Raw genomic sequence first — 144179 nt, forward strand, 5'->3', positions numbered from 1 at the left:
ACACCTGAAAAGAAGTAAATGGGCCTAGGTCCCACAGATTGCATCTGTTTACACTGCCCGAGGAATGGGGTCGTGAAATCTGCGTGATTAGACTGTGTCCTCTGTATCCTTACAATTTGCTTAATGTGACCACTTACAGAGCGTTTGGCCCCAATGAGTCTCAGTTCTGTCATTTGTAATATGGGGTTTTTCGATGGTTCACAGCATTCACATAGCTCAGCTTAGTTTTTGTTAAACACACCCATGTTTTTCAGTGGAGAGTGCAATTATACTGTAATGCATACAGATTTCAAGCTCCTTTGGTTCTTCTTGGGGAATGAAGTTCTCTTTCCTATCTACTGCTGTTGATTACACTACACTGGGTCCAAAGCCTTGATTGTAACAGAGAAGCCACAAAGAAGGACTCTAACCAAATACCTTTTGACATGCAGAGAATATGCCACAACAAGAGACAGAGCCAAACTGTGACGTTCAGGATTCAGCCACCGCTTCTGCTGGCTGAAGTTCGGGCAACATGAAGTACCAACTCCAAATCATTTCTTCAGACTTTTGGTTTGAGCCACTTTAAAGGTACAAACCGGCCGTGAAGTGGGATCAAGGCTTGCACTTTTCTGTAGTTTCTGTCTGCCCTTTTGTAGACGTCTGGTCCAGATCCATTTGGGGAATGAATCCATTTCCATTTCAAATCCATTTGGGTTTGAATGTCATTCTCATAGAAAGTAACTCTGAGACTCACATGGAATTTTACAAATTCTGCTTCAATTTACCTTCCTCTTCCGTTTTTTTCTGTCAGAATAGATTATCAATGTGAAGTAGAGTTCTTAAGTAAACACTCCTCCCCTTGCCCAAGTTGCTGATTTCCATGGAAAAATACCAATATTTCCATCAAAAACAAAAAAGTATTTTGCAATTATAATATCAACAAAATGTTTCGTGGAATTTTTATTTCATAGCTTTTTTCCTTCTGCACTTTTGCATTACTCAGGCAGTCTAAGAAAATGCCATCTCCTAGGATGCACATCAGCAAGCAACTCTTTGAAGACAAATCTCTGTTCATCAACAGAGAAGAAAAGAGTGCATCATGGGGCAGGGAGTCCAGCCAAGGCTTCCAGACCACAGAACATAAGGGCATGAGACACAGCAGTTCCCAAAGAGGCACTGTGAAATCATTTTGAATGGAGCAGTGCAAGTTCTTGGCCTACAGGTGTTTCTTTGGATATAAAGAAGTGGGCATTTTCCACAAGAAGAAAAATAATTTTCCAAAGACTCTAGCTGTCATCCTATTGTTAACAGGGAAAAAAGTGAAAACAAATTTAAATGCCTAACCTTACCATAAGAACAGGGCATCAGCACACTGGACAAGATGGGGTAGTGGAGTATTGTGACATTAGGGACTTAAATAAGAGGTTTTGTACAGACTGAAAGAATTACTCAAGCAGCCTTCTGCTGAACATGTTTGTCCTTAAAAGGAGGAGCTTCAGGCTACTTTTCTACCTTGCTGTGTATGTGTCATATGTTTGCCATGTGGTCATATTGCCTGAACCCAAAGCCCCCTAGATTTTGGGACTATTCAGAATACCTATCTGAGCTTTGCATTGTTATCATGTCTCATTGGTAAATTGGAACAAAATCTAGATCTAAACGCTCTCTGCTCTAAAGGACTTGACGACTAGATCAAAGAGTTGTTATACTACTACTTACCTGTTTGTGCACCTAAGCCAACCTTTAGGGCTATTCTACACTGTCTGAAAATTTCTATATCACGGAGCATTCACATAATTTGGGATGACAAGATCCAAGCTTCACCTTTCAGCTTCAGGTCATAAACTCCAGACTCCTCTCACATACACGTCGCCATCTAAAAGGCAGGCATCCTGTCCGTGTTAGCTATATAGGTTCCCTCTATAGTCTGCGGAGAGGAAAAGGTGTCTCCAGAGGGAAAAACATCCAGTTAACCCTAGATACCTATTTTCGGATGGGACGAATCGTCTTCTAAATGCATATCTCTTCACTGGCTACAAAGAGAACCCAGACTTAGACTAGACAAATAATTTTTTTGATGCCTAAGGTTAAATGAAGGAAGTCCTATCCTAAATTACAATATCATTATGTTTCCTTCCAGACAATTTGTTGCTGTATCTTCATGGTGTAAAATCAACACTCTGCCACACAAAGACAATCAAACAGTGATAATGATAATGATCCTGATAATATAACGTGAAGCCTTATTTACTCTAGAAATGCTAGTTTTACAGGGCTGATCAAACTTAGGGCAATCTCAGAAAAACTGGCCTAGGTGGCAATCTTAAACCTTGGTAAAGAAAGTCCACTGCAGTCAAGTCATGCTGTGCTTTCCCTCTCTCCTTTCAAATATAGTAAAACCTCTGGGTATAACTCATATATTTCTTTGCTATTTCTCTTGCTTGGTGTCCAGTACAGTAAAATAAAAGTTTTCTTTAAGTACAAGTTTTAAAGCTCTCAACATATTGCATTTACGTAATTTTTCTGTGACCCTTCAATATGTTGAGTAAATAAATCAGTCCAGTGAATTATTGGCTCCCCTCAAAAATCCTTTCCAATGCAAAAAATAGAGTCAGCATTTAGTTTAGATACAAAGGCATCCCAGACACGTACACAGTGATCTGAATGTACACTGGCTTTATCACCAGATAAGGGTGACAACGTCACCAGGCAGAACGCTCTATGCTCCGTCGATATGGGAGCCACGGGAACAGACATCATCTACGTGTGTGGGCAGAGAGGGTGCAGGCAAAAAAACCTGTCTAAGGTATGAACGCATAGACCATGCACCTTGAGCCAGCTTTTAGAAGCTTTTCCAAGATTGCTCCACACCTATTGGCAGGAGCCAAATGGCGAGTAGCCACTATCCAACTCTTGCCTTGTAGGTGGACGCTGGTTTTCTGTCTGCAGCATCTGCTGACTCTCTCTACTTCCCCTACAAAGTTGTTGCTTGGGCTGCCTTCATCACTGTATTACTTAACAAAAATAGCAGTGTCAATGAGTTAAAAAAGAAAAAAAGAAAAGAAACAGAACACCTTGGCTCTCATCATTAATTCCACAGCCTCCTTCTCCATCTTTCTGCTGTGCATAAGTGTTTGCCTTTCCCCTAAACAAGGTCTTTTCTTTCTTCAGTTCCAGCCAACTCCACTGACTTTTCCTGTCTACTTGATTTCAGACTAATTAACATATAGTCTTTGCAAATGCTTTCTGGAGGATCACCAAACTTGGCGTGAGTTTTCAAGAGAAGGAACACGCTCCAAAAACATTCAAAGTGCATTCCAGTAACAAAATCCTGTGACTTTGGGTCATATCCCTTGATGGAGTAATCTGGCAAGGTTCATTTCTGATAACAGAATTTAGCTGGTTTATACCCGCTGGGGGTTTCATCCTGCCTTCATGCCACAAACGTATGTCAAACTTCCAAAAAATAATGAAGTTAATAGGTCATGCAGCTGCAGCCTTCCACTTAGTGTTAAAGAGAAGGAAGGGATGTGAATCCCCTTTTCTTCCCTTCCCTTCCCTTCCCAACAAATCCTGTCCCGTTGGTGGTACAGAGATGGGATTCCTTGGAGAGCCCTCTACAATCATTAGCTTCTCCATAGCTAGGCAGTCATCAGATTTGAAACAAAAATGAGAAGATCTTGTTCACTTACCATGTAATTACACAAAAATAGCATATGATATATTTGAGGAAGGTAGGTGCTGATGGCAACAGTTCAGCACTTAATAGCACTCATCATGAGAATCATCAGGACTGATGATGATTTTTCTTTGAAATTAAAGAAACTCTGAAATTTAGACCAGTTTAGAGACTATGTCCACATATTTATTCCTGATTCTCAAGTAGTCTGTTAAACTCTAGGAGAAAAAGGAGAAAAATACTATACAGTGATTCTACTGATCTTTTTGAAATTAAACTTGTAAATAGAGAAGGGCCAAACCAGCATCTGGCCTGTGGGTTATTCATCTAGCTCAAATAAGAACTCTACTGCTTTCAAAAAGCACTGTATACAACCTTGTTTCTAGCCAAGGATTTCTTTATGCTAGGAGATTCTCAGAATGGGAAGATTTACATCGTTTGTAACTCTTTGTACAACCCCACAGAGAGGGAGAGAATCCATGTATGTGAGTGTATGTGTGTGAGGATGCAAAATCTCAGAGGATGCCCTTTCAGAAAAGCCAAATATATGCCATAGTCTTAGTTATGTTCTTCCAGCACATCTTGTTATTTTGGTCACAAATTACAACAGGGACAAAGAACTACTCCAGCTGGTGCAGATATTCATAGCCATTGTTTACTATGTACTTGGCAGGAGATATATATGGAACTATCTATATGACACAAGTGGACTATGCACCATGGTGCTCAATGCAGTCATAAAAATGCTCTAATTTATTGAAGCAGTGCAGTTGGATGACACAAAAACTAATCAAGCTAGTGATTCCACTGCTGCCTGGAACAAATTGCACCCTTAGTTCAGCATCGCTCTCTTTAGCCCATTCCTCCATCTTTTAGGATTAATCTCCGTGCTCTTGAAATGTACTAGATAAATAGCACTTGAAACCGAAATTCTCTGTTCTTCCATGGAACAGACCTAACTAAGAAATGGCGATGCATTCTCATCCTTGCAATGAGACATTGTGTTATTCCTGCCAACATAAACAACACTACACTCAACCTTCCCTTTCTGTGGGCAGCCTATCTGGCACAGACAAGTCGTGCCATGGATTTGGAGAAATCCACGTGGTTTCTGGCTCGTTGCAGAGCACAGTTTTCACAAATGAAGCTATACTGCTTCCACTAGAAGAAACAGCTGTGCCAAGAGCTGAGACTGAGCTCTTAAATCCCAACAAATCTGGGTGTGTTGCCTTCATTCATTGCTAACATGGGTGACTTTGCCTCATGTACCCAGAAATCGATGGGCTGAAGAGGACAAAGCAGAGGTACTGGAATGGCTCAGGCAAAAGCCTGCCCAAGACCAGCAGAGTTTACGAGCTAATGGCCAGCATCAGTCTGGCCAACCCAATCTTGCCTCCCTGTAACACCACTCAGGTATCTTCCTACCATGCTCCCCTCACCAATCTATTGTAGGAGTATGACCTCAATCCTTATATTACATCAATCTTCCCAGACCTCCACTACCACAGATAACAGAAGATGGACTGTCTTTAAAACGTGCTGCCACCCCATACGTTGTTAACATTCCATATGGGCTTTCGAGTGCTAGTAAATTCTGGCTGCAGCCACCGAAACCATGATAGGAAAGCTTCTCTTCCAGTTGCCTAAACTGGCCTGGCCTGGCCTTCTCTGCCATAGAAGCTGGATGGATGCCCACTAACTGATTTCACAGGGTGATATCTTTTTAACATGCTTCATCTGTAGTAATCAAGATGAAATAATAGGCTGAGCAACTACTAGACTTCATCATTATCAACCACAGTCACATTTAAATCAACTAGCTGGAAGTGCTAGCTGGCCCAGGACCTCTATCAAGCCATATGGTGTTTCAGTTCTGGGTGACATAAAGTCCAGTACCACCACTTAGGAGGGCAGGAGGGGCTGCTTAAGTTGTGTTTGCAATGAGGTTTACACTAGACAGAAGTGCTACCTTTAGGCCTATGCCTTTAAAAGAATTTGAAAATAAGAGTTTGAAGAGCTGTTCTATGTTATATCCAGTTTAGCATTTCCTGTTGGTGAAACTGCAGAAATGCCAAAGAGTATGGTTACAACAAAACTAGTGAAATCACAGAAACAAAGACAATTCACTGTGGTTTGTGGTTGCAGTGAGTGATGCCATCATACAATCACAGTAAACCACCAAGCATGTAATTTAGTGAAATGTGGCATAGTTATAAGGCAAAAATATTTGTCATGCAATATAAATGGTTGGAAACAATCATATGTCTTTTTCTGTGCTGAGGCTTCTTCACAGCATGGGGTCCTGCTAACTGAATCAATTAATTCTGCATCTGCAGGTCCCTGCAGTAAAACCACACTTTACAGGATGAACCTGACTAGGGGTTTCTTAGTGCTGCACATTACCTTCTTATCTGCAATGTTTTTTATAGGCCTAGATTTTGACCGAGGACACAGTGTTCTGGCCCAAAAGGACATGTCTTCACGATACATGTAGCATGAGACTGCATCTGCTCTTTTGGAGAGACACAAGTCTAACAGCAATCTGCTTGATTTATGTACTATGAAGCATGAGTACAGTATGGGTAAGATTCTCATTCATTATGCAATTTCTTTGAAATGGTGAATCTAGTGTGTTTGTTAGCAGAGCCCAAACAAAGAGTAAAAGGACATTTTCAAGGTTGGCCTTAAGCCTATATTTAGCAAATCCTTTTTGTTTCTATTCATCAGACCTATAAGAATGCTGTAGATTTTTTTCTCCCTCTGAACAAAACCCAATATTTTTCCTATTATATAATCCCTTTTGCTTCAGGTACTTAAAAAACATGCATCATTTAAACTTCACAAAAGCATTATGTCCTGGATTCAGATGCGTAAACTAAGGCAAATGGGAAGCTAAGCAATTTTCTTAAGAAGCTAAACCAAAAATACAAGACCAGAGCTTCCACTGTGTTAACTAGCACACTGCTGATCTTTTAAGCATTGTCCATTTTTCCGGAGGAAAAAAATCAATGCCATCATCAAAATACGCTGTAACAAAACACAGTATGTTCTTGACACAGACACATTGTCCAGAGATTTCAGTTTTATGAAGTTGCACTAAAGAAAGGAAAACCAATATTTTAAGGGCACAGTGGCACACCTTTATTTAAGCAGTTCTCTGACTGGGGAGAACCTTTGTACAAGGGATGTTTAGGACCTGATTCAAAGTCTACTGAAATTTCACACTGGCTTAAATAAAGCTTGGATCAGAACCTAATCTGCTATATTGCACCGATATTTCTCAAGCATAGGATGTGACAGGCCACTCTGTGCATAGTTTAAAGGAAAGAATAAGGGCAACAAAGGAATATAATACGGGTAAAAATAGACCAAGGAAATGGCAGAACACCACTCAATTGTCTCTTTCCCTTTTAAGAGCAAACTATCAGAGAGGAATGAGAAAACAGTAAACGGGAAATGAGGTGCACTCCAGATCTGAAATGCGGTGTCCATAATAGAAGAAAAATCTAGTAGAATATTCATTGAAAATTAATCTCTTTCTCTCTCTCCCTCACATGCCAACTTCTCTCCATGTATACCTATGCAACATGAAATATACATATCTTTAAAGTATTAAGAGTTTTAAAGAAAAGTTTGACAGTTCCCATTTGATCCCAGTATATGAGTTAGGGAGGCTACTCACTAAAAATCTCTAAAATACACTTTACCGGTCTGTATGCCCACTCCTCAGTTGACATAAGGAAGTATATGTCCTCTGAATCCAGCAGAACATCACAGATTTACATGCGGATAAGACCTCATTATGTTGGTTCTGAATTTATACTGCATGAAAAATAACTGCCCCTGGGGGAGACTGGAGCAACTGGAAAGCATCTCACAGCAAGGGAAGACAGCACTGTGAAGCTGTGTGGCCATCATGACAATTCCTTGGGACTATGAAGGGGACATTGTAAAGTAGCAGACTTTTTAAATTACTTCGAGGATTTTTAAGCCTCCACTTCTAAGATTTATCCAAACTTTTCTCAAAGTTTCAGCAACAATGTTGGAGATCAAGATATTTTCCTTGGAGGGAACACGGTCAACAGAAGTGTGCCTTGACAAATGATACTGCATGTCGTGGGGAGTTCTTTGCTTCTCCTTTAACTGATGCTATGGTCAGCATAAATATTTGGCTCGTTTTGGATTGCTTTTTTTATATATATTGAATGTAAGGCAGAATCAGTACAAGAAGGGAGAAGCTGCAGGATTCACAACCCAGGGCCAGGTTCCCAGCTAGCACAGTGTGTGCACTGAAGATGGTTGATTTTCAGCCGAGAGACACAGCTTCAGGTGTTTGGTTCCTTCAGGAAAGAAGAGGGGAGATGATATGTGTCTCGTTATTACCACTGCAAAGTATTAGCTGCTGGGAATAAATTTAAACAATCTGTAGGCTGCATGGCTTTGTATGAATCATTGGTGTTATTTGCTATCTGTTGAGCACTGTTACTTTACCTACTCAGGGAGACATGGAGGGCCGTGCTTTCCAAGCAAACATAATTCTCCCTTTTCCCCAGGCTTTGCAGCGAAAGCACAAAACTGGAAGCAAGAGACCTGAGGCCTAAATAAGGTGATGCCACCCGCCACGTTGCATCTAACAGTAGTGCATTGCTCACTTACCTCATAAAACATGCGATGAAATTAAATCTGTTCCTGAGTGTACAGTACACTGAGGTTTTCATATGTGATGTGATACCTCTGCTGACGGCTGATTAGCTGGCTTGCTGCCGCCAGCTTCACATGTGAGAAATCAGATCTAGGCTGCATGAGACTTTAAAAAATCGCGTGATTTCTGATGCACTGTTTGGGACTTTGCTCTGGGTTTTACTTTTTCCTAGTTTGCTCACACTGCCAAACGTGGAGCAGGATTTGCAATACCCCCTAATGCCCTCAGAAATGAGACGTCCAGACCAGAGCTCCCTGCCTCTCCCCACCTCTATCCCTACCCCATCCCCAGCACCTCCTATTGCCAATTCCAGTCCCAAACCTGCTTCCTCTGTAACACCTTAATGCAGGACTGCTCCGGGGCCTGGAGGGGCCCCAGCCATAATTTACAGGGGACTGGGAGGCGATGGAGTCAGAGAGGTTGCCTAAATGACCCACTTCTGAATGGCTGCCCTACGGACTGCGGTATTGCCTAGGCTCCCCCAGCGCGGCGAGCTTCATCCCTGCTCACCACCTTTGTTATTAAAGGTTCAATCACAGCTGGAAACTCACACAAACAATCAGACTCTAGACTCAAAGGGACAAGCTCACAGATAGTCTATAAATTGCACACGGTAGCGTGACAGCGCGTTTGTGCTGAGCGCATTGGCAGCGTTCTCTTGGTAACGTACGTTACGAATTCATCTGCGTGACCGACACATTTGCGAAAATTAGGACCTGTTCGGAGATCATTCAAGGCCAAAGTTCATTGGATAATTCACTCGCAACAAATAACTCAACGCAGCTTTATGAAAATGTGATGTAATGTGCTTATTTGGGGACTTCTGTGAATGATTAGTTGACCTTAGCCCCGCTCTTACCGAGATGGTGTTTACCCTCAATAATATTACTATGCAGCTGGCATCATTTGTTATCTCTTTTGACGCTCTCAGCGGAGGCACCTATGAATGAAAGGGCGCAGAGACTAACGTATCATGAGCGGCTTTCAGCAGACTGGCAAAACAACAAGAGGAAATTCATTCTGCCGTTTCGCAAGCTCTGTCTGCTTTGTGGATGAAAGCTAAGTCTCAAAGAACATCAGCTTGGAAACTCTGAGGAGCCCCAGAATTTGCACATACGGAAGTTTACCAAATGTTGCAATCCAGGAAGGCAAAAACCATGATTAAAAGAGTTGATTATATTATGCCACCAAAAGAATTCAGCTCGTTTATTTTGAACTGGTAGTTTAGGTTTAAGTATTTGTAATAATACTTTGTGGAGGGCCAGTAAATGTTCTGTCGCTGCATTTTGTGAATGCAATGAAATAACAGGAGATCTGACCACAGCACTCCCAAGTGTTTACTGACAGCCTTTTTGGAGGAAATTACCAGGTTGGCAGAATAGCTAAGTGAAAATGCTCAAGATTTTACTGTGGCTAGATTAGCTTTGTTTAGATTGTAAAACTCAGTGTGTAAACAACAGAACAAAAAGCTAAACATAAGTGACAAAAAATAAAAAGGAGGACAATTAAATACCATCGACAAAAATTTCAATTCCCTTCAAAATCAGCTCTCAGGCTCAATTCTAGACATGGGCAGAGAGCACACACTATGTCCTGTACGCCTCCTGCCCTGTGTCACGACAGGCTTTCTTCGGTTCGCTGCCTACCCCTCTCGCTCTTGTTCTTGCACTTCCACAGCCTAAAGAAACAGCAGCTCACAATACATTTACTGATCACTAGCCAGCACAGTCACCTTTCCCTGGTCACTAGGCAAGTAAAGCAATGTTACATGCTTAAAACGCCACTCTTCCTGCACCACATATCATTTCCAATACGCACACAGATACCATTCTTGCATGCCTCTGCAGGAATTTTTTTTTTTAAGTTGGGACCTATCTTTCCAAAATTTAATTCATAATTAAAGAAAAGGAGGAAACTAACTCTACCTGCTTTCTAGTTTTCAGCCATATGATACACTTCTATTTGACATATATTGTGAAACTGTCCAGCACACGCTGCAACAGCTGCAAAGAAGGCAAATGACAACAGAGCACCCTTAAAACTATTGTCAGCTAACGAAATAAAGCTATTTAAAGAATGCATTTACCTCCCAGCTGTTTCACAGGCTGCAGTTCAGGTTACTTTAAGATAAGAGGAAACCAAAAATAAAATTGCATTATAGCTATGTATCATCCAAATACCCACCACAAAATGACGGAAGACATCAGTGTCGTTCTATTGCAAATGATGTTTGCTTGAGTGATATAGAAAAGGCTGCACACAAAGAACGGATGAACGCAACTGCCATGTGTTGAAATTCAAAAGCTGCAGGAAAAATAGTATACTTCCTGCTGCTGAGTCACATTGATCCACTTAAAGGGACTATGGAAAATAAACCAACAGAGCTTTCAACCAAATCACTGCATGGACAGACTGGATTGAAGATTTCAGAAGACTTATAAATCTTTACCTTAGCCAGTATAGTGACTTCTCTGTGATTGCCAGGCTGGCAATGCAACTTTCCATACTTGCGTTGCCGCTTTTCAAGGACCACATGTGATTTCCAACATGCACACAGGTACAAACCTTGCACACTGCTCTAGGAACTGTTTTCAAAGCCAGTACAGGTGAAAAATGCCAAGTAAATCAAAACATTTTGAAAGTAGAGACTAGGACAAAGAATTGGGAGATGAAGTGGGAAGAGATTGAGATCCGCACGGTTGAGAAGGAGACAATAACTGGACACAGGAGGGTGGAAGGATGGAGTAGTTGGGTGTAGAGTTTGGAAGAAACGAGGGATGGAAGCTAGTTGAGGAATCTAGGACAGGAGGCAGATGGCACAGATAGGAAGTGTCTGGTCAAAAAATGGAAAATATACCTGGAGGAAATCAAGCCTTACTAGCAAAGAACTTGGACCAGGCAGAAACCACACAACATATCAAGAATAGAACAAGAAGGCAGGGTGGACAGTGAAGCTGTGATACCTCACAGACCTAAACTTAGGTTGCACAGGCCATCCTAATTCTAACATTTCTGAAAAGCCAGTTTTGCCACATTAACCTTCTCTTTACATAGCTTTTTTTGTGCAATGTAATTTATCAAGAGGAAAACTATGAATCAGGTGTAATCCATGTTTGCTGAATCCAAAGGATATATTTTCATTTAAAGTTCTTTTACAAGCAGCTTTATGCCTTTGAACCTCAATGTCTTAGGTGATATTCCATTGAAATACTGGTGGGATGCATCAGGACATTTTGGCAATATAATCAGAACTGAATCCTTTTTTTCCCCCTTAGTCACTTCTCACTGAGAAATGCAACTTCAAAACAAGTCTGGAGCAGAACATATGAAGTTGGTAGCACAGTGTGTCCCCATGCACTGGGTGCATGCACTTAGTCACAAAATACATGTATGAACTACTATATATGAAACTGTAAACAGGTACCCAATGGCAAGATGTACCGAAAGACAGATTTAGTCTGGCTTTAAGTTTTGTTATGAAAGTCTCCCTCAGCACTGTGGAGGAGGAGAGGGAATTTATCAAAAGTACAGCCGTTTCATAAGTTTCTGGTAATGCATTTTCTTTCAGTAAAGTTACAAAGTGAACTTCGACAGTACCCAGAGATTCACAGGAACCCCTATCGCCTTCCTCAGCTCTCTCACATGTCTACTATCTTCCTAATAACTGTGACATAAATAGCATTTGATTTTACTTAGCTTTTAGAGCTCTGTCTAAAGAAAATGTGCAGTGACACATGGACACGTACCAACTCTCTGGGATTATGCACAGTAATATCAACCAACTGATTGAGCAATACATTTTTAAAAATCATATCAAGTCCATGAGGGAGTTCACTGCGTGTTTCAGTGTCTCCTGGATGGAGCACACAGAAAAACTGATGTGATTCACCAAGTATTTTGTTTAATAGGAAGAGAGGCAGACTAAAGGAAAACAGGCCACTCTTCATCAACAGCATGTTGCCCATGGTCACTCCCTCTTGGCACTGTTGTCACTGTGCAATTATTCCAGATTATTTCTGTGCTCTGTTGTTTGGGACTTGCACTTCGTATTCCTGCTCTTGGTGATCACTGCAAAACAAAGTATTCAGGGCCCAAAACTGTGGGTAAACACGCTAGTGTATAAGATATGGTATTAGAGGTAAGAACTGGTACCTCTATGCAGGGAGGCCCAGTCCCTCCCCCGTTCCTGCACACACACACCTTTCCCCGACAGAATAAAACATCACCTAATAAACATATTTGCTAGTGATTTTTCATATCCTCATTTTTCAAACTCCTAAATATTGTAATGAACAAATCCAACTTTTCCCCTTCCCCATCAAAACACTTTAGACTGTGACTGAAATTTACTTCCAGAGGGAATAATTGCATTCTCTTAGTAAGGCTTATAAACCACCAAACAGCTACAGGAATCACCTTTTCCTTATTTCTATAAAGTCCTGTATATAAGTCAAGGCAGCTGTTTATACCTTGTCTGACCTCTCCTGAAGTTAGAGTGCAGTTAGTGCACAAACATGGCCTTGGGCCACAATCAGCTCTTTCCTACTATTTTTAACTATCTTTTAAGCAGACAGAGGGACAGTTATACCGTAACCAGCGCTGATACACAGCCTGTAGCAGCACAGCACATACATAAATGTAGGGCTAGGAATGAAATCCAGCATTCCCCATGCCACCAGCTTGCTTTCCAGAACCACTTTTCTTCTCACCTAATACTCAGATTCTGAAAGAATCTCCTTCGTTAAAGGGTAAGACCAAATATGGATTTGCCTTGCCCCATGTTAGTTAAGTGGGATAAGTCTGGACAGAGGCTTTCTATGCCCTAAGAACTGTAAAGTGCAGGAAATAAGAGGGATCAGAGATAAAGCGCAAATTTAAGTTCCTTGTTCTGAAATATCCTCATTTATTCTCCAGTGTGAACAAGCTGAGGGTGGGTATGAGGAACTGAATGGTGTAACATGACACTAAGCCTATCCTCACAGATCTTTAGGAATTCCTGGGTCTGTTTTGGGATGCTTGAAACTCACTTCACTTGTAACAGAAGCAACAATGCTAGCCTTGGAGACCAAACATCATAAAATCCTCAGCATAGAATAAGCAGCAGAAAGAGTGCTTTTACGCTACCCATCTAATATATCTTAAAACGATCCCACACGGTTTCTTCTTTTCTATGTCCGTTCAGGCTCTGGCTTTGCCATTGGGACTGCTACTAGCACCATATAAAGTGGTGGCTTCTCTGCTCAAAACTAAACTGAGATCTATGAACGTGTCCCACATAGGTTAAAATATAGCCATCCGCTTGTGACAACAGTTGGGTCACAATCCAAACTGCCAACATACAGGTGAGACAGTCCCTGCAATTAAACACCAGTCATTAGCATCCTCACTGCTGCAGGTGTTTAGTGTCAGCCCTGTGCATGAATGCAAAGCAACTTGAAGTGCAGTGGAAGAAAATGAGGGGAAAAAAAGCACCAGGAGAGACTGCCTGCTCTATCTTCTTTTTATCAGTAACCGAGAGTGTCATTTGTTCCTGTGCTATTCCAGGCAGCCTAAAATGCAGTGAGGAGAATATCAACGTGAATTCTGTGCTAGTATTCTGGCAATTGGCTGTGCACCTGCACCCAGATAGTTTGGGTTGCTTCTATATCCCTATTTTAAAAAATTTTTCAGAACACAGCAATAGCTAGTGCAGAAAAAAAATGCAAAGGCAAAAAGATTGCTTATCAGTCACAGGACCTTACTGATTTTAAATCTTGGGTTTAAAATGCATACACAGCACTTCATGAGCAGGAATGGTGGGGACCACAAGGGTGAAGAAGGAGCCAGACAAGGTGGCATCTCCTTCCTCCCCAACTCCCACAGTCCACGCATAGCCTCACAGGTAAGCCGGCCGCCCTTTCCCATCCTCTGCATCCCACTGAGTCCCACGGAGGTGTTTGAAGACAGCTAGAGCTGTCCTCTCTGTCCTCCTTCCCCTCACCCAAGAAGCAGACAGCTGCACTGGGGTAGGCAGCTACACTTCTGATCTGTCCTTACCAATTAATTGAATGTCATCTCTCACATATTCTAAGCTTTCTCAATGCTTATTTGGCGTAAAAATGGACAATTTTCCATTTGGAAAAAAGGCACCTTTTGCACAAAGGATCTTATATCCAAGGCCAAACTCTCTTAACTACTAGAATCAGGATTTCTTTACATGAGATACTACTAAAAAATTCATGTTTGGGAACAGCAGAAATTACTCAGGAAGTGCTTAGCAGCAAAAGTAATGGAGAAATAAATGAGTGGTTTTTAGGACTGTAGTGAATACCAATCAGCAGGCTGTTTTTCCTTGGTCATTTTTTTCTTTTCTTTTTCCCTTTTTTTTTTTTTGTTTAACAAACACCTGAACCAAGTTGATGCCTCTTCTGCTGTCTTGAGAAGCTGAACATTTGAGGTCCAACAAGCTATTCCTTTTTCAGCCAACAAGATGCCTTACAGGTGGCTGTGTGTCTCTCTCTCCTAATAGCTGCAGATCAGTTACCACACCTTGGGAAATCGTTCGTTACATATGCACTTCCTTCTCCTAGAGAAAAGTAAAATTGTAGCACACAGTAAAAGGTGAACATCTCCCTGAGATACGCTGAACAGAGGAAGCACAAGGGATCCTCACATGTGCATTCTTTCTAAGTGACTTTTGAAACAAATGGGCATTGTAAGCTTCCTCACTCCATCTCAACAAGGTACTTCCATCTTGCCCCAGAGCTATCTGCTCCTGGAGCCGGAGGACCAGACATTAGTCCTTTTCTATACATTTTACTGCTTGTCTACTAAGATAACAAGCAAAGGAACCTAATTTATTGTGTCAGCAACAACTGTCTGCTGGGAATTGGAAGGAGACTCTCAGTTCCTCTCAAAATCACATAATCTGTCAATACTAGCACAAGATGGTCTTCAGTGGGAAACCAGGAGCTTAATGTCATTATTAAGTGACCTAAGCTCAGTTCATACTCATAGATGTTGCTCTACAATGAATATATAGCAGAGGACACACTGTTTATAGGACACTTTATAAAGAACTTTCTTAAGGTGGTCTGTATGGGAAAATTTAGTAGTATAACCGTACCATGAAAGCCACAGCGATGTCTTTTTCTGAAACTGAAGAAAATATATCCTTTTTTACATTTGCTCTGAGACAACTGCATGCACAGCGTAAGCTAGTGCAGTTCGGCTGCTGTCCAATAACTCTATAGGTCACAGCATGAGCTGTTTTCTGAACCATGAAGTTCTCACAGCGTGAACGGATGTCCAGCCCTATAGTACTACAGGATTACTCCCCATAAAAGTCTGAAATGTCACATAGTTGTCTTCAGCTATTGCTCTAAGATGTGATAGCTCAACTAAACCCTGAATATCATTTAGCAACCCTAGAGATTAGAAAGGAAATTGCTTGGTCATAGTCTTCTTGGATATTCGGGTCATTTTAATTCAATAAATTTCTCAGCAACAGTGAGATTCTTAATCAAAAAAAATTTTATTGAGCGTCACTGAGAAAAACACTAATTCACGGCACTTCTAAAGTGCCTCTCACCTAAAGATAGAAAAGCCTTTTTACAAACACTGCTGACTCACAGTGCCCCTAGGAGATATGTGTTATTATCACCATTTTACGTAACGGAAAACTGACACGCTGATATATTTATTTGTTTAAGTCTATACCTGTGCAAAGAGCCCCGCTCCATGTATACAGTTAGCAGATAGGCACAAGCAATAATTCAGTAGTTTCTTTTCTTCTTTATTTCAATCTAATGTAGATAGACTGACTATTCTTCCTCTCATTATTATTTATACAACCTTCTAAATGTATTTAGCACTTTGGAGAACATTAATCATTGTGAGCAATATCAATACATATTGCATAATTTAGTAATAATGGCAATAATAATAAGCTGTATAGCTTGATGGTCCAAATCCATCAATTCCTATAGCTTTTGGATCCAATCCTAATAAGTAGAGGTAGGATATTGGAATGATGTTTAATATTTCCCCAGACATTTCCAACATCTGCATATCTACTGGCTAAGAGGAAATATTCTGTATTGCAATGAATCATATAACTGATATTAAATAAATCCAAACACCCAGGGGATGAGTTTAGAAATCAAGAAATTTGAGAGGAATTTACTATAACTCATGTCTGAGAGTGTACACAGTTACAGATGAGGGCCTCATTACTGACCTCTGATTCCGGGGCTTTAGGTAGGGTAGTGCAAGTGATGAAGAGTCTTCAAATGGATAAAATGTATGTCTGTGTGTGCACTTAAAGCTTCTTTTTCCTAGGAGAAACAGTGTAAACAGGCTCCAACTTAAAGCAAACATAAGATGCAAACAAACTTCTCTAGACTTTGAAGCATGTAGTTGTGATCAAGTTGCAATACCTGAATCCAGCCGCTTTTGCGTTTGTGGTCCTGGCATAGGTCTTATTTATAGAATGGAGACTAAAAGATTTTCCGACAAATGAAAGACATTCCTCTGCTCAGAACTGTTTCCTCCAAACCTACTGCTCTTTTCTTTGTTTTTCACTTGTTTATTTTGAAAACTGAATTGTAGCAACTCTACTCACCCCTGCTGACCGAGTAGGCCGCCTTCTGTCTTTCCCAGTCATGCAGCTGGGAACTGAGGGATTTCTCCTCTGGCTAGTTCCTGCATACAGAGTGCCTGTTGATGACAGCAATGATTATTTCCACACATCTTTAAAAAGAAAGTCAATTTAGGAAACAGCCACACTAACAACAAAAATCCTCGGTTACCTCTGACTTTATGGAAGAACATTTTAAATAAAAGCTATATTGGGATAAACATACAATCACATGCAAGGTCACGAGCTGTCACTAGGAAACCTTTACTTTAAAGGACCAAACTCTTTCTTGCAGACTTTCATTTGAATTGGATTTCGGGAAGCATTGGTTGGCCAAAATCACAATTGCAGTCACTGGCTGTCCATGAACACCATACACTTCTGAAACCCTTTAGTAGCCTCTGAACATCCAGGAACTGATACAGAACTCATGTCATTTCCCTCCTCATTATCACTTTCCCGCTAGTTCATGCTTTCAGACTATTTGCTTATATGCCATCTGCACAGCTGTCTCACCGGAAAAATCGTCATGCCTTTGGCTCACTGTTTTCACTGCCTGCAGTTCTCCATAAATTCCTAGTAGGGAGGCATAAGCTTTTTGCTCCTCGACCCTGAATTTCTGTCAGTTCCTTGAGCTATGTTCAAACCTAATCTCAGCCCTTGACATACTTTTACTGCAGAATCAGCTTTTAAATGACTCCACGTTTCTACTGACATGAACATCACCTTTAAGCAAGTTCGCTTGGAGATTTCATAAGTGCTGAGTATTGTTATTAGATGAGAGTAATTTTCAGAAGTGAATCTCTGGACTTTATTTTATCACTCCATTATATGATTTGGTCACAGACTGTATGCTGTAATGGGTGACGAGGAGACAAAGGGCCATCCTTAGTCACGGTTTCTTGAAGGTCAGGTTGTTCTGCCAAAATTATTTGGGAGAGAATTGCTTTTTCACAGACCAACCTGACACTTATAAACACACTTTACCCATAGTGATCAGCTGCGAGAGAGAAGCGAAGGGCAGTGAACATACTGTTCGTTCAGATGGCTCTGCTGATATTTCCAGGGGACCTGTGTGCTTAGAAGCATTCACATCTCAAAAGCACTGCTGCTCTCCAGCCTTTTTTCTCAGTGGCAGCCAGAGTTTGTGAATGCCAAATGTGTTAGCACATCTCAGCATGGTGGCAATGTTTTGTCTGGTAAGTGGTGCTAATAAACACCAAGCAGGCCTGTGGACAGCCAGCTATATACGCCTCTGGTATACGCCTCTGACCATCGCCTCTGGTCACCCACATATAAAATGGCAGAAGTATTTTGTTTTCCTACAGAAGTCTTAAGAAAGTGTCTTACTGAACCCCATTTCCTCTCTCTCTTACCAATACCATGGATAAATCTCTGATTTGCTTTCATCACCGAAATACTCACAATGTTATTTCTTTGACCATGATGGAAGGAGGTCGGTTGAAAGAGTTGTTCTCGTTTATATTATTTAAACTTTGCCAATACTCTTTAATTCTTTTTTAAATTTCCATATTTGACCACAGAGTATTTTTATATCTCCCCTTAATTTTCCCAAGGTTCTCCCTGTCCCAAAATTTCAGATCAGAATAGCCTGTTGTTTTATTCCTGGAGCACTAAAAATACACAAATGAAAACCACATCAGTGGTTTTTAAGCAGTAAACAATAAATAGAAGAGGAAATAATTTGGACAGACTGGCACCTTGCCTGGCAAGTAGGGAAACACTGTGTCAGATCATAAGATATCAAGGCTGAGGAAGCAGCAATAAAGGAATCAGAATTCCTGTTTCTGGTAAAATGAGGGTACAGCATGTGATACCTAATAAAGGAAGTCAGGATACTTTCATAGTTGTCTGCCACTAGAGTGGTCTCTTTTACTGGACCCTCTTCCTCCTCAGTACCACACTATGGTTTTACCTTGGAATTTCAGATAATCAGTCTGCATCCAGTGAGAAACTGAAAAGCTATTACGGTTTTGAAGGTGACAGAATATTTGAAGCTGGCAGAGGGCACATAAATGCACACGAGGGTGTAAACTACTGGAGCACCTAGCCGTCAGTCAGAGAGAATGACACTGTGTTGAGCAAACTGGGATGCTTCACTTTGTATCTTGGTAATGGTAGGAACATTTCATTGATCTAGAGTAGTCAACTGATCTATCAGAGAAAGCAGCTAATTTAGTTTCTTACCATGGGATACCACTGTGATATCTTGTTTGACCTCTTCCTACTCAAAAAGTGTATCTGTGTATTTGTACAACATGTTTTACGGTCAATGTTATTACTTGGTGCTGTCTGTAAGACAAGACTCTGACTTGTCAGAGTCCAAAGAGAAAAGAGATGAATCTGCAAACGTTTCTCACTGCTAACTGGAAATTACATGGGCAGTCCCACAGACTACAGAAGTCCTTGGGACAAGTCAAGACAGCAAGTGCGTCTGGAGATGACTGCATCTTATCTCATTTGACTCTCAATATTTGGGAAAAATGTATATTTCAATATACAATGTATATTTCAATATATGGGGAAAAAATGAAAGCAAGCGGGAAAAATATGATACAAACGGGCTTGCTCCATTTCTTAGAGAAGGGTGGGGAGGAACTGGCTTCTTTTCACAGGAAATCTGTGCTAAATATGTTCCCTCTCTGCAGGTTCAGTTTGCCACTGACAGCTTAATTAGCGTTCCTCAGCAGCAGGGAAACATTCCGATTGACAAAACTTATTGGTTTTGGCTGAGATTTCAGAGTGTTTTCTTTACAATACGTTCCGTGGCTATTTTTAAACTCCTTGCAAAGTTCACAGTTTAGCATTTTGATTCAGAGTGAGATTCATCAACAACAAAAAATGCCGTCACCAGAGTAATGTATTTCTGAGGCAAATGGGAGGCGTACAAAGACCTGAAATACAAGGAGCTCATCTTGAAAGTTGTGACCTATGGCTGTAGCAGCTGCCATATCCTCTCTCAGTCTGAGAAGAAAATGGGGATACTTGGTTGAAGAGGAACCTGAATAGACAGTTTAACAATTGAAAAAAATAGACTGTAAAGTAAAGGTGATGAAAAAGGAAGTGATACCATTTGTAGATAACTTGCAATGATTTTTGCTGTCAATACCAAACAAAACTGCACATAGCTTCAGAGGTACTCAGAAGCCAAAGTGGAGGAATGATAAGGTGCCAGTAAAACTTTGATATTGATGGATATATACTGAAAGGAACAGCCATTACACACCCTACTATAGTCTTATTAACTGCAACAACTCAGAACAAAGATGCAGGAGTCACTGGAACAGGGTAGTGAAACTTCTGTTCCATAGCAGTTAAAAAGGAAGAATGATGAGCTATGTAAGGAGAGGAGAGGCATAAAATTCTCAAAACACCATCGTGTCATTAAATACACTTTGATCTATGCTGGAATGTTGTGTATTGCTAATATTAATACCTAAAAAGAGAGACTGAAAAGAAAATGATTGATTATTATAGAGGAGAGCTAGAGTTAGAAAGGATACAATAGATACATGAGAAATTAAATACTTCCAGCTAATAAACAAAGACTATCAAACAGTATCATCTGTGAGGTCCATCTCTTTGCAGTCTCCAGTGGGCCTTTGTACTTCTGGAACATGAACATATGCTAAACTGATTTTGAAAAATAAAATTAAGCATCTAAGAGAAAATGCAAAAATACTTTGCCTCACTAATTTGATTCAAAGGCATTGACCTAACTTTGCATATTTTGATAGTAGGAGAAAAAATATTCACGTTTAAAAATATTAGTGATTAAAAGCATGTTTGCAGAGTAAGATAAATGGGAAGTCAACAAATACTGATTTCTATAAGGATCTGACAATAACAAAGCATTTATAAACATACTGAAGGGCCTTTACTGAACAGGAAAGCTTTCTTGGGCCAGGACCTAAGTAAGACTGCATTTATTCTTGCTAAGTGGACTCCAGTTATTCACATCATTTATAAGCTTGCCGGTTAAGCATTCTGAAGCAAGGAAAGAAAAACTGAAAGAAAAAAATAAAGTAGTCATATATTTCAAAATGATCATCCCACCACCATCAGTAATAATGGTGAGTAGTGTACGTTTATAAATCTGCCTAAAGCACTTGTAATTTTTGCTTTGTAATAAAATAAGAATGATGCTTTCACATCTCTATTCATTTCTGGAAAAATCCTGCAGTAATATGTACTACACATGAATATTTATCAGAATAAAAATAACTATTATACCCATATTTAATTTTTAATCTGAGATCTTGGATATCATTATCTTTCCTGGTAGTATTCAGAGGAATAATTTCAAAATTTATTAGTGAAAAGAACTGCAAATGAACCATAAGTAAATAGAACAGAATTATCTTTTGCAAAGATCAGAGAAAGGGAGACCAAGGGTATGCAGGTTGCATGTGAAAGCCTACAGAAAATCAGATATATTTAACGCATGACAGACCTCCTTGCTTTGAATTTTGCCTCCAGAGTTCCCACACTCGGGAAATGTGTCTCTAAGCAGCTCCTGTCTCTATGCCTGGGTCCTGGACCGATGTGGTTACATTACAGTCTCAGAGGTGTTTTGTTTTGGTTTCATATTGTTTGCTTTACTGGAAAAGTTTCCAGCTCTAATGGTTACAAGGAAAACAATCTTGAAAACTGAAACCCAACATAGCCCCTGGCAATAACACTGGCCTTCACCTGCAGGTTGGTGACAAGAGAAGAGGATGGGTGAGAGGGCTACACAGCACCAAGGGTTTTGCTTTACAGACCCACCCCTATTTGTCTGCTCCACACACTCATGTGGACGCAACCCCTGATGCCACCTTCACCCTTGAGCTGGCAAGCGCCAACTCCTTCTCTGTGCCCAGCTTTTCTCCTGTCAGGGAAACATGCAGAGCATATATGGGGAAACCCAGCTCAGGATCAGTCCAGCACAGAAATATCCAAACTAAGTTTTAGCAAATAAGACAAATCAGGATTATACAAAATAGATACCTTTCAAATGTTCATGCACCAGAGAATCAGACAGACCAGGAAACAAAGCATGAAATCGGGAGTGTTACAGCTCATCCCATCAGGTTTTAATTTGCCTAGCCTGGATTTAGCATTTGAGAAGGATCTTACTGACAGCCTTCATTGGCCACAGGATTGCTATTCAGTTGCATAAAGTTAAGCAATAGGTGAATAAATGCTTTCCTGGCTCAAGCTGAAAGGTTTTTCATAGGATAGGACTCTTAGAAATGGCAAAGAACTCCAGACAACTACGTAGTCACTATCCAGGCTAGTCAAAGAGCAGCTGCTTTAGTATATTCAAAGAATTTCACTAGTCTAGTTTAAAATATCTCAATAAAGAAAGAACGATCCTTACAAAGCTATCTTCAGGAGCTGTACACCCGATTCCTTTAAAATTAATGGGAGCTGAGCAGTTAAAATTTGTAGGTGGTTTAAAAAACTAAGTGGAGCAACCAGTACAACTGGACGACTATACCACAGATCATTAAATCTCCAATTCATTACATATTCAGCATAAAACTTCCTGTATTTCACTTAGTCCTATTCCTTCTACTTCTATTTTCTGGATCCAAGGCAGTTTCTTTCCCCTGCCATGGTGCTTGAACACCCCACGCACGACAGTCACCTTGTTTGTCAAACACACATTTAGCTCCTTTTAATCTTCATGAATCAATCTCTTCAGACGTTTATACACTTTGTCATTCTCCCCTGAATTCTTTCCAGTGTGTCAACAGCTTTCTGGGTTTGAAGTACCCAAAATAAACACTGACTTCCTTGCCAGTGCCTGATTAACAATCCACAGCCAATATAAGAGTCTCTCTCTCTTGGTGATTCCTAATGTTTTGTTTCATTCCCTAAAAGCATCAGTATTAATAATAATAGCCTACCCCCATCTTAATGATATATGCAGTTCTGTGGAGCTTGGGGGTATCTCGAGGTTTTAATGCATATGCATTATAAGTGTAAGACCTTTTTTTTAGAAAATCCATCCTATTGCGACTGCAGGATATACCCCATCTGCTCTTGAACTCACCTGGCTCTGGGTCAGGCCTTGCTGACTGACACCGGGACTGCCTGCACAAACTGCTGCCGTCATTCCCCATGGTTAATGGTCTAACCAGAGAAAAGTGAGGGTGTGTGGGAGAGTATGGACTTTGGCACCAAGCGCTCTGATTAGGGAACAGGGATGCAGAGCTCTTTTCTTCCCTGCAAACAGAAAATCAATGGAGTTTATTGTGCGGATTTCACACATTTTGTGCATGTAATGTAATGTGCAAAGGACATAAAAAATATGCATAACGTATTTATTATTGCATTATTTATTGCATTGTATTCTCATACTTATTACTGTATTTTGCATAGATTTACTGTGTTTACTGCACACATAAACTAAATCTATACAATGTACCTAATAAACAGCACACATACATTTGACACATTCTGCATTTAGTTGTCGGTGGAAGAACTGCAACTTCTATACTATTTGATGCATCACATTATAATTTTCCATTTTCAATTGCTTATAATTCTGCCAGATTTGAACTCTTTGTACTGAATTTTCACATAATTTCTCCCTGCCTCTGACTTAGTTTCTTTGGAGAGTTTGAGCAAAACTAATTCAGCCATTTTCAAGAACAATCCTTATGAAGAACGGCCAGTTTAACCTATGCTGAAAAATGCTAATTTTCTGAACATCTCCAGCCATAGCCTGGAGAAGAAATTTAGAGAACAGCAATTAGCCCAGACACAGGAAGGGTCACCAACTTTTTTTGTGAAAATACATCCAGACAGGCTAATCTCTTATTTTTGAAATACTTAACTCCTCTGCACACGTTTTTGCTTCATGAACCTCGTTCAAAAACCCCTGGAACCAAAATTCTGGAGGGTACTTAGGAAAAGCCACCAATATTGCTTTCCTTATTCAAAATCATCTATGGCTCTCCTGACTGAGACCTGGGTGCTCAGTCTAAGTCCACAGCCAGATCAAGGAAGCATATTGTTTTTCACAGTGCTGTTAATTCTAAATTTGATACAAATGATGTTAGAAGGCAGTTTTGAAGCAATTTAGAAAGCAGTGGTTATCAATCTCTAGCCCAGTCTAAAGCGTAATGGATTGAGAGAAGACTGAGTTCAGGCCTGCATTTCCCGAGATGAAGGTAAATAGTTCTGTGAACATCAACGTTTTTGTCCGAAAACTTTCCAAGATGTGGATTCTGAATAGTGCCTTCCATGCACTTGGGGTATGAATAATACACAGCGATAAAGTCATATTTTAAGAATCTTACCTGAATTTTACTTTCCATTTAGTCTTGACTGAAAATGTATGCACTCTGGCATGGATCCTATAAGGTGTTCTAGGTTAGATTCCTTGTTGAAGATTAAGGTTAATTCTCATTTTCAACACTCCAAAACTTTTACAAAATTGCTTCCCAAGATGCTCATTTCAAAGCGTTCACTTACAGAGCCAGGCTGGCTCTACGCTGTAATTACAGAGTACACTCAGTGAAGGTTGGATACCTTTTAATGAAGCTTTGTCTTTTTTTTCTTTTTTGCCCTGGGTCAGCCTGTTTCCACTCTGTGTCAGTTATTGTAGTTTCCTGTTCCTTTTCCCATCCCTCTTTCTGCTTCGCTCTTGAGGAAGATGGTTTAGCGATGTTCTCTAAGTTTTCCCTTTCTTCTCTCACCACCCATCCCTGCCTTCTGTTGCCGTGGAGAGGAGTATACCAAGCAACAGCCTGAAAAAACAACATACATATCATTGGTTATTTGTGTTTTGCATGTTCTCATCAAGATAATTGCCTATGGTAGAAAAACCAGGAAGGGCTGAAAAGGCAGGTGCTCCAAGGTATTTCTGAGTCATCAGTTTTGAAAGACAAATATTAATGGCATCCACCAAATTCTGGACTTTTTCTTTGGTCTTTAAAATCTTTTTGCAAACTTCAAATGTATTTAGGGTAGGTTCATCACGTAAGAGCTTTGAAATCTCCACTGCTTCGATTAAGTGCAACAGACAAAGAAGACGACAAAAGGAGATAGGACAACTCTGTAAGTATGTCGGAGGCTGTTGAAGAAAGAGAGAGAACAATCTGTTCTCCATGCCCACAGTGGATGGGACAGGAAGGAAAGAATTTAAACTGAGGCAACAAAAATTCAGTTTAGGCTCTACGAAAGCTTTTCTAGCCGTACAGAGAGTGAAGCACTAAAGCAGATTGCCTAGGGACATGGTGCAGTCTCCATAATTGAGGGTCCTTCAGAATCATCCAGGCAGACACCTGCCAGGAACCATCCAGCCAGAGTTAATCAAGTTTCTGGTTCTCTTCCAGCCTCTGACTCCCTGGCACCAGTGTAATAGCGAGTATGGCCAAACTGAGCAGAAAGAGGAGGGAATGCAAAAAGGTGAGATTAAAAGTCAACATTCACTTAGTAGTTTGTAATGAGTAAATTATGTTGCTTTAAGGAAGCTGTATAACTTGCATTGTTTATGAAAATCACAAGTCTTTCACTTATACAGTTACTGGTTCAAGCTTGGTTAAAAATGACCAAAATTATAGTTGCCACTGGTCAGCTACAGGGTAAAAAATGATCTTGGCCACTTTCTCATTTTTAAGAAAACAAAAGTTTGCCTAAAAAAAATCACAGTAGCCAAGCTGATGGCAGTTACTAATGGGCAGCCATGGGCTGAATAGCCCTGGGTATAGCTGGACCTTTCCTGGCTGAAGCACAGTGGAAGGGGGTATGCTGGCAACTTGTGCTTGTGGGGCCTATGTTTTAAGAGTGCTGTGGATACTAGCCTTTGCTCAACATGTTTTTCATCAGCCTACCCGTTTTCTTCAGTCCTTCAGATCCTAATAAATAACATCCAAACTTAAGCAAGGCTAACAGATATCACAGCTTTGCTCTGTTTAGTTTGCCTGGGCTTGATTATACAAGGAGTTTAACAATATGATCCTAAACCTTTTAAGCAAGTCCAGAGATGGCTGTCTAGGTGAAGAAATACAGCGATTTTGTCCAGGGCACTCACTTGACCGCTAGGTTCACAAAGAATGGTAGCACAGTTGAGGCCAGTCCCAAATCTCTCCAGGTCTTTCCAAAGAAAATCAGAGGGAGGTTTGTGAGGCACTTTAGCATCTGCTGCCCAAACCTGTAAAGATCAAGGAGCCATCAGATTAAAGAGAAAAGGTCTCCTGGATATTTATTTAATATATGGACTCAATAAAAGCATCAGGTTTTCCGTTTTCTTTTTGATTTCTGTAACACTGTTCACCATTTTATCTGTGAAATCAAAGCTGAAAGAACTGCATTTCAAGATTTTGCTGCTTAGTTATACTGATTATTTTCAAGTACCTCTCCTGTGGATTAACAGAGATTAGCAAAGGCACATTTTTCAAGACGTGGTAGTAGGTCCAGCACTTTTTGGCCTGGCTTGCTGAGAGTAAAATTAAAAATAGGTAGTTTATTTTATTTTCTGAATTACTTGGGGCATTTTAAGAGATCTGTGATATCAGCTTTAAAATTCCAGTCCCTGCTTGATTCTGGATTCCCTCTATTCAGGGAGAAGCTGTCTCAGTTGGGGACTAGAAAATTTTTGTACTTTTGCCTTTACACGAAAGATTTAACAACGCTATGCTTTAGAAACTTAACACAATTATTTGTGACCTTTATTACCAACACGGTAGCAAAAGGACCCATTATGAAAACATTTCTCTTATATAAGACAACCACAGCACACTTTTGCAAACAGTGTTCCTAAAGGATTTGACGTTTGCCATCTGTGAGAAAATATCTTTTAACTCTTTCCTGGAATCCAAAACAATTCTCATTCAATTTTAAAGGAGAAGTATCTTAAAAAAAAAAGTGCTCTCTTCCAAAAGTGCTCACCATACGGCCCTCTGCCAAGGTGTATTTGTGGCTTTTTCAGATGTACATCTCAAGACAGCAGTGAGCGTGACTCTTCTGGGCTCCTGCCAGCTTGCATTTCCAGTAGTCTCACAAGAGGGCTCACACAGGGCAATGCTGAAGTTGGTTGATTAAAGTGGACTTTTCCTCATTTTATTCTGCAGGGCCTCAGTTTTCATCTCAAAAAAGGAAACAAGTCCTGGTGGCAAAAGAGGCTTTGGGCCATGCTCCAACCATCTACTCTGGCGTCTAGCTTGACTGTTTTGCCTAGTTTCATCTGTTGATCTCACAGGGAGCTAGGATTAGGAAGTTCTACGTAACTGTCTGTTGACACAGACACTACTGTACATGAATTTTAGATGCAAACGTAGGCAGGCTGAATACAGCCCTTCGAAATTAATAAACCAGCAGAAATGTCCTGCTTGCATTTGCTGAAACAGCAGCTGTAGTGGATCTTCTATGCCAGTCAACTGTTCACCCAAAAGTCCTTTAATGATCATTGGAACAGCAACCTTGTAAATGCCTTCAGCGGTGATCAGAGCACTTCAGAAAGCTGGGAAAAGTGAGTCCAAATTTTTTTTTTTCCTGATGGTCGGAGCATAAAAGCCAGCTAAGAGGAGACCATTTCTGGGGAGCTCTGCAAGGCGTCTTGCAGCCAGCCAAGCAGCAAGCACCTTTATGCAGCACAGCAAAGGCTGTGTCTGGTCAGAGGGTGGGTATGGTGCTCGGTATTTTCGTCCCAGAGGTTGCTGGAAGCTGGCTGCCCGCACAGGCAGATGTTCTTCAGCTACACTTACGACTGAGCTTTGATCACATTTAGCTCACATGTCCAAGCCTTTTTCATTACCATGGATGTCAAATGCATATTTATGTTGTTTTCTATTTAAAGCTTTTCTGGGTTATGATGACGTCATCTGACTCTTGGCATCTCAGATCCTATCTACCTCTCTATCTCTCATTCAAGCTGTCAAAAAGGTGCATCTGAACTCCTTGGAGGGGAAGCCATTTCTGAAAAGCAGCAACCCGTGTACTTGATTTTTAACGTATAGTTCTGACACAAAATCAAAGGAGAGTGCATCATTATCTTCACTTTTTCAGAGTGGGAAGCTAAGGCACAGAGATTTACTATTTGCTTAAAGTCAGCCAAAGCACAGCCAGGAAGAGAACCCCAGTGCCAGAACACTGGCTTATGCCTTTCTGTGCTAGATCACAGCTGTCCCCAGATGGTGTGCACAGGCTGGAAAGTACCATATTCTTTATCTTTACTTCAGCTGAGACCCTGCTACAGCTGCACCTCGGACTATACACAGAACCATATTAATGGCATGTGGGATACAGGGCATCAGTTGCAAATGCAATTTGTTTCCTTTCCAATTCTATTGTTTGTGGGTGTCTAATCCAATTCATATTGGATCACCCAATCCTGATGCAGTCCATACTCACTGTTGCCAAAAATTGGCTTGACTGACAATAATCTGATAGCATGGAGAGCTTCTATGCAAGCAGTGGTTGGGCATACAAAGGTATCAAACAAGGACTTTGCAGGATAGCTTTCCATTGCTGGGCAGCATGAAATGCTGGATTTTTCGTGAAAATGCCAGGCTTGCACTGGTCGTGAGCAATAGCAGCTTCTTTTGGATTCATTGTGATTTGTGATTTGTGAATGTTAATCCTTCTGAAAATATAAAACTTTAAGTTCAATTCAGGCTAAGAGTGTAGCCCTCATCTGCCGGGCAGAGGCTGAGAAAAGGGATTGTGGCAAGACACTCAGACCCCCTACACCCTCCCTCCCCAACACACTTACTGTCACAACAGAGCCAGCTGCCATCCTGATCTTTGGGGGAAACCGGAATACAGCCACTGGTTGACCTTGGACATTCTGCATCAGGAGATGCTCTCCAATGCTCTCCTCTTTTTCAGAGGCACAGTTCAGGATCTTCACAAAATGACCACCTGGATGAACTTCAGCAATTTTCAAGTTTCCAATAGCACTGAAAGAACAGAAGTAGATTCAAAAGTTTGAAAGCACTGCTTAATTGAAAAAACAGCCATTATTTCCTTAAAAGCACTTGCCTAGATGTCAGTAATTAAAAGTAAGTAAATGTACCACAGGTAGAATATTTACAGCACTGCCATTTTACCTTTTATTCAGTGACTTTCTCCTAAAAAAACCTGCTTGCATTAAAATTAGCATATCCTACTTATCTTCCACACTTAGGGAGCATCCATTACCATCACAAATTTAAAAATTTCTTGCGGGGCAAAAAGGCACCACTATACCATTTGCATTGGCTTTTGTCTAAATCTATATAGGATACCACCTCTAAGGCTGTTCCTTCCATCAGTTAGTCTTTATCCTCCTGGCTCTCACTCTTCTGTGTGGGTAACGGTTTTGCCCTTGCCACATTTGTCATGTTCCTGTAAGTTTAAGTCATGTACGTCTGTGTGTATAGAAAAGGTTGACCCAATAGCCCAGACAGCCTATGTGTTTGCTTAACACAGCAAAATACTAATCGACAGTGTGACAAATACTGCCCACCCACCCCAAATAATTCAGCTGTGCGGTGTACCAGTGAGTCATGCTTGCTCATGACAGCCAGGCTGCCTGTGGGCTGCCGCGGGCACTGATGAATTTGAAAGCGGAGCCAGGGGAGACCTGTCCCCTCCCCGGGTAGAGAATACAGGCTGAGTGAGTCTCTCGCCTTGCTGCCTCTCCTCTCCCCTCTTGCAACCTTTGGGGACTCCAGAGCGTTCCCCCTCCCATTCACGTCCTGGTCTATTTGCAGTTTGGCAGGGAGAGACCCAGAGACAGCTTTGCAGAGAGGCAATGCCTCGGCAGGCTTTTGGCAGCAAAGTCAGGTGAGGAAGTTGTTCCTCGCATTCACACGCTCCTCCCTCTTCTGGCTACTTCTTTTCACCCAGCCACCAGAGTTTGCCACCTTTCTCCCTTCCTCCCTGCTTGTGGGACCCCATTCTACGCCGCATCACTGTAATAACCAGTTGTTAAAGAGTTTGGGGGACATTATTTTAACCTGACTCTTTTCAGCAGGCTGCAAACCACTGTATCAGTACAACAGAAGGGCTGGCAAACCGTGCCCGAGAGCTGTTCAAAATGCTGATGCAGAGAATGATCCTGCGTGATTCCTGGAGTTGTAAGTCATCATTTACGCATGGGTAAAGCAGGTGGAAAACGCTACCTCTCAAATCCACAGTTGCTTTCTATGGCGCTACAGCCCCTGAGCTCCAGCGGTGGGCTAGGGCTCCACTGGGCTTGGTGCTCTAAAAACAGAACAGCAGCATTAAAAAGAAATTCCTGCCATTTCTGCCCTCTCAAGTGGTGTAGAGCCCGTTATGCCAATGGGAGAAAGCCTTTTAAACTCTGTAGAGGGCAAAGGTCTTCCTGTTGGCTCTGAGGTTTGGCTAGCTTGTCCTCCCATTTCTCTCCATCTGCCAGAGGAATGTGGAAGTCTGTGCAAAGGAAAAGTCTTGGGTGCCAGAATGTATCTAGGAGGAGGAGAGGGAAAAGCAGATGGGGAGAGGAATCTCTTAAAATGGTCTTAAAATGCCATTTTTATTATACAACTTTGTAAACAGCAGGATCCTAGTTGTTAACAGAGTGAATCATGAGGGTCTAGGGTAGTAAGTGTTGAAGCCTGACCTTAATAAGGCTTCAGTTTGGCCTTAATGAAGCCAGGGAGACTTGAGAACATAAAATGGAGCTCAAGTTTGTGATGCAATGGAGGGCATTGCTAAAGGAGCAGGTAATAGGACATGGGAATTTGGGACCGGAAGCTGCTGAAGACAGAGGTTTCAGGGAAAAAAGTGAAACATCTATGACTTTTAAGAATTTGCACAGTCAGCTAGTCACTGGATGGCAACAGACTTCTGTGGGTTTAAATGAGGGAATAACCTCTCTAAGACGTTAACTGAAGGCTTTGAAGCTCTTTTTAGCAAGTTAGTTTATGTTTCAAAATACTCAACCAGCTCCTGGGAGACAGGAGCTGAAGTGCTAAAGTGCATGGAGGAGAGGTCAGTGTGCCTTGCTGCTGTACTTTCTTCTGCTACGTGCTAATATTCTGTGTTGGAACAGTCTCCAAAACTATGCATAACACACACAAAGCTGCATGTTGCCACAGGAGAGAGAAAATGTCAATGCCCTTAGCAGCACAGGGCACATCAGCCATACGCCTGTGAGCTGCCATTAGGATGCCATTTGAACTGGTCTGCTCTGCACTGGTAGAGGTGGTAACGTGGCATTTTAACTCTAAAATATGCCAAGAACTGAAGTTTTTCTAAGGAGATATGTCTTTAGGAAAGTTACAGATTGATACAAATACTATGTTGGGGAAGGCTTGCCTCCAGGAGTGCAAATCTGTTTATTTGTATGCCAACGGATTTAATTACATTAGAGGGATAGGACAGGGAAAGTCCTGGGAGAAGGCACAGATCCGTATTTGCTGAAGGTTGCAAAACGTAGTACATAGTAGTTGTAGACCTGAAATGCCAAGGTTCAACTGAGATCCAGAGTGCTTTACAGATCAGGGCTTTGACTTAACTCATCTTCAGTGAGTGTGTATCATGCGCACTTAATTACAAAATAGATACTGATGATTTTCAGTACCCAGAAACAAAACTTTTTTCTTATGTTCTGCAAAACTGTCACTCCAAAAATACAGTGCTTTAACACTGCTCAGGTACAAAAACTAGAGAAAGAGTTAGTACAACATTCGCATGAAACACACAGTGGCTGTCTCTAAACATTAGTGCCAGGACATGTGACAACACTACCACCCTCGGTGAATAAACCTGATGCAATACCTGGCCTCAACTCCCGTTTCTCAGGATCTGTTATTTAACAGTGTAATTAAACATATAAACATAAAGCACTGTAAGCATTTTCATAAATCACTCTCAATGGCAAAGGCTTGTAAATTAAATTAGATTACAAACAAGAACATCAGAATATCCCAGCTGGCCGAAACCATGTATTTCTACTAAGTTTGTGTATACTTGCACTGTGGCTTCAACACAAATTAGATCCAGATATACTAATCATCAGCTCTGTATAGAACTATTACTAAACTATGTGTCCACGCTATATCTTCACACTAACTCAAAAGCTGTTGTACAATGCAATATCAAATTAAAGGACTGGGCACTGTGTATTACAATGCAATTTTATTTCCTTAAGGTCTCTACCAAGAAAAGGTAGCCTTTAAATTCAAAGTGAGTGAAGTAAAAAAGGGTGCTAGTGTTCTGGCATTGTTGAATACCATAACAGTAAGGAACCAAATGAGAATAAAAAGAATTGCCTAATTTGTGCATTTGACAAGTTTAACCACACACAAAGCAAACTGTCATCACCTTTCTATCTTCAGCGATTAGCAGAGCTAATGATTTCTCTTGCTTTCTGTGTGAGACAAGACAGTGTGACTCAATCCTCACTGGAAAATAGTTCACACAATACAAGGAAACGCATAAAGGGGAAGGTAATCTCTTTTGTCTCCTAGTGTTTATCTAGAGGCTTTCTCCCCAAACTCGGTCAAGCAGTACAGCGTATCTCATTATTTGGAAACAGCTGTACAACTCCGAACATAACAGGAGTTTTCTTGCTGGCTTCCAAAGGTATCTTTCCTTACGGCTCTCCCTACAATGTCCTGAGAATTACACAGATGTTATTAAGGAAACATATGTATGAAGCACCGTGGGTTTACAAAGACTAAGTCCGTGAGAGAAACTCATGTAATATTGACAGAACTACAAAATGAATGAGGCAGGGAGAGCAGCAGGCATCAAAGAACTGGGACTCAGAAAAGCATTTGATAAAGTGCCTCTCAAAATATTATCTCCCATTGGCTTACATATAAATATAGTCATAGGAACTATCTGAAGGACTGCAAAGAAGGAATAATAACAGATGAGGAGTCTGGGTCTCATATGGTACCTATAGGGACTGGGGGTAGCTCTCATTTCATGGAGCATTTCCACTTGTGATGCGGAAAGGGGAATAAAACAGCTGGTTAATAAAATATGTAGATAACATTAAGTCGAGAGGAGAGGGCAGGGGAACACAAATGAGGACAAGAGAAATAGTACAGAGAGTCCTGGATAGCTTAGAAATACGGGCAGGAAATAAGTGAGATGAAGCTCTTGGAAAACAGTAAACTAATTTATCAGTAGGGAAATAACATTCACTGGGGGAGAAAAGTACGGAGAGCAATAAGGCTGAAAGAAGGCTAGGAGGAAGTCAATGACGCATTTGCAATGTGATAGAAGGAAAAAGGCTGTTACGGTTTTATGGCACCATCCGTGCTAAGCTGGAAGCACAGAGAGTGGAAGTTTCCCTTTGTACAGCTGCGGAGAGGGGAAACTTGAAAAACTGATCCTGATTTTCACTTGCAGCAGTGTGGCTTCACTAGCTGTAAGAAAATTCCTCCTAAATCCTCCTCTTGTCAGGAGTAAATCTGGAAGAACAGAATTCTCCCACTTCTAACACAGGCAATACAGAGTTCACCCACTCCTCACTTCTTGGCCTAAGGCACCAAAAAGGTCATCTCCTCCATGAGGCTTTTTTTGTTTTGTTTTTAAATGCTACATTACTAGAAATGCTGGACTCAGGCTGGCACAAGACCAGAAAAAAATGCATTCAGTTCATTTTAGGACACTTTGTTACCAAAAAATTATTGACAGTTAGGAAGGAATGCCAGAGGGGTATCAAAATGATGAGGGATCCGGGGGCTAATTTGTGAAAAAAAGACTAAAAGAGCTAAAATGCTTGTCTTAACTAGATAATCACAGAGGGAATAGGGTCATGTGATATAAGAATGGGTATGGCTGATGAGTAGAAAATCCCAAAAAGGCAAAGCATTTTCAGGCTGAACTACCGCCAGTGAAAAAGCACTATAAAAGTTGGATGTTCTGAGAGATATCTTAGCAATAAGCATGTGCAGCCCTGTCCACTGAACCATGTGATAGCAAATAGTCTCTAGGAGACAGTGTCCACACCGGGGCCAGCCTTTACACTAGAGCTGCCAATTGTCATCATGTTTCTGAAGGAGGTAGAGCTAAGATAGTTACTCCAGCTGAGGAACTATTCTGATAGGTCTTTCCCACCCCTGGTATCTGCAAAGCTAAATTAACTATGGCAAATGCCTTTCTGTGAAAAGTAGCTTATCCAGGAGATAATACTTTATTTTTTTTAATGCCCTTTCTAGGTTGGTATAAATTATGTAAAGCCCAGTTCACTCCCATGGTTGCCTTGCACTGCCTGAAATAGCTTTATGCAGCCCACATGGTGGGACCCTCTGAAATCCTCTGCAGTGTCAGTTCTACTCTTGGATTCAAAATTTGGTGGCATCAGTTGAAGACAAGGCCAAACCAGCCATGAGCTACAATGTTTCAGTTCCTTTTTCGGGCTGCATCCACAAGCAAGGTATCGATGAAGCCCTGGGCAGAATGAGGTAGCAGATACTGAAAGGGACATGGTGATGAAGGGTGATTTACCCTTTCTGAGGGTGAATTCAAATTTGGGGACAGTTGCCCCTAAAGCAGTGAGATCCTTACATTTCAAAGCCTTTGAGGTTCTCCTATGTCCTCTTGGATAATGACTCAGTCTCTCATCAAGGGTTTGCTTGTGTTTCGCTACTCCCCTGAAGGAGGTACTGCAGGAAATGCTCTCTCTTCCCTACAAAAATAAACTGCATATACCTGAATGCAGACTTTTGGTAGTCTTCATAAACAGAACGCATCCTTCCACAATTGTCCATGAATCCAAGGCTCTGGGCAAACTTCTGGTCAGCAAATGATGGGCAAAGGTTTCTTAATGGAACAGGGTTCCAGTGTGATATTTCAACACGATCTTTGGGCTGAGCTGATGAGCAAGCAAAAGACAAAGATGTTGAGTGATGCAATATTAACAAAAAGACAAATTATGAGAAACAACCCTTTTCCTTTTGGTAACAAACATGGCACATTTAATTTCCTCTTTGCCTCTAGTGGCAAAGCGGTGCTTAACAAACCCTTCTTTCAAAGCTTTAAACCAATGGCTATAAAACAGAGCACAGCTGGTAAAGTGAATATTTTGTTGCTGACATATAGATTTATTACCTCACTGGAATTACCTTGGATAGCTAAAAAAAATAAATTATGCCATCAGTGGTATAATTGTCATCCTGCAATTTCAGTGCGGTTAAAAGGCATAGCATCAGCTGTGAGCTGATAATGAATATATCAAGGCTCCCTTCCGCTTACAAAATGAATGTGATAATATCCCCTAGCCCCTTTATGTTCCCCTTTTCAAATATAACTGTCCAAGAGGGACCATGAGGAACTCCCCAGCCTGGCAAAGACAGGGAGAACTGGAGAGAGGGAACGTACCCGGTGAACCTGACCTTCACTAAGAAAATTCTTTTCACCTCCCATACCAAAGTCTTCCCCAGGAACTAAATCCTTTTCAGTGTCTGTTCTTCAAACTATGTATTTGAGATCTCCTTCGATATTATACCTTGGATGTCATCTGAGAGACTCACTCTGCCAGGCAGCCTATCCTAACCAGATCCGATGGGGCAGTGAGCAGCCTGAGTTGTTTGGAGAGGATCTATCCCTCATCATACCTTGGCCCTGAAATGACTGGACCAACCAGCTTCATTAGGCCAAATGTCTGGGCCAGAGAACGCCACTGCAATGCGGATTAGCTTCACCAGCTCACTGGGACTGCTGTCTCTAACTAGATGTACAGTGTTACAGTTTTCCATATGATTTTTTTAAGCCACAAAAACCAAGATGTTTGAATTTCTGTAGTCCCTTCTCCCCGTGCATTTCCTCATGGCATGGCAGTGTCACAGCATCGAACACTGTTCCAGGGTCATTTGCAATCCTTTCCCTTGGGATACTGAGGGACGCACTGTTCCTCTCCTGGGACAATGAAGCAGGTTCGCCTTCCCTTGGCAAATAAACAGTGAGCGGCAGCCAAGTGTAACAACACAGGAGTAATTAGGAGACTGAATGCTGCAACACAAGTGGTCTAAAGAGAGAGCTACAGCAGGTGCACAACTTAACAGAGTGTGAATTTTGTAGAGGATGAACCGAACCAGGAAACATGAAAGAATGGCATTTGGGGATTTGGTGGCAGAGGAACAGCGCAAGGGGCAATGAGTACCATAAGCCGGGAACTAGACATGTTGGGCTTTATTTCTCTGGGCTGGAGCCGTTGTTAGATCTAACATTCAGAGTGGCAGCCGAACTGGCAGCCGCAGGGTGAACAGACTGTGTTGAAGCTGCTTTTCAGTGATGTGTCAACAAGCCAGTCTGTTTCTTAGATCAGACTGATGGTTGCTTTTTCTGTTGCTAGGATCTGGGCTCCTTAAAAGGGGCTTTTTGAGAGCCTTTAGGAGGGGCCCTTACGCTGCTGAAATCCAGTGGGATCATGTGACTAATTCTTTGGAAACTACTGTCTACACCGTGGTAGCACTCCTCAAGCACTCAGCAGGGGAAAATGCTCCAAGGGATCCCTCCAGGAGAGTGTCTCTTGGGCAGACAAAGTCTCTGGCCCTGTGGCACCCTGACCTCTGGGAAAGTCCACCTCCATCAGTCATTAAGTGGCCTTAAGTAGTTCACCCTGATGCACCAGCTCTGCTCTGTTGGTTAATGAAGTCCTGGGCTCTCCCTACCTTTTGCTGTGTCATGGCTGTACCGCTGACAAGAGAAAACCTACATCCAAAAATCCGCAGTGAAGTGGTCCAAAAGCTCTTCTGAGATGGGGGAAGCCCTGAATTCAAACCCACCCTCCCCAAATCAGGGCAAGGATTTTAATCATAGCTTTCCACTTAGCAGGGTGGCTGGATTTCCAGGCAGTGGTGGGGAGGAGGGACGTGCTCTGTCAATAAATCCTGCTGTCTAACATGTTTACTGACACCCATATGGGAACAGAAGAGGAGGACTTGAAGCTGGTGGCTAGCACATGCTCCAAAGGGGTGGAACAGCAGAGGCCACTGCTCACCACATATCTACCCCATATCGTATGTAGAAGAGCTTCAGCAAGAGGGCCAGAGGGAAACTGAGCACAAAACATGGTCTAATTTGTTTGAAGCGGATCAGTACGTTCAGAAACAACTGGGAGGACAGACACGCATGCATAAGCACAGACGGAGGTCACATCAGCCTCTTTTTCCTGGAAGACCAGGCTAATTCCACACTTTCACATTTTTTTTCCCTTCAGCCTCCTGTTTAGGACAGGAGGAGTTAGCTGAACTCCTTTCAGAGAGCAGTCAGAAATCAGATTGGCGTCTTTCCCTGTGTTCTAATCTCTTGGGTAAATTTGATCCTAATTCATCAATACTTTTGGAGATAATCAAAATTGCACTTTCTGGAAAAGGAATGTAAACTTCTCCCAACTAGGGGCACACGAGTGCAGCTGGAATAAGCTACTCCCAAACTCTTCATTGCAGTGCTGTACCAAAGCTAAATGTTTTGATTTGGTTCAATAGGCAGCAATGAAACATTTCGACCGAAAGTGTTTGTTTAGGTCGAATGAAACATCTCGACCTTTCCGAACACACTGTTCCACGAGCAGCTGAATTAATGAAGCCTGGTTTCTAATGACTTTTTCCCTTCATTCTCCTCCTCCATCCCCCCGCCCACAGCCCACATCACCGCTGCATGATGTGGATTCTCTGATGGCTAATAAATGGGAAGGGGCTGGGGGGCAAGATATATCAACCTTTTATTCCATAGGAGCACTAACAGAATCTCTCACCCCAACTGACTGTCAGTCTTTACAAACCATGTAGGACCTCATCCCTGAGGAAACTATCCCCATGACAATTTCAGAGGGAGAAACCGGCCCATGTATTTCAAAGTTATTAAGGTCGTTAGAGAAATGGGCACACATACACACCAGTATAAATACATACCACAATAACAAAAAATTGGAATTTTTTGTTTTCCCCCAAAATGTCAATGTTTCTATTTTTATCACTGTGCCACTCTTTGCAGGATGGTGTGTAAATCCCATAATATGTTTAGCAACATTGCTCTGATCTCCATAAACACAATTAAAGAGCATTTAAAAATCTTTGGGGACAAATATGCTTTAGAAGGATTCACAAATGTAGCATCACCACAGAGGAACATAACAGAGTCTTATCCTCCTTCTCCCATGAACCTCTCTCCCTCGAAGGGGTGCTGACACAAATCCCTAACCAGCAGCATAGCTTCTTCTCTGACTTGCCTTGTCTTTTTGGGGGACACCAAGAGATCCTGTGCTGCAAGACTGCTAGTGACAGCCAGCTGCCCTCTGTCTCACTATGCAATGTTGGGGAAAAATGACACAGCAGAGGGAGGCAGAGGGCACAGACTCTCTATGGACATTCAGGCTACTCTCAGTCCTGGCTGTGATCTGTATAGCCTCAAGAAACTATAGCAGAGGGAAAAGTCGAATGCTTACTGCTCAACAGCTTATCCTGGTCCAGTCACTGCTCCCAGCACATGTACATACAGCTTTTTACAAACTTTCTCCAGGCTTCAGCACTGCTTGGAGCACAGTTACAGATTTTTCTACACAGGAAAGCTAACCTTATTATAATATAAGGTATGAAAATATAAGACCCTTTTTATATATGGATTCCTTATTGTGGCTATAACAATAGTGAAACACAAGGGAATAATAACACTTAGCCCAGAGAAAACAGAAATACTCCCTACCACCTGAGGCCCCACTAGTCACACTCCTGTTTAGAGGCAGCTGATCAGTCCCAAGCAGAGGGAGGATGTGAAATGGGAAGTTAGCTGCTTTGTTCCATTAGTTGAAATGCAATCAAAGCCTCCTCTCCAGCCATGGGGTTATATTGCCATACTGTGTGCACAGGGAACGTATGAAGGGCTGTGTTTTCCTGTCCTAACTAAGCACCAGCCAAGAGTCTCCAGAGGCTTACCTACGGCTCTTCTCCAGGAAGCCTGAGCCAGGTCAGCAGGTCGCACCAGGCTGGAGGCGTCTGTGGTCTCCACGGCAGAGGCAGGATGAGATGAGTCCATAGAGCACATGTCTGAAAAGCACCTTGACCTATCTGCTGCTGTGGAGTGTAGAGTAATAGAGCCGGGGATTGATTGCTCAGAAGACAGCTGGAAGGACATTGTCTCTGTTCTGCAGGAAAAAATGACTCTTTAGTAATTTATCAGGAAAATGGTCTTTAAAACAGAGGACCAAAGCACACATTGACCTCTTCAAATACTAAATAAATAGGTAAATGCAAGCAGGATCTCACAAGGGACAGGCCACATCAGGGCTAACCTGGAAAGTGACATCCCAATGTATTCCTCATTTTAAAGTGGATACACTTCTAGCTGAGTAGCACTGCACCACAATACAGCCAGAAAACCTATCCTCAGTTCTGAGCAATATGCTTGCACCATCTAATGTGTCTACACACTGGGCTGACGACTTGTCACATCCTGCCATCTGGGTAGGTCCATATCTGTGATTAGATCTCTGGGTTCCTTTAGGCTATCAAAGCTGCCAGATAATGGCAGCTTTGACTGCAACCTATTACTCTAATTCTCTTCTGCATATTATCATGGGCAGAAGCAGACAGACTCAGGCATGTAGTGCCTGCTTTCTGGGCCAGATGAACCTAAGCCATTTCCCACCTGGAAGCCACCTTGCCAAGTCAGCACAGCACAATGTCCTAACTAATATACCTGCTTATCGTAACAGGGCTACGCAGCTTTTGGATCAAACTAGCTTATGTCCATCCTGCTGGGAGCACAGGCAGAGGAATTTGGGTTTATTTGTGTTTATTTTTCCTAGACATGCTTCCAGGTGCCAACTGTGTGTACTGCTTCCTGAAAAGGACGACAAGACTGTGGTTGGAGAGGCACCTGACAATTTGCCAGCACAGCTAAGCTGCAGTGCCATGCAGTTTGTAAACATCTTCCACCATGATTTGATAGGATTTGCCGTGTTCCCATATACTAAGCCCTTCAGCTGAAAGTCTTCGTCCTCCTCTTGAGGTTAAATAGTTATGGGGGTCCTTTTAAGTCATCCAGAGGACCTTGCATAATTCCTTCACGTGGCACTGAAAGCTGCTGCTGGAGAGTCAGGACGGCAAGAGGGGTTCAGGGGAGGGAAGAGGTGAACAGTGGTGCTGTCCCCAGGCTAGTCTCGGCTTGTGGGACAGGATATGAGGGGCCATTGCAAAGGGGCGAGCTACATATCTTGTGAGGACAGTGCGCTGCCCAAGCAAGAGTTGTTCTCTGCAGTATAATTTCTCTGTTTCGCTCAAGGCTTCAGTCCTTTGCAGCACCTATCAGACTGGCTGTGGCATGGCAACTCAATGAGCCTTAAGTGGCCATTTAAAGCATGGAGGCATGTAACTATCACATCCAGGTCTGGCAGTCTGATATAACTTACATCCTTATGCACCTTTTAAAGGAACTTATGTGACTGGAGACAGCACTTGGGCATGTGCATAGCTATGTGCCTGTAAACACAGAGGCACTGTCTGCAGGCACCCACAGCAACTGTCACTCTCTGGATTTTCCCAGATTTACGCCATGAAACAGGACAGCAGGAGGCTCTCCACAGTTCAGGATTGATACGTGTAGGACTTTTTTAATTAGAAAATTCACAGCTCAATAGCATCAGTTGAAAACCACAAAGGAAAAAAAAAAGCGTCTTTGTATTTCTGCCTGTAAATACTCCCAAGAACACTATTTTTAGTCATGGCAACACAGCTGAAGCTGACAGTATACAACCTGGTTTTCAGGCCTCAGTGGCAGGAAGAGGGTTTCTTTCCCAAGCATCTGGCTTTCATCCGGGTGGATACACTTGGTCAAGCCATTTATTTTATGAACTCCACCTGCATGTATGTGTATATGCTTCTCACTCGGTGTGGGCAGGTAGAAGTGAGTGTTTGCTGTACGCTGAAGAATTTTAAAATGAACTTAATTACCTCCTGCTTTCAGCTACCGCAGTACAAGTCCACAGCAATTTCAATAACTTCAGTGAAATCACTTGTAAGCTCATACAGGTGTAAACGACAGCAAAGCTGAATGCAAAGCAAGGCTCTTTTCAGTATCAGCCCACAGGAAATATGTAGAGAGATTGGCAACCCTCTTATTCTAATACCTAATAAAAACTCTGCTTGTGCAATGAATGACATCTACAAGTATTAGGCACAGAACCATATTGTGAAATCTAAAGTGCAGTTAAATTTGTTCCGGTCTTAGTACTAGACAGAAAAAGAGGATGTTAAACTGTCTACCTCACCTGCCATTCCTCCGAGTACAAATCCTAATGCTTGTGTTGCATGTTGTGATTAAACAGAGGAGTGCACCAGCCTCCCAGCGTTGCAAGAGGCGGCTGATGACAGCAGTAGTACTGTGGATGACACATCACAACCAAAATCACTAGAATTTGTTTTCCACACCAATTTCTGCAGTTTCCAGTCAAAAACCCTGTGTTGATTAAAATGGCTTGGAAGCTCTTTAACACATCAACTTGCATATGGTCCCAGCAGACAGAAAAGGATAAGCTGTATGGCTTGCTTTATATAATATATAAATATTTATATTATATTATACTATATTCTATTCTATTCTATTCTATTCTATTCTATTCTATTCTATTCTATTATGTATTATACCATACTACAGATGTGCACAAACATATACTTATATAGATATATATTTGTGAATGAATGGGTGAATTCTTAGCAAGGTTCAGCAGACCCTGCACTGCTGCATGAAATCAGCAAATTATGTTACTCTCATCTGTGGGAGGGAAATCAGATCAGTGAAATAGCTTTGTACTTGAGAACTTGATCCTTGCTCCTCTAGACTTTCTGATCAAAAGAGAACCAGTGGGCTTATGTTAACTGGTGTGTAGGTAGCCCTTTAAGTTATCCATTCCCTTTGTCAATGATTTCAACTGGACCTTTGATTTTGTGGGTTTTGGTACCACAGATAGCTAGTGACCCCCTTTCCCTCTACCCTAGTTTACACATCTCAGGTATATGCAATTTCCAACTACAGTGAGAAACAAGAGTATCATACCTGTGAAAATTTTGTCTACTATAGGATATAACACAGTTCAGCTACTGACTGCCAGCTGGAACCTGAGCATAAATGGTTCTTGTTGCGTTAATACAGAAAGCAGAATGAAAATGGGGTTGGCAATAGCAGTAATTTCTCTCATGACTGTTCCTCCCCTGCCTTCTGCTGGTCCAGCCCTTGCTCTCCAGGCACAGCCTTGCCCTGCTCTCAGACCAGGAAACTGTTCTCTTTAGCACTAGATGTGTCAGGAATGAAATAAGGAGAGGTGGCCCCTTTAGGAGGTTAGGTGTCAGCTTCAGCAGTGCCAGGTGATTGTCCCCACTCTCCAGAGTTTACCTGGAGACGTGAAGGGCTCCTTGAGTTAGTCAGGAATAGCTCAGAGAGAGACGGGGTGAGGGCAGGTTAGCAAACCTATATCGGCTGTTTTGCCTTGGCAGACTCTCCATGGCTCCCAAACGAAGGATTTGTGGCGATTTAGCATACAGAGGATTGGGAGCTGGCTAGGAAAAACAAAAGGGAGAAGCTAAGAGGGCTGATTTGGGCCTTTCTGAACTTTATAGTAACAGAACAACCTCCCCCAAAGGTGACAGATATTAATAAAAGTCTCATAGTGTGAAAACTGTGTAACTGAGTGAGAAGGAGAAACTGAGAGTATAGCAAGTAAGCATAGTACTAGAATTAAAACTGCTGGATTGGGGCAAGCTGGAAGCCTGAGAAAAACGGGGATCCGATGCAAGCTCTGCCACATAGGCTCACGGATACTTCTAAAATAAACATGGACCAAAGTTTCAACAGCGTGTCAACACCAAGCTCCACTCTGTGAGGTCAGACAGGACAATAAGGGACTCTCCAGAAAGGAAGAACCACAGGAAGCAAAAGTGTGTCTACCACTTCTGTTGTTTCAGTGGCTCTTCAAACAACAAGAAAATGAAATTCTATGCCATCTTAAGTGATGCCTTTACAAACCTGATATTCTTTTTCCTGAGGCGAAGGACTAACAGTTGTGGCAGGGAGAGCTTCCTTTGTCTGTTCTAAAACTCACAAAAACTAGGCCTGACATCTGCATATGCAAATATAGTTTTAAAAGGGATGTACAGCAAAACAGGAAATAATGTAAACAGTGACTGATTTTCTTCATTCATCTTCCCCACCTGTTTTCTCCTCCAGGCATGTTTCTAGGTGACTTGATTTCACTTTCCAGGAAGACGTGTTCCTCCTGAGCATCCTTCAGTGCTTCCTTCTTGGCGAGAAGATCTTGTTTCTCCTGAGAAAGAAGTCACGTGAAATCAGACGGAGAATGGTTTTGAAGCTCGTGACTGTATGACACCAGAAAGCCTAACACAGACTTCAAATTTGTCTGAAAAATGAGAATTTCATTCATATTTTGATCACCGTGCCAAAGGAACTCCAAACGTTATTATAAGCCTGGCTACCTATAATATGGATTTTATGAGCCAGACAGGATGATGTCTTTGTGAATTGCAATGTTTCAAAAGAAGTGGTTCATTCAGTTGTTAAATCTTAACATTCAGCCAGTTGCCATCAGTTTCTCAAATAATCGTGTATTTATATTTGTCTTTTAACTAATGGCAAGATCATATATATTCAATAGCCAATGTAGTTAAACACAGTGCAAGAAAGATAAACAAAGCTAATGTTTCAGAGTATTAGTTGATTCTACAGGGGTCGGAACTTCTCTCACATGTATATACATACACAGAAGAAGTTCCTAAAATAAATATATAGTGGGGTGCACTTAAAAAACAATAAGAAACAGCAACCCCAAATCCTATCAGAAGAAACCAATCTCACAACTCTTAACCAGTGAAAAAATGAGATTTGGCATCGCCTTCCACAGCATAGTTTCATCACTCTGTGGGAAGATGTTTGTCACAGCATAGAGTGAGCTATTTAAGTACACGATGTCAAACAGGCACACAAACATGCACTGTATGTTGCCTCGACCAATTGGACAAAATGTGTTATGGAAATGTGTTGACATCTCCTAACAAATTATGCACTGAACGCTTCTGAAGAAGGATAATGCCAGTGCTCTTATTGGGTAAAAATGTATATCCGGGTACCTGCTATTGCACAGGGAAAAAAAGTTGCATGGGCTCTTGGGAAAGCAGTATTCTGCATTACTGAACAGAAAGAGCAGCATAAGGCACCCTGTGCACAGCAGACAGCTCTCCTAACACGCTGCAAACTGGGAAGCTGTCTGCCTCTCCCAAGTAGGGCCAATATGTCTCAGGTACAACTGGGACACTGGGTACACCCGAAAGCTTTGGCATGAACAGGACTTTGGAAGCACCAACACCCATCAACCATTACCACAGGGAATTATTTGAGATGCAGGAACAATTTGTTCATTGAGTGTCTTGACCTTCATTACTCACTACTTTTCACATAAGGTAATATTCTGGAAATCTGCATGTGAATGGAGCTGCTTCTTCAGCTCGAGTAGGAAAGGTCAGTGCCCTGTTGCTCAACATCATACTTTTAGTGCCATCATTTTTCTTCAACCATGAGAAAAACTTTCAGAATTTTATCACAGTGGCATCCCAAATGATTTGTGCAATCAGTAACACAAACTACGGTTTCAAAGATTAAGATACTCCATATTAATTATGTACACACAGTACATGGCAGTTTAAACATTTCTAGAAAACAAATCTTAAATCCAACTTGTTTGTATAGACCCTGGAGATCTCTTCCTCCTCCAGAATAAATAAGCAGGTCTACTTACATCTATGCAGTTCGATCACTGCCAAATCAGTATATGTGAGAAGAAGTGAACTTGTGACTGTTACGCTATGCTCTACTTGGTAGCATGAGCTTTGCAATATAAATATTTTGAAAAAAGAACAACCAACTCAATGCTAAAATAACAAAACTTTGGTCAGGGTTGGGGATCTAATAAAGGAATTTTTGCAACATAAAATCCAGTAGTGCCACCGTAAACTTGTAAACAGAATTAGTCTAGGTCAAAAGATTCATCACAAATGCCAAACATATAATTCTTAACACATAAACAGGGACAAAAAATAAACTCAAGAGTCATGATTTCCACTTCTAGGAAAGATGATTTATCTAGCTAACGTAAAGAAAGCGTTGCCTTTGTTCTGATTGGAGTGATGCCATTTATGACCTCATTTTAAGAAAAAAATCTAGGCTATTGTTCATACATTTCTGAGTCACTGGGAGGAACCAAAAGAACTGAACTGGGTAGCCTCTGGGAGAGCCAAACCTGAGAACGTTTCCAGTTTTAACTCCCCCATAGGTTTTTCTGACTCTCCTTCTGCAAAATAATGACAGCATGTCTGCAAAGCCCCAGCTGTAACACTACCGCTGCCAAGCCAACCTCCTTTTCCTCTTGAAAGGGGTGCCCTGGGCCCGAGCTGGCTCACCCGTCGAGTTTGGGCAAGCCACCCCTGACAACAGTGGTCTCCACTGCAAGATCCCATAAGTGCTGCCAACCTGCCCACCCCGCTGCCTGTCACATCCCTCCTTGCACTGCTTTTTTTTTTTTTTCCATTTGCTTGACCAATGAGATACAGCTCCGTTTTGGTTTAAAAGTGCCATAGAGAGGAAGTAAGAGTTTATTTAAAAGAACGGGCCCCCTCTATCCGTCTGTAAGCTGCACACTTGCAAGAGCGAGGGCAGAGCTGCAGTCCCGGGTATCCCCTGCTCCTCCCATCAAGCCTCAAGGGGGCTGAGGAAACTCCACTTCTCCTCCTGTTTGGAGGGTCTTTATTATTTAGATGTGAAGTTGTTGAACGTGATGGATTATCTCAGTGAGGATCATGCTGCTTTTGACGCTGCTGGTTCCAAATGTCTGGAATACCCAAAGAGGGCCCTGTTTAGCATTTCCAAGAAGTTATGAGCTATTTTTTCATATGCTTTTTTTTCACAGCATTTATTCCAACAATTTGGGAGTTAACCGTTTTAATCTAAAGGAAGGGGAATGCAGGGAAACCGCTGTCCCTGTTGACCAGCTGTGACTGAACTGGAGCAACCAAAAAGAGAAATGATACGAGGCTCAGTACAGTTCAACGACTTCCATTTCAGCCCAATTCCCGATGGCTGCTTAGCTGAGCAGAGGACAAGGCTGCAGACCCCCCGAGCCATGCCACTTGCATAAAACAGACATAAATGTGGTGAGGAGGCGCCGAACCAACCGCTCCTACATACAGGGAAAAGCGACTTTTCGCTGCCACACCATCCCACTGCCACCACGCACGCAAGGACTGTCCTCAGGCCCCTGCCCTGGGACATAGCCAAGGGCAGGACTGGGGGAGTGAAACAATCCTTCAGTCCACCTATCCTTCCCTCACTCCTCCAGAACTGTTCTGGGGACTGCACAGCAGCATTCGTGGGTCTGGGCCATGAATCCCCATTGACAAAATGCACCCTCGAAATCAAACTCAAAGCTTCTGATTTCTTGATTCTACCCTGCAAGCTGAAAAACAGGACAATAGTAATTAACCCTGCCTCCTAAATACTAGTTACAAAGGCTTAGATTTGATATCCAAAAGTTCATTTCTAGTGAACTTAATTAACCTCAAAGCCTAGTCTTATTTCACTTCAAGACTTATTGTTAGACAGAAGAAAAATATTTGATACCTAGATTTGAAACACAAACGTAATCCAAGGACAGATGAGTTGCAAGGTAAAGGAGTCATCTGTTTGATACAGCAAATATTTTGTTTGAGTGCACAGTTATTTCATTTTAATTTTGTATTTTTGAACTATCATTATTTACTCACTTTGCTAATACTTTATTATAGACAGCACAGCTCCTGGGAGAGTTATATATGACAATAATATCATGTATATTTTTAAATCCTACATATATGCCCTCACCTAAGGGGCAGCTCAGGTTAATCAAACGCTGATTGTGTGTTCAGTTCAGCTGCACGTTCCAGACGGGGCTACATTCACAGCTTCCAGGGTAAAAATTCATCTTGCTCTCACTAGTTGTTTTCTAATCAGCGGATAGTCCAATTCAGCTGATTGCTCTCCCTGACCATCCTATGGCTGACTGCTTCCTTTGCCACCTAATCACACTAATTGACCTCTTAGTCAAAAATATTCCAGGTTTCAGTGCTCTACTCACAGCTAATTGCACTCTAATGGATAATTTTGGCTTAGCACTCAGTGCATATTTCCAATACAGAGGCACCGAGAACAGTGTCTTGGGAGGTTTTTTAATTTAGAGTTTTAGCGGAAATAATCTGTATGAAGGAGCGGCACGTGGTCACACCATCACACGCTAGCTAGCTAGGCAGGCATGGCAATTAACTGAGGGGGTCTATTCAAGAGTTTGGGTACAGGGTGCTATTCAGTAGGTATACATTCACATAATACAGTAGCTCAAATCCCATCCTATCAACCCGATTCTGTGCTGCCCAATCCCAAACCAGTATCCAACCATAGAAAGAAGATGCACTGAATTACTGACCTCTCTGGTCATCTCTCCCAGTTACCAAAATTCAGTTCTGCTAGAAGCAGCCCGGCGTATTCCCAGTGGCTAATGCAGAGATGCTGACTCCAACACCTCAGCTGCTCGCTGCACCACACTTGCAGAGGGATACATTTGGAAGTGCCATCCAAAATGCAAGTCATTAGCAGCCAGTGACAGCTGGATTAGGCTATAATTTAAAAGTGGGATGTATAGTAGATGCTCAGCTGTCATTAAACATTAAAATAATACTGTGTGTATAATTTGCACAAACAGCAGGGAGCAATTTGAACAGTGCTGAGAAAGTCATATTTGTCAAGAAAAGTATATGTTGTCAGATAACAGGAATTAATTTGGAAAAGTGCATTCTAGTCAACACTTTGTTTCCATTATGTGCTGCTAGGGTAAATTAAATGCTATATAAAGTTTCTCTGAGATTGTTAAAGGCTTGCTTGCTATCAAGAAATTAGTTTCTTAAGAATAGCTATCTCTGAAAAATCAAAGTTGTTCAGCATGTGAAAATAGCAAGCAGTTTTCTGACTGGAAAAATATAAGGATCTTTATAGTTAGACGTTTATCTAGGTTTCTGCTATAGGCCTGGTTATAAAGGCATATAGTTTTGCATACATGATCTCATTCCAGATGACTCTTCAGAAATGTGAGGCACATCAGACAACATGCTTAGGAGGCACAAAAATTCAAAATCTGGAAAGCATTATAGCTGCAGAGCTTTCCCAAGACAGTGACTCGTACTATCCTGTAGTTAGTGCAAACCCAGAAACTTCACTCCCATACTCAAAGGTGGAGCTACCTGAAAATCTTCCTGCAACTTAATGACTTTCCAGAGGTGGGTAGCTGTGCAGCCAGCCCTGCACAAGAGGAGCCAACACCCATCTCTGAATTCAGGGCAACACACCAGCGGGCTGAAAAGGGTCTGCACCATGCATACTGTGGCAAATACAATCATTTAGGCCCTTGGATTTGCTAGATAAGATTGGTATCAACTTCACAGAGTCTGCAAGGCTCTTTCATCGGCTATAAGCAGGGCTCTCTATTCCCCGACAAATAGGACTTCAAATCCTCAGCAATGATCCTTTGTTTCTACAGCTCTTCCGTGAAATGCAATGGAAATTCTGCAGTAGCTTTAGCTGCATTAAAAAAATGACTCTTTTGTTGATTTGTATATTAGGGTAGAGGTAGGGCTTGGTGGGGCTGAGAGTTTAAAGGAAGACATGGCAGCAATACAGGTCCAGTGTGCATCATTTTGCGCATGCCCCTTTGGGAAACATTTGCGAGGAATACTCTTCTTTTTCTTTTTTTCTTTTTGTCTTTTTTTTTTTTTCGTATCTGATATCTTCATTTTTATCCAGCTATTAAACCTTACAGTTTAGCAATGGGCTTTCAGTGACATTCTCTAACATCTGGAAATCTAGGTTTAGATAAAAATTTGAAATTTGGTTCTGACTAGTTTCTGAAAAAGAATACTGTTTTGGTTCAGAGTATTTCTTCTTAACTTTCACCTGGTCTTTAAACTAATATCAGCAATAATAATACCAATAATCTGATAATTTATCCTCATTCCATGGAGTCTGAAGGGACAGCAGAGGGCATATGTGAACTTGCAACAAAGAAAAGCCTATTAAAAAGAGCAAGTTTTTAAAAATACAAACTTTGGCATCTTCTTCTGGGATATTAAGAATTGAAGTATAATATTAGTCTTGTCCGGATAACTATAACTTGGCAACAATGGTGGGTCAGCCACTACAGGTGATATTAGAAATTAAATGGACAAAACAGCTTCATAATACCATGCGTCAGCAGGAGAAAAAAGAAAAACAATACATGAATCTGAAATCTCACCATTATGAGAAAATTTAATACCCAACTAACAACCCTCACTGACACCTCATCTCCTCTGCCAAGGTCCTGCGATTAGGCAGGAGAAGGCACCATGCTCAGCTGAAGGAGATGGATGAGGGCCAACTCATGATCAATGCAGTTGTTGGCTGTTGAGGTCTTAGCCTACTGCAGCATAATTTGGTTCAATAAACTTGCATGTTCAAAGCTTGTCACCACCTCTGGTATCTTCAGAGAGCGCCTGTAGCATCCTGACATTTCAGGGTGCCTACCTAGGCTGAAGGCTGTCCCGTTTCCAGACTGCCTTCATGTAGACCTGTGAAATGGTCTAGACGGAAATGCTTTGCTAAATTGAGGACATAAGCACAGAAGAAAGGGACCAGCCAGTCTTGCTTGGGGAAAAGCATTTGGGGCTGAAACAATATGCCAGCATATTATGTTGTGATTTGTTTTTTCTAATTCTGATGGATTTTCTCCTCAGAAAAGTGCTGCAGAAGTATCTTCAGGACTCAGTGTACCAGTAGAAGCAGTGACAGTTTTGAGAGCGCTTTTATCATGCAGTCTCTGTATTTATCCAGCTTTCTGCGTGGATGTGCAGGTTCGGTTGAGCTCTGGGTTGCTATGGCTACTCCCTTAGCAGTACCTGAGCCAGCGGTAGTCAAAAGATAGCCTGGGAGATGCTTATATGAATTGCAGTCAGCACAATTAACGCAAGGCAGACCTTTCTGAGTCATGAGTGAACTGTGACTAAAAACACACTATAGGAAGATTATCGTTTGGGACTTGCAGTTCTGTAAGCACCTCTTGGAAGATGAAAGCGGCAAGATTTGGTTCATTTTTCTTCCAGTTCTATATCAGGTGGTCCAGAGAGCCAGGCCCTGCTTCAGTGCAGTATACTGTGTGGGGAGAGACAATAATGTAGCAGGAGGAGCATTAACAATATTGCTAAGACACACACCCGGCTCCAGGTATATTTGTCACTATTCACACTTTTTTTAACTTCTGTTTTTTAGAGGTGGCTTACTATCACCATTCCCTGCCTGATCTGTTTTGTTTTCAGGTGTCCAAGGGCTTTCAAAAAGCAAAACAAATAGTTTTACTTCTGAAATCTATAAAGCTTGAAATCAGATGATTATATTCAAGGCTCAGGTTGGCAGGAAAATTTCACTCACATGCACATGTCTGAGTAGAAGCAAGAGTCAAACTCAGAGGTATTTTAGTTTTCTATTTTTAAGTATTCCAGAGCACTAAGGCAATATTCAAAAGTCAGAGAGCAAAAAGGGGGTTTTCACCACAAGAGCAAAATACGCTATTTAAGTCCAAACCTTAAAACCTTTTTTGCGGAGCAGTTCTGCCTCCCATAAGCAGACTCGCTGACTTCAGCAGTCATTCTCATGAGCAAGGAGTACTCACCTGGCTGGGCATCTGGAGCGATGCGTACCTCATGATCCAAACCGATTTTTATATACCCTTTTGTCGCAGTGGCAGAACTTCAGGTTGCTCCACGGTTATGTGTGTATTATGGCAATGGGCAGGCAAGAATGATCTCAGGACCCTTGGCTTGCTCACTGGCTAACGGCCAGGATGGAAAACGTGACAGATGATATTGTTCGAGATCCCTGTTGCAACATCAGCACATATTGCCCTGTAGTTAAACACGCCATCTCCAGAAAGATAGGACGGTTAATTATTTTTCAAAACAGAAAAAAAAATTGAAACAAAATCTTGTTACAAGGTGAAGTGCAGATAAAAGCCTTTACATATGGTGGTTCTAGAAACATATATATACAAATAAATAAATAGGGAAGTTCTATCTCGTGCTGTAACTCTGTTTATGTTACTCGACTTAGTCAAGAAACAGCTAAAATGCTGAGGAAAATACAAGTTTTGGTTTTTTCTTTGAAAACCACAAAGTGAAAAAAAAAGTTGCCCTGATCAAAACCTACTGACCGGAAGTCTCAAACTAACAAATATTCACAAAGACAACTTTCTCCCAGGAGCAGTGGGAACTTCCGCTGTATCCTATCGATATAAACACAGGAGGAGAACTTGTGCTTTTCAGAATGGAACGAGACGCCTGACTTATAAAAGCACACCCCTATATCACTTCCCCTCCAGATTCCCATGACAGTTTCTTTGGATGTGTTATCATTTAAATGGGCTGCCCTCTCCTGAAATGCATTTTTCTCTCTGATGTTGCTTTTCATACTTTATTAGCTATTTCTCCAGTGCAATAAAAACTCACATTATAGTGTTGCAGAAAGCTATTACAGCGTTAATTTCTTTGTGCTGTGTTTGGTTACACCGCAGCAATCGTATTTTAAAAGATGAGGAACTTTTACTATATTATTGCTGTGAAGAGAACCATTATGACTATTTGTATTACATTTACTCCTAGAAGCCCTACTGCGATTGTACGAGGCAGTTCTGAAATCCACCGTATGAGACTAGTGACGCTCAGAAGCCCTTCCCTTCCTAACATACAAAGCAAACAAAGGCAGAGAGGCAACTCAGACAAGGAAACTCATGTAGCTTCCCCGAGGGAGGTACCTGTAGGAATTAAAACACATGTCCTGCCTCAGCTACAGTCCTTTATCCAATAAACTGAAAAGCATCCCTGCTTCTGCTCTATAGCTTGGCGTACTTTTGCTAACTTGTGCTCAAAAATCGTTTATCAGACCTTTAAGGTTACATCAGATAGCATGCAGGATACAGATCCGTTCCATTGGAATATACTTTTTAGTCATTAAAGGTTGCAAAAATTTCCAGAGCCTTCAGATCAGTTATTATAGGGGAGATGAAGAGAAATACGTGTGCATAAAATAATCTCTATGAGGAAAAGTCTTGCCGGCATTTGCAATTTCGTATGTTTCAGTGCTACCTGGTTCATTCCTCTTTCCATGTGGAAATTAAATCCTCAGCATAACCCAAAATGTAGTAGGCAATTTTATTGTTCCCATGTCCACCAACTGACCTGCTTCATGATTTGAAATAAGCCACTTCTTTAACTTACAAAACAACATTCACCAAAGCAAATTAAAACTGAATCCTGTTTCAGGAGCAATTTAGGTTCACAGGAACCTAATCTCTACTGGAAGTCAATAGGATGCAGGTTCCTGCTTCACAGGAACATCAGTTTCTCAGGGACTCTCATGTCTCTGCTTCCATGTACCCTCATTTATACAAGGACAATAACATCTTTAAACATCTCTCTAAAGCACTAAACAACCTATGAAAGTATCATCTAAATGTAAATTAGATGCAGAAAATCATAGGCAGATGCTTCTAGGCTTGCTAGAGCATATGTGTGCATGCACATGTGCACGTGTTTCAGATACTGTCTTGGTGCATTTTAATGCTGGCAAAGTATTATCTCAATTGGCCTTTTTTGATAGTAAATAATGACATTTACACAGCATTTTTGCTTGGCTTAAGGATATATTCTTCACTCAGTGTGCACTTAGGTTTTATTATTAACCTTGCAGAAATTGCGAAGCTGAATAGAAAGACAGGTTACATAGAGAAGTTGACAGAATAAGAAAATATTTTTCGTCAAAGGTTAATCAGAGTGAAAATTAGGTGATGAAAGTAAAAAGAGCATGTGGAAAGGATCGACATAATCTCAAGCACATTCTGCATCTTCAAAGAGTCTCTAAAACGCAGTAAGTGAAGTTCCTGCTCTCCTGGAACAGGAACAAGCTCAAAAACATATTATAGAAAGAATGGTATTTCCAGAAGATTTCACGAGTGACCTAAATCCTTTTCCACTGAGCACTGATGCCAGTAAGACCAGATGGTGTCCCACGCAGAACACTCTGGGGAACCATTCCATTTTACACCTCAGAAAATACCATAGCAGAGAGGCGAGGACAGCAAGAGTACCATATAAATAATGACGGGTTATCTTGATTAGCCTCTTGTACCAAGGAGTAGCTGCCATGGAGAAAGAAGCACGTGAGCATCAGTGCTGCCAATACCAACATCTTTAGCCTAGAAGACTAGAAGACTAGGCTGCAAAAGGTTGTCACTTTTCAGCTCTTTCCCCTCACAGCCACGTCTCCTTGCCCTCCCCGCTCTTTGGAGCCAGGAGGGAAGGAACAGGGATGCTGCGAGTAGCCAGTGTCCTCCTGAGCTTTGTCAAGCTGTTTCTCCCTGTCACGTATCGCAACGGAAGATTACTCCTCCCTTCAATATGCACAGCAATCCCTTTCTGTTGAATAATATTTAGCAATCTCTTTCTGTTTAATTCATATAGTGCACCCAACAACGTAACTATCTTCTCTTAGATGCTTGCCCAGCCTGGAGCCCTTGGGCAGGGGTATTCCTAAGGACGTGGTCTCAACCAAAAACATACGTTAAGACCCAATTTGTTGTGTGCCGAAAGAGGTCGTTATTAGTCCTCTCTAGTAACCAGCATAGGAAGTGCTGCTCAAGCCAATACATTGTTCCTTATGTAGTGAATTAGTGCCTTTCTCCCTTACGTACACTGTTAATCTGACCAGCTGGTGCATTACAATGAGACAGACTAAGACGGAGCAGGCACTTCCACATGTCCATCATTTAGCACCCAGTAAAAAATAAGTGTTCAGAAGCATTTTAAAATTATTAAAATTACTAGTATATTTCAAAAAATATCTGTATCAATTAGTTGCTAATAGTTGTTCCAAGTTGACTCAGAACTGATTTAATAATTTAACACTAATAACTTATTCAAAGAATTTAGCCTCTTTGTCTTTCTCTGGAATGACTTCTCAACAGTTAACCTCTTTTTCCATCCAGGCAAGGATCTTCAAATCTGTCTTTGAAATTACTTGAAATATTTCCCGCCCATGAAATGTTATTACTTTACAAGATTGATCCTACAGAGTTTATTACAAGTATTTTATGCTAAAAATTCAAGTACTGTCAAGAATTATGATGGGTAAAACGTATTAGAGTTTTATTTCTGTTCCTGCATTGACTGTCTTTCTTTTCACTGTAAGGAGTGCTTTAGAAAAACACTCCAACTCTGCATTTTTCAGGGACAGCCAGCAGCAGAGAGGGCAGAGGCAGCAGATAATTGGCGACTGGAATCTGGGAACACATCACAGCTTTTCCTCTCTGGATACAGAGGACTGGCTGAGATGGCATCACTAGAAAAAATAGGCTACTGTAAGATTAACAGTATTTGCAAGAAGATACAGCATTTTAGATATCACATTTTTTCCCCTTCCCACTGCAGGAAAATAATGGCAAAATCAAAAATACCTTGAAATCACTGGAATCCCTCAAGTCTTTCAGTTGGCTTCAGAGGGCTACTGATGTTGTCTGCGGTGCCAACACATAGAACTGCTTGGCAAATGTTGACATTTTGAGGACAGATAATGTATAAATGTTGAGTATTATACGTATAATGAACTTCACTTTGAACAGGGTCACAGAGAAATTAAAAACAGTTTTCTTTCTTTAGTCAGTCCATAGTAGTGACAAGTACTCAAATGAGCTGAAGAACAGAGGGATAAAGGCAAAGTAACCAGAACTGTGACCTTTCCATAATCCACCCAAAGGACACCCTGGTAGAGGATCCACAAAATGAGGAATCTGCGATCCATGTGACTTCAGTCCAGGCTGAAGTCTCACTATTAGCATATAAAGTGGTAGACCACAGACACAGCACTTGCTTCGAAAAGGGAAAAAAAATAAAACTAAATAGCAGCCATCATTCGTGGTTCTTAACGCCTGTCTGATATTAATTTCTCCCTGCTGAAAATGGATGAGCAGCATAATACCTACCCTGTTTTGCTAGAGATTTAACTTTGTATAACACTGCTAGACTGAGAAGGCACTGTGCTTTGATGGTCCTTCTGTTAATTATTTTAATACAACCTGAATTAAAATTTTGCTCATTAAATATTTCTAGAGATGAGATTGAGGCATGGTGTTTGGAGCTGGTTTAGGAGACGTTGCATCCAAGGTTTTGAGGCCGCTAGTTAGGATATAGGACGGAAGATAATGGCCGATGAACTACAGTGTCTTAAAAGAATCGTTTTACCTTTCTCTACCTTTGTTTCTCCATTTGAAATAAGAGATAATGACAGTGGTATGTTCCTTTGAAATGTAATTTGTGCAATTTGAGTTTGGCACCTGAAAATTATTCAGTGTTGTTCTTAGATCCACTTATGAGAGCGCTCTTGTCTGGCATTTGGGGGTTGGTCCATTTTTAACTTGTTCAGTTTTCAAAGATCTAAGCCATTAAAATAAACATTCAACTCTTCAGATAATTAGGATGCCAGCCAATACAGTCAGACCTACTGAAGAATAAAAACTTCACACCATGTATGTGTATTACTTGACAAATAAGCAAGTAATTCACAAGCAATAATATAAAGCATATAGGATGTCATCTTCTTTGTCTAAATGTATTGCAGCCGCACAAGTAGCAAGAAATTCAAGAAAAATAAAATAATTTTTCAAGGCTGGCATTTACTAGTCTAGATGCTTACTAGAGCAAGAAAGAAAGAATTCCGTAAGCCCTTGCAGAGAGCTAGAAATGTCAGTTACCTGCATTGCAGTTCTAGGTCTTGAACAGTCCCCGAACTCAGCACAGAAAACACAGGTCAAGGAAGAGGCTGGACTTAGACCCGGTCAACTTTACCTTGGCATGCAGGGAGAAATAAATTGCCCTTTCAGAGCTGCAATAACTTACATCCATTGACACTTCTGTCTGAAGCGGAAAGGGAGCAGAGCAGAGCTTGCATTTATCAGAGCAGCTCTTCCCGTCGTTCGGCCTCCTCTGAACCACACTCCTTTCCCCTGAAGGCTCAGTCTAGCCTAGAACCACTAAGAAAACATTATTAGACTATGCTGTGGAATGATTTATGTTTATATACATATGGTGGGTGTGTGTATCCATATAAAAATCTGTTTCATGCCCATTAATCAAACATGCCTGTGATGGAATATAAAATGTACCACTGATTGCAGCAACTCTGAAATGAAAGTTTTCCGCTCTTGAAAATAAACTGAAGCCTCACTGCAGCAAAATGGCTGGCTAATTATTTATATGTCGTTAAGCAGGGGTTTTGTCAGCATGTAAAGACCCAAATTCCCAGGTAACTGCAGCCCGATTTCAGTGCGAGCTGGGCACCAGAGTCTCTCTGATGGAGCAGAGAACCTCTAGGTGCTTACAGCCTAAACAGACAGCAGACTCGGAAAGGGAGGAGGCAGCAGCCTTTATGATATTTTAACTTATTAATAAAGGCCTTGAACAGCTTGCTGGGCCAGTGGAGCTTGGGAATGTCATTTAGTGCTTGCAAGGCAGAAAAGGAGAGGTTCTTCATAGATGAAGATCAAAGTGGCTCAGAGCTAGAACGTGCTCTGTGCTGCTTTTTGTTTCTACTCCAGCAGAAAGCAATGAGAGGCAGCAGGTCATTTGTGAAGGTAGCCTGGAAGCGGGGTACAGAGAGCTATGGGGCTGCTGCCACACCACGGCTGGGTTAGTCATTTCTTCTACCAATACTACAGAAATGTCAGGTCTCTGTTCTCTGCAGGTGTGCTGAGGTGAGCAAAAAAGATCTCTTGCCCGAATGTTGCTCTTTGTTGTGAGGAGTAAATCTCTTCCAATGTGATTTATGAAATGAATGAGGGGGGACAGAGTGGAAAGAGACAGGCAGAAGCTGCTCTTTGCGGGAGGGCTTGGTTAAAGGACATTCTTGTAGGCAGCAACTGTGGTGAAGAGGGGTTGGACCAGACCTTTTATAAGGAAGTGAGGAAAAAGAGAAAAGATAAAGCAATTGCCTCTTTTTCCCCCTATTCCCCCAGTAACCCTTTCCAAACTTGTAGTGGTTTGGATTCTGTTCAAGGCTTGGATAAACCCATTCCTAATTTAAAATAACAGAACAATAGTGTCCACTTGGCTCAGCTGCAGACTTTATGGATTTTTATTACCAGTGACTGGAGCCCAAGATGAGTGAATTGTAAATAAGGAGAAATGAAACACAATAAAATAGTCTCCAGAGATTTACCTAGAAAACATCTGGAGTTTTGGCTCTAACGTATAGAAATCTATACCAAAGGGAACACAACGTATTACTGTGAAGTGTAGTAAGAAATAGCACAGATAAATGAGAAGTTAAGGCCTCTTGTATATCACAATAAGATATTTCACCTCCTTTGGGTGGTGTGAGTTTCTAATACTCTCAAGTCTCGCCAAATATTTCATTGTTACCTTATTAGATGTTCTTGGTTTACTACCTTTTGCTTCGTAAAGCACTGATTTAGTGTCACTTAATTTAATTTTTAAAAGCATAACCAGATGTCCTGTTCATTTAGCATATGAGAAAACAATATCGGAAACATGTGTTTTTATGCATTCCAGCACAGAAACTAAGATTTCATTCTCTTGCTAAAAAAACCTTGCTTCTGAAATAAGCTCCCCTTTTATCTTTGACATCAAATGCCACATTGGCACGCAACAGTATTTTGATCTTTATGAGTCTTTCTAATGCTTGTATTTAGCCAAAAGATCCTCAATTTGGAGGTCTGTCTCCTGGATTCCCACTGAGTTTTTCATTTCTTTTACAATAGTGACATCATTGTTTGCATGTTGGGCTGATCTGGCCCACTCAGTTTAATGGGAGACGGTTGAGAGGGGAAGCACTGGAAGCAAGGGGCCCTCCCAGAGCTGGAGGTAACCAAGCGTAATGGTATGCTCCACAACCCAAGAGCATTGTTTAGGTAAAAGAGTTTAAACACTGGCAGCACAATGACCTCGAGAGCAAAGGCTAAAGAACCTCCCAACATTCAATCTGGGTGGTGTTCAGTTCAGCAGGGACATGCATCTCCTCACAGTCAATGCTTAACTGGCTCGGTTCCCCTTTCGCCTGGGATGCAATATCATCCTGTTTAAATTTAATAGTGGAGAATGAGCCTTTCAACACCCAACACAGAGAAAGCATAAATACAATTATATCCACACTACTGTAACTTTGAAATCCTCTGCTTCCCAGTGCATTTTCAGAAAAGGCTAATGCATGTCGGTGATTACCAACTATACTGGCATGGCAGTAAGTTTGCAGGGTTACTCTAACTTCAAAGTTTGTGTGTGTGTGTGTGTGTGTGTGTTTATAATCTTTCCTTGGCTAGCTGAGGGATTATTTAGATGGTTCACAGCGCCACAGCTTTATTGCTTGCCAAAATAATAATCCTATGTTTGGCTAAATCTGTATGTTCTTTTTAAAAATAATTTAGCCAAGAACAACTAAGCCTAGATGCTACCAATTGTGTCAGTAACAGGCGCAGATGTGTCTTTACTGAATAGTATTTTGGTGGGTGGTTTACAGTCACCAGGACCAAGCAGGCCACTCAAAGACATCTACGTCATCCACAGATTCTCGCGCTGGCTGACATTAACACTGAGACACCTTTCTGCCTCCCTCTTATTTCCTGGCAGTCTTTTTCAGTCGTAGCCAAAGATGATACTTCAGGCCAGCTCTTCAAAAGCTCCCCATCACGTCACGTTCTGAAGAGGAGCCCAGTACCGCTGTGCTCTGCTTCTAAAATCTGACTACTTCTCCCACGTGAGGGCTGACCGCTTCTGGGAATCGTGCCCTGACTGAAGAACTTGGACACTCTTGAAAAATCTGCCTCTTGCGAGTACAAAACCAAAAATCCACCTGAATCAATAGCCCAGATCTCTCCACTCCCAGATACAGCTAGGCAGAAATCCAGGACTTGAAGTTTGGGTCTACTTTTCTACCAGTCCTCTATGAACTCAAGCCCTACTCTCACAAAAATTAGCTCAGCCTAATCTCAGATGTTACTGCACAAACCTGGAGGATCTTTTCTATCTCCCTGTGCAGTCCTGGAGCTCTCTGTGGCTTTGATTTCTGTCATAAATTTCAATTTACTTTCCCTCTTCCGTCATACTGTTTCTGGCAGTTCACTTGTATTTACTCCCAAGTTCCTCATAAATTACAAGCTGCTATTAAGAAGGCCATTGTATAAACCTTGAAGTGTTGGGCTGGCACACAAAAGTCAGCTAGGGTCAGCCATCTCTTATGGATCAACTTCTCATACAGGCTCTGCTTTAACATACGAAGCACATTGGATATGAATGAGTAGCAAGAACAGATTGTTCTCTTTAGCTGGATCTTCTTCATGCACTGAGCCAGGAGAAGAAACATTTAAGACAGATACCCTTACAGGGCGCTGCCCTCCCACCTAGTATTGAACACAGCACTGGGGTGGTCGACCTCTGCCCACTCGTATGCCCTCCACTGCATGTGTGGATAAGGCAAGTGGTGAGCTAGTGTCAACTATGAAAGCTTGGAAGACACTTGGAAACAACAGCTGTGCAAGCAGCCTTTATCCTGGGCTGCTCGCTCACCACAAGTTCAAAAGCCTGCCGCATCCCTGCAGTGGTTCAAAGGGGCTTGTTCCAAATTCCATCCATGTCAAGGTGTCCACTGACTCCAGTGGGTGCTGCATCGGGGCCCCAGAGACGGTCAAGTATCCAGCTGAAAAAGCCTCCGTGTATCCACCAGTTCAAAGTCCTCACCAAAGCTGAACCAACATACAGGGTTCAGTACTACCTGAATTTCCAGACGCATAAAATATGATTACAATGATAGAGCCTAGCATCTGTAACATTAATTATGCTGTTGTCCTAGCAGGCACAGTGGCAGGGTTAAAATGCTCTTTCTGATCCATCAGGGCCTAAGAGTCTTGGTAAGATCACATAGCTTCTTGGGCCACTTCTTTTCACTGTGCTGCTCTTAAGTCAGACAAAGAAGCAGATACCTGAACTGACTTCCCAGGTTCAACTAATCAAAAAATCCTGGATTCCTCAATTCCATAACTGCTGGTCAGGGCCATCACTTTCTTCCCATTTTCAAGCCACCAACTAACCCGAGATTCTGATATGCATAGTAATAAAAAAACCTTTATCCTGCCAGTCATGCAAAAATGAGAATTTAGACAATGCAATCATGTTATGAATGGTATTCAGTTAACAGTTAGCTAAAAATTATTCAAATGGTAATTCACAGACTGAAAAACTAACAAATGGGAAATGGACCAATTAACCGAATGGACAGGCTAACAGTTGGCAAAGTAACAAAGTGAGCCCAATGACAATTCAATAAATTAATAGAAAGCTTCTAGGCAGACTGATACATAAGAAGTAGGGGAAATAAGGAGGTATGGATAATTGACGTTCTGCAATCAGAATACAGCTCTGTAACAAGACAAAAGAAGGACATCAGGCAATCAAAGGCTATGGAAATCAGACATTATCCTTTGACACTCTTCAGAGAACTCTGCAGTGACATTTCAATCACAGCACTCTGATCTAACACGGTACCGCTCCATCAAGAAGATACTCACTTCAAATATAGATGCTTTGGCTACGATCCTGCTATGCAAAAAAATGTATATACTTAAATCTGAATAAGAATGAAAGCTAGAGGAGCTGACTGGAATTAGAGCATTTGAGAAATCTACTCAGGCTCTGTGAGGAAGTGATCATTTTGCTTTAAAACTAGCAACACAGGTTAGCAGGGGACTAGCTACATCACTGAAACCAGCGTCGTGGTAGTCACAGCAGCTGTGTGATAAATGTTCAGTTCAGAAAGATGTAAAGGGCATTCAGTCCATGACTCACTTGATGCTGCCAGCACGCTCTAACATGCCAAAATACAAGTCAGTCTTACAAAGGTTCATTCACAAAGTCTACTACGAGGTTATCATTCCGTGCGTTTTCCTGCTAAGGACCTCATCTTGGTGTTTGTTCCTAGCCAGATTTTCTCTGTCACCTCTTAAGGAAATGATCTGATGTTTCACCCTCGGGCCAAAGTTATAAGCATCTGGAAATGGTTGGATGACAATAATCATCCTGCTTGAAAAACACTTTTGCTAAGTGGGGCCTTGATCCACAAGAGAAACACATATGTATTAAGGAACAGCAACAAAGGAAAAGACGTTTACCGTATTTCCATCTCCCCATAGGTTAGAAACCTCTGTCTCTCTCTTTCAGCTTTTCCAGTTGCTCAGCCTTGATTGGAGTTACAGTTACTCTGAACACAATCATTCACCTAAACTTTTCCCCTATTCAAAAACATTACACTATACAAAGCGACGACTCCAAACGCATCTCGTTCACTACTATAACACGCACTGAGCTGTTGGGGCACTGCTATAGAAGGCTGTAACACTTTTTTCTTTTTTAGAGAGAGGCAAGGGAGGGAGGAGACCTGCTTCCGTCTCCAAGTAACAGTAACAGAAAGTTAATAGGTGGCAGCACAGAACTTCCAAACCAGCAAAACTGGCAAAACAAGAAAGTCAGTTCCTTCCATACTGTGGTTTCTTCAGCCTTCCTATTCCCTTTGAATAACAGCAATCTTGTTTGGTATGCCAGAGCATGCAGTCTTTGCACTAAGTGGTCCTTGCAGTAATCCAGTAGTAAAGTATTTTGCAGTTTGGAGAAACGGTTCATTTACCTGTATGAGATTCTAATGGATTCATAAACTTTTGTCAGGAATTACCATGAAAGTGTAGCATGCTTTTCATGGTCATCGTGTTAACACGAAATGTTTAGCCCTGCCTGAGATATGCTAACATGTAAGGAACATAAATATGCTTCAGAGTAAAACAGTAAGAAAAAGCTTTTGTTTGCTCCCATAATTACTGATGTCTTTTTTTTTTTGGCACACATTTACTTTTCATACTTCATTTCATTTCTAAAGATATTGTAAAAGGACTTTGAATACCTTCCAGAGGCCATCTCTTGCTCAAACACCATATAGCCTCTATTTCTAAGTGATGAGTTACGTTTAAGATTCAATCCTGATAAAACATAAGCATTATTTTTCAGCTTTCAGAATAAAGTACGAGTGACACACAGAGAGACTTGTATTAGCAAGCTAAGGACTCCCTCTGGGAGTCCACAAAAAATTTGAGCGCTGAGTGATCCGCAAAGCATTCACCAGCTACCTTAGGCACTCCAAAACCTAAAGTTTTCCAAAAGAACCTCTTACTCGGCAATTTCACGGGGCACAAACAGGGGACCAGCCTCTGTAGATGCTGTTCTGCTACTTAATTGTCTAATTCTTCAGCACTGCAGCACCAGAATCATAACCCAAGCCTTTTGCCTTCACTTCCTGCCATTTGCTTCATAACATATGTAATTTAAGGTAACATCATCATCATTGTTTTCAAAGTTAAATGGATTTTCCGAGGGCTACGGTTATGATCTAAGAAGCAGCAGTTGCAGCTCTGAGGCAGACCTGCATAATCCTGGGTTTGTTGCTGGGGCAAAAGTTTGTCCTCTTCTAAAAAAGGTGCTGAGCACTTAGACTGCCAACTGCAGCCTGTCATGAGGAATGAGGAAAGATTAAAATTCAGTCTAGAGTCATGGCAGATCAGGGGAAGTTACAGGGCTCAGAGTCATAATTCTAATGCACTCTCTTGTTCTGGCCTTAAAATCTGTGCAGCCACTTCCAAAAGAGGCCTTCCCACAATAGCTCAGCATCTCCAGTCTTTGCAAGAACCCCAAATAGGCAAAGTGATGCAAAACCGCCAAACACTGGGAAAAGGTTTAGCCAGCACTGCTCATATTTAATAACTTCAACTGATTGTGCAAAAGAACACTGCAAAACATCCTTCTCACAACTCTAACCAAAAGCCCCCTACCTTCAGCTGGGCATAGGTACTCTGACAATAATTTGATCTGAAATGCAAACGAGAATGCCATCTACCCACATAACATAGCGTTTACTGCCCACTCTGTTAACAAACACAAAATGCACAGGCGCACATGTACAGTTACCAGCCCTCAACAAACAGCTCAGAGCTTTGATTTCAGCTCCCATTTCTAGAAAAGGATCTGGTAGAAATCTGTTTTCAATCTGAACCACCGTGTCCTGCCCAAATCTGCTGCTTTTACATCCCCAGTTTTTTCATTTGGCCCACAGCAGTCATGTCAATTCAACTCATCTTTGATATGACTTTGACGAAAATCCACTGCCAGTTTTGATAACTTCAAAACTGCTTAGCCAGTTTTTGTGTATGTGACCAATGATGTGATCTTGCTTTTCAGGTATTGCACTAATTCTGACCTTGTTTTGTCAAATCTTTTTTAGACGATCCACGATCCAATAACAATAACTTCCAGAGCGACAGTATATACCGATGTTCTGCTCTTGGATCCTTCTCTTCTCTAATAGAAGGTGACGCTACGCTGATCTCAGCTGGCTTTACTTCCCTCCCCGATATATTCCGGTGATCCAGTGTGTGCTCACTGCTTCTCGGCTCTATCTCAGTAGTAACCACTTCAGCCTCTTCTCCTAAAGATACAACTTTGTCTTTATATGGTGATATCCTAAATAAAACATTATAGCCAGTTCATTGCCAGTAGGATCAGAAGAGGGCTTAGGTCATCTTTAGGCTGCTGTGGAGCTGGTTGAAGACTGTGATGAACAACTCAAGCCATTTGCTCCCTTGGCCTACAGACTACCTGCACCTGCACAATGAGAGATACTCATTTGTCCAGTCCAGCAGAAGTAAAGAGGGTCTAAGCATGGACTTAAAGTTAAGAGCAGTGCCTACGGGCTTTCTCCCATGGAGGACATGGTTCTCAGGCTGAACTCGGTGGTGACGCCTGTGCAATCTAGCACAGACAGCCTGACAGTTGCTCTCCGAGGCAGCCTTACCCATCTTCTACAGCACGCAGCAACGTGTGCAGCACCAGCTGGAACTGGGGCATCAGGTACACCCGAGGATGTTCAAGATATAAGCATGCCAACAGCAAGTTTGCACAGATAGATAGTTTTTGAGGCAGCAGCACTGACAGAAGGTCGGTGGGATGCAGGTGGTGCCAGGTCTACAGCTGCCTTGGAGACTGCTTTGCAAGCAGATAAAAAATACTTGACTTTGACTATAGTGAGGACAGAACTGAGCCTATGACAAATGCAACCAAGCTTAAGAAATCTTTCCATAAATGTTCTTCTTGAAAAAGTATGAAATGTTCTTCCACCTCTCTACCAATGGAGAACACATGATAAATAAGTAAGCTAAAACTGGCTCTCTAACACCATTTTATAAAGCTGCTGCTGGCTATGGCCCTCCATAATAAGGTTTTATATCTAGATGCTCTCACAGAGCTAGGCCTCCACCTTTGTAGTACATAATAAAATAAAATTCTTGCACCAGGAAAATTACTTCAAGGAGATATTATTGGAAAAGGAGTGGGAATACCTGGGGGCTATGCCCAAATTATAGTTGCCAAAAATACAAGACAGATCCAGCTCCTTATTGTATCCAGATGTTTTATTTCACTTCATCTGCACAACAGAGAAACTTGCTTATGATGTGCAAGGCACTGTATGCTCCAAAATATCTCCTTCCTTTTTCCAAATGATAGAGGCATTTTTCCATGTCTCTCAGTTTAGATTTTATTTCCCAGTAATCAGAAGATGTGTTCAGAAGGTATGCATCTAAGCTGAAAATAACCTAAACTTTTCCAAAAAAGATTTTAAAATTTTGCCAGATAAAACTCACTCAGCTTATTTTAAGCCATCATACTAGGACTGATATTACTCCAAAGCAGATCTGGATTTTTTGTATCACAGATTTACTGTGGAGGAGACAGATTAATTTACCAGCACTACCTGACTAGTGTGAAAACAAATAGATGGACTGGAATATTTTTAGGAAGAGAAAACAGATTTTGTTCTCTCATTTCTACATTTCATTTAGGGCATTCTTTCTCTTTTTCTTATTCCTTCCTCATCAACAATAAACATAGCAAAGTTGTTTTTCTGCCTAATGTCTTGTGCATTATGTGATCTCAAATGACAGGCTGGTAAATGGCACTAATGTATCTGTTGCAGCTCCCATTCCCTTCCCACAAACTTCCATCTACTTTTATTTCCTCCCATCATACATGTGAGAGCAGAGATAACCCTCATGCATTTGGGAAACACCTAAGATATGATGAGGGAGTAATATTATAAAAAGCACCTCTAGGGCTCCGAAGAAGCCCAAGTGCCCGCATGAGCAGAGCCTTGGTTGCCCACCCCGTGAACACACTCCGAGTTGTCACCTCAAAGTCGAGAGCAGCAGCCAAGCTGTCTAGGGGTGGCATTCCTGGGGCTATGAACAGTCAAGTCGGTGGCTGGGTGGGCCTGGGGGTGCCTGGCATGCACAGCACGCCACGTGAACAGCCCACCGCAGCCTACGCCCTCAGCTTATGCACCTGCACAAACCTTCGTAGCTTTGCTTGCCTTCATATTGGGCTGGGAAGGAAGTATCTGCACTGTTACGATATTGGAAAATTATGAGGATGGTGAAGTCAACGGCGTGTTTTCCGCCAGCACTAACACAGTAGGTCATTCAGCAAAAAAGAAAAGAGTGCAATGTGGCACATGTTGTCTTTCTAGAAATTGCTATGCTCCGGCCTTGTATCAAGCTGGGGTTCAAAACTGGGCAGCCATAATTCAGATTTTCAACATTAATTAGCATTTGGGGGAGCCTATTGCCAGTAAGTTGCCTGGCACTACAGGCTGTTTCCACAAGAATATCTGTGGGCTGTAAATTGGCTGGCTGCTCTCAGGAGAGCACAGGAGCCCATCAATGTAAGCATTTAATTATTCTCAATGGTTTCAGGGCCCAGGGCAGACTTGTGGCTACTCAGACTGCTGAGGGAGATCCTGAAAAGCTAGAGGAGGCTGCATCTAAGTGGAAGGAGCAATCCTTCCCTCATTTTTAAAATGAAGACATCTAATGAAACTTTTCAGGCATTTCAAACTACATATCCAAATACACAAACACACCTGCGTTCGCTGGACACTGACTTAGAATTTTTTGTCAGAATAAACATCAAGTAAATAGCACTTTATTAAATTACCAGCCACACAGTAAGAAGCATCAAATGCTGTTAACCATTTCCCATAGCCATTGACATATATACATCTACATATGTAATATATATAGATCTGTGTATTACATATATAGATGTATATATGTACACACACACATACCCTTCTCCATACAAACTTCCCTCCTCTACTGCCCTCTAAGCATGTATAGGTATATGCATTTAAACCCTTTCTAAAATCTAGGAATGAATTTCACCCATAGAATTTTACAGAAAGCTTAAGACTTTTTTTCTAGTTCTCCTCTACTGGGACAGTTTGCAAGGCATAAAGAAACAGAGAAACAAAAGACAAACTTGGCCCGCTAGACAACTCCCTCTGTCAGACCGCAGCCGTTCTGTTTAATCTTTTCTTTTCATCCATTAGGATCTCCCTTTCTTTCCCTAGGATTATCACAACGTAAATCATTTAGGGTACACCCAGGTAAGTGTTAGAGATATAACTCAAATGCTTTGAGAAGTCATCATGGATGTCACCAAAGGCGGTAACGTTGAAAGCAAACTCATACTTTTTTCATTGACGTGAGTTAGAATGGCTCAAAGACACTTCTGAAATAGCCCGCGTTCTGCTGCAAGTACTTGTCTGACTATGCCTGTTTATGATTTCTAAAACTAGTGTCGTAACTGCTGCCTGTGAACACAGCCCATATCTCTCATCAGAGGATTAAGAAGATGGCTGTGAGAAATGGCCTGCATTTTTATCCGAAGGTAGTGAGACTGCTGTGCTAGCATCTTTTGGGAGCAGCTTCCTTGTGAGAGATTAGCTATCAAGAAAGCTCTCTCAGAATAAGTCTCACCCTTCAGGCTGGGATTTCAGTGGTCCTTCAGAAATATAATAGACACTGAAGATCCTCAGATGGTTTGGCCAAAGCCAATGCCATGGGAGACATGTGGAACATGGACACTGTACTAAAGGGTGGAAAAGTATCAACAGAGAAATGCTGGAGCGGTGCCTATGTTCAGAAAACCCTGCTGCTGGACAGCTTGTGAATTGATTCAGTCCAAAGCGTTTGGAGGCTGAACAGCCTGGTCCCAATGCAAGAGTTCAGACAAGGCAAATCTCAAACATGTTTTCCACACCTACCACATCTTCTGTCCATCCTGTGGGCAGACTGGACATTTGTCCCAGGCAACAGAGTGGTGGAGGATGGTTCTCCTGGAGAAACCTATGCACTTCGGCAGGTTAGGGAAGTTTCTGTGGCAGCCAGGTGGCCACATTTTTTTTATTCAGCATGGAGAAACATCCCTGTCTATTACTGTGACTTGGTACAAATCCAGATTCTCCTAACTCTCTCTGTCCTTGGGTTTCTGAGAAGGGACGCAGGTGACTACAGCATGCTTGCTCAGCTGGTGCTCTGGGCTGGCCAGGCATAAGGCAGCTGGGCTGCAAAAACCAGAGCGCTCCACTACCAGCGCCTGCCTGCCCAGGTCAGGCCCGTGCTAATTTTGTTACACAATCATCGGTGGAGCAGAGCCAGCTCACCTCCGGTTGGCTTCAGCCTCCGCACAGCTCGTCCGTGACCGCCTGCTCTTGTGCTCACAAATCCACCCTCAGTGTGCCTGCATTGTTCACAGCGCTGCTGTATGCTCGTAGGGAAGATATTTATAATATGACGCTGCAATCCTCCTGGCTGCAACAGCCCCTCCGCAGCCACCTGCACTAGGCAGGACAAGCCACTCAGCTTCCCTTTTCGGGGCCAGATTGGGAGCACAAAGGGGATTCTTGCTCGATGACAACTCTGTCGGATCAAATCCATTTAGCAGCATTATCTATCCTTTTCCAAAGGCAGCCCCTGCCAGCACCGCGGCCGCTGCCACTGCTGATGGGCGGACAATGGGCTCTTGTTTAAGTTCTCGTTCCTTGATAACATGCCTCTGAGAAGGCAGTTGTTTTATTTTTTCCATTTAAACAATAGCTTTGAAAAACTTCATTAAGCTGCACCGCGCTGTCATAAGCACCCGCTACAACCCTGCTCACGTCTCTTTACACCCTCCTTCCTCCTCACTGCTTCCTTGCACACAAGCCCTGGAAATTGCAATAATTGTGGTTCATTTTAAGCAATAACAGAGACTCTTAAATGTCATTAAATATCCTTCAAGAACATGTGGAAGACATGAACAAAAAAAGAGTGGTGTCTCTGTGACTGCTGAGGAATGCATGTTTGCTAGCAACACAAAGCTGCTGCCCCATGAGGGAAAGACTGATCCATACATTAGCTGATGCAGTTAAATTAGCAAGGTTATTTCCTTGCCAGGGGACATTTTCTGTCATTTGTGCTTGCAAAAAAACAATCGGGATTCATAAATCATCTAAATTTATGTATAAGCATTCTGCCATCTATACATCCAGACACCACAACCACATTATGCTTAATATATGCACGTACATGGACCGAATTAACTTGGTGCAAAAAATCATGCATCTTCACAGCAGCCCATCAGCTTCCATAAAAAATGGAGTCTACTATAAATGATGACATTGGAATCCAACCACAGCCATGCTGCATCACTTTCAAGTTCTTTTCGGCTGACTCTGTTATATTCTGTTAGTCCCTTGCTGCCGAGACTCAGCATGTCCTAGGCACCCTGGGAACTTACCATATAGTCCCTCCTCAAATATTTTAGGTTTGGATGTTTTAAAGAGGAAGGTTTACTTTAAGCTCTCTTTTTTCCATTACAGAAGAAGCAGCAGTACAGATAATATCTTCCATGTGTGAAGGCTTGCACAACATTTCTTAATATCAGCAGGGCCCTGGGTTCTGCACACCACTGGCCAGATATTTTCAGAGTAAACGCTTAGCATCATTGCAAATTATTGTCAAGGCCTGCAGCAGCCATCCTAGGTGCCCTAATGTAAGCAAACACTGGCGTTCAGGATTTGTAGTACTTAGAATTAGATGAAGCCTGTTGCTCTGCCTGAAGAATGACAACTTAGTTTACTGTGGAAAGAATCGGTGAAAAAAGGCTTCATGATGCACCGACCCTTTTGGGCAGCTGCAGCGCTTGGAACAAGAGGAAATGAAATTGCTTCTTTTCACAGCTGAGGATCAATAAATGCACTGAAGCACAGGATTTTCTTCCTCTTCTCTTCTTTTTCAAAGCCATGACGAGTTATTAAGGGTAAAATTATTGGGTTGAGTTACGTCAGTTAACAATACTGGATGTCAGCTCACACCTACCAAACACAAGGTCAGCAGTCTGGGTGTCCGTTTCCCATGAAAGCCTTCACCTCAGCTCTGTTACAGCCAAAGAAGAGACAATTTGGATAAGGCCTCTCTAGGAGCAGCAGTCTTAAGGCTCCTGCCATTAACACTGTTTCATCAACTGTCCTGAAGGGAGCACAAGTATGGAGTAATTCTCCCTCCGCCCTCAGTTGCCTCAGATAGGGCACTAGGGAAAGCAGTCTAAATGAACTAGCTACAGCTAAGCACCTTAAGTCTATGCTTAGTCTCTTAATTATTCAAGGTGCCGGTTTTCCAGACATTCCCCTGACACCAGTGAGAACAACAGCTTTTCAACACTACTGAAAAGTCCAGGCATTTAGTTGTCTAAATTTGGACTTTGAGTCTTGGGGATCTCTTCATAGAATAGACAAATATCTCCCATCTATGCACTGGGAAAGAAAGCAATTTGGATAAGGCCAACACTTTGACTCTCTGGACAAGAGTCAGCATAAGAACTGCAGGGTGGGCAGGACAGAGGAAACAGCAATGTCTGCAAGGTCGGCAAAGAAAGGAATTTCAGAATGTTCTTTTTTCTTTTTTTTCCTTTACTTTTTAATTACAGGATTGCAACGTTGAGTGTGGGCAAGTGATGTGGCATAGGCCTTTCAGCTGTGTTGAAAACCAGCCACCGAATGGCTCAACTTCTCCCCTCAGTCTCCAAAATCCCCCTCTGATCCCTTCTTCTGCTACTTATCCCCACTCTGGCGTGCTCACGCCTCAGCATTTGGCAGCTAAGTATTTTCCAGTCCAGGCTTGGCTCACCACACAGGCCAGCCATTCGGGCTGCTTGGGCGAGGCAGTATTTTGCTGGCCTGGGCCTCATGGCTTCTCTGTTCTCCTCCAGGCCCGAGGTGCAAAGGTGCAAAAAGTCTGGGGATGATCCCAAAGCCAGGCAGCCATGCCCCGCCGGGCCGAATGCGGTGGGAGGGCCGGCACCGCTCCTTGAGGCTACTTGTGATCTCTCCGGGATAGCGAGTTCAGGAGCTCCAGACACACGAGACTACTTATCAGTCAGCACAGATACATGGGCAGAACAGATAGCTGGAGAGATTTGCGCATACATATTTAATAGACAAGTAGCGACTTGTTTTATGGTCCTTATTCATAATTTATTGCTTGAGAGCTCCAACAGTTGCCAGTGTTCTTACTAGTTTTGCATTAGATACGATTTCACAAAAACAAATCAGAGCAGAAATGGGCAGAGGGAGGGGAAAGACGAAAAAGAGGCCACTTTTTTTTGATCCAGTCTTTGGATCAGACAATCGGGGTGAACACAGGTCTGCATCTCCACTTGGCAAGCTCTACTCTGGCACCAGACACAGAAGCACAAAGCACACTTCATTTTACAAACATAACTTCTTCTTAGTCTTCCTGTTTCTTGGGGTTTGTTTTTTTTTTTAGGTCCTTTCCAAGAATTCTGTAAGGACATGAATCGACTTTTCAGTCGCTTGTTTTGCGCTCTCCTCATTGAGGCTACAGGCTTGCAGAGAAGGCTGCTGACAACTGTGGTATTGTTGAGCCAAACCTATTTATGCCAAGACAGATTTTTTCATTTTTATTCCCTCTCCCTCTCCTCCCAATATTTTTATCTTTCAGCCTTTTAATAAGACATTAAGAGAGAAAAGCAATGATGCAAACCAACAGAGTCTCAATATGACCATATGCACATTGTCCCCAATTGCTGCGTCCTGTAGCGTAGTAGTTAATTTTGTGTGTCATATTTTATGTCACACTTATCAGCCTGAAGTGCAGTAATGCACGTTTCCGTTCACAGGAGAGCCTCTTCTGAATAGCAAGGCCATGAATGGGTAATAATAAAAGTATATTCCATGTGGCAACGACCGTGCTAATTAGGCAGACTCGGAAATCTCTGTCAAATACTATAAAATGTTACAGTGCCTATGTAAATGTTTAATAATGAAAATGATAATAAACTAAATGGGGGTGGCTTGGGGAAAACAGTCATTTGAATACTTTTCTGAGCGTGAGAGATCAAACAGTCTATGTTTTCTGCAAAATACGCTATTAACAAGCCTTTTATTAGGCTGACACATATTTGACTAAAGGCTTGCCCCGATCTGAAGCCTGAGACACTCTTGCGGGCACAGCAGAAGTATGGCGAGCTTGATCTCTCTCTGCTGACACTAGCCCCCACTACCAGGGCGTTAGCAGCCCCCGCGGTGGACGTGAGCAGCTGGCACCTCTTTACGTTCTTCCCTCATGGCCTGAATCAAGGTGGTCATTTCTTTTCCCTGACGCTGTGGGCTAGCTGCCAGCTTCAGGACACCACTGCAGGATTAAATCACAGGACAATTATCTGCATCTTGCACACAGGAAGATTCAGAGCTAACGCTAAGAGCTAGGAAGAACTCAGCTGTTCCTGAGCCTCTTGCACAGGCCGTAACAGCACCTGCAGCCCCAGCCTGCGTGACAGCAGGGAGGCAGCGGGCAGCCAAAACTGCCCAGCGGCCGGGGTGCCACCACCAACGGCAGGACACATCACCCTGCCCTAGGCGTTGCTCCAAAACCACAGGAGCAGCCGAGGGGCCAAGAGCACGACCCAAGAGCAGCAAAGCCAGCACGCGCTGACCACCGGCTGCAGGAGGGAATGCCCACACTGTTAGTATTCAACCCATTTTCTGCTTCTTTTTTTAGATACAACATCCTGCCCCCAAAACCATAGCGCTCTCCGCAGCCGCAATGATGCCATGAACAGATTCCATGTCGGGTAGATTCATTTCAGCAGTCATATGCAAGATCAAACAAATGATGAGGAGATAGGAAACTCATTGCTCCTGAACTCCAAAGCCGCTTTTCAGGAACATATCGTTACTTCGTCTTTTTCAGCCGGCATTTCTGTGATGACCTCACTGGCACAGCTCCACTGACTTCAGTCTGCTGAGTACCACTTCGTAATCTGGCCTCACGTAAGGCTTTTTGCTTATCAGAAAAAATTTTTAACATAACATTCAACATGTAAAAATTATTTAGACAAACTCTGAAGTCAAAAGACAGGTTTTCACTGAAACAAAAGCAAGTATATTATTATAATGTATAATAATTATTATTATCCATAATAATAATTGTGTAGCTCCCTGGCTGAGGAAAGGCTGAGGAAAGTTTCTAAAGATAAATGAAGGACAACATCTTTTTATCTGATACTAGTTCCACTTGTAAAATCCAAAATAATGCTACTAATATTAGCGCAACAGAGACCAAAGCATGTTCTAGGATCCCTGTGGTGAAAACCTGCAAACCAGATGACTTCCTGGCCATACAGCACGTTGTCCTACCATTCCTTATTTATAGAGCTAAATGAGTACTCCAGTTCAGGGGTGAGCTGAGAGTGAGTTTTATGGTATGACCATTCCACACATACCAACCTCTCTTCAAAGCCAATTCCCTTTCTCACAGGCAACCTCAGCAGCTTCCCCATGAACCATGCGGTGGGCTAGTTAACTACAGCCCTCGTGGGACCTGTTTGCTGGCTGGATGCTTATCCACACACTCAGTAAGACAGAGGGGTATTAAACACTGGAGCACAACTGTCGGCATCTCACGCACGTTCTCATAGTTCGCTAAACACTAACACCAGGCATAAGTCGGATAGAAAATAGGTCTGTCCTTAGCAGAGCCAAGACAAGAGTTTGCACCGTTACCCCAGAGCTCAACCACCAAAGGAACAGTTTGGCAGCTGCAGCCTTGAAAAGCAATAAGGAAACTGCAAGCTCCAAAGGGAGCTTGATAGAGAAGGCCCCACCGTACATCCCAGATCCTGCCGGTTATCAAGCTCCATGAAAAGAAAGGGAGAACACTCCATCCCCTTACGGTGGCATGGAAATGTAGGTGTCTTGAGACACGTGACAAAAGTTAGGCTGGAGGATAAAGGATCCCTCTCGCTCCCCTTCCCTGTGTTTTTTCAAAATCAGATCCTGCCCAGTCTATTGAACCCTGCAATATTACTGTGAGGCTAGGCTAATGAATCACAACCAGTGCAGGCAGTGACAGCAGTAGCATGTCAACCTGTTTTATACTCCGCCATAAATTGAAATAAATATATAAATAGTTGAAGGACAGACTCAGAAGACTCCCTCAGAGCTGGAAGGTAACATTCAGCTCTCCCAGAGTGCATATATATGGGGCTATTAGGACAAACTGAATCTCTGGGCTAATGATATATAATGTCTATGTTTTCTTGCAAAGGAGGCTGCACTTGAAAAACGGAAATCTGAATCTCGACCATTTCACTGAGATCAGTTAAATGAGCTCCCTGATGCAGAACTGATAGGAAATGGGATATTAGCTGGGGGAAAAGAACTAGAAGAAATGTCCTTCAGCTTGGGGCCCTTCCACAAGAACAGTAGGATGCTTCACTTTGGTTCTTAGGTAAGCAATAATACTCCTGTTTACAGCTTTTTATTTAGGCGCAGTATGGCTCAACATCTCTGTGTCACTACAAAGCCAAAATTGCCATGAATGTTGTTATTTTTCCTTGCCATCTAAAATGCACCAGTGTGTCAATGTCTCTAAATAGCTCATAATTGATTTCAGCTCTTCTGCATCTTTTGTTCAAACATTTCACATGAACAATTTTTGGAAAATATTATTTTACCTCTAAAATTGAAAAGTGACATAGACAAAAAACTAAATAAAAATTACCGCAGGCTAAAAAGTTCTTTTTCTTCATTATGTGATTGCTTCCATGGATCATTATAAGGTAATCTCTGCTAATTCCATTTAATTTTCTTTCTTCTTTATTTTGCTTATATTATTTCATGGTACTTTGAGAGAGATGCTAACATAATAATTTGCATTCTCTACTTCCCACCTCAAGCACAAATTTGCAGCATACAGGTTTCTCAGTAGTTCAAGAGAATATTTAACTTGCTAACTCCCGGTCCACCAACAAAATGGTTCAGTTCTTCCTTTGTTTTATCAGTAATAACTGATTATTATGTCTACTGCCTCTGGTCCCGCTGTACAGAGACAAAAACAGGCTTACGTATTGTTGTGGCAATAAAAAGCAGCTCTTAAAGCAGTCCTACAGCATAGTAATACTCAGCTACCTAGGTTTGGTAAGTCTTTAAGCCAGGCCTAAATTTTAACTTATAAATCACCAACATCTTTAAAATATCCTATGGATAGAGCAAACAGTCTATTGAATAAGCTTGAGGAGCTGGGGCCAGTAACTCTGACAGAGGAAAAGGGAAGGGAAGGAAAGAAAAGAAGGATCCATGCTTACCATTGTATGGTGAAAATATTCCATGGAGACATCGAAAATCTGAAGCCTACAATTAATAACGCTTTTCAAAGACAAAACAAGACACCTTTAATCACCATTTTTAAGTACTTTGAAATCTTCAGAATACAAATAATCTTAAATGCAAGACAGTAAATGAAGCAAAGCAAACTATTCCAGAAGTGCAACCACATGTCATGATGACAGAAACAGAAGAATATGAGCCACTAAAAATACCAGGGAGACTATTACAAAATACAAAGATAGATATATCTTTAGTCCAGACACTATAACTTACACTGTCCGGATGCATTAGATCATAAAACCTCTTAAGAAAAGAGAAGCTATTTTTACTTTGCCTCCAACTCCTTCTACCAGCATCTTACGAACATGCCAACAAACAGAGTTGTGTACTCTACGTTATCAGAGCTGCTCCACTAGCAATTAAATCAGCCTACACACCCGTCATAAAGGAAATCACTTGCAGGGGTACGGTGTGTCCTGGCAGCCAGAAGAAGAAGCAGCGCCGAAAGTACAGTTGGATCCTTGTCACCTCAGAGCATTCAACGGATGTGACAGAGCGCTAACTGCCAGCTCACAGACTTACCCCACAAGAGGACAGGGCCTCCTGGTGATACTGTAACACAAATAATTCATAGATGACAAAGCCAAAGGCCACATTTTTTTTCCAAAGGGCCAGGGACCTGCTTCACGGGCTCAGCCTACTGACTTTTTAGTTAAATGAACAGCCTGAGTGGGACTGAAATAAACTTCAGTTCTCCCATCCTCTCCCCCCACCCCGGCCCCCATCCAGCAGTTTTTCAGATCTTCCTGTTGCTTCTGTGGCCACTGTTGTGCTCGCAGACAATGGACCTTTGAGAGAGCAGAGCAGTCTCAGGCAAGGTTAGGGGACTTGTAGGGTGACTGTAAGCCTGGCTCAGTGTAACTGCAGGCTTACCACATTGTTCTGGGACATGGGGAGGACAAGAAACAATGCTGACAGCAAACTGCTTCAGCAACTGCTCCCTTTCTTCCCCTGAGGGGAAGACTTTGTGTTGACAAGAGGCTCCAAACTTTCATCGTGGAAAAGTGCTAAATAAGAGGTTTGCTTACGCCGAGCTGTTCGCTGGGGTGATCACAAACAACGGAGCTGAAAGCCAAAAGTTGAAAGCCAGATGGCTCCCAAGTTTGGGAGTGCCTGAATCTAGGGTTTTGTTCACTTAAATGTCACAACAGCAGCTTCCTTCTGCATCTCGCCTTTCTGTTCCCTTGAGCTGCAAACAAAACACGCTGGAAAGCTGATCGCGGAGGCCTAGGGCAGAACCCAGCACGGCACTGCAGAAGGCTGAGTTCCTCTCTGGGAAGGTGCAGGGACAGAGAGACGTGTGGAAGACACAAGGAAGGGGAACATAGCAGAGCAATCTAAGATGGTTATGTAACAGGATCCCCACGTTGCTGAAATAGGACATGTATCGTGACTGCAAAAGGCCATGCCTTTCTAGAAAGAGGCTGTAATTAGCTCAAATACTGGCAAATACCAGAGGCAAGTACAAAAAGAAACCAAGAACAGAAAGCACTTTGTTACTGAGAAAGGCAACAACCACCACTCACACATCATGCAGGTATTTGGGTACGCTGCCAGAATTCAGCCCATGAAATCAACTTACGGGCAACTTGCAGTCAATCCCAAATTTGTTGCTGCCCCTCGAGAGATGCCAGCTGGGTGTTGAAACAGAGTTTTGCAGACAATGTAATTTAGCTGTCACAGAACCCCAGTTGCTATTATATATATTTACTTGCTTTATTCAAGGTTAAACCAGCTAATTCCAGGCCAACACTCTGCATCAATTGCTTGCCACATTTAAGACTGAAAGCAGGTAACTGGATGGATGGAAATGCAATCAGTCTTAATTTTGACACTACACTGGTGAAAGACATCCACAGCTGTTCTGGGCAAGATAGACTGTAACAGGGCACAAAACACAGCCCTCTGCAGGGAGAGACCGTCCTGAGTGAAAGGTGAAAGCTTCAAAGAGATCCTATTTCCTTCTTGCTTCCCATTTTCAGGGATGGGAGATCTTCAGTGAAAAGCCAGATCTATACCCGGGCTCCAGGTCATATTCAGTTATATGGAGACTATTTTTAAAATCTTTTTTCAGTGTGGAAAATGCAGGCAGAATTGTCATGGGAATTTGTCTCACAGTATTTTTTTTTGTTTGCTTTTAGCTGACCACATGAGTACAACATATGAGATTTCAGTAATATTAAAACTGAATCCATATCTTAGTCCTGGTTCTGTGTTGCAGCTGAATTTCTAACATTATTTAGTCTAAACTCCCTCCCCGTCCAAAATGCCATGCTCCAAGGTGTTATTCCCTTCTGAAGGGTATAGCTATCCACCTAACCAGAGGGGAACAGGCGGACAGGAAAAGGGGGGAAAAAAGTCTCATTTGAGGTGGGTCAATGAGTGGTTGATTTTGACCTGGTTTATACTACTGAAAATCTGGAGTAACTCCTTTTAAGTCAATAGAAGAGCATCAGCATAAGCAAGCAGGAAATGTGATCAGATGGAAGTTAAATTCAAGTGCCCTTAATGCAATGTCATCTTTATTTTTCTTCTAAGACAAGCTCACTCTTAAAATTCCATTAATTTCTAAAGTGCTTAGATATGAGGATAGGAAGAAACCTTGAGCTGCCCTAATGCGGTGTGTTAGTGATGCACAGCACACACAAATAGTGGTTCTGATCCCTTTCGGCAGATGTTAGCTGTTCTGAAGTGCTTTTCCGGTTGAACTGACCCCTGCTGAGGCATCTGGCTAGGACTTACCAGCAATCAGAATATCCCTGCTTGACATGTACCAGTTTTCTCACACTGGGATCACTAAGAGCATTTTAAAGATGTTCCTCACTGAATATGGAGGACAAGTTTTGTTTCCAGAACTGCGGTGATCTCTGTAACTTCTTTTACATAACTCCTCTTTGCTTTGGGACATACAAAAATTCATTGGTGAGGTCAGCAGCAATGTGATAAATTATGTCAAAGGTTAGCACTTAGACAGGCTTCTGTGGACTTGCTTCAAGAAATAACATCTTCCATCTTGCTAGATTCAGAAAATTTGGAATCGCTGCAACATTTTCAGTCACAAATTGGGATCTTTAATTGGTTTCTTTCCATAACATGTCTTCTCTTTTTTGCTATGAAACATCACAGATAAAAGAAAGACAAATAAAAATTATAATGAAGCCAGCTTATTTGATGAGGAAGGGAAGCCTTTCATTGTGGGAGTCTGGATTGCGAGGCAACAGAGCACATAAACCAAGCTATCCCTCAGCCCTCTGTGGTTCAGAAGAAAGAAATGCAGAAGAATGGAAATGCATTATTTTTCTGCTTTAATGTGCAACTCAAAGCAAATATGCACAAGAGATGACAGTAGGGTAGAAGTGAAAGAAGGCTACTGTTTTGTGGGTGAATTACATTGCGAGAAAGTAAAAAACAGCAAGAGAAAAGACAAGACAAGGCTCAAGCTACATTTTTAATAAGGAGCATTTAGGAGCACATAGCTTCTTCTGCAAAGCCAGTGAATCTTTAATGCAAAAATTACTTCGAAAAGGCAATTATCCCAAAAATAAATTACTCTGATCTGCAGAGGGACAAAACTTAATAATTAAAGCACACACTGAGAGATTTTACTGCTATTTTAAGTACTTTCCTCGTGCAGTCTCAACTTTGAAGATTCAATTGTTGCCTGCATTGCGTAAGACTAGCAAGCAGTTCAAGCTAAAACCCTCAATTAACCAGACTGTTCTGGAAATGTGACTACCTTTAGAGATCACAGGCAAAAGAAGATTCCCGGGGAAGACCGGGGGTATTGTTCTATGGCAGAGCGCAGTACAAAGAAGGACGTGTTTTAAAATAAAATAACCTAGGTGATCTACAGAGCGAAGGCATCAGCATGACATACAGTCCAGTTCCCCTTCATTTCCTGACCTCCTCAGGGTTTGATTTTTCCCCTGTTCAGCGGCCAGAGAGCCAGGCTACTAGCATGTTATGCCTTACCTATAATGACAGTGATATGGTGGTAGCCTAGGAAGGGACATGGGATTTAAAGTCTCTAAGAACCAGTGATAGAGCAACTGAGGGTCTGGGTCAGTGGAATCGTCCATAGTAATTTCTCCAATTCCTTTTATATCATTCTCCTGAAGGGGTTAATAGACCATGAGCATGTCCCTTTTATAGCCTCTTCTTCTCCAGTTTGTATTAACTTATTAAATTACCTCAGGTAGGATGCCCTGGTGACATGCGAGAAAAGGAGGTGACACTCCTGCCCAGCAGAAAGAGCTGGTGCAAGCCTTCCTCGTTCAGCCAGGAGCAGTGTCACACAGGCAGGAGGTGCAAACCAAATAAATCCAAGCTAGACATCACAGAGTTTTCTTGGCATAGCCAAATTTCTGCTTGTTCCCTACCGGACCAGAGCAGGTGAAGTGCTGCCCCAGCTCTCTGTGCTCTGCTTCATCTGGGGAAGAGAAATCTAAAACCACATTGCAGCAGACGTGCCAGGGAGATTTGCGTCAGGTGAGGAAAGTACCGAATGTATCTCAAAAGGGACGTGTTCAACATAGCATGTGTCTGAAACAAGAAAAACGAGGGGCAGAGACGCATCCCAGCGTATTAACTACCGCACAGTGCCTCTAGGGCAGTAGCCGTTTCCAGATTACACTGGGGGGGGGGGTCTCAGGTCGCTCAACGTGTGCGTGAAGGAGCTTGAATCTGTGCATATTTGCCCATGCAAAAGGGCCAGAAAGACTCAGCAGCTCCTTAACTGCCGGGCCCTCTGAGGGCATATAAGCTCAAAACACTAGCAGTCAAAAAAGACACAAGGTAAGTAACTTTTCCTTCTCTCTCTGACTTTGCAGGACACATTATATTCCAAAATCACAGTAAAAATAACTACAGTTATGTGCTTCGAGCCTCTTCAAACGAAAAACAGAGGCAGTGTGATCTTGCAAATACACACATGGTTGTTTAAATTGAGAAATACTGCTCTGTCAGGCATGTCCAGGCTTCTTTCCTTTCTTTTCCCTTCTTTCCCAGTCCTTCTCCCTTCCCTTTACTAATGTGGCCTATACAGATATCCACTCACAAATGTGCTGAAAAGCAGGGAGGCTTTTGATTTGGTCGGGAAAGAGTAGGGGTCTTTTTGTTGTTATGTTTTGAGAGGATGTTTTTGAGGTGATCCATTTCATTTTGTGATTCTTTTTTCATAGATGTTCAGGAAATTGCTGTTTTCTGAATATGGCCATGGCTGTCCATTCAAACATAGTTCTCTATGCTCAGAAGAAACTAACCAGCTGCACTGATGCTCTATAAATTTTGCCCAAAACTTCATAAAGATCATTTGAAGCTCCTAGGCTTCAAAAAGAGTTCTGCTGTCTTTCCCAGATTCATTTAAGAAACATTAAAACATTATGTCTACTTGAAATACGACTCAGTGCTTTCAGAAACCGAGGTAACTTTTCCTATTCTATAACCTTCTCAACACAGTTCAGGTTGAGCAGAAAAGGCTGAGGAGGAGGAAAATATGTTTATTTTTAGCTGCATATGACTGAGATGGTACTGCAGGAGAAATCAGAAGGCAGAGAAAGCACAGGAGCACATTAGAGTCATGTATCTTAAATGTGGTGCTTAAATCCAGGCAATCAGCCTTTTTCCCTCAAGAAGAGGAGTAAGAAAGAGGAAGAAGAGGATCTGAGCAATATGAACAATGGGAGGAGGTGTAAAAGCTGCCACTGAAGGACATCAGGGAAGAACAAGGAGAGGCAGAAGTCTACAGCTTCAAAGAGACCACAGACAAGGAGGACAGAGCCTAAACAGAGAGGCATCAGGACTAAACCTTCAGCGAGTCAGGCACGTGAGGAAGGCGTCCAGGGGAATTACTCACAGGAGCGAAGGCCTGGCAGGCTGGGAGCTCCAGCTGAAAGACACTGTCTGGGACTTGGAGAGGCTAGTTTCCGCTCATTCAGGAAGAGGAGAAATTTAGGTTACAATGGCTCCAGAGGAGAGGCTGGGGAGATGCGGCCATCAGCACAAAAGCGAGAGGGGAGAGTACTGCTAGGACACATATCTGTTGCAATATGAGAGATGCTTCGTTTCCCTGACGTTTCATTCTCAAATGAAAAGCATACGGTCTTCCATCAAAATATTAGAAACAAATGCAGAATAGGAGTGTTAAAAGACAGGGAACTAGAAGCAAACACAGAAGAACAGCTTTAGTTAGAAGAAGGAAAAAATATTGAAGAGTGTAAGAGTTCACAGCATTAACAAAAGACAGAAGCTGTTTGCATAGCAATCAAGTAGTTATGTACAATTTTCTCAGACAGAAACATTTAGCTAAATTGCATTTGGCTTTCCTGTACTCTGTGCTTTGAATTTATTCCAATCTTCAAAAATATTTTCATCTTATTTATTGAAGAAACCCACAACACCAACAACAGGGAAATTAAACACATTACTGATTAAAATGCAAGGTGTGTCCTTGGGGCTAGAAGATGCCTGAAGCACAGCCTCTAAGCAAAGGATAGGCAGGATATATGCAGCAGGAGGCCAGGAAGCACCGTGACTCAGTCACAAAACTCTGACTCACAATGCCTCCCTTCCTCTCTTCTCAAGCAAAGAGCTAGGGGCAGGAATTTTGTTTCAGCTTATGCTTTTGCCACTAGGAAATTACTGCCCACACTACAAAGACAGAGCCACTCCGCTGGGGCAGGGCGGCAAAAGTCCATCCTCACTTTTCTAGATCACTCACGTGATCTCGGGGTAGAAAAAGCTGGGAAGTAATACCTATATACATATTTTTTATGTCCGGACACAAGAGTCAGATGACTGCATCAGGCTAGTTTTTACTTAGCCTTACTTGTTTGCATGGGAATGTGGCTGAATCACAGTTTGGCCATAAACTGCCCACAGCTCCTATGCTGAAAAATCAATTGGTCTAGATTTAAGTCTGTGTAGTTCCCACAGACAGCTGAGGAGTTATTTTAGATTGAAGCCAGCTGCACAAAAGAAGAGCAGAGGTGAACTCATGTTGTTTTGGACGCTGGGTAGAAGCCCGGCTGCTCTGAAGTCAACAGTTCAACCTCCTGCCATTTACAGCAGTCAGGATTTCACCACAAGGTTGGGGTTTTTTTAACTGAAGTCTTGATTTTTTTCTACATATTAAAAAGGTGCTACCCTCCGGTGTAGGTTAACAAGTAACAAAGGCAACGCTAACAAAATATTCGTATTTATGGCAAGAAAAAGGGACAAACTCTCTGCCAGCAGTTCTTCTGCTAGGAAGGGTCTATGACATTTACAGTCACGTTGACAGCCATGGAAATAAATCCCTACTGACAGAGCTCTGGTGGGGCATACACTGCACTATGATAGATCAGCTCTAACTCTATCCGTCGAAATGCCTGGCAGTACTCACCTAAAAGGACACCCAGCACTTAGAAGTCATGTGCTGTCTCTGTCCCTACGCTATCTACAAGCCAGATTACCTGCTGCAATGTCAGCGATGGATTTAGGCATGGGATCGGCATTCACGAGCGCAAGGACCACTGCACAGAGCCACCAGGCTCTGGGTTTCTACCCAGTAAAAGAAGAAGTCAGAGTTGCCCTTTCATCCGTGATGGATCTCCCTGTCCCTCTCAGTGTGGACAGACCTTCAAGACTTGTCCCTGTTTCTTCTTCCAGCCTGCACCTCCAAGTGTGCCTCAAGTGCGAATGCTTGTAGCTCGCACCCAAAGCACATCAATGCATCAGCACTGACTGGCGAGTGAGGCTGCATCTTCAGATGCAGATCATTTGCAACTCCTGCTGACTTCTGAGAAAGTGGCACTCCCCACACCCTCCTAGGAAAAGCCCACAAAACATATCCTTTAAATGTAAGATGCTAAATTACTCATAGCCGAGGCTGTGCTTTTCCCTAGCTCTCTGGATATCTGTTTGGCAGCCATCAGATAACTGAGTGCAAAGGCTAAGACAACATAATTTGAATCAAAGCTAATGAAACTCCCTGTAATTATTTCTAAATGTTTTATCTGTCCTCCCCCTCTCATTCAGTAACTGTGATCGCTTCTCTGTTACAGAAATCTCTAGGCAGGTGACAGTACTCTAGAAGCGTATGCTTTTCATTTCTGTTTCGTCTCCTTTCCTTAAGAACCTCTTAATGCACCTTCCTTTCACACTGCTAGAGCTGATCCTTAGCTTGTGATCCACACAGTGCCGGTTCCCTGACACAACAGTCCATCTACCCCTTCCCACATCCATTCAGCAGGGTAGGAAACAATGCAATTTGCTACCCTAAGGCTGAGGATGCTCACTGGAGCTCCCAGTCTCACACCTTCGTTCCCCAGCCCTTCCCTCAGAGGCAGCAGCAGCTCCAGGAATAGCGTGTGAGAAATTATATTCTTTGCTGAAGCATTTGTGCACTTGTGGCAAGATAACAGTCCCCATTACTGAAAAGAATCGGTGACTTATAGCTGTACTCTTGAATTTTTCACTGTATTTAATTTGAGCACAGTGTGACGAAATCCTTGCTAACAGAGATGTCTCAGAAATAGACAACAAGATAGCTGGCAAAACGTAACTCAGGTGTTTATTTATAATTCAGCTTCAAAAAAAAAAGTCACCCACAGCTTTACTTGTTATCTGGCAAAATGATGATTTAACCAGCTGGGAAAGCCTGAACAAGGAATTACAGGGCAGTTCAATATTTATACTTTTCAGTGTATGACCATCTGTCTGCATTTAGCTGATCTGTTTAAGGCAGTCAAATGGATTACTGATAGGAGTAAAGTTTGAATAGGCAATATGGGAACCCTCAGAACTGGAAAGTAATCCCCAGTCTCACCAGAGGCAGAGCCAGGAGCAGGAGACTTACAAGTACCGGCTTGATGAGGGAGGTGGTGGTGTTCTCTCTCCACAAATACTGCCATAGTAAAGGCAGGAGACCACGAAGACAGCGTTGATGGTGGCCATACTGAATGCAGCCAAAAAGCTGAAGGTAAAATTACAGTGAAGGAAAGTAAAAGACCAGGAGGGTATGTTTTTAAGTGAGTTCGGCACTTAGTTTTGCTTGGGGGATTTTTTTGGTTTGTTTTGTTTTTTCAGAATTTATTACTCTCTAGTAAGCAAAAGAATTATACCTTGGGAGCACCGTCTAAGTGGTGGTGGTAGGAACGACACAAGCCAGACACAGAACTGAAACAAAAACCCTTGAATTTCTGGTATCATACTTGGAACCACAGACAAGTCTTATTAGAAAAGAAACATAGCAGAATTTAGATGAGAGAACATGCTTTAAGCTAATGCCTCAAATATGCCATTGAAAGCACATCTAGAACTCCTAATGATGCAGTAGAATTTAATTCTATAATATCCAAACAGAATCTGCATAGCAGCCCTCACTCTGAAAATCTGATTCACAAATTTCAGGGCTTTCACTTCGGCACACAGTGAATTTTCGCCCTGAGACTTCTGATTCATGTTTGCAATTTGGTCAACAGTTTAGCCTGTCTTGGTCTGTAGAAAGATCCCATATCGTTGAGACAGTATTATTTAATAGTGCTTTGTGTGAATTCTGAATCCAAATCAGGAAAAAAGCCAAAGCATTTCTGTATGACTCTACTGGATCTAAATTTTTTATATAATCTCCAGCGTATATGGAAGTGTTAGCTGTTTTTATATAGAGCTATTGACTGATATATAGGGCCTGGTCTCCAGTAAATTACCCCTACTAAAATAAAATATTGACAAAGGCTTCATTAGCCCCCATTTCCTAGTACTAGATGCTAACCTGCAGAGGCCAGGAAGGGATTTCGACTCCTCAGAAGAGAACTGAAGATCTGCTTACATATTAGAGCTTAAGACTGAGCAAAGGACCCTCTCCGGGTGCAAGAAGATCCCACTGAATTTTGCAGCAAACATTAACACAATAATGGGATAATTCCACATAATACCAAGTGCCCATGTGTCTATGGCATTTTTCTAAGAGACCTTGAGAAAAGATCATGGATGGACCCATAGATGACAGATTATTGCAGCCCTAATGAGCTTCACTGGAACCAGTTTAAGCTGCATGCTGGAAAATGGGCTACGTAGGCAGGGTTGCCACATTTCCACCCACAGCAAACTAGCCCACAAACACGCTAACTTCTAGGATCAACTTCACAGTGGCTACTACTAATCTTGGAAAATTGGCCTCCTTACGGGCCAAGTTGGCAGCACAGCACGTAATTATATCCAACTTGTTACAGCTGTAATCTAATCCCTGGGACACATTTTCCCATGATGTAGGCCTTCCTGAATTGTTGCAAGCCATCTGTCCTCAGAGGAATGGCTTTCTCCCAAAAGCCTCAAAACTCCATCACAAGTATTTCCTCCAAACCAAGAGAGAATGTGCAAGGTGTTTAGCCCTCAAGGCAGAGACCAAGACTAACAATTATTAAAATTAACAATCAAGGCTCGATTCATATATGCTCACACAGACACACACGCACACACACTTCCACAAAAACACCAAAACCAGCTCCCTGTTCTTCAAAAACTTTCCTCTAAAATGGAGAGAAATGTGTGGATGGAAACTACAAACACAGCTTGATGCCAATTTTCACAAGGAGAGGAAAAAGCAACACACAACAAAAACTTCCACTTGAGGAAAAAGACATATCTGTAAGCTTAACAGGGAGGACATCTCCTGAGGAAAGGAGTTACCATGGATAGTCATCAGTCAGTCAAAAGATAGTTTTCCATGAGGAAAAGAACTACCCTGGAGAGCTATCTGAAGTGAAAACTTCTGGTTTACAGAGAGCTTCCAGGAGGTGCTATTTTATCAGATGTTGCATGATAATAAATCATGTCTTCTAGAGGCAGCTAGTTGGTGTGATAAATACTCTTGAGATCTCTGAAGGATCTGAACATATTGGTCTCACCAAACTGTGCTGGAAAGATAGTGAAACCTGGTACCCATTACAGACTGACCCCTTATCTCTGGAGTATGTTAAAAAAAAAAAAAGATTTGGTGTCACCAGTCTTTACAGAGCATTGTACCTTAACATTTATTTTTTAATGCAAAGCAAAATGTACCAAGCTACAATTTTAAAGCAGTTCAGGCTTTCAGAAGAGTAATCTTTCTAGGGCACTGCACTGGTATTATCAGTGTTTCCAGTAATCTTGCTGGCCCACCCATTCCCCAAAGGCAAAATCTGGGCGTACAAGGGGCACAACCTGTTAAGAACGTACATTTAGAAGGTTCAAAAGAAAATGAGAGAGCTCCTAGCAGGAAATAGGCGGAAAGCCTACAGAATGGATAACAAATACATAAAAAACTAATTAACCAACTAGATAACTGATTTCATTCGAAGACAAACATGCCTTTCTCCTAATGATGTTACCAGTGATATTTCTCCATCGGTACCATCCAGCTCATCCTAACCCCTTTAGATGACTGCAGAGTCGTGTCCTGCTTTCCAAAATAATGCCAGCTTTACTTACAGAAGAAAGACCTGAGCACTTCAGCCATTAGCCAATATTTTCAGCATGCCTGTAAGTGACAGAGAGCTACTTCTCAAAATCATTAGGAAGAACTAGAAATCAAATATCAGAAGACTAGTAAGTATCCAGAAATAACGGATCTGTATACACAACACAAGAAAATGAAAAAGCCATGCTATATAAAATATAATTTTTCTCCATAGGATAACTAAGGAGAAAAAAACACTTGGAAAAGTGTTACCTATTATATTTCTTATCTTCACAAGTAATGTGAAAATGCACAAAAAATGAATATAGGTCTTTTTCTCTTCAGAAAAGAGTTCGAGAAATACAAGACAATGGAGTATTTTGGGAGAAGGATTCAGTTAAACTAGTATGCCACTATGCAATTTTGAAGTCGGAGAAAACTACTTGCAATGTCATGAATGTATCACACATTTTAAATACTGGGAAAATGGTAACTGCATTTTCATGACAGATATTTTCTCTGCTATTATAAAGGGAGTATTAAACAGGTGTATTACGCTCCCTTTACAGCTGTGATTAATACTCCTTTTATCATAACTGAAAAATTATCCGCAATAAAAACATACCCTATTTGCCTTTTGTGCATTAAGAAAGCTCGTTCATAAGCATAACTTGAACCACACTTTCTCCAGAAGGTGGTTTTGTTTAAGTGAGGCTAGCCAGTACCAGACAGGGAAAGCAGAACAGACCGCTCTCCCAGCACGCACAGAAGCCCCCGGACAGTTACATGCATATTCCAGCGCACTCAAAACCCTGCAAGAAAAGCAGCGCCGCAGTAGCAGAGCGCGCTTCGTTCCAAAGGAGGCTGACAGTCACGAGACCTTGTTGTGATCTTAACTGACTACCCCAATTGAAAATTCCAGGCAAGCCTTCTACGCCCCAGATTGACAGCTGACAAGATGATGGACAGGACAGCAGTAAGCCTTAATTTCCCCGCTGCAATACTGCATAACTGCCTTTGCTGCTTTGGATGCACAAGAGCCCGTAACATAAGGTATTCCAGCTACAGGTGGTCTAAATCTCACCTGACCAATTCAGAAACCTTCTTTGCTTTTCTGCAGTGGCAACAGGACCAAACTATGAAGTGTCCGGGTTTGTATTTTGTGGTTTTTTATTCTTCTTTTTCTTTTTTTTTGTTTTTTAAAAAAAGGAGGAAAGCCTTACAGGCCTGCTCAGCCTTTATGCTTACCGACCCCGGTTCATGCTTAAAAGTCAAGATGTGTTGCCCTGCTTTGGGGTGATTACATCTGGGATGAATACATGAATGTAATGAGAATATAGTAAGAGGTGGCCACGTTATCATCAGATAATAACTTGATCAAGTTGTGATATAATCTAAAATCTAACTAAGCCTCAGCCGCCAAGTCCTTTGCCATATATTCTGTCTAAACACTTCTGTGTGTCTCCAGCTGCCAAAGAAGCCATGTGCTGCGGATTAAATAAGAACCAGCAATGGCTCATTAGCAAAAATACCTTGGCTGATTTCACCTTCCTATAGTTTCTACTTCTTGCAGCTCTTTAGCACTTCACTACAAGATGACGAAAAATCTCGTGTAGTCTAAGCCTTTACATTTTTAAAATGATCTGGATGTTCTGAGGTGTGTATCAGTGCCGTCCCCACCGACCCAAAGCAGCTCTTCGAGACCCCTCGGGTCTTTCCGATGCGCTGCATAATTGAAACAATCCACCTGCTGCAAAGCCGTTCCCTCAGCTGTGCAGCAGCACATGCACAGATGTGATCCTTTCCTATTATAGCAGCCCTCTTTGGGGGTTTGGAGACGGTCGCGCTCACTGCAGTCGTTCCGCCTATACAGTTCAGCACAAAACATTAGAGACCAAAAAGTTCCAGCGGTTCTTTGCCTCGAGTTACAACAATCTTGCTTCCAATTTGTTGTCCAACCATTGCTAACTTCATTATCGTTTTACACATGATAAGGAGACACACGCCGGTCACATGACCTTTCCCATTCCCTTTGGGGCCTGATGAATATGTATCATGCATAATTAAGGAGGGCCTGTTTTGGTATACAAATTCATTAGTGTTTTAATATAAAAACGCACAAAAGGGAAATGAATGTTTCGTGACAACAAAAATAACCCTTTACTGCTGAAAAATTTGACCACACTCAAATCATCAATTTATGCGTTTTTGTTTTCTTACAAAGTCCGCATTTAAAAATCCCCGGAGCACACTAAGAAAGACTAGTTGAGTATTTTATAGTTTCTAGCAGATATCATCCAAGTCCCAAATGTTTTCTAATGCTCTGTCCCTTACATGAATTCCATTATAGATACGAAGAAAAGACTGACATGAGTTTCTCTTACCAGTGCAGAATTTCTTCCCCCACAAAAGTTTCCTGTCAACACATTTGAAATGGAAGCTGGAGCTTCTGTTTGAATGCTGCATTAAATAAGCTGATGAGGCTATCATTTCTTATTTTTAAGGCATAACTCAAGTGCAGCCATACATCACTGTAGTAAGGTTTTCTTTCCATACCACATAAGAAATTAGCAGTTGATTTGGGCTTCTCAGATTTTGAGGAGGAAAAAACAGCAAAGTGTGAAGTCTGGAAAATTGTTAGATACAGAGCAGGAAGAGACTTTGCTTTTCAATCCTTTAATGTTTGTTATGAGGACCTCCTAGTACTGTATTAAAATGTACTATCACAGGCTGGTGTTACACATGTCCAGTAACAACCTTGTTAGCATTTCAGTAGCCTAGCACTCAGTAATCAACACAACTGTTTTGGATATGGCAAACCTCATAGCAAATGCTCAAGGCAGCCTAAAATTAATCTGATTCCTTACTAAAAATGAGAAAAATGAGGGTGACTCACACGCTCTCTTAAAAATCAAGGATACAATCTAAACCTGCTACATCAGTAGATTTTTTTTGTATGCTGAGAGAGAAAAAACGATCTGTATCTTTGCCAGCCTTGAATTCTAGAGTTTTTTTTTACATTTCCACAGAAGCAGAATCATTTGGATTGGAAGGCACCTTGGGAGTCCAGCCTCCTGCCCAAAGCAGGGTCAACAGTGAATTAAGACCAGGTTGCTCAGGACCCCACTGGGTCTGGAAGACCTCCAAGGACAGAGATCCACAATCTCTCTGGGTAATCTGTTTTTGTCTTCATGTTTCAATTTATGAGCATTGTCTCCTGTCTTTCTGATAAGGAGCCTGGCTCCATCTTCTCCTTAACATCTGCCTGAGGAACAGGCAGGCTGCTGTTAGGCCCTCTGAAGCCGTCTCTTCTCCAGGCTGCACCAGTTGAGCTCCTTCAGCCTCTCCTCACTGGGCAAGTGCTCCATCCCCTTACCACTCTCATGACCCTTTGAGGAATTTGCTGCAGTTTATCAACATCTTTCACTTTAAGGAATAGTTTTCTTTCTGTAAGCATTAGGAAAGAATTTCTGAAGCACTAAAAGCTGTGTTTAATTCCTGCTGCTTTAAGGTCCTTGATTCCCAAGAGGACTCTGGGTCAAGAGCTCTCCACTTTCCAAAGGCCACCTCTGGCTGTCTCTCTCATAAAAGGTTGTCATCTTCATCAGTCCTTTTGGCAGAGTGTTACATAATAATGCTGAAGGTAAGGAAAGCAGAAGTTGCCCAGTCAGAAGCACAGAAGCTGAGGTAGACGTGAACCTGAAGCTGACAGATCTGGTAAAAAGTGCCTATAGTAAAGGCTGTGTGTTTCCACTGTCTTATTTCTGTACCCCTACCAGGCAGCTAAAATGCTCCAGACTGCTTTAGCATAATATTTTGGAAAGCTTGAGCAATAATGTTTTTAATACAAGTTTATTAAGACACATTGTTTGTCTATTTTAAAAGAGCTCTCATAACCATTCATCACAAAGTTTGAATGCCTTTATGCTTTGCTGCAAGAAGATGAAATTTCAGAGATTGGGGTCAAGCATGCAGGATGCATCCTTTTATTATCCAGTTCTGACTGAATTTCACCTTCACTCAACAAAGACCTTTTTTAAATGCCAGCAACTAGATTCTCTCAGGGCTTCCTGTGCCCTGGGAGCATAACTGCCTCACAGATGCAGTGACTGAGCAGGACCTACCCTCTCATGCCCCCTTGCCTCGCGAGGCACTGAACAGAACCTCTAGCTGCAAGATCGTCCCTCCTGTGCTGTTATGCTGTTTGTGTGGCATGGAGGTTGGAAGAACTGGACTTCCCAAGACGGACAAGGAGCAAACCTTGGCGGGTGGGAGGGTTGGCAATAGAGGAAGTAATTTAGGACATAGCCAAGAAAGACTATGTCTTGAGATGGCAATAAGAGATATTTGGCATGGAGGTTGAAAACGGCATCACATAGTAGGAGAGAAGAGCAGACTGAAAACAAATGAGGGCTCATGTGTAGAAAAAGGGTGGAAATCAGGATGGCAACAAGGGGGGCTAGCTTTGACGGTCGTGACCAGCCATGTCCCCATGGACATTTAGTCGAAAAAGGTGCATCTACTCAACATCTATTCAGCATATTTCCACTTACCAAAGACCTCAGAATGCTTCCCAACACACCACATACTTTCCAACACTCCCAAGATCATAAGAGAGACTAGAAACAAGTGATCAAGGTCTCAGATGGGTAAAAACTGGAAAGTTGGACAAAGAACTGTCCAGAACTGCCAGAGGAACAGGCTGGTACAGGCAGACAGTGTTAAGCCTGAGGAGAACACGGCCTCTCCTAAGGGCAGTTCCCCCTAGAATAGAAACCAGGACCCCAGAGTTTCCAAAAAAAAAACGAGCTATCAGCACCCATCTGTGAAACTCACTGCCAGTCTGTGCCTCCTGCAGCACCTTACTACTAGAGGACAATGTGCTACTGCTGGGCCTTACTCACTTATCCAAGCAGTACTAGGTCTGTACTGTGGATCCATGGATTCAGCCCTGCTGATAAGGGAGGTAATACAATAACACAGAGAGATTTTTTTTGCCCTGCTAAAGCCTTTAAGAGCCTAGTGGAAAAAACTAGGTTAAAAGTTGAAGGAATGCTTGGTGAGATCTCTGTTCTGATGCAAAGAGGGTGTTGATTACCTTTGGAAAAAGGTACATCACTTTTATTTTTACGTTAAGAAAGGAATAACTGCAGAACACAAACCGTAATGCATCAACCGCAACATGAAGGAGTGGGATTCTCAGAGCAGAGTGAACAGTCGCGCATGGGATCTGCTTTACTGAGCACAGATGAGGAGACATGTTGAGCGCTCTCAGTAAATCCAGTGTACATGCTTCACCCACTAGAACCATCTGAGCTCCCTCCAGTAAACTTCTTGCATCTAGAAGAAAAATGGCATATATAGGTATGTTACAGTCATAGCAAGTAGGGTTCATCCTGCCTAACTTTGGACAAACACCTCAAAGGAAGCTGTTTAGATTCCCTTCAGGAACAACGGAGAAAAGCAGAGACTTTTTTGCCTTAGGATCCTTCTCTTTCTAAAGAAGATTTTAAAAGGTCAGGCTAATCACTGCTTAAATTGCCCCACTGACTGTAAAGAGAATGAGAATGAATAAGTAAAATGCAGTTGGTCTAAACTAGGTGAGATAAATATTTTACTATTAACCACTCTGGAACCACTATGGACTTTCAGTTCCTGTGTTTCACTATATGATTTCTCCATCAGGATTACAACATAAAGTTTGAAAATGTATTTCAAAATGATTGTGGAATTCTTTATAATGACACGTTCAACAGCCTCTCATAGGGTAATAAGCTGTGAGCAGAAAAGATTAAACAAATCCTGTTGGGCATACTGAGGACAACAAAATTAGTTTGAAAAACAGAAACAGCAGGGAAAAGCTGCTCATGAGCTGGCATCAAACTGTTCAGAGAAAAAATCTGCTACTCGTAGTAAGAACCAAGATTATCTGAAAGGGTCATCCTTTCATCAGATAACAGAGTGCTTGTCAGGTAGAAAAGGACTGCTCAAATTAAGATGCTACTGGGAAAAAATAATCCAGTAACATATGTAATAAAATAAAAGGCACAGACCACCCTATGAAGTAATAGCAGTAAGTGGAAAAGGAATTGTGAGAATTGTTCCCAAGAACCTTTTACTTCCCTGCAAGTGCTTGGATATAACACTGGCCTCTCAGCCAGTGCAACAGAAGATGAAAAGAGCAAGACAGAGTGAAATAGTAGCATGTCCAGAAGAGGGCAACTGTTAAACTCCTGAAATTCTGATAACAGGAGGGAAAATCAGCTACCAAATAGGGTTTGTGTCAGGGAGAATCTGAGTCCAGAGGCAGAAAGATTTGTCCTTGGAAAGGCAATTATGTCGATCCTATAAATGAAGAAACTTCTGATGAGCCTGAGCTGACATTCAAATCCGTGGCAGAAAACCACGAACGCCAAAATGAAACCAGGGAACCTGAACAGAAGACAAATTCAAGGTCATCCAGCTACTAAAGCACAAATCGTGAGGCTAAAACACCTTTTCCATTGACAAGATCAACGACTGGGTTTATTTAACTGATAAACACTTAAAGACTATGAAATACACTTTAATGCACTAGCTTGTGAGCTAATGAACCAGTTTATTCCTCTAGACGGAATCAGAATACCTTGGCTGAAATTCCTAAGCTTTTATGGTTTGCTTTGATTCATGTGCCAGATGCCTGTACTCTGGAGCCAGGTATTCTTGCTGTTTTCCTGACCTTTTAAAAGCCCCTGGTCTTTTGCACAACGACAGCTGTGAAATTCCCAGAAATCAGCTATTTTTTCTTTCCAATTTCCAATGCTTTCTCATGATAAAAGTACTCTTCCAGCTCTGTTTTGCCTCACTACGCCATGCCCTTGCTCTGCTGAGTGTTTTTTCTCTAACAGAGATGCATCATTTGTTAATAATGTATCCCTTTGTGCAATTAGGCAAAGCGAGGTGGTACTGCAGTTTGCCTTTTAGACTGCAGTATGAAGTTTTTTCAGGCTTCTCTGAAGGGCTTACCACAGACAGATTTTAATGCGGCAACATGTTTCTGCTTGACCGAAGGCTGACTTGACAGAAGAGTCACCTTTTGGTGCACACAGGTGCCCTGTGCTCAAACATGACCCATAAGTGGAGCTCACCCTGCAGGCCATGGGCCGCGAAGGGACGGTCCGCAGTCCCCCCGCCTGTGCTCTGCTTCTGGTGGCCTTTTTCACAGGACAGCTCCGGTGAGTGCTAAACACGGGGTAGTTCATCATGGCATCATTGCTCTCAGGGCTGTCTGGCTTCCTTTCCAGCTTCTTCCAGGGTGCACTGGATTCACCTGGGAACACACAGCCTAACTCTCAATGCTCCAAGGAAGCAAGTGATAAAAATGGGTCACGGCTGCATCTCCCAGTCCCAGGTGCAGCTTCCTGGAGGCCTTCAGAGGCCCTCCTGCACAGGAGGATATACAGCTGCGAAGGAGAGGAAGAATTCCAAGAAAATATAACAAAAAGGGTAGGGCAAATGCCTTCCCATAACCTTCAGTTGTTATGCCTAGAATAATTTCAGTGTTCATGCAGGAGCACCCTACTGCCAGCTTTCTCCTGTGCCAGATGCAGAAAGTCTCTCAGGCTTTCTCCTCAATTTAAAGAGAGTGCTAGCACCAGCCAGGAGACACTGCCAGATGCAGAAAGTTTTAAAGCAAACTGATGGTGTTGGAAACTCTCCTGCTCTAATCTCTATTTAAATTAATAACTAGAGGCAACACACCAGGAGCTTTTCTAGTCTACTTCCTCAAAAAGTAAATCAAATCTCAAATAAGATATTCAGCGTTTGAAGGCTGAGCACAGAACGCTGCAAGTCTGAGCACGGCCCTTAGAGCACACTGAGGAAGCACTTTTCCTAAAATACTGGAAATACAGGCAGCTCAGTTTGACACCGTGTCCAGTTTTATCCGGTTTAGAATACATGCTGCTCTGCCTGCAAGCAAAACATGATCCAGGATGCTATGGGGTATTCCATTACTACCTCTCTTCACCCTTGTATTTCTCCTCTTCTTTTTGGTCTATGCTATCTGCTGCCTAGGGCTTACTTCATTTACTGCACAAGACGCTATCTGATCCATCCTCTCCTTTCCTGTTGGCCACAGCCAACCCATCCCACTACACCCAAACTGCTGACATTATGACAGGTCCTAAGTCAACACTTCCATACGCCAGTAGCTTTTATCAGAAAGAGATAGGAAGCACAGCGCTGGCAGTGGTGCCAACCCTGGCCAATGAAGATGTTTTTAGAAGGATATTCTTGGCAACTTTTAGAAACTTTAACAAAGCTGGCAGTGACAGCTGAAAAGCTGCCAAGCAGATTTGCCCAGAATAAGGAAATGGGATATAGTAGGGTGTGGTGGTGAAGAGAAAAGAATATTTCAGGACATATTCCCATTTTCTCACACATTTTTTCTCACCCTTTCTTAACTTTTGGGAAGGGAGGGACATTATTTTGAGTGGCGTGCCCCATCCAAACAAACAGCACAGTGGTAACAGAGGAGAGATCCATCAGCCTTGTAAAAAGCACATCCCTCCCAGTCTGACCTGACAGATCAGTACAATACTTAGGGGGCACAGGCTCTGCCTAAGTAAATACCCTGATGAGCCCCTAGGCAAAGACAAAATAAATCTGGCATAAATTAAGGGTCAGGCAGAAGATCTGGGTTTCATGCCGAGGTCTTCCACGTACCAGCTGCACAGCTTTAGATACATATTTGTAATGCTTTGTGCAAGCATAGCCAGAAGAACTTATATTTACAAGATTAAAGCTCTCTTATACTTAAAAACCACTTGCTCTGCTCCAGTACAGCTGCTTGGTGAAACTGTGGTCCTCAGAGAAAAATACATTAATCTTAAGGGGGCATTTCGATATAGCTATTAATTTGAGCCCTTGCTATCTGTAAAATGAGGAGAACAATTGCTTTTCTCTCCTTAATACTGTGAACTGCAATGTTTTAACATTTATAAAGTACTTTGTGGTCCTCATGCAGCAAGTTTCACAGAAGTCCAAAATGCTCCTCTGAGTGCTACGTTACTATACCTGTCAAAATACTTGGCTCTCACGGATAGTGTGGTTAAATTTCCCTGGTGTAAGGGAAAGTAATCAGGTAAATCAAGATAAGAAACCAAACTAGAGCCTTATTTTACATGGGAAAAACAAATGCAACTCAGTGAAAAAAAATCAGAATGCTTCGTTATATAAAACAACCGCCCTAAAACATTTTTCACACTGCAACAGCCCCTTGCATTCCTTGATTGCATCTAGTAGATATACTGAAATACATGCAACACATTCCTTGGTTGCATCTAGTAGATAGATATACTGAAATACATGCAAAACTGCTCTTCTTCCAGTATTATTGGCTGGGCAAGATAAAGGGAGCAGTGGTGGAATCACAGAACAGACCATTTTCACATATTTTCCAGACCAAGAAAACAATCAAAGAAGTTTTTATCAAGAAAGCCATCCAAATTCTTATATTGACCTTTACCACTAGAGGCAAACTCTGGAATTGAATCTGGAGATTGTTATAGCTACAGAGTTCATTTCTGTAAAGCCCATGAAGCCCTGGCAGACCAAACACAGGCTTCAGTTTTATACTTTTTTTTTTCCTTGCCGGTAGCAATAAGGACCTCTCTTTAGTGTACAAAAAACAGCCATGCCCAGGGAACCTGCTACAGTGTGCTTCTCACTGACACGCATTCAGGAGAACCTTGTTCTGCAATGCAATGGAAAACTGCCTCTGGAAAGCACTGCCTCATGTACTGCTTGTTTGTCAAGCCAAGGGTGACAGCATGAACTTCTGGCATGGTTCTTCTGTGCTTAAAGCACACGTGATTTTTCCAGTAACTGGGGTCAGGTCCTAAGGATGGGGCTATTTATGCAATAGCAACTTCTGTAGCTTCTGGTAGATGCTGTCACGTTGGAGAACAGCCTAGGACCCACTTATGTCTTGCGCCAGCTGTAGGAGCGCAGAAGAGGCAAAGACTGCCGTGTTAGGCATCCTCTTTTTCTATACCCACCCAGCTCCTGAGGCAAAGAGACACAAGAGCAGAATTTGCTTATTCTGGTTCAGCGCCTGATTTCTCCTAACAGCACACATCTTCAGCAGGTGACTCTCTGGCTCCTGGAGACCGCCAGAGGCCTATGAGGGAGACTCTGGGCCCCAGCGCAGAGCCCATCGAGGGACGACGAAGCTTGTCTTCTGAGCGGGGACCTGCCCGTGTTCTGCCCTCTGCAACACGGGTGCTGGCCGACAGCACTGCGTCCCCGTACCTGGCTTCCACCTCAGGCAGGTTCAGAGGATTTCACAAAGGCCCTGCGCATCAGTTGCCGGGACACGGGACTGCATTTACCGGGAAAACAGCGTGAGCATTTTTTTAATGACTTCTTCCACACCTCCGGGGACGATTCAGTGGAAACGTCCGTCCGTGGCCCAGAGCCCCCTTCACAGAGGCTGGCCGGAGCAGTCGCCAGCACGGCGACGCCGACCAACCTCCGGCTCGGCTGGCGAGGCCGTGACGTGCTGCTGCCTCCCCGTCCGCTCCGGCGGCCGCCTCGCAGCGCTCCCGCTGCTGCTGGCCTCTCCCGAGAGGAGCTGATGGAGGAGAGAGAAGACTGTGTGAGAGGGAAGGGGAAGCAACCCCGCAAAGGAGGGCGAAGCGCTTAGCGCCTTCCTTTGCAGCCTTCAGCCCGCTGCCAAACCTTCGCTGCAGGCAGACAACGGCCTTTTTCACTATTTCCCTGCGTAACATGTTGCGCAGCCCCGGGCCAACGAGGGCAGCTCTCTCCTAGCTGCCTTCTAGGGACTTGCCCATATGTGCTGCTTTATTTGGAGGCCCAGGGAAAAGCTGCCTTAGCGCTTATCAGACAGGCAGATACAAAATGCTTGCTACAGTACCGCTGGCACTCAGCGTATGGTCCCTCTGTTTTATTTCTGTTGAGACAGAAGCCAGTGTTTCCTCACGCTGAGTCCTGCCGTGGCAAAAATAAGGGGCAGTCTGTGCCCTGGCAAGCTTAATCCAGCGATAAAGATGGCATTTTGTCCTTGGCCTTTTCTGCCATTGCTGGGTGTAAGCACTCGAATGAAAGGAAGCCAAAATAAATTATATTCTACCTCACGTGTTACATCTCTTAGGCACTAAGTGGTGCGTGTTGCTTTTGCAGCCTTAAAGCAAGAGCTGCATTACAGGAGCAGACTGCCCATTTTCATGTTTGTCCTGCTCAGGCAAAACACCTAAAAGGATTCGTCCCGCAGCAAAACATTTCTCCTGCCGGCCCGCTGGGACATGGGCACTGTCTGTATTTCTCACATGGGGACGCTCACGGCAGCTGTGGTTTTCAAGTCCGTGCAGAGGCAGCAAGGGCAAATTAGCACAAAATTAACATGCCATGTTTTAGATGCTAATCCACATGAAGAGACGGACAAACCCACGCTCCCTGTCCGAACCCTCACTAGATCCCCACGTCTGACTTTGTTCAGCTACAAGCAAGAACCAAACGGAGAAGCGAGGCTGTAACCAGAGCCAAGGGACTGGGTTCGTCCCACCGCACTGGACCCGCTCCCCTCAGAGGCAGCATAAGCTGGCGGTCAGCTAAGGAAGGCATCGGCAGCCCGCGTAGGCAGACCGGACCAGCAGACCTGCTGCCGTTCCCAAGCCAGGCCCTGGGGACGAGGCAGCCCTGTCCCAAGGCCACACAAATCTCAGCGCTTCGCTCCCCTGGGCACTCGCTACAGCCAGCCTGCTCCGGGACCCCGGCTAGCGCTGCCGGCACGCTACTGCAACAGCTTCCACCTGGGTTACGTGCAAACACGGTTCAATAATTAGTAAGGACATTGCCCGAAACAGCATTTTGCCAAGATATGGGGCCAAATGACAACGCTTTGCCTCCTGCAGTTTGAACCACTAAGGCACTACTCTCTGTTTCCTGCAACGTTAAACAACTGCTGCATCATGCCCTTAGGGAGATGAAATCTTCTCAATACGTACAACATTCGAATGTCTGAGACCAATTGCGATGTAAGGTGTTATAGAAATAGAGGTTATTAATAAAAATGGGACGATATGTAAAATTCTGTGACTCATTCTCAGGATGCACCTCACAATACCAGTCAAGTTATAAAATTTAGGCACAGTTACATGCTAGCTGAATATATTTGCTTTATTTTGCAATATGCTGTATATTAAACTTTCCCTTTCATGTTTGCATAATCAGTCTGAATGGAGCTTTCTATTGCATTCACACTTGGATGATTGCTTTTGGTTGTTTTACAGCACGTGCTTTGTACAGGGGCAGGAAGTAAAATTAAGTTTTATTACAACACTGTAAAACAAAATTAAATGAGGATGTTTGCCTGCTGTAGAAAGGTGATTAACATACTTCACGTTAACTCACAGGTGGCACTTTTTATCACTGATATGTAACTGCTGTTTTTTTATTATTATTAGTGGGTGCACTTTACTATCAAGATATGGAACACGATATGGATCCACAGTTTCATTTTGCTGGAGACACACATGATACAGTGATGCAACCTGCCACGAATATCACCCACGGCTTGTCCAGCAAATTCGTTAAAGGAGATATTGAGGGTAAAGCTCCCTTGTTGGTAAAAGGCCAACACCATGCCCAAGCAGCACCTCATCAACCCCTCACCAGCCTTATAGGAGAGCATGAGTTGGCCTTATATGAACCTTCATTGTGGTGGTGGCTCTCAGAAGGAATGAATTCCACCTTCTTATTTCTGTTTCCAAATTTCATGTGCTTTGAGCTATAACTCCAGACACAATCAACTCAGCTGCCAAAACATCACACAAACGGTAAATGAGAAAAAAAAATTGTTTTCTTTTCTTCTTGCAAAGCAGGGGTGAAGAACCTGTTCCTTGTTGAGGGTCCAACAGGTCTTTCAAAGCCTTTTCGCAAGCACCATACTAACACACTCAAAAATATACACCGTTTACAGAAAGAAAATACTAAAGCAACTCCCTCCCACCTCCCCAGGGGAAAAGCTGTCGCAGTTAAAGTGCAGAGTAAAGAAGATACCAGCAGTAAAACATCGTACTTCTAAACAAGGAAAATGGAGGACATATACAATTATGATAAGGTGGGGTAAAAAGCGGGTTTTAAAGAGTGATTCACTGATATAAACTGATGATGAACTGACATAAATGTTTCCAAACATATCACGAGCAAGAAAAGGGAGAGACTATCTCTAGAACCAGGAGAAGATCAAGAAATACAGAAAAACATGGGACTGGCATGCCAGAAGCAAAGATGCATCCAGCCGAGTACTCTGTCTCTGGCAGCAGCAGATGATTTGAAAAACAGGCCACGAGAAGGGCCAGTACATGGCTGCTTACCTTCTGGCAATCTGCTGGTTAGGGTCTCTCTGAAACACAGCTTGCATCTGCATCTCTGCAGTTTCCTAAATCTCTCCCGTACATCCTGGTCACCTGCTTTCGAAATCGAAAGCACCAAGGCTGAGGAAAGTATGCAGTATGTGAGGATGAAGTGACAATGTCTGTACAGTGTCAGGCAGCCCAGAGGTGAAAAGGGGATGGTTATTTACTATCTTTCAGAACATGAGAACGGGGATAAATAAAAGGAAACTAGCATGCAAACGTTTTATAACAAATGAAATATTTTTTCGAACAACGCATTACATTGTGTTACTCGCTGCTACAGGATGTGCAGATATCCGAAGTATGAACGGGTTCAGACACAGTTAGACAAAGTCATGAAAGAAAAGCTTGTCAGTGACTACTGGCTACAGAGGGCTCCACTCCTTCAGAAAATCCCTATGCTATAGAGGGCTGAAAGCAAGGAATTTGTGTCCACTGAAGTATGTCTGCGTAATTTACCCAGATTTTATTCTGTTTCTCTAAGCAACTACTATTGACACTGGGCTAGAGGGCTCCTTGACCTTCCCCAGCACTCCCAGATTTATGTGGGAGTGAGACTGTCCCATTACGACATGCATAAAGGAAATATCACGACGCTGTGGCTTTTTGAAATGAACTCGTGGATTATAGCTAGGTCTCAGGCTCTATTGTCCCTGTTCCCATTTTCATTAACATATTATAAATATTAAAATACCAAAACAACTCACTTGAATTTGTAAATTGTAAGCTCATCACCATTCAGAAATGTACCTTTTGTTAGTATGATACTATGTTATCTGACAAAACTCATTTATTTGCTCATCAGCTCATTATGATTTATGCAAGCCCAGTAAAAGCTACCGAGCCAGTGTTTCCAAAATGGCCCTAATCTCAATATGCAACTCTTGGTTTTATACAGATGCTAATTATTATAGCTGAAGGGCAAATCAGCACAATATGACCAAAGGAATAAATTTTGCTGGATATTAAAAAAAAAAAAACGCACCTCATACTGGTTGGTTTTCTAGAATCACAGTTGCACAATGTTAATTCTGTACTCATGATGTTAATAGAAAATAATCCCTTGAAAATTAATTGCCACTAGACATTAATAAGCACTTTGTTAATTAAGCCAGTAAGCCAATTAGGCCCAAGGTGAACTTGAGGGCAATCAACTCCTTAAACAGTGTTCATGCTAAGTCTTAGAAGTGCACATTATAAATTTTAAAAAGCCTAGTTTTGGAGACTGGCTGGCTTGGGGGATTGCTCATTACCAAGGAGACCATATTCAGCCAGGTCAGCAGCCTCCCAGAGCCATTATCACCTGGCAGCTCATCTGTGTTTTGGAGCAGCTGTTTTAGACCTCATTCGAGGCCATACAAACTCACAATTAATAGCTAGCTTCTCTAAGTAAACTGAATCAGAAAGCCAGCAAAAAGTAATTCTAAATTGCCTCCCAGCAAAGAGCCTTCTTAAAATGTACGCTAGGGCATGGTGTAGGGAAAGCACTTTATAGTTAACTCCCTCTTACTCCCAGGTAAGCATCAGGCAAGGGGCTATGGTCCTTCCACTGGTCTTCTGCAGGCCACAGGACATTCCCAAAGCTTGTAGGGTGCACAGAAATGGCTCAAGCCTTCCCGATGAGATGCAGATGACTAGCAGCTCTTCCCCCTTCAAAGTCCTCATCCTGCCTAGTGAGCCTTCCTTACTCACTAGCCATGACCTGATACAGCACAAGCCGGCGTGCAAATATCCAGAAACCACCAGTTCTACCTTGTTTTTCTATCCAAGAGGAACAGGTCCGTTCCCCTGGGTTTCTCAACATGTTACAAACAAGAAAGCAGATGTGGAGCACCTTGCTGACTGTGGGCACAGCTGAGGATCTTACTCCCCATCAAACTCCTTCTGTTGCGGTTTTATTCTGTCTCTCTTCACAGGTCTCAACAAGCTCAAATACTTCAAGGCAAAACATCAAACCTTCCCTTCTTCTGAGCTGAAACAAAAGGGTTTTGTCCATACAGTTAATTTGGCACCGCCCCGGGAGCAGGCTCATTCATTTCTCTAATTGATTGCATTTGGAAAAGACACCATTAGTATTTGCAAATTTGCTGACGCTGATAACTCTGACCCAAGTTTTGAGCGTGCATCATAATGTCTTACAGTTTGGGAACTCTCAGCTTTACTACCACATAACTTTCTTCCTTCTTTTTTCGGCAGTATGTTTTTTAATTTAAATTACAACGGCGTTGCTGACAGCCAGTCCTTTGGCTGGACACAGTTCCATTTTACATTCAAATCAAAATTAAAAGGACTGGGAAGCACAGTTGTAAGAAGCACAGTTTCAGACCTGGACATTTCCAGATGGTTAGGTGTAGGTTTTGAGAAGAACACCGAGGCCATTAAATATTTTATATATGCTGGAGGAATAGCCTATGCCTTATGCTTTTTCTGGGGCCAACCATGACTATGTTTACTTCATCTTTCCCTTCAGAAGCATGGACTGCAAAGCAGGTTATATGAGAAAGTAATATATATGTAGTTAAAAAGGCCTTGAAATTCACAGGATGTAAATGAGCAGCCAATTAGTCTGTGAATAATGACGAGCTGCTGAGTTGGAACATGTTCAGGTATGTGCATAAGCCTCTATAGTCGTTTTTATTAATTTTTTAAGAATGCTGGATCATCTTGTGTACAGCCAAAAATATTAATACCTGTATTAATTAGTGTTTAGAATAAAGTATGTCTTTTAAGTTTTCCGGCAGTCACTGACAATGGCTTTCTAAAAAGATCACCTTGATGAAGGGGTTTTAGGTTTGTTTTCAGCTTGGTAAAAAATATTTTTCTAGAATGGTGATCTTTGCCTTTGTTTTTCTTGCCTTTCTTCTCTGTTTTTTTTTTCTTCCTGCCTTAGTAGAATCTGGGAATAATGATGTAGGCTTGACTATGCATATAAATTGAATAATTTGCAATAATGCTCTAAAATGCCACTGGGATGGAATTCAAAGGGCTGTTTGCAAAAACAATTGCTTTTTTTAAAAATTAATTTCTGAAAAATAAATGCAGAAAGTGGCTAGATGGCTCAGGGGATTGAAAATGGCATATAGAGACTTTCATCTCCCGGTCACTGCTTCTGTTCCCACTTAGGCTGAAGAACAACTGGAAGCTATTTATGTGAGAAAGATATTCTGGGCCTCTGCAAATTTTAACATGATAATCTGTGCTGAGGTTATGGGCAAGGTTGGAGTTCACTGAGAAGAATGGCGAAGCCTCAATTTTACTACATAGTCGAGAGGGCTTCTTTTTTTCAGTCATTACACTGATGAAGCATACATCTTCCTATCTCTGTTTTAAAATAGCCAGTTATTTAATCATGGATATTCTGAAGCAAAACAACATTCGTATTCCTAGCTGTAACTAGAACTGGTTACCCTTTCTCAGACCTACGCACATTTTTACTGCTATTATCATTGCTGCTGGTGTATTTTCATCAAAGCAATCACATCAAGCCAACCTGGTCCTTTCTATATTAAAAGAAGGTAAAAGACATTTCAGCCACTTAAACCAGACTGGAAGGAAAAACGTAATTTTTGTCAAGGTGTTGGAGTTCTGCCTCAATGATATTAAGAACCTCAGGCAGTTTAAGATAAATGCACAATCACTTTAGACTCTTCCTCCATTTGTAAGAATACCTTTTCCTACAGAAAACTGAAACATTTGCATACCTATTTCTGTCTGCTGGTTTCTGGCCAGGACCAGAAGTAACATCAGGAGCTTTAAAATAATCTACCTGATTTACGAATGATCAATCTGGGTGAGACATGAAGTCCATCCATTCTGCATGTGGAGGGATTCAGATGATTCAGAGAGGTTTTTTCACCAAAAGCAGGAGTGTCTGAGAATGGGAAAATGCCTAGGCCACCTTCAGGGAGAGGAAGGACAGACCAGAGTTTCCAGACGAAACCCTGTGCTGGTTTCCAAAGCTTCTTATAAATAGAGTGAACACATTTACAGGAGCGTGCACTTCAACACTTGCTAAGATGCGTAATAAACCGTTAGCTTAAGAACGTGGTTGGTTATTTCTGGTAATATCTGTGATATCCTAAGAGATTTATAAACAGAATAGATGGTACAGTCTGTGCCCTAAAAAAAAAAAACCGAATGAAGGTTTAAAGCATATGATGCTTGAGCGTTCAGGAGCTGCGAGTAGCAGCTTTCTAATAGCGCAGGTACGGAGAGTGGCTACTCTAACGTCAATACAGAAAATGGTTATACTGTTAGGTCACTCTAAGCTTGCGTAAACTTATCCACAGGTATCCCCCAAATCGTGAATATCTCTCTGCTCTTTTCTTACAGAGATGACCCAGCAGACATGCATCTTTAGGGCTTCAGTGAGAAGGCAGCAGGACCACGCACACAGGGAGCAGGAGTGTGACCACAGGAAAAGATGGCAAATGGGGTGGCCTGCTAGGAAGAGGTGAGAAGATGGGGTTGACACTGAATTAAATGAAGTGCAGATCGGAGCAGAGTTTGCATATTTCCAAGCTTTGCTTTCCTGTGGCTGCTCTGTGGAGGGCAGATGCCAATGTGCAGCTCTGTCCATCTAGCACTTTGCACAAGTAAAAAGAAGAAGGAAAGCTGTCATCTGTGCCTCTTTAGAAAGAGGATATTAGGCTCCCTGGAAAGGGAAGGAACTTCTATCAGTTTTATAGTGCCTTGGACCTCCATCACCAAGGCTGCTTAGGACAATGTTTGCTTCAGCCCTCACTGGAGCTGACCTTTCTGCTGTGGGAACCTCAACGAGATATCTCTACTATCTCAATACAGGTGTTGTTACTCTCTGAGTTCCCTTGGAAAGAGATTCTCTGTTTCAAAGGTGATATCACAACAAGGAGAGAAACGTTAACAGCTCAGGCAGGTGGGAGAGAAGAACTCGGTTAACTCTCCTGAGTGCCCTTCAAGATCAGGCAGTGAAACACTGCATGTTTAATCATGGTGAAGGGTAATAGAGATGGGAGAACCAGGGAGGAAGCTCAACTAGCTCCAGGCATGCTCTGTTAAATGCTATATGATATAAAAATGGTTTATAGCCCATGTAGCGTACTTCCCTTGGATAAGGACCATCACACACTGAAATTAAAAGTAATTAGTGTCCCTTAAGGGTTTAAAGAGAATTGTTTTTATAAAGCATTTCCTTTAATCTTTATCATTTGCCAAAAAAAAATTACAGGAGAGGCATTTTTATGCAGAGTGGCATTTGTTTACATTTAGCACCTTAAGAGATTAGATTTGACTTTCAGAGCAGTTATTACAGCTGCAAAAAAGTTGCTATTAAACTCACTAACTGACACCATTGAGACTGACTGAGAGGTCCAAGATGCACGAATGTAAAATACACTGTGCTCTGCTAGTCCCAGGGCTGCTTCAAAATAGGCTCACACTGGAGCCTCCCATCGCCACGCTCACATGGAGAGCGTGCAGTCACCATGGGCACAGCCCACGCCTGGGCAGCCCAGCACTGTCCAAATGGGGGAGCCTGCGATCGTCCCTGCGTGGGTTGCAGCCTGCCTAGGTTAGCAGACGGGAACCATGGTGCCTGCTCGTCACTAGGGGCTGAAAAAACAGTATAAACACAGCCTCCAGGAGAAAAGGCTGGTGCTGTTGCCTACGAGAAACGAGGATGGGAACCCCACCGTCGGGCCCTTATGGGTGCACCTGGGATGTGGATGGCGACCCTTCATATGGTCAAGAGCTACCCCTTATAACCTTCCTCCAGAGTATCCGCACGAGAGGCTAGCACAGATGAAGGATTTATCACCCTTACCTTCCAAATTCGGTGGAAACACAAGGGAATTACAACACATTTCTGAAGGTTACCCCAAATCACTGAAAGGAAAAGGCTAACAATACTACCAACAGCTTGAGGTGTGTTAAGTTTCACTGACATTTCTAAACACTACACTATATTCATGCATGCATGGTGGCATCTCTAAAACACTGGAGCCTTTAGGAATCTTCATGTTGGCCACTAATGAACTCTTTTCCCATCCAAAGATTTTGATTCAGCGGCATAAGACGAGTATTTTGTTCTCTGCTTTATTCAGTGATTAATCTGAAAAACTGATTTCCACACTAACATCTAAATAAACAGCTTGATGCTGAGAACACAATGGCCTACATTTTGCAACTCAAGGAATGGTTGCAGGGCTTTATTTATGAGCTGTTGGTTTAGCAGCTTATAAAAATATCCGTCAAAAGCCACAAAGGTTAAGCAATACTAAGAAATGAAGTACAAGTTAAGAAAACAAAAGCATTGACAAATTCCCACCCATCATTACCCTTCCCATCACCCTTGTAAACTGTGTTCTTAGATAAAGATGAAGAGTTTGAAAAGATACTGGAATCTGTCTTCTTTTTAATGCTCTATTAGTTTAGGTTCTACCACAAATAGCATGAGTTATGACCAAAGGCTCCAGTGCTATATAACAGTATGATGTCTCCTAATGCTCCACTCTCCCAGAAACGATTTCTATATAATTACTATGCTGTATACACTGCCAAAGCACTACAGTGAATTGAGCTGGACCTCATCTTGCAAGGCTTTCCTGAAATTACAGTCATATTTACAGATCCTTAAATCTTTCAGCACCCAGAATTTTCTCCAGGGTTAAACCTTTGGAGCTAACCATCGAATAATGGAAGTTAGTGTTTCTATAAAAGGTACTGGATTCGCCAGCTTGGCAAACTGTACTTAATCATCGAATATCTCAAGGGCAAGAGCAATGATGTTTGCTTTACAATATTGTATAAATACGCTTCAACTTCATCTGATAGTTTGGCTTACAAGTTTATTTGATCCTTGAGCCTGCTGTTGAGAAAGGCAACATGGCTGCCAAATTTGATGGGGTTTTTTAGGAAACAGCCATGTGGCCATAACGCTAGAGAGGAGACCAGAAGTTTACATCATCCATGAGTCCACTCCAAGACAAGAACAACTGTTCCCGAACCACTTTCCTGCCGCTCGTCAAATCTTTCCTTAACAACCACCAGCAACAGACACTACATAACCTCCCCCAGAAAATCTATTTCCCAACACAAATCTGTCGTTACTCTTTCAAAGTTTTGCATCCATTGTCTAACCTAAATCTTCCTTTCTGCAATGAGCCTATTACCTCTTATTCACAATGTACAAGGAGAAATATACGCGAGCATCTTTCTTTAGAATCATCTTTGTAGACAAACGTTAATCTTCAGGGAGTTGAGACTACTGTATTATTTAATCTTTTACACACTCCTTTACTTCCTTTGCATTGTTACGATTAAAGAGAACTTATTATACGACCGCACACACACATGGACACACACACTCCCCCCAAGAGAAAAAAGAAGCAAGAATTATAAGTACAATACTAAACAGCATAGAGTGAACCCGTTTGTGTCTTTCTTTATACAGCAGGTCAGGTACTGAATAGAGCTCATTTCCGGGAGTCATTGTGAGCACTAAAGAGACTACATCGGTGCATAACGGTTGGAATACTGAATACTGTGTGACTAATTGCATATTTGATATTCATGAGATAAATTAATTAGCTGCTTATTCCCAATGAATAGCCTAGATTCAAATAAAGCTGTCAGATGTGAGGTATGGTAGATGTACCTGTGTTAAAAATAGCTCCTAAGGTATATATATCACCTGCTACCACAAAATTTAATTTAGCTTTGCCCTCAGCCAGGAGTTGCCTAGAGACTGGCTAATAGCAAAAGCACTCAAGATATTTTTTCTTTTTCTTTTTTATTTCCGTTTCTTGTTGAATAGATATATTTTACCCCCTCAGCCATGATACAAAATAAGCATGAAAGCTGTTCAGTGTGGCATGCGTTTACGCAAAACCTAACCTAAATAATGGAGAGAAAAAAATGTACTGTGGTTTTTACCCAGTGTAGGACTAAAACCGTTCCCAGTTTAAGTCCTCCTAATAGGATTTAGCAGGTTTAGGGTGACAGCCTAAACTGGACTGGCTCTAAGGTTGCTTCCTTTTAAACTGGGAACAGCCCAGTGCTGCAGGAGTGCCAGGCCAAAGTGGCATCATGACTGATTTATGGAACAAAGCTTTAATTCTAAGAGGCTCCAGAAATCCACCTGGCTGCCCTCAAACTGCAAAACGGCTCTGCTGCTGCTGCGTCTAACAGTCACTAACCCAGTGACACAAAAGGGCAAGCTGCAGCGCCATACGTCCCGAGCCGCTGCTGGGTCGTGACCACATTTTGTTTGTTGTGGTTTTCCTGTCAACCTTGCAGAAACAAGGTTTGTACAATTGCTCTGGCTGCATGCGTTTCTTTTTGCCTCTGTATCCCTTGCCCAATAACTGTTCAAGTTTTTGTTCAGTTTCAATAAAATCTGACAGAGGAGTAGCAGTTTCAAAGGGGAACTAAGTTCCTACAGATTTTCTGAAAATAAGTGGCCAGGTAAAGGACAGGCTTCTTATTAATACTCTCACCCATGAAAATGCTTTCACACTAGTGTGTTCCTTAGTAAGTACTGAAGAATGTACGTGGGAGGTAGACTGACCGGTCCCTGCCAACCAAGAAAACTTTCACAGGGGTTTTTATCTCCTCCTGTACCAAACTCTATTGCACTCAGATGCAAAAACCCAAATGTAACAACATTATATAAGGTAACATTAGCGCTGGGGCTCACGAAATGACTAGATTTTCAATTTCTCAGCTCTTCTAGCTGATGAGACTCCACTACTGTCATCTATATTTGTATAATAGTACCTGGAGGTCAAACTCAAGGCCAGGGCTGCACGTTTGAGGCTAGAGGTGTGAAAAGGATGGGAATTCCACTCAGGGAAAGTCTCTGAGGTGTCAAAGTCCAGAGGTCAGCTTCAATTTAAACAAAAAAGGAAAAATCTGTGATTCTCTGAGGGATTTTTCTTGAATCTTTGTGGACTGAAACTTGCAGATTATAGTAAAAAGTCCTTTCAAAATATTCTTCTTAAAGGAGGAATATTCCATTCTGAAAGTGCATGAGCAGAATACATCAGCACAGGATGAGTTTGGGATTTTTCCTCTGAAACCAGATTTCTGCACCGCTGACATCATTTCACAAAGCATTTCAAGTTCAGCTCTACTTCTTTTTCCAAATGAAAAAGTTTCTGGAACGGTTTTCCCACAGCCCTACCTGCTCATGTAACTCGTGTAAGGCTTTATAGGGCCTCATGCAACTGCATTTGGCTCCCAGAAAGAAGAAAAGGAATGAATGGGCAGCACACCTGGATTTTGGCTGTGCTTCTTTGTGCTCAGCTGGAAGGATCTGAAAACAGCTGGAAACGTTCCCAACGCTGAAAAATACCTCAAAATCCCAGTGGTCTGGAAGCAGGAAAAAAAATAAGTCTAGCTTTACCCCACTCTACATTTCCCAATTTCCCTGCTGCCGACTCCCAGAGAGGCTCTGCTTGACAGCAGTCCTCCCAAATCCGGTAGCTGATGGCAAACTTCTGTGCATGCACCAGCATAAGTGCTGTCCTAACACACGCCAACCTGACACGCTCAAACCAGGAGACGCAAGAAGAACAGGAACTAGCCGCCCTCCACGATGCACTGGATGGTAAGACCTGCAGCAGCTACATCCTGAGGAAAAGTCTCCATTTAGCTGAGGCAGTGGAGAGGCAGATACTACACTAAATTGAAGTACAGCAACATGGCATATTATCTTAACTAAATGCTATTACCAGTCCTTAAGGATTATGGTAAACATAACTAACCAAAAATAAAGTTTATCAATATCAAGAAAGGAAATCCTGAGATGTGCATTGCATCTGAGAGCTAAGCTCCAGGACACACAAAGGATATGATATGACTCATATCAAAGTAAAAACAATCTGGTAGCTACTCTTGTGAGAATAATCAAAACTAAGCGAAGGAGGAAAACAGAAGAATACCATTTAAAACTACTCTATTCAGGAGCTTATATGAAAGAGGAGCTATAACAGTGCAGATCGGGGGGCTGTTGGTGGGCTTTGTTGTTCTTAAAAAGAAACACTAACAAACTTAACTAAATCCTAAATTACACAGTTTCATTACTTTCTAAGGAAAATTTGCAAATTATAAACAAATCCCTTTTTGATTACAAATACATACCTTGCACTTCAGAAAACAGTTCCCCTTAAGCTGATTATATCTTAAACAGCTTTATCTGTGAAATTCATAGCTGCAAATACAGTCACTTGCAGCATTTTCCAGGTGCAGCCAAAGAAAAGAAGAAACTATTGGCTTCTCCCTCCAATATCAACTTTTCATTATGGCAGACATTATAGGCAAATAAAAATCAACATAGCTGTCAAAGGGAAAAAAAAATCCCAACTCAAGCCCAAGGCTTCATTTTCAAATTTTCTAATCCATGGGTTGCTAAAATCAAAATCTTCCTCTTTGCTTAGATATATGAATTGTCTGATAATTACCTTCAGCTTTTTATTCACTCTATTTTTTGATACAAGGTTAAGGTGTGTAATGTCTATATACATGTGTATATGGTGAATTATAAAATAATATATGAGAAAGACTTGCTCAGAACATGAGACTGCATGATTAAGCACAGTAATATCAAAAAATGCTGAATTTAAGGTTGCACTCATACCTTAACTGTGACTTCCCACCCTATTCAGTATGAGTTACAGGAAAACTTTATAATCCGAGGTGACACATAGGGATTGCTCAGTCCCTATGAGCAAGTATTCTGAGTATTTTTCAAATGAGATGTTTAAACTCTGGTCTTAGACACCTAATATTAAAGTGCAGTTTTTTAAAATCTTGGCCTTCACAAACATGAATTGCACACTATTCTTCAAAATATAGATATCCAACTCTTAAATCATGCACATAGAAGAGCAGTTTGAGGTCATTCTAATTTACGTTTTCATAAAGTTCCCAGGCAAAGTGGGATTTTGGTCACCTCCTCGTCTCTCCTTGTACCGCCTGCATACATAGCAGGTGTTCAATATGCAGGGGAAGTCCAGCACTGAAATAAACATGGATCAGGTCGGGAATGAAATAAGGACTGTCAAATCCCCATGGAGATGCCTAGGCTAGGAAGTCTTACAAAAATTCTCCTTTTTATGAGCGCCAAACTCACTGGAAGAACAAAAGAACAAAAGCAAAACTAACCCTTCTCGAGGGACCTGAATTCTCTGCGTGTGGAATGCTTCACTGGGAGCTTCACATTTCCTTAAGAAGCCAATAAAGATACTAGAAAATTTTTTAAATGATTTGAGAGGCGTTTTCTTAGAAAACAAATAATTTTTCCTCCAAGGATAGTACACTGCTCCCTTGACACATACTTGTAGAGCCTTAAGACAAAACTGGATTTAAGTAACTTTTAGAAAATACCCTCAGCTTGCAGCATTTTCTCCTGCTGATACTCTTTTAGATGCTTTCTGTGAATACAAACACACGGAACAGTCTAGCTTGGCAGAACCACAGGAATGGACCAAAAGTTTTTCTCTGTGCAGCTGCAGGTTGGGCAGCAGCTCCCTGAGGGAAGGGGATCTGGACAGGCTTTGGCCTGGGATGCCACAGCACCAAATCCTGGTCCAGCACTGCCGGATTTCCTGTGGAGCCACATCTGTACCATCATCTACTGCCTTCGGCTCTATGAATAAGCCTATTACGTTACACTACTGCTTTCGTTCAACCTTTGCTGACTGCCAGCAAATCAGTAGGATATCCAGAAACAATACAAGTTGCTCTCCTTGGGATCATCGAATTGCAGCTCTCAAAGTACTGGCCAAACTTCTTCCCTTTTTAATATTCTTATGTCACTCTATTAAATACAAAAATGAAAAGGAATCTAGGCTATTGGTAATATATTGCTTTTATTATGCCAAGCACAGAGATGAGTGTGTATTATTACCACTTTCCTTTCCAGCCTCTTAATCTCATAAACAATATACTAATCAGGGACAACGGTTGGTGTGTCTGTAGTATAACCAAGCCATGGTTCAGGCATACAGAAGTCTGACATAACGGGGACTTCACACCTTGCTCAATGTACGCTTAGGTTTGCTACTTTTCAGGTTCTAAAAGTAAATGTCACCAGTTCTGTTTAATCAGCTTTACTTGATGTAATCGGTGTCAGCACTTAGCACTTCAGTAATTATCGCTGATTTATCCTCTGTGCCCTGGAAAGCTGTGGGAGTGTTGCCTCTAGAATACAGACTGTGTTGGCGTGTTTTTACATTACACATTTCTAACTGGGGCTGAGCTGAGAGCAGAGCAAATGCAGGGTCCAGATTGGCATTTTTCCTTTCTCCCACAAGATGTTTCTGAAGCAGCTCCACTGCAGGCACACAGCTCGTTATTTGCTGGCCGCAGCTGGAGTAAATTCAGAGATAGAGTCGGGGTTTCTGAGAGCTATGGGATTTATCCAAGCTGAATTTAGGGAACCCAATTGTTTTTACAGTGTTGCTGCCCTTTTATAGCACCCAACTTTAAGTTCTCCTCTGTTTTATTTAATCAATCCATACTGTTATCTGAACTATTGCTAAGATAGGTGATCTATGTGGCACAGACCAGATTTTAGTGTGATGCTGTCCAGCATGAGATCTTGGCTAATGAGCCAGGCTCTGAGATATTCAATGTAAGCACATAAATCAGGGTATTTTCTCCTTTTCTTCTTGCAGAAAACAGTCTTGCAATCAATCAAAATCACCCTTCCACTGAGCCACGTACCTAGAAACACAGAAGAAAGGACAGCTGGTGGCCCGAAGAATGAGCAGTTTAGTTATGGTGGACTTAACTCTCCAGAGAGCCACTTTTATTTCCAGTGCTCAGCTGCTTGCTATGAACAAGCATATTCTCCCTAAGGGATGCTCAAGCATTTTACACACATTGTCTATTCATAGATTCCAGGATGTGCCAAAGAATAAACCTTATCGATGAAAGGCAGTCACCTGTTGGGCTTAATGCAGAAGTTGCCAATTGTCACATACGATTTGCTTCTCCTGTGAACAAGCAGTAACACGTAGGGTGCTCCGGCTGGGCCAGAGCTAGAGCTCAGCAGAATCGCAGATGCGACTATCCCTCTTGTCAAAAACGATGAATCAAAACTCTAATGCAAGTGTGAAAAAGGAGTCAGAGCCAAAATACACTGTGAGCAATACAACGGCCACTGAACTGTGTGGACTTTGGATCAAGCCACAGAAATATCAAGGTGCTTTTCACTGTGCATGCTGATTTTTTTCTATGGTAGTTTAATATGTAAAATTGCTAAGTCAGTGGATTCCGCTCCAGCGGTTTATGTCCCAGCAGTTTATATCCAAGTACATCTTTCAAAACTTCGGATTTCTTGATAAGTCTTTCCTGCAATATCTTGAGATGAAGCAGAACAGATGGTCTAGTGATACAGAGGTTAAGATGTGATATTCCCACCTCCCTTGGAACAACAGTACCAGTCTTTCCTAGGCAGATGCAGCATGCATTAAGGGGAAGAGGCCTTTTTACACAGATCTCAGAAGCTGAGGCCCACAACCTTGGGGGAACACAGCCTCACTGGCACATACTCTACGGAGTATGAGTCACTTTTATTTCCAGAAGTGCTTCCCAGTATATCGGCATCAACACCCTTAGAAAACTATGAGTCACAACCAGCTAACCACTTCTGACGGATCAGGGAAAGGACACGGCATTGACAAGAAGCCTTTCCAGAAAAGAGTTATTAACACGCAGCCATTCACACTTCTTAACTGAGCGATTTTATCAGAGGAAAAAAATCAGGGCTAGCTTAATACCGGGGTTTTGTGACCAAAGAAGGGTTTTAAAGGGGCACAAAACAGGACGTTGACATATGCTACACTAAAGCCGATTCCAAATGCTACCTGGTATTTGTCCTGCGGATCAGCCTGATTTACAAGACACAACCTGTGGTATTTGGGCTGTGGGCTTTGGTGCACTAGCATCTATCTTCCTGTGTCGCCACCCCCCCCCTCCCCCAATAGACCCATATTGGCTATCACAGTGCATATATGTTCAATAACAGTCAGATACTGTGTTACCAGCTGGATGCATTTTTATGAGTGTGTCTGAGTTATTCTGTACTCTATGGCAAATGCTAGTTTAAAAAAAAAAAAAATTAGTACAGTGAATCTTCGTTAGCAATGCACTCCCTTCCAGGCAAGGGTAAATACCTGACCTGGGAGCCCGGCAAACCCTGTATTTCAACGCTCAGATCGCTACTTAGCCGTGCAGGCTATTTCAAAAGAGAGCTTTCCTCTTCCTCCTGTTATCATAGAGCGGTATCCTGGATACCACAGCCACTTTCCTGCCACTCCGAGCAGCAAAACAAGTGACAAAATGATAAAGTGCATCTTGGCAAGCATCAGCAAGTAATGGTAACCACTGTATTTTCATAAGTGTCCATTTTACTCACACATTCATTGATGCAAGCATCTATATGGTAAGACATGAATATTGCATTAGGAAGCCAACATTTTAAAATTAGGCCAACTAGTCCATACAAACCTATTTTTCTGAGAATTATGTATGCTATTAACTATTAATCAGCAAGCATTCATCATGGAAAAATTCTAATAAAATAAAATCAGCTGTTAATTCCACTAATTTAGGGCATCCATCAAGTCATGCTTTTTTGTTAATTATGTACTTTTTCTGGCCTTCAGTCTAAAGAAATATCTTTCTTTTTCTTTTCTGATAACTGAAAATGTCGATCTAGTTGAAATAACAACAGAAAAATGGGAATTCTTTTTTCCAGGAGCTTGACTGAGCTAGCCTGACTGATGGCTATGATAAAGTGCTACGTGTAACAAGCAATGCATGCTAAGACGTTAGTCTCTATTGGTTTCATCTGAGTCACCTTTTTTTATAGTCTCTTGTCTTTTATCATTATTTTTTTCCACCATGAATAGGACCTCTGCAAGGTTTTGAAACTTTGAGCAATTCACACAAAACGGAAAGACAGAGGAAGACAAGGTAGAAGAGTATGTGAAAATGTCAGTGCTGCTGTCCTTGGGTTAAAAAGAAAAGGGCAGCAGCAGAAAATATCTCCTCTCTAAGTTTAATGGAGAACAGAAATAATGTGTGCATGTTGCATGTATGTATGTATGTGTGTGTGTGTGTGTGTGTATATATATGTATGCACGCACACTTATATATATATGTATGCACACACAGTATATATAAATTCTAATCATTGCACCTCACTTTAAAGGACAGCAAGTGAATGAAAAATGGTGTTGTGTTCCAAGCCCAGTAAGGAACAAACAGAAAATTACCATACAGATGACTGACTGTAGATGTTGTGTGAGTAATATCAACAAATAAATTACCAATAATTGTAATCTCCTTTTATTCACATAAGCGTGGCCACACGTTTTTAATGCATTGGTTTGAATTTCTTTATCCAATGGTAGTTTTTTTCCTGACACTTTAGAGTGTGGATAGTTGTGAACGGTATGCTATGAGAGTTTGGTTTGCAGAATTAGCACGGTGCTGTTTGTGTTGCGATCACTTAAGCTGTTAGATGGGGCGAGTTTGTTCCCTGACTACAGGACGTCAAAGTGTTTAAGAAAGGGGGAAGGGGAAAGGGAGAAATGCGTAAGCAAAGTTAAAATTCAATTTTCACCAACGTATGTGAAAATTCAGCAAATCCTGCTTTTAAATTTGTTTTATATGGCCACTCACAGGGGGAGAATTTGATTGGGAGCTAAACATTAAAAGGGTCAGAGGAAGAGGAAAGTATAAAACAACCAGCAGTGTTTGCTGCTGGGAATCTAGTTCAGCACTGCTGGAATTTGGATCAGACTTTTAAAAAACGCATGGAGATCCCTCCATTGAGTTCAATAAGTTTGAGGTCAGATCCTTTTGGAATACAGACAACAGAGATTAGCCAATTAAATACAAATAATCTTCCTTAGCCCAGCTCCACAAATCGGCTATTTACACAACGTGGTAAAGGCTGAGTCAGTTTGCTTATCTGTATCAGCAGACTGTCCTCTCCTCCTTTTGGAAAGACAGGCTGATGCAAACCAGTGTTCAATTACAGTTAATTAAACCCAATTATGTGTTCAAGAAGACGACTGAACCAGGGACAGTAAAATCCGAAGTACCACCTCCCCAAAATGGAGAGACAGTTTGGAAGATAATCTATAAACTCACGAGTAGCCCAGTGAAAGCAAACTGGACACATGCATCAACTTTTGTGGGCTCAAAATTCTGGTGGTGTTTGCCCTTCTAATTACTACGCACATTAAAATTAGTACACTGGACTCATGAAATAAAGAAAGATAGTATTAAAAAATAACTGTATTATATATAGGATAAATTAAATTAATTTTGTGCAGACCTACTTTGGTCTCCAATATGATATTTTTTAGAGGAAGCTTAAGGACATGTGCGCCGACGGCTCTTGAAAACATGAAGATTTGCCAACCTGCCATATGCTTCTTGTGCAGCCTCTGGTACAAGAGCATAGTGCTCTAAAATTATAAAGCCAAGGTGCTAGCACAGTACAAATTATTAGGGTTACTACAGTTTCTTTTACTATTTCAATAATATAATATAAAAACAATAATAAATGCAATGGACACTCCCTGTTTTTTTAAGTATCTCTGAAAATAAAAACCACTCACAGCAGCTTCCTACAGAAGCCCAGCTGCAGCCTCATCCTAGAGATTTCTGCGTGAGCAACCAGGGCTGTAGCTTGCATTCGACGGAAATGCGTTCAAAGCATCTGCTGCATTAATAGATGACAATATAATCAACATGGCTCTTCTCCTTTAGATAATTAATGTGCAACAGTAGCATACCTTGCTGCCCAAAAGAACAGACTGCAAAGCATGATTCTCAGATGAAAATCTCTTTTTACTTTTCCATTAAAAGATTGTATTCCTTCTTTTATTACTTCATATGTAATGTAGTAGGTGAGATGCCTAAAACCTCACCACAGAGATTTTAAATATGTGCTAAGAATAGGAAGAGAAAAAGTGCTATATAATGAAAAGTAGAGGGCATCAAGTTATTTATCTAGACACCATCATTTAAACCGATCAAGTCAGCTCAAAAGTCACAGCAGAAGAGAGTTTGGTGACTCATTCTTAAGCATGGATGTCAACATCAACAGCTCCCACAAACTGCTAAACTGAGCCCCCGGCCAGCAAAGAGGGTAAAGTTTTCACATAAACTGAGAAAATCCTGCAAGTATTCTTTTCAAACCAAAAACGAGACCCATTCGCATCACCCCGTGGAAGTAGTTTGCTCCTCAGCCCCAGACCTGTAGCTGCTCTACAGAGCACGTGTAAATCACTCACCCTTACCTTTGCTGATATCATAGCATTTCAGGAGCTTTGAAAAAGATCAAACATAGAGTGCTGTCTATGTCAAGGAGCTGCAACGTTGGGAAACATACTGGCTATGTTACTAAAACTCCTGTTTACGCGTTCAAGACTTTGGCCCAGCCCTGCAAGCACTTACACTCTTAGAAGTAGGTATGTAAGAGCAAGAGCATGCTTATCTTCCACGCATTCACACTTCTCAACCTCAACACAGTCACATCTGGATGAGCAAAGATTTTACATCCTTTTCTTCTGATACCGGGGACCTGGCGACCAGAAGGGCATTATGTGAGGAACACAGCTCACCCTCCACCGCAACACTTAGCGTTAACCATACCCTGACGCTCACTCTGCATTCATAACTGGGTCTTTAAAAAGTTGGAGCCAAAATGACACATTTTGTGGATCACCCTAGTTGGTTATTAGGAAAAGCGGGCAGGGCCAGCCACACACAGATCCCCCTCCCTCAGCCCCTAGTTAACCTTCCTGCTGCATCCAAACCCATCCCAATGATACGTGCCAACTCCAGCTTCTCATCGATCACCACCCAAAAGCACCGCAAGGCAAAAGGAGATTTAACCTCACCTGGAGCTGCTGCGGGGTTGTAGTGGGATGTGCAGCAGGAAGGCTGGAGACTGGTTGGCACACTGTACTATGCACTCGTGTGCCACTCTGACAACACCGTTTTCATGCTGGGCTTTGCTTTGCGGGCTATCGGCAAGGAAAAGCGTGTGGGGGGATGCTATTTACCCTCTTCTTATTTTTAAATAAGCAGCAAGGTTGACACACTGCGGGGCTTGCAGGCTGGCTAGGCCATGCACCACAACATAGCTGGAAGCAAGCAAGCCAGAGACAGAAAGGAGAACTCATGCTTCCATCATTGCTGGGCTACCAGGTCAATCCTACTGCAGCAATCTACATACAGATCTTTGGGTGATTGCTTTCTAATAGGATTACGAGAGAGAGCGTTTGACACTGCATTAACACCTTTGAATACAACAGTTTGACCCTTCCTTCTTTCTGAGGGCCTTACACACTAACGTATTATATATGGCCAATCGCATTCATTATAAACAAAATAGAGCTTTAAAAGCACAGTAGGGACTCCAGCTGAGAGTAAACAAACAATAGTTTTTTTTATATGCAAACACATGCAACCCCCCTCAGTGAGGTAAAGTACTCAAATCTCCCCAGCCACAGAGCTGGTTGTCAAAGTGCACGTACTAGTTTTTCCACAGCAGCAGGTAGTGAGTGGAAGCAGCGTGAATTTACCCCCTCTTCTCCAGGAGGTGTTTCACAGTCCAGCCAGCCACAGGGGTGCCTGAGCTGTGCAGGCCACCATAATAACACAAGGTATCACAGAGGAGAGGCTGTGGGTCGTGGTATCACCTCTGAGGCTGAAGGTGGAAACTGGTCTTACTGGCATCAGGAGAAGTAGTCTGAGAAATAGGTGTTCTTCTATCCCCTCTCCTGGTCTCCCAAGTCCTCGAGTCATGCTCGTGGTACCAGCCACCACATTTTCTCCCATTCCCCAGGGTGCTCTTTCGCTGTCCCCATGTGTCACTCCTCCTTCCCCTCCTCCCTGTAGTTTCATCTGTGCATGCAACCAGTGGGCATTTCACGCTGTATGTTCCCACCCGGGTCCACATCCTCGCCCTAAGGGTGACTGCTCAACCCTGTTGGGGTTCCCTACAGCTCTCACCTTGTTCTCCTGCCTCTGCCTTAAAAATAGGACCATCTCAGCTCGGCAGCCTGGCTTGTAGGAGTGTGGTTTCTGTTCTCAAGGCAGTGGGGAAGATTCAGAGATTTGTGCATTTGCCACCTTTTACAGGGTTGGGATGCTCTTCAGGGTTTTGTTTTTTTTTTAAGCTCTCTGCCCCAGACATCTTTTAGCTTGATTTCCTCTCACTGCTTTCTTAAGGTAGATCCTACAAAGGCAAATTACAGCTGCTTCTTCAACTCCTGTAGTTTCTATTGTATTTATATCAAAAGATAACTAGATCCCTGGCAAAATTCCCTGGATATTTCCCTGTAGCATAGCATTTTCTAGGGCTGTTTTGCTGGTCAAAACCAAATACTGATTAAAGGGGGCAGCCATCTGAAACAAGATGAAAATTCACGTGTGTGTAAATACATGCACATACACCAATAAACACAGCATACACAAAACAGTAAGCAGGCCTAGGATCAAGGAGATGTTTGCAAAGGGGCTGTGTGAGGACACCCAGCATTCCTAAAACCCGACTCCATTGCCAACGTGCTTTAAGTACACCCTACAAAAGCTCCTAGACCTGAGCCCACCTCAAGAAGAAACCTTATAGCCTTAATTTACAACCTCTCCTGTGCTGGCAAGCATGGTTCAAAGGTCATATCGTTCACAGGTGTTTTTTAAGGACAAATTAGGTTATCAAAATCAGGGAGAAGTACAAAGATGCCTGAAAAATAACCCTAACCTGGGACAAAACCAGCCAAAACAGGTATCTGTGGGCACTGCAGACTACTGGGAACCTCTCATCCCAGGTTGCTGGAAGCCTAAAGCATGGCTTTACTCATGCACGTTTTAAAATTGTCAGGCAAAGTGTTTGTGGCCTTTTCCAGCTGTCAGCTCGGCCCATTGTGCTTAACCTATGAGTCATTTAGCAGCAACCTAACTTAACATATAATCGCATTTGATTACAGTGAGCTGAGGTTGAAAAAAAGAGTAATTACGTCTTCTGCTATCAATCATCAACTCATAATTTACCACAATTATCGGATTAACTTTCTTCACTGTTCCGAGCCCTGAGAAATATTTTTTCACTTCCTACCAAAAAAAAGGGCGGGGGGGAGGAGGCAGGTTTGGACAAGTGGAAAGGAGGAGAAAAAGGAACTATTGTGCTGCACTGCGCTCGCAGACTGCTGGCTGGGAGCAGACCTCGAGGTACGATTTCACTTGCTCTCCGGAAACAGAAGTGCGGCCAGGCCAGGCCGGGATGCGCAGGCAGCGCTCCTTCTGCCATGTCCTACGGTTGGACAGCTTGACCTGAGAACCTCTCACGTTCAGTTAGCGTGCCAGTTTCAGAGCTGGTACAACTAAGTGAGGCCGTCTCGCTTGAAATGCTTTCAAAGCCGACAGCAGTATGATAGTAATATTAATGCTCACTGACTACTGGCTTAAGCGTACATGGCCTACCGTGATGACTGAAAATAGGCAAAGAAATTCACATTTTGGTGGGGGTAAGGTACAGTTTGGTAGGGAGTATTTACTCTGCAGTACCTGGGCATGTGTATGGGCCTCAGTATATTGCCAGCAGACGTGCTTAATAGAGATCTTGCTAAACTTCCACCTGCCTGCTGCATCATCTTTTACAGCAAGTAAAAGCACAGTCATGTATGAGAGCAGACAAGTCATAAAATAATTATATGCAGGGGAAAAGGTTTTGAAAAATCATTGTGTGATCAAGCAATCAGAGAGGTCATCATAACACAGGCGCAAAAGCAGCTGAACTAAGCATAAGCCCATCATTTCCTAACTTTTTAATGCTTGACCTTGCAACTTTGATGTTCTCCTAGCAGAGTCCGGATGCAAAATAAAGTATTTCAGTTGCTAAATAATAGAAATGAGGTTACAAACAAGGCTAGCAAGGATAGCTAGAAAGGTAGCAAAGCTACCTTTCCTGAACAAAGTGAAAGGAGTATTCTGAACACATAGCTTGGTAAAGAAATATGACGGGTACCTCCTAATTGCTAAAGTTTTCTTTAGGAAAACCAAGCCACAAAGCAATATAGAATTCATTTAGCCTGACATTTAGCTCAAGGCTCAGCTAGGAATCCAGCTTGCAGCACAGCAGCTTATAGCCAAAAGGCCTATGTACAGGAGTATGTTGATAGCCCGTTTCTCTAATATTCTGAATAGCTCTTTCAAGAGGTTAATCACCCTCAATTTTCAGTACAGCAAATGCAAGATTAAAGACTCTCTGACACATCCCAAGATCAGGCCCAGTAGAACTGATATTACTCAAAGAAAATATCTTAACATACGCACAGAGAGACAGGGGAAATAGTTGTGTTTATGTAAAGAGAGGACAGAAAGAAAAAGTTCCTAGCAATAGGAACTGTGATAGCTTAACTAGCAAACGGCATACTCCAAGGGACTAGCACAAACAGAGAAAATCAGAAACTGCTTCTAATGGATGCTTTGGATGCCTAGTCATAACTCTGGTACATGAGCATATATCTACATGTATTAAAGATGCAAACAGGATGTAGTAGGGGTGCCAAAAGCTGAGGGAGGTTGTTAAAGTAACAATCGTAGACGTTTCTGGCACATGGTGTTTCTTGTTCTTTCCAAATCGAAATACTCAAAGGAGAAATGGTAAAACCTGAATGATACATTTCAGTAGCTAATCAGGATATTCTCATGGACTTATTTATAGTGGAAGGCTTAGATGCAGAAAAACATCAAATTCCAAGTCAGATCATAGTACCTACTTCCCAAAGCTGTATTTATTTTTCATGAGATACAGAACAAAAGAAAATCCATTGGAGACTTCATACTCCAAGCAAATGCACTTACTAGTGGAACAAAGATTTAGACCTGTTTTAAAAAAAAACAAAAAACCCACCATCAGCCTGGCCCCAAACCGGATATCTCCCTCCCAGACCTCCACAAGGGCAGGGAGATGCGACGGCTTCTTGTTGCGAGCCAGGCAACAACAGGGCAAGACGGCTGGCGAACGCGCAGCTCGGGGGCATGCTGGCCCAGCTGAGAAAGGCAGCCACGTGTGGGCAGCTGCAGGGTCTGAGGTCGGACTCAGAGGAACAACGCCTGGCAGAAGGAGGCCTCTGTTAGCCTAATGCCTTATTCAGATTACAGCCAGTTCCTGCTGAGGAGGAGACCGAGGGTCAAAAATATAGGAGCTGTGTGGGGTGTGGGCACAAGGCAGCGTGGATGTATGCTGATGCCAGTAGGAGGGTGCAAAAACACCGCCCTCCATCCCCATTCGTTGCAGCCACCAGCAAGGATTTTCCTAAAGCACTGTGCCTGCACCCGTTCGCCCTCCCTACAACATGAAACCAGCTAATGGGTCTCCCTGCTTCTGCTGGGCTGGCTGGAGGGAGACAGGCAGCAAGCAAGCTGTGCTTCCTCACGCCACCCTGGGACCCCTCACTGCAGGGCCCCTCCGAGGCTCAAGTGGGCAGCAGGGTCCAGACACGAACCGAAAACCAAGCCTGATTGCTTGTGACAGAGAGCAGTGCATAAAGCCAGCAGTCCTGCTATTGCACGGTACTGGCTTTGGAAACTCGGGTCTGTCTTGCAGAAACTGTCTCTAGTTTGCTTCAGGGAAAGACAACTTATGGGTTTGTTTTTTAAAAAAAAAAAAAAAAACCAAGGAGATCCTAAACATCAGCTTCTCTTCCGAGTGGAAAAAAAATAAGACAACTTGGACTAACAGGGCAACAGGCTTCAGATAAAAAAAAGGTAACAGTATATATTGACAATGGAAATAGATTAAGCCCCATTTTAAAGAGTAGCTGGTGTAAGGAAGGACATCACAGAGCACAAGAGAGTTCTGCAGTTCCAACGATGCTGAGACCTACAAAGAAAAAAAGGCTCCTTCCATATATTAGACAGAATAAGCATATTAGCATTTCTAATTACAACTGCAAATAAAACATACATCCCTGGGGAAAGTCCACTACCGTTAGTATTTTTCAATTTGTGCAGAAAAACATCCATTTGGGGACTGAAGGGAGGGAGAATACAGCCTTCCCTCCTGGGGCTTGACAGCACAGGACTCCACAGGCAGCTGCTTGCTCCCCATCACCTTGCTGAGGAAGGACGCACCAGGCTAGAAATGCTGGGGAAGACCCTGGAGGGACCCAAATAGCTGAGGCCAGATCAGTCTCCCCGACTTCACTAAGATTTGCGGCAATAGCGTGCAATAGGAAATAGCTATGCACGAGATCCTGCTCCTCACTAACTGCATCTCCCTTCAGGTAGGGAAGAAAGGACAGGGCCTCTCGATAGCAGCTTTAGGGGAACAGAAGAGCAGCTATCCTTTGCCTTGTTCCTCTTTCAAGGGGAAAAGAAACAAGTGCAAAAAACACATACTTATCAGCCCAGGTCTTTTTCTCATGACCTATCTGTGAGATAAAGCCTAAGGAAGGTGTTTTACGATACGAGATGGGGACGTGGAATCAGCTCGGGCTTGAAACAAATGGGAGAGGATGGAAGCGAAAAGGAGCCAGGACAGCAGCAGATAACAACCAGGGTGATAACAGCAGGAGAGCGAGCAGAAAACAAGGACGTTACAGCAAACTCATTTTTAAACTACAGCATTACGGAGTCTAGCGCCAGCACGTTGTGTCAAAACGCACGCGCTTCACGCAGGCGTCAGGGAGTACGGCTGTGCGGAGGTGAGGGAGACGAGGGAGTCCAACCGCTCTCCGGGGAAGAGGGAGGTGGAAGGAGATGCAGGGCTCTGGGGGGTTGGTGGCAGCAGCCTGGGAGACTTACGCATGGGCTGAACCCAGTTCTGCTTTCAGACCGCATGGCCTGCCAGGCTCGGCTACTTGGCTTCACTGATGTTTTAAATAGAACATGATTTGCCAGAGGCAGATTATAGTTAAATATTCTTCTTTTCTTCTTCCCCTCATCTTGCATAAAGTCTTTCCTCTTGAGCTTGGGCAAAAAAAAAAAAAAAAAAAAAAAGGAAAATAAAACTTCTAAAAGCAACCACACTGTGGTGTTCGAGATTTTACATGGGACAGACTGACTGAATATTGCAGCTATAACATCCATGCTGCTAAACAACAGCTTAATCCAGCTCAGAGAAGGGGGAAAAGGACATGCCTCAGAGCCATTTGGGGAACACTTGCTTCGGTTGGTCACAGGTATACAGTGGTTTGAAACGTGCTTTGCACGCTAGATCTTACCAATGTCTCCTAAAAGCCCGCCTGCTTTCTAACCAGTTCTGCACATGTACAAATAGGCTATTAAAACTTGAAGGGAATCAATGGCTTTTATTTTTGCAGTACAATGTATTTGTGCGTGTATTTTCTGGGCGATGAGGATAGACTCGGAGTTAAAGACAAGGTAACCGTGGCTGCCAGCAGAAGGTCCCATTAACAGCTCTAGCCCAATTCATTTTTAACCTCTTCTCACTTCATTCCTCCCTTTAGTAAAGGGATACAGCCCTTCTTTTCACAGCCCTTTGTAAACTGTACATAGTAAGTGTTTTAAAAAAAAATAAGAATCATTATTAGTATTTTGCTTCCTTGTCAGTGTCCAGAATATAGGTATATATCAAAGGTTGTATAACACGCAAGTTACACAGTATTTGAGAAATAAAATGTGACCATATAGGCATAAATTGTAATGGCTGTGCAAAGATAAAGCAAGTTTAAGGTCACATGGACTTTTCTTCTCAGTTGCACTTGCCTTCAGAAGTGGAAGCAGAAGATGGGCATTGGCACAGCACCTCAGGGCCATCATGACCAAGAACAAACTAGGCAAGTTCCCTTCCTCCCCTGTTTTGACCTACCCCCAAACCATTCCTTGAGTTTGGTCCATCACTTAGGTTGCCAGGGACAGGGTGAACAAAACCAGAGAATAAAAATGCTGCCATTTTCCCCTCCCTTGGGCAGGGATGCAAACAGCCACACAAACAGTGGGATGGCAAAGAAAGTGTCCTTAACTCCAATTTAAAAAAAAAAAAAAATGTAGCTGTTAAAAAAATGCAAGCCACAATATTATATGGTTATATTACCCCTAAGAGAAGGCAGGAATGGTATTAAAACCTCAATTTAGAATCTCGGTTTCACTCGCAATTTTCAGGGGGGCTTTAAAGTCAGGGTTACGGTTCTGCTCTGTAGAGAGCCACAGTTTCACTAAGCGCACTCTTAAAACACAACGGATAACAAGCCGTAAACCAAACCCACCCAGTAAACACTGGTCCAGGGCTTCCCCCCTGCACAGCTGCCTCTTGCAGGCTGGGCGCTGCTTGTTTCCCAGGGGACTTCAAAGGCACGAGGGCTCGAGGTTCAGGAAGAGGAGGGTGAAGAATAGCTCCCAAAGCCACGAAAGCTCATCTGAAAGCGCAGCTCCCTCCTTCCCGGGACCTGCTGAGCCCCGTATGCCTCTTGCAAACAGCTCTGCTCCATCACGGTGCTTTCCGAGAGCCGCCACCTTTGCGGGGTGCGCGCTGCTTTGTCCTCCCAGCCGGGCAGCAGCCTTTCCCAACACCACCCTATTATTTCATGGGGAAAGTGGAATAGCTCATCTTATTTTCCAATGGGGATGAAAACTAAAGGCTGCTGCTTACGTGCCACGCTCACTAGACCTTACATAACTGACAAAGACTGCCCTGGCTCCCGCTGAAAGAAAGCTGGGAGAAATCTTCTGGATGGCAGGAATTACCTATTATAAATAAATCATTCGCGTGCACGCAAAAAGCGGTTCTCGTCCAGACTAAACACTTTACTCCAAACGAGGTGTCTGCTTTGTGCTCTGTGAACAGGAGAAAAAAAAAAAAATCACACGTCCTGCGCTCTAGATAAAAATGCTCGGCAGTAAAGGAGACAGGACAATCACTTACTCCAACTATCACTGCAAAAGCTTTGAAAATTAGTCCAATGGCTAAATTCATTCTGTATTTCCAAGGTCTAATGCCCACGCACTTCCAAAGAAAGAGAAGGGTGTTTTGTAAAGCACCGTTTACACTGCCCGCGCTTAATTTTAAAGGGCTCATTCACTCCAAAATTACCTCACCGCAGCACTGGAAATCGTTGCACGTCAGTGTCTGCAGTCATCGCCTCCCTGCCTCGGTGCAAGCCAGGGCCTCCCTCTGGGGCTGCTCGCACCGTCTCCCCGGGGGCTGCAGAGGACCTGCGGTGGCTGCTCGTACCCCTGCTAGCTCCATATCGTTAACGGGGCAGCGCTCCGCATCTCTCTTCTGCGCCACAGACAGGGCTCAGTCTCATCTCTAACACAGGAAGAACGGTACTTCCCTGCTCCGGAGGGATGCGGCGAGGATACGTTTATTCTGGGTTGCACGCGGCTCAGATGATATGATAAGAGGGGTCAAGGGACTACCCAAAAAGGACAGGCACTCTTGGGGAACGGTCTACTTCATAAACGTGGAGACCAACTCTATAAAGAGCACCTATAAAATGATCCAGCAACAGTGATGGCTGCTATTTAGACTAGGTGTTATTTAAGGAAATAAAGTCTTTATGAGACACAGAACTGCGGATGGACTGGTAGAAGATATATGTTTGGTGCAATCTCATTAATTCCGATGGTATCACAATTTTTACAACTTGGGAAATGGATCCTCTTGAAGAGGAATGTTTTAAATAGGAGTCCAAAGGAGAACTCACTGTACAGGGGAGAGGGATGTTCAAGCCAGGCACGCTGCATCAGCCACGTGCCCTTATCTCTTCTGGGTGCTTCTAAATCCCAGCTGGGAAGGAGGGGCTGAAATCCAGCTCCGACTCTTCCTCATGCCTGCATCAGCCCAGGAAAAAGGAAGAGTTTCTTTGGAGACAACGTGATACTCGCAAACGGCTTCCAACGATTAGTCACAGAAGCGATGCCAGCGTAGCTGGAAGGGCACAGCCAGGCCTCTGCTTAGTCAAGAATCCTTGCAGCGATGCTTCAGGTGGAGAAGCTCTAAAGGCAGGAAGAGGCAGGTGGAAGGACAACTTACACAATTCATAACACTGAACTTTGCCATAGCTGTCATCACCCTAGCTTTACAAGCAACAAGATACACATTATGTTTTTTTTTTTTTTTTAATCCGGTGCAGTTGAGTGTGTATCGCTAATTTTATCTCCGAATTTCTCTCAAAAAGCAACAACAAAACCCAATCACCCAGGGAGAAAGGAGAGGAAATAAAAATAAAAAACACACACACACAAAAAAGAAACATAGAGCTGTTCACACAAGAATATCTCATTTAAAACATTGGCTCAGCATCTACTGTGAAATCCTTTCAACAAGTTGCCCACAGTCCTATTCCAAGTTTATGTGAGGTCTTGGAGCAGCGCTTGGAACAGTTTGGCTTCTGGTTCCTTGTCCTTTGCTCCTCCAGAGAATTTCATTACTTCCTGCATGTCAATGCCTGATCCAATCTGATCTTTACCCCAACAAAAAGTTCAGAACGGCTTCACAGTTATTGAATCCTAAACCAAAATGAACCGTTTGAAGGTGTTGGTAGTTTTCCTCTGACTAGCAAAGACGTATCAGAGAGTCTAATGCTACTTCTTTCTTTAAAGAAAGTTATACTTGATGTCAGTAAGTCTAGTCATCATCATAACAACTTGTTTGGTGAAGGTCATGCCAGTTATTATTAATGTAATATCAGCTTTAAGATCTTTCATTTCTAACAACACAGGGAGGAAGAGGGTGGAGTGATGCCCTCACATTTCTATTCTAAAATCCCCTCCTTTAAAACATAATTTTAATGTCACTGCTAACATATCTCAGTCAGCATAAGAATTCCACCAAAAGTCAGGGGCAAAGAAGAGAGGTAAGTTATTCTACGTGGGGGAAATAAAAACAAAACAAAGTACAGGGCTAAATTGGCAGGAGATGTATTAAAGCCAGAGATGCCATTACTCGCTGGGTAAAATCCACGGACAGTCCCTTCCTTGTAAATCTGATAAACTGGTAGCCTCGACAGAGAGCTGGAGTTAAAAAAAGATTAAAATATTTGATCATATTAAAAAGTCCATGTTCCAGGTCGAGTGCCCTATGTTTCTAACCTATGTGACCGGGAAAGCGGATGGGAAAAGGTGAATGGGAAGTCCTCAGTAAGACTGGAAGGAGAAGAGCCTGTCAGAAAAACCACCACCAGCACCACCACCAAGCCAGGAAGCAGCAGGGGCACACTATCCCTTTTCAGTTTTGCTCTCTGCCTGCCAGGAGATCCCTTTCTCACTGGACCCTCCAATACGGAAGGGAGATTTTCCTGGTCCTTAGCACCTCTGGCCCTGCTGTTTCCACACCCCATCCAAACATGCCTCCAGTGGCAGATGCCTTTCAGGTAGAAATGGAAGAATTATCTCTGAAAGTATTTTTTAATGAAAGTCTTTAAAGTATTTTTAATAACTCTGAAATACATTTTCTAGTGAATCTAGAAAATGGAACTTGTTCAATAGTGAGGAAAGGCATTAGAAAAGAACTGCACTTGGGTAAATCTGAAATGCAAAAAATATTATGGTCCCAACAGAACTACTGAGCTGGTAGAGATGAAATAAGTAAGCTGTCAAGTGAAAGTTAACCAAATTTTTCATTACACTATTAACAGTCCTGCTTTGTGTCCAGTGTGATTCAGGACATACTATCAGAGTACAGTAAGAGAAATCTTAATGTCCTCTTAAATTTCTAAGGCAGGACCTGTGCAAGGACTTTCCAGTGCTATTAGCGGTAACAGCAGCTATTCATTTTACAATATTTTACGAGATGAAGGTCTGAGTAACTAGAAGCAGGTGACAAGATGAAGACACAAGCAGCTGGAAACAGCAAGCATCAGAAAATTGGCAACCTCGGCATCTGAGATAGCAGTCTTATTTCCTAACACTTAAAAAAGGACATAATGGTGGTACTTATGGAGTTACGGTGCAGCAGCTCATTGCAAACATTTAACCCTTTCACAGCAATCCCCAAACAGAGTGTGTCAGACTTGGACTTGATTTGCAAAAGGACTGGACTGTCACAGAGCATGCAAATTTGTTTGCATTTTCTCACCTCACTGAAAAGACTTGTCCCCTGAAAGGAAAACACTAGGGCCAATACAGCCAGAAAACAAACATCACCTCCCCTTCCTCAGTGGTACCAGAGAAGTCCTTTAAATAGCTAGAGAGATGAAGCTTCTGCTGCAAACCAAGCATAATTTTTTTGCCCATTTAATCCCTATTTGCAGCTTTACATTCAAGTTACTCCCACTGGCACAAGTGAAGTGTTGTTTTATTACCTGGTGGCTGCAGTGGACCAAAAGGGACCAAGAGGACCCAAGGAGAATAACCCAAGCTGAGCATAGCACTCTTGCTCAGGTGCTCTGCAAGATCCCAGCCACAGCCTGCAGGACACTGCCTGGCCCCAGTAACACCGCCAAAATGGTAACCCCCAACATCGCCAGTGCCCCCATCCCATGGTAGGGATCACAGCCCCCGTGCCCAGGAGGGCCCCAGAAGCCAGAGGAAAAGTCACCCCCACTCATTCCTCCAAAGTCAATCACACATGCAGCTGGGGTCAGCAGGCAGACGCACCAGGACACCCCTGGATGGTTTGATGAACCAGGCACCACTGGTGCAGCCCATCTGTGCAGACTTTACACAGATCTTCACAACACGTACATTCATATGCACATCTCATATTTGTATAGGATGTGCAGAACAATATAGAATTTAACTGATGGTGATACTCGATTCCTCTGTTAAACTAAGAGCCACCGCTGTTACAGGACAAAATAGTGGGATGTCACCTTCCCTGGACCACAGTGACTCATCCACACACCAGAGTGCAATTCAGTACCAGAATTATCAATAGGGAAAGAGAATTCCTAAGTAATTGAATTAAATATAAATAGTCTATGCAATATGCCAGATAATTCCTTGGCTGTCATCTGATATAATGTTACTGTATATTCATAAGTTAATGTTATTTTATTCATTTGCATTTTCAAAGTAATATGTTCCCACTTAACAAATTGCCAGATAGTTTTTTACCCTACTATGTGAAGAAGTTACAGCTGAGCCTTTTTATCAGGTCAGCAATATCAGAGGAGATAATATGATGCCCCTGGCACCATAAAATATTCAACATTGTGAATAAAGTTCTCAGTAAAGGAGTGATAGAAATTCTCATTTTACTAAAATAGTGAACTTAGAAAAAGCTTACTTTTAAATGATTTAATTAAAAAATTAATTTGAATTGGAAACATTTGATTACTCTTTAATAACAATGTATAATTTATAACTGACTGCTGTAAAAAATTACATTTTTTACACCAATAAAAGGATTATGCATCAGAAGTTTTCCCTTAAACCACTCAACTTTAATACTACTACATTCTGGAGAGCTCATTTCTCAGAACGCATCTTTAAAAGCCAGAAATTTTGAGGGCCTAAAAGGAAATCATACTCGGGCTCCAGTGCCCTCATGATGCCCATGTAATACATGAACGCATTCTGCTTTTCCTTTAAAGCTAAGCTTCCAGCACTGATCTCCTCCCTGGGGAGCTAAGCTTTAGCCCCTGCCTGGGTAAAAATCTTTTGGGTTTTGTAATTGCTATTAGTGGTTCTGCCACCCTGCCTGGCAAAGGGAGAGCCCTGGCTAGGGTCTGCAAACCAGCCACCAGGAACCAGCCCATGCCTTTTTGGTAGTGTTTCACCACAGTGGGTATTTGATTGACGGTCAGATACTCTGCACCCAGGATCACACAGGATTTGATAGCTGTTGCTGACAACAGACACTTCTCAGGAACAGGCATCTATCACTTAAGCTAAAAAGAACCCTCTTCTCCTTAGCTGCATTACTGTAAGATTTTACATTTGGGATAGATGCCAACCTGCCATAGTCTCCCGTAGGGCGGTTAGATGTCCCCAGTAGAAGAGGGCACTGATTTTTGTGCACTGAGATATCATGTATCAAGACACTTCTAAGTGGAATCCCTCTAACTTCCAAGGGGCAGCAGCCCAGCCCTGGATAATCAGAAGGAAACAGAACAATGCAAGGATGCTTTAAAACTACCTCCTATTTCCCTTCCTCTCGTTTTTTATACCAAGTTCATCTGACAGAACAACAAATGTGAGACTTAAACATATATTGAAATTAGCCTTTTTTTCCTGTCACAATGTAAGATAAATAGGTGATGGAAGAGAGAAAGACCTGGAGCTCAAAAATAATACTCAGGCAAGTTCCCCACTTGGCATCTATTTCCAAGATGCTAGGAACTGTTGGACTTGCTTCACAAGAGTCATCAATAGATTACTTTTACAACCTTTAAAGAGTGCTTTGTATTAACGCATAATATTTAAAACCAAAGTTCTGTATGAAGAATTTCCTCTCTTTTCATAGAAAGCTTTGAATTACCACTATCTTAAAACAGGAAGAAAAAAAATTTGTTTTCATTCTTTTACCTCTTCCTCACAAGCTCTTTTCCTCCATTTACAAAAAGTAGAATAGGGAAAAAAAGAGAAAGAATGACAGAAATATGAAACTCAGAAGGGTGAAATGAGAGAAATTCAATTTTTAGACAGATCAGCAGGTTTCCAGTGAAAAAGTCTATTAAAAATTCTACAGATATTTCAGAGGGTGAGGTGGAGGGAGCAAAATCATTTACTCCTAGAAAATAAACGTTGTCCCACTGTTGTCTGGACTAAATTAGACTGTTTTCTTTCTGACAGATAGCAGTGTCTTAATCTCATTTGCTTGCAAGCACAGACCATAATTCATTTTCTGAAGTAACTTGCTGTAGAACATAACTTTAGGTTTTTTTTTTTTTTTCCTCCTTTTCTCTAAGGGGAGCAACAACCCCAAGTCACATAATGCAGAAACAGCTATGCCTCCAGGCACTCTACAATCAGTAAGCATTGTTAAATATTAGCCAGCCAGGGTTATATAAAACTTCACACACACAAAAACACACTCCCCTAAATTAAACCATATGTAATTTTCTAAGTGACAGTATAACTTATTTCTCTTTAAGAGTAACTAAAAGAGTTGATCTGTGATCACATCAGCTGTCTCACAATTCAATCACTGTCCAAAAAAAAAAAAAAGTAAGTGTATATATCTGTGGGGAAAAGTGGTCCCACAAAATAAAAGCACATGCAGAGCTGATTACTCAGCAGACTGTCAAGTAATAACAACATATGCTTAGGAAGAGTTTCAATTTAGTTCACTTCTTGTAAATACGCAAACATTGTAAACTCAGAGTATGAAATCTAAAGCAAGACTTTGGCTGAAGGGGCTTCTGGCCACTGAGGACATTTGAAGACCAAGGTCACTCATTCTGCTCAGTTTTTGGAGCTGGTGGCTCTAGGAAAAGTCCATGTGTTCCAAAAATTTAAAAAAAAAAAAAAATCACATCTTTGAAAAATCTCCTAAACAGTGAATAGGAACATGTGCTGCATGCATGGATGATCCTCCTTCCATGGAAACAGCATCATCTTGTTGCCTTCAGTAGATATGGGCCAATTTACACTGCTCAAGGTTTCAGGCTCTTCATATTTCTCTAACCCCGTAAGAGAGCGTTGTACACTTAGTGGGGCCTTGTGCTGTAAGTTCTTTAATTTACACGACTTTGTGCTGCATTTTCTTTACACTCTCTACCTGAGAACTTTTTTTTTTTTTTTTTTTTAAATGAAGAAGGGATCATCTTGCACTGCTCAGGAAGATTTTTAAGTTTGTGCCTCTTCTAGTTCCACTTCTTAAATATTAGATACTCTCATTAAAGCATACTACATCTAAGAGTGCTCTCCTCCTCTCTTTTAATTAATTTTTAATGCTGTAAAAGTGCTTTTTCAAAGAAACCAATTGAAATGATTCATCAAAAAAACAATGCCCTTTTAGGATGACTCAATTGCTTGTATTTCTTATATTAACTCAAGTCATTGAGGGGAAACTGTTTTTGAAGCTGGAAAGAAAAGAGTTATGAAATGGAAAGGGAATACCATACAAAAGCAGCCCATGTTGCTCAGCACGTTAAAAATCGGGAGAAAGAGCTGCCCAGACGTGACATTCAAATCACAAAGAAAGTTAAGCAACCATGGAGAAGGAAACAATAAGCAAGGACAGGCATAGATACATGGGAGCCACAGAGGGAAAGAGGTACGAGGGAAAATAATACGCCAGTATTTTCCTATTTCCTCAGGAAGCTCAAACCAAGAGGCTCTCCTCAGAAACGCGCCTTCACCACCCCTCTGAACAGGGTCTCTTGGCACTAGTCCGATGGCTGCTTCCCAGCTACCACGTGAACAGCAGCAGGCAGCCGCGAGGGATGCCCCACACTGACTGTTACGCTGCTTCAGTCTCCGCAAGTTGAATCCCTCTTGGGTTTAGATCCCTGTTTTTCATTCAGGCGCTATAATGCGCTGAGGGGAGGGGGGAAGGCTGGATTCGGAGAGTTTGTCCTGTCCTCTCCTCTCCCCTCCCCTTTCCTTTAAACAGGATTGTTTGCTTTCCTAGTTGCTTGGTTAAGTATAGATAAATCAAGTGTCCCTCAAAGACGCACTTGATGAAAGGGGTTCCTCAAAGGTCAGCTATAAACAGCCCAGGTGAAAGAATACTGTACTTATCTGAAGCCCTCCAAGATCAATCCCGGCAATCAGAGGTAACTCCACAACGCTAGACCCTAGCCAGCAGGTGACATCCTGCAGCGGCGCTGGTTCAGTGCTTGCTCCAGCTGCCATCTATTCAGTGGCCAGTACCAATGCCAGTACTTTTACTGTGTCTCCTTAAGCACTCTCCCCTTCCCTTTAACAGAACCCGCAAAAAAACAGAAGGGAATTGAGAACAATCCCAAAGACTACCATATATCCCACCTACAAATAGCCACTTCTATCCTTGTTTTTGATATAGAATAGGATCATTTCTCTCAGCTCTTTTTGAGCCAGCCTGTTATCAAAAGTCACTAGTGAAATGGTTAGTCTGAACTGGACTCTTGTATTTTAGGATAAAATTCTATAATCCTGTTTTCATGTCCCCCTTATATAAGAAGTCATACTATGCCTGAGTCTATTGAGTTCCCCAAAGAGATATGACTGAAAGCAGCTTAATGAGTAGGAAGCACCAAAGGAAGGATCCCCTTTCCTTTAAGATCATAATTTGGACAAACAGTGTCATCACATCCCCAGTGAAAAAGAAATGACGTTCACTCTTCAGTGGCGGCAAGCTAATGAACTCCTGTAATGGCAAATATATTGTTGCGTTTTGTGCAAGTAAATCATACCTTTCTCACAACATAACTACTCTACAATAATTTACAAGCACATGGCAATAAACAGATGACATCATATGACTAAACAGGGCAAAATACCATAAAAACAGAACAAAGAGCCAGCTGCAGATTAGCCAAAACAATCTAGATCTGTTTAAGATCAACACGCTGCTTTCACATTATGTTTCTATTACCATCTGTTGTATTTAGTTACAGCAAAGAAAACGTGCAGCTAAGTAGATTTCACTTCGTATACTATATATTGAATAATATACGTGGCACAAGAATCAAGGCATCAGAAAGTCCTGACAAAAAAAAAGAAAGGAAGAGAAAAAGCAATGCTAAATCCTTCTAGAGCAATGTGCAGAAGGTCCATTTACAAAATCTTCGTGCTGACCACTGCTCAGCTCATTCATTATTGCTTTTGCTTTGATTTTGAATGAGAATAAAAAGTTAGCAGCAACCGAAAGGTTTTACTTGGTTGCTGTCCACAACCATGGCCAAGTCAAGCACTCAAAACCTGGTATATGGCTCACAAACTTTTTTTGACCCTTAGTTTAGTTGGTGATAAGTATCAACATCAAATTTCTCTGAAAATTCACATATATTCTGGTCCAGAGCTTGGATTTAGTCCTATATTTAATGAGATACAAACAAATCTTAGTTTTAATGCTTACTAATAACATTTGTAAGCGTGCAATGCAATTATCCTTCTCTTAATTAAGCAATTATTTTAATTGCAGTAGGGATGTCAATTCTAGATCCTCATTAATATTCTAGTCTTAAATAAGCATCGCTGTAAGGAAAGTGGTATTCAATGGGGTGCAAGTCATTAGAAGACTTTTCTAAATATAGATACAGCTTTCACCTAAGTGGCCAAATTCTTAGATCGGTTTCATCAGCATTATCCAGTATAAATCTGTGAGCTAAATATAGAAGCAGTAAAAATACAAGATAGAGTAAGCTGTAACATAAATGGAAGGGGAAAGCAACGCCTATATATTTGAGATTTCTAGCCATCTTCTGTATTTTACTGAACTTCATTAATATGGCAGGGAAGGGAACAGATGCACAGTCTTGTAAACCATATATTCTCAAGGAAACCACACTAGTATATACATCTGCGTGTAATACACAGGCACACATGCATGCACGCAAGCAAAACATCATCACTTTAGTTTTCAGTTCCTCTCAGAGTCAGAGAATAGTATGCAGAACACCAAAGGTGCAACTTTTCAAAACTTTAGAAAAGTTGCAATGATTGCAGCTCAGACTCTTCTCCACAAGCTTTGGCAATATTGTCCGACTGGCAGCAGGATTAGCTGCCTGGTAGTTGCAGATGTTCATCACAACCAAACGAGTGGTTTAACTAACAGCAACTACTGTAACAGGAGCTATAAGGTGACGAGAGGGGCGATATTTCACCATCATCCTCTACTATCCATCCTCAATTGCAATAGGCTGCGTTTTCCCATCCTGAGCTACAACAGAGTTGCACTAACATAAATCCAGAACAATTTCAAAAGGCCATGGATCAAGTCCTAACAGAGAAAGGAGTGAGGTCCCATACATTTGTATGACGGCTCTGTCCCTTTGCCACAGCACATTGCATGCTTTTGTGGACATGCCTTCCGGCAACAACTTGTAAAGGAAGGTTTACTCAGGCGCTTTTATAAATGCTGAGCAGAGGCCCAGAGAGACTGATGTAAAAAAAGCAAGCCTGTGATGCAGCATGGGCATGGGCTCCCAAGCGCTGGAGTAGAAACCTGGAACATGTCAGAGCTCATCAGTAACCAACAGACAAGAAGGACAGCAGATCTCCATGCAAAATTTCAGCAGTTTATATCGAAGAGTTTATAATCTATTTAACCGTACATATTTAGCCTTCTAGTCACAACAGAAATTGAGAAGTCCACAACACACACAAATCATCCCAAGCAAACCAGCTGCTCATGTCTTTCCATATGCTCCCAGAGAGGGGGCTGTTGCAATATTCAGAACCAGGTCCAAATCTCAAATTCTCTAACCCTTCCACACCTGGGCTCAAGGCTTTCCATTTCAGCCTCTCTCTACTATCTCAGCAACGGATAAAGAAGAAAAGTCACCCACAGACAACCTCTCCAAGAGCTGCCACATATCCATCAAAATGAGAAGTTGACCCCCACATACATTATTTAGCACTTTTCTACTCGAATACAGAACAGAGAGCTTACAGACCTAGCTAAGAGTTGTGTTGATGTCTACAGAGACACAGTCAGACCCTATTTCAGGGAAGCTGAGGAACTAGCACTCACATCTGAACTGTGCTCCTGTCCTCCTCGCAGTCACTATCCTATCCGGGATATGGTACCAGGGGACAGACAGCTGGTTGAATTTGCTTTCAAAGTCAGCTATGATACAGACAGATACAAGCCAAGTAACTTATTTCAAAAATTAATCTCGCTCTAGTTTCTGACAGATCTCCGAAGTCCCTCTCCTCTCAGTGTGCACCAGCCCAGGTCACAAGCTGAGCTAACAGCAAGCTGTCAACATATTAGGCTGAAGTAAAGGAAGATGGGGCTCCTTTGATCCTAGGTAGCCCACCCCTTCTGCCTCTGACCCAATGAGTCAGATACAGCTGGTAAGGCTAAAGACCAAGCCAAGCTGCTGCAGGGTTTGCAGCTTACAAAAAGAGAGCCACAACTCTACAAATGTGCAGGGCACAAACCCATCTGCAAAGGAGCACAAGGAGAGAGGCAACTGTGCAGGTCTACTTCCACATCCTACCAAAGCGTCAGGGTTTTATAACGTAGCTAGAACTGCTGAACAATGCTCACGCTTATTTTACAATCTCCTCGCAAGATTCTGCACCAGTGCTACAGGAATAGGGACTAAGGGCTTTGATGCAACCTCTGAAAAAAACATTTATGGAAAATCGCCCATGACTTCAGAGCCCACGAGCTGCTCTGGCCTCAGCCCTTATCAAACACATCCTCATGCCCCTAAATAAACAACACAGAACTATACAGAAAGTAGCCATGTTGCTAATGGAGAGCAGTATTGCTAGCAGCAACATTAAAAAAAAAACCCTGTGATTAGCATAACATAGCACAGTATAAGTGCAAGCCCAGTTTCATATCAAACCGGTGCTTCTACTTAGGTTAACATCTCTCTTGCTTTGGTTAACAGTAACTATTAACTTTACTGAAAAAACAGTGGATGACTAATTTTCAGCATAAGTCAAATTTACTTCCTTACAGACTAGCATCTGGTCATAGCAGGAAAAATAGTGGTACGTTTAGACATGACTACAAGCAAGCAACTTCAGTAGCACAGCGCATTATGTGCCTTGTCCTAGCACATACAGTCCAGTCAGACTAGCTAAGTCAGCTCTCTAGGCTTAACAGAGAGACACCTTGGCTGCAGTGCAGTATATTTCACCTTCCTTTGAACCAAGATGTCAATCACTTCCCCAACAGTTAATATCAGCGCTTTCCAGGAGCTTCCTGTGTCCCTCAGTTAAGGGCATATCTGTAACAAAACACACATCCAGGTGCCAACACATCCAGAGGAAAAGGCAGAGCGATTCTATGGACAGTTCAGTTGGCATCTGCCTGGACTTCAAGCTTCATCTACCACAACCATTTTTCTGTTAGGAAGCACTTCTCATCTGTAGGTCTCAAAGCGCACAATAGGAATGTCAGACTCTTTATTCCTGTTTTATGAACTACGCCAGATATGGTTACTGAGGCATGGGCTAGTGGAATAAATGCTATTACACCTCAGATACCCCAGTCCTCCAACAGTTAGGCATTATTATCGTTCTCTTCACCTCTTAGAGGCTGTGCCACAAGGGGAAAAAAGAAAAACAACACTTTTCTCTTGGCTCTGTACTTTGCCACAACATGCTTCTTGCTTACCTCTGATCTGCAGGTGCTCAGTAAAGGAAACCTAATAGAGGGACCGCCCCTAAACTGGCCCTCATCTGCCAAGAGGCATGATACAGGAGGTCTTGCAAGCTGTAAAGAAAACTCAGTACTAAGAAAGTGGGGCTGTCTGCAGTAGGGAAAGCTATCTTCATTTGAGTTACAGCTTCATCAGAAATCTGTCTAGTGCTATAAACCTTCAAGGAGGCAAAGTCTGTACCATTTCCTTCTGCAAGTTGGCTTTTGTGTTCACTTTTGGATTGATGGTTTTAATCCGACCTACTTGGATATTTTAAACCAGAAGAAGTCAGAAAGGGTGATGTTTTAAGTAAAACCAAACACGTGAAGCTTGCGGTTGCCTCTGAGAAATCCCTTTTGCTGGAACTGCAGTTTCTTTTAGCAGGAGGGGAAATCTGCCTGTGTGGGGTTCGGCAGCAGTCATGCCAGCTCTCCCAGCTTATACGAGCCAGCACAGTGTGCAAAAGGAAACACTGAAATAAAGCCCAAAATACCCCCAATCTGTTGGTACCCTGCTTTCTGCTCACAGGCAAAAGAACTTAGAGGCGCCACTGGAAGGCAGTGGGCTTGGCCTGACATTTTGCTCTCGCAATTTGCCAGGACACTGCATATTAGTAAGATGCTCATCGCATCACTTCAGGCTTGCAGGTAATTTAATAGCAATAGGACGCCTCAGCACAGCCAACCTCGAACAGATCCTTTGGGAATCCAGCTTTATCGGCTTAGCTATTCGAATATGGCCTTATGTTATTGCTTCTTTCAGCATTATTGTGCTGAAGCAATCATTTAGTAAATGTCTCACACGTGCAGATTTATAGCTGTGTTTTCTGACCCCATAAGTAGTAGGAAAAAAGAAAGCATCTGATTTTCTTGGAAACAAGTAAAGGTCATTTGTCTCATCAAATTTCATCTCTTAATAGTATGCCTGTTCCCTCAGGGAAATTTCTGATTGTTTCTTGATCACTTCAGTCTTTTGCCTCTATAGCATTGCTAAGCAGTTATGCCTTAGCCTTCATTAGCTTCTTCAGGAAAGAGTTAGTCCCTGGTTTGCTCTGAACAAATTGACATGAAACGACTCTAAACACGTCATACTCTTTGCCATAGAAATATAAGAGAGATACATGAAATAGACTGCGTAGGCAGCATTTGTACAATGACACTCAATAGTGCGTGATGCACCTCTTACAGTACAAGGAAAGGTAGCAGATATATTCTGCATAACCAAATCTGTGGTTTCCAGAGCTTTGATAGAAAAATGTCCTTTTAATTTACTGGGCCTCATGCTCTGTAAGTTGGTTCTCTCCCCTATACAATAGCATCTGTGTTCATCTGCTCTACAAAGTCTAGCCTCCTGCAGGATTTTCTGCAGTCAAAGGCAAAAAGAACAGAACTTTATTCATGAATTGAACTTTCACAGGCAAGTGCATCCCACACTATCTCCTCTTTATTTCTAGTGAAAGAAAACTGAGGTTACTGGATCACCAGGTGGAGGTCAAACCCTTACCTCAGTAGAGGCCCCATACTGATCCCACAAACACCTACTCACTCAGACGCTCCACTTCAACACATCTTCATGGGCTGGGTTAAATGGTAAAATGACTCAAGCTTCTAGGTGAACTCTTTGAGTAAACATCTACAAGGTGCAGGCCTGAGACGACAATGAGTTATAGCCTGGTGTTTCAGAGGCACTGTATTATGGAAATCCCTTTTCTTTTACTATCATGAGAAAGGATTGCCTTCGAAACAAATCAGACCATTACATTCAAAACTGCAACGGGAACAAAATACCTTATTTTGCCTCAATAAGGGACAGCTGGCTATCACAAAGGATTCCACAAAACAAAAGGAACACATCCTACAAAATAGTTGATCAGTTTTATCCAGCATCCATTTTTAATCACAGGACATCCAAAGGCTAAAACACTGAAATCAAGCCCTCTCTATGGCAGAATCTGGATAATCATATACTATGTTGTGGTGGTTCTGTCTCTCCAGCAATAGGGACTCAATGCCAGACCACATTGCTGAACCCCTCTTCTTTACACACGCACCACCACTGTGAAATAAGAATATACTTATGAGCAGGTACAGGATGAGGCGCATGGCTGTGGGACTTCAGGTGTTTCTCTGTCAAGGCAATGGCAGTAGGCTAGACAGGACTGCCTCATGCTCCCGTCTGCAGTTAAAATACTGTCTTCAGGAAAGCTCACTGGGCTGAACAGATGCAGGTAGAGGAGGAGATGGGCAGGGAAAGCTCAAGCTACCTGTTCAAAGCCACGGATGGGGCTGCGCAGAGAGCCCCCATCTCCTGGCACCCGCTCCACTGCCCATACCCACACTGATGCTTCAAGAGCTTTTATCCTTTCAACTGAACGAGCTAACATTTATGCTAAACATATCCTTGCCTGACTTACAACCACTTGATAATGCATGGAAATAATTTCCCTCTTTGGAGAGGGCCATAACACTGACCGGCTTTGTTTCAATTCAGCATCCTCTTGTCTTCAGCTCCTTTGTTGTCAAAGTCCACTGTATCTGTCTGTAGACAATGCATATGTCAAAAGTACTTTAAATGTCAGTGCTTATCTTTCATAAGGGCTTTCAGGCAAGCCTATGATTAAAACTAGATATCCAAGCAGAAGATGAATATATTATGTCCTCAGGCTCCTTAAGTCATGATCCATATTTATAATGCAAGATTAACGCTTCCGTTGAATAATTAAATCTTTAGCCTGCCCCTTCTTCCTCCCTCCCACGTATGTGTATGCATACATAAATGCATATATATTATACTGTTAAGAATGAATAACAATCCACCCCAAAGACAGAGTAAGTTCTTTGAACATATACATGTTGGAGAGAGTTTAATTCTGTAATTACAGTGCAAACCTTGCAGAGGTCAACCTCGTTCAGACTGAGAAGTCTTCCCGTTACCCAGCATGAATAAAGTGACAAAACCACACTCTAGAGGATCTAGAGCACTCAAGCAGTTTCCAAGCCAGTCCCTAGGGAAAGGATTTCGGTAGCTAGCCTCATTCCAGCTTCATGCAAGTGCTTCCTTCCCAAGCAGGAGTCTCTGACTGGAAGTGCCCGAGATCCTGCTTTGTCTGTGCCTCAAAATGGAAGGTGCTTCCCTATGACTGAATTAAATAAAAATAATTTAAACACACACCCACCACACTTCAAAACACTTGGAGGCCACTGAATTCAAAGGCAATAGGAAGAACACAACAGGATCTCAAATATTACCGTTCGACTAATGGTGAGCTCCTCTCTTAAAACAAGCCATCTTTCTCAGCAATAAATAGTACCACTTGGTGATACAAAGTCAGACTGCAAAAACTACTACTTTGAATTGCAGACATTTAATTAGAGGGAATATTTTGACCAGGATCCCCGAAGCTTAAGCCTGCAGTTCTTCACACATTCTCTTAAGGGCTACAGGTTTCTTTATAGAGGTATCACTATCATCAAGAAGGACTGCACATACACACAGGCAAAAGGGGAGAGGGAAGTACTGTATTAATAACAGCTAGCTGGGAAATACAGTGTTCACACACGCATGTACATGTGTGCACAGACACTCAGTTCATCAGAAAATTTTTTCTTAAATTGAAAGCTAGCTTTAGTAATGCTGTTCTGGCAGTAAAGATAATGTCAGCAAGAGCAAAATAACACACTGAACAAAAATATTTCTTGATAGAGCCTTGTTTTTGCCAAAAATTCCTTTGATTAAAAAATTCCTAGCAGCTCTTATCACACATTTCACCTTTCTTAAAATTTGCCTTATGCATATGTGCAAAGTGAACAGAAAGCCCTGGGAGCTTGTATACAGTTCTTTCTCATGCTCTCCAGTCAACCAAGAGTGATTTCTACCGTAACTTTGTCACTATAGACTTACTCTCAGATAACCAAAACAGTCAGCACAACATATTTGGCTAACTGAGATATCTCTGATGAGATTATTATTTTAAAATCCAAATTCCTTAGTCAGGCAGAAATATAAATCACGGTGACACTGGTGCAGCCAGAAAAGGAAGAGGTGGAGGGAAAGAAAGAAAGAAAATCACAGCTGCAATAGCTGTCACAAATATTCTGGATGTTAGCATACGGTCAGACAAGAGGAGCACCCGTGGAGCAGTTGTTCATTTTGAGAATTAAGCTCTCCAACACCCAGTACCAACAAAGCAGGTCACCACAACATGACTCAGGAGGCAGAAGTATGGGAAATGCAAGAAGATAGTGCATTGTAGGAACAGGGAGAGAGCATCTTGGAAGCATACTGGCTCTGTGGTTTATTCATACCGTTGCTCAACAAGATGGATGAAAATTCATGCCTTAGATGTGTTGGCTAACTTGAGGCTTAGCAGTATCAAAGTGATTTGTTTTTCCTCTTTTTCTCATCCACCTTCCAAGAGAGGGAAAGTGTCCCTTCTCTTCTTAAAGGGCTAGACTGAAATTTCGCTGTATACCACGATCAAGATGTAGGGCATAACCACGCTACTGCAGAGCTGTTCCCCATCCCTTTCGTCAGCATAAGGAGGAAAAAGAATGAAAGGGGCTTACTGGTCTTGACCTACAACAAAAACTACTTTCCACTCTGTCTCAGCTCAGTGCTGTAGCAGACAAAGGAAGTTAACGCTACACCTACAGCTTCTGTTTGTTCAGAAAAGAGGCAAAAAAAAAAAAAAGCATTCCTGTGACTTTAGTCTTCTAACTTCTCCCTGGAAGACCTTTTGTTAATTCAGAGGTGCTCCAACTTTCCATCTGAGCATTTGTGTCTGCCAGTAGGGCATATAAGCCACGAAAAGAGGGTGGGCTGTTAAATTGTCACAGGGTAAAATTAGGCCCCTAGAATATTTAGTTCCTCACCAGTAGGATTTATATATACATAATAAGATGGATGTATTGTCTTTCACCAAGATCCAAACAATACTGTGAAGTCAATCCTGCGTCACATAGCACAGTTCAGTATTTCGCACCCAGGTTGTCTTGTTTCTACCACTGACTGTGACTGCAGCTGAAGAATTCAATTCTTTAACCACCATTTAAAAAAAAAGTTTTTAGATTATCAGTAGTCATTTTGCTATGATATTTGTACTAGGTCTAGAAATCTAGGTCAGAAATCAGGATAGATTCTTTGTAATATTTTAATGTATCTTGCTGCTGGAAGAGAAGCCCACAACAAATTTAGTCACTGCATTTCACTGTGACATATGTCCTCTTGTTCACTTCTAAAAATGATTGGATTTGTCATCTCATGACACACAGGATGCATGTACTACATTTCACTTGTTCTACCAGCTACTTGTAGTTTTACATTGCAGGTTTTCTTACTGCTGCATATGTGTCTAATTCTTAAAGACTAATCTTAAATGACGCTCTATTTGGTGTGGCAGTAACAGGATGCAGTCCAGTTAAGATACAGGAGAGCATTTGTATCCAAGATTTGTTTCTGCTTTGTCATTATGAATATATAATAGCACAGCCTTGGGAAAGGAGAAAGCAATAGCATCCTTGCAATTATGTTCGATGGGGTAGGTAGGCATTGTTGATAAATAACACTAATTAAGAAAGAAGTTGATCCACTTAGGCATATTAGTATTAACGTCAGGAGACTGTTTTGCATGCATGAAAACTGTCAGTTAAGATAGGGCTGGAAGCTCACCTCGCCAAGCCAGGGATTGGAAAGTGGTGACAGGCTAGGTTATAGTATGCTAAACTGTAGAAAACATTTGTGATGGCCTCTATTGTTAACAACTTAATTGCATCCAGGCTATCCACACAAAGGCCTTTGCTGTACAGCAGCAAAACATTAAAAATAACCACGGTCCCATTCCCGCCAGCTGGCTGATCTACACGTTTCGCAGAGTCTCATTGCTTATGAACAGATCTGTGTTGACTGAAGTCGTCAGGAACAACTTGTCTGACTGATGCCTCCAGGACTGTCCTCAAAGCAGAAAGATTTATTCAGCCATTAGTAGTCTTCCCTGAAGAAATTTTGGGCATCCTTAAAGAGGGGCTTCTTTAAGGCTTTCACCATCTACTATGAGCTGCCAGTGCTGGGGCTGTCACAGACCAGGTCCTCCTCCTGCACTCCTGCCCCAGCACAGATCTGTTCACGTGCCTCACAGCTGGAAGCATGAGCCCAGGACACTGAACGTGCCTCTGGCGGGATCTCCCTGGGGCTGCCAGTGCGTTTGCTCTCTGTAAAGCTACTCTGCTGTCTCAGGGAGCAGGCCATACGCTTTACAAGAGGACACAGAAGTTCGTAACCCCAAAACCCCAAAAAATATGCCACTAAAGGACAGTAGAAAGAAAATATATATAGATAACCTATAGAACAAGTACTGAAGGTTCATGTCAAACATTAGCTCCTTCTGCGGATGAAGCTGTGTCAGTGCATGAACTATCAGATTCTGGATGCTTCCCCACCAGA

General features: G+C 42.3%; 1 protein-coding gene across 1 annotated transcript; it reads right to left on the minus strand.

The window, feature by feature from the left end:
- Positions 1–24494: 24494 nt before the first annotated feature.
- On the minus strand, positions 24495–99614 carry LMNTD1 (lamin tail domain containing 1). The gene is made up of 7 exons (XM_068936391.1): positions 99526–99614; positions 43104–43216; positions 38835–39043; positions 34612–34774; positions 28709–28895; positions 26030–26149; positions 24495–24743 (listed from the first exon to the last, which is right to left on the minus strand). Exons 2-7 carry the CDS (start codon positions 43121–43123, stop codon positions 24495–24497), a joined length of 948 nt encoding a protein of 315 aa, XP_068792492.1. The 5' UTR covers positions 43124–43216; positions 99526–99614.
- Positions 99615–144179: the final 44565 nt, after the last annotated feature.

Source organism: Struthio camelus, chromosome 1 (assembly GCF_040807025.1).
Source record: "Struthio camelus isolate bStrCam1 chromosome 1, bStrCam1.hap1, whole genome shotgun sequence".
Classification (NCBI taxonomy): Eukaryota; Metazoa; Chordata; class Aves; order Struthioniformes; family Struthionidae; genus Struthio; species Struthio camelus.

Bases quoted from the DNA above. Each gene is read 5' to 3' on its own strand.
- LMNTD1 (XM_068936391.1), bottom strand. From the start codon at position 43,123: ATGCCTGGAGGAGAAAACAG. The intron at 34,775-38,834 runs GTAAGCCTCTGG...CTTGCTCATCAG, and splicing joins TTCCTGGAGAAGAGCCGTAG to CTCAGCCCAAAGATCGTGTT. The intron at 28,896-34,611 runs GTATATGCAGTT...CTGTTCTTTCAG, and splicing joins TACCAAAAGTCTGCATTCAG to TGCTATTGGAAACTTGAAAA.